The 144,179-nt window shown below is 40.0% G+C and overlaps 1 protein-coding gene across 2 annotated transcripts; it reads left to right on the forward strand.

Moving 5' to 3' along the window:
- The first annotated feature begins 13,181 nt into the window (after positions 1-13,181).
- On the forward strand, positions 13,182-112,264 carry grik3 (glutamate ionotropic receptor kainate type subunit 3). 2 transcript variants are annotated; one of them, XM_079343523.1, is made up of 16 exons: positions 13,182-14,443; positions 66,541-66,714; positions 66,852-67,109; positions 67,214-67,395; positions 71,067-71,120; positions 73,987-74,157; positions 76,134-76,277; positions 79,277-79,384; positions 82,040-82,153; positions 85,731-85,934; positions 91,943-92,166; positions 95,863-95,981; positions 103,177-103,394; positions 107,498-107,723; positions 107,966-108,216; positions 108,977-109,294. In XM_079343523.1, the coding sequence occupies exons 1-16, from the start codon at positions 14,329-14,331 to the stop codon at positions 109,169-109,171; spliced, it is 2,757 nt and encodes a 918-aa protein (XP_079199649.1). In that variant the 5' UTR covers positions 13,182-14,328; the 3' UTR covers positions 109,172-109,294. The 2 variants fall into 2 exon arrangements, with proteins under 2 accessions (XP_079199649.1, XP_079199648.1); XM_079343522.1 differs by lacking the exon at positions 13,182-14,443 and adding an exon at positions 14,450-16,777 and having other exon boundaries at positions 108,979-112,264.
- Positions 112,265-144,179: the final 31,915 nt, after the last annotated feature.

Genomic DNA, 144,179 nt, shown 5'->3' on the forward strand with positions numbered 1-144,179 from the left:
ATCAAGCATTACGAGACAAGTGTCTGTGTTGTCTTTTCCTTCAGTGCTACACCTAGTGCTGCGGCTTTTTGTGAGATTGCACAAACATTGAAAACATTATTGCCCGGTGAAGTGAACATTCAAAATAAATGGTTTAAGCACTTGGGAAAAAAGTGCTGTGTAAAGTGACCATCAGAAGTACCTCATCCCATGCACAGACCTTCCCTCACCACTGACAAACCACTGACACGTCATGTCCAACGTGTCGTTGGACATGACGTGGCTGCAGGAGCTGGGGATTGAACCCCTGACCTTTCAGTTAAAAGATGACCAACTAACAACTTAACATCAGCTCTGAGAGAAAAAGAAAGGTGGCCCTTGCCACAGATGCAGCCAAATAATTGGCATGTTAGGGGGTAAGAGACTAGATAAGTCTTTACATACCCAGAATGGCTCGTATAGCCTGGTTAACAAAGCCGGTGATCAGATAACACTGAAGGCAGTGTGTTTTAACCAGGCAAAAATAGCTTTAGCTAATAAAGGTGCATACATACAGCAGTCTAGTGGTAGTGGTAATCCCTGACTGGTTACTTATTTTGGTCATTTATATGGCAAAATATGGATTTGTATATGGAGACATACATATTTGTATCGTACTTAAAGTATATAATTGAAACGATTATTTTACCTGCAGTTTAAATGTGGAACTATAGGGACACAATTAGTGGGGTCATGTGGACAGGGCGGCCTGGGATTAAGTTAAACTCTCAGCAGGAATTGTGTGCCTAGTCCACCTCTGGTTGTTACACATAGAAAGTGTTAAAAATCACATCCACCCTGTGAGTGAAATGAAACACTTGTTGAATAGCCATTTGTCCTTTTCCACAATGTGTGTGTATGTGTGTGTGTGTATGTGTGTGTGTGTGTGTGTGTGTGTGTGTGTGTGTAGGTGTGTGTGTGTGTGTGTGTGTGTGTGTGTCTACACTTTCCATTTCCAGAGGTAGCACTAAGGTGTTGATTGAACTTGAGCATTGGCTGTACAGTACACAAAATCCCTGGCCTCTAATCCACATAATTCCAGCATATTGTATTGTCATTAACCACTCTGCTGTCTGGTAAATACAAATCCTTTCACCTTTCACTTTGCAGCCCATGGATAATTGCTGCATCCTCGCCTAAGAAGAGTTCCCAGGGGGAGAACCAAACAGAACACAGGAAACAGGCGCACTTGTGCTTGACTCTGTTATATGGAGCTACAGTAAACCGGAGCTCACATGGCAGCTGAAGGAAAGGTTTTGTACAGGTCTGCTGTCGCTGACAGAGCAAACACAGTGGCTAATTAGACCTTTGCAACCTCCCAGTGGTGAGACACTTAAATGTGTGGTCTTTGAGCTGGAGCTCCAATCTTTAAGGCTGCTCTCTGGTGGAGCAGAGACTCAATGCTCTGGTGTTTTTTTTGTTTTTTTGTTCTTAAAGACAGAAGGATGCTCACTTGAAATTAAAGGAGAAGCAAAATACAAAATGACTTAAAAAATGATGGATGGTCAAATCTGTTGTACAGAGACGGAGAAATGTGAAACAAAATAGACTACACGAGAGATGAGTTCATAAGTTGTGCAGGATCTGTGTCATCTTAAGATGTATTCAGCAATGAAATAACTCAATTACATCACCATTCCTGTCAAGTCACACCTTCTTATTGATGCACATAAAGGAGGAAAATTCACTTTCTTATTTCCCACCAGGCCTTAAAGCGAAGTCCCTCTAAACAATGCCAGTTAATGAATTCTCATGAGACTTGTACAGTACTGGTCTGTGATGGCTGCGTTTAGAACGATAGAAGAAACAACTGAGCAGAGTCCATAAGCTCAAAAGCTGAGGACCAGCACTGGAGCAATAGTAGTTGTCTTTCTATATTACACACAAGTTCTCTACAATGCCATACGTTATTATCTCACTCATCAAAAGTTCTGTTAATATCTTTATTTTTTATTTTTTTAATCAATACCGCTACTTTTCCTGTCGCAGTTGTTTACCCCGATGTACTCTCTGGGTCACTGTCGCCTGTGATATCTTTTGTTTTGATTATTTCAAGCAGCGCGAGCTTTCCAGATGGTTTGTTATAATGTCTGGTGTTTTGTCCTGAAGTCATTTGTCTGTGGGTCTATTGATCTGTTGTGGCAGCAAGGTTTGGACTAGATTCAGACTGCCTCTCCTGAATGAACAAGAAGACTTCAAATGCAGTTTTCAACATCAGCCAATAAACAGTGAGCTTCTGTCATGAGTGACGACGTCCTCCTGCCATTGCTGAATATATACTTAATTATGTATGTATGCATTATGTATGAATTATTGGTGACTCGTCGTACATTGTGCTGTAAAGTTTTAATTCACAGTGTTTAAGGACTTTATGAACGTCTTCTATTAAAATGTAAGTCACTGAAATGCTTAGGCCATGTTTTAATTGAAGCTAAAGTGCAAAGGTACTGCGTGTTTTTTTTTTTTTTTATATTCTGCCATTTCACAAAACAAACCCACAAACCGCCCAATCACACACTTGCATGTACACTCGCTCATGACGCAACAATTGGGAGTTATTGGAATTAAGAATTAGCAGGTACCTCCCTGGTGCTGTACACATTATCTGTCTAATACATAAACATTATTTAAGATAGTCACATGCAAGTGAAAAAACCCCCCAAAAAACTATTGTGAATCTCGTCTAATTCAAATGACGTAACGGCTTCTAACAAAAAGAAATAAATGTGTAAATGAATCTCCTATAAAAGTTCTCTGATCTGACTTCTGGCCTGTGATTTAAAAACGTGACCCCCTTGTTCATTTTTCTTGAACTTCTCGAGTTGGAACCACTGGCTTGGACTAATGTACTTCATTAATCACATTTAGAATGAATATCTCAGGGGATGTTTGCACAACCATCAAACCAAGATTTAAACCAGCTGTACTTTTCACGTCCCATAAAATGAACATTATCTGATAATCAAGTTAGAGTTTCAGCCCTCCATTAAACAGAATCAAACGTCAAACTAAAACAACACTGACGTGTGGAAAACGAGCGTTTTTTTTATGAGATCACCAAGATAACATCACAGGCGATGATCCAGCGAATAGAATCAGAGTAAGACTGACTCCTGTAACTCAATATATGCAAATGTCAGCCAGGCAAGGTTCACTTGTAGCGATTATCCACGTACAAGATCTGTGATTAAACCAGCACGGTGCAGTGTACATTGATTGCAACAGTATGCTTCCAAACGACCCCTGTCTCTCTCTCTCTCTTTTTTTTAAACCAAGCCAGTGATTACTCCGCTTAGTGTGGTGGTCACCTTTCCCTGTGTGCTTAATGTCTGCAGTCATAATCAGTCAGGCATTAAATAGAGGTTTTATACCCACAAGAGTTCATGCCTTTCAATCATCAGCATTGAAATATATTTGAAATCTGCCATTAATCATGTCGTGATGGGAAATGTAACACACACAAAAAAAATCAAATTTATCTTCAATCATTATCAAAAACCTCAAACTCTGAACCCCTTCATGGTTTTTATTCTATCGATGTAACCCAAAGGTCTCTTTAATCTTCATTGGAAAATGTGTCTCATATCTCCGAGGACATAGAGAAATCCAGGAGAAGGGAAAATTCAAATAGGATACTTTTCGGTTGAGTTCGGTTAATTTTTCAGCAAGTTTTTTTTTTTTTTTTTTTACATTAGGCACCAAATCTGATAAACTACAGAAATAAATGGACTTTTTCTTGCAGCCTTTCTAATTGAGCTGAACTAGGTGCCAACCTGAGCTGCATGATAAAACTGGAATTCAATTGGAATGCAAACTTGTATTGTCTTTAAATAGAAAACGTGATTGTTGGATGTCGTTGCTTTCCTTCTCACCTTTATATACACCTGTAAAAAAAAAGTGTGGTTTATTTTGTAGATCTTGATGTGTTGGTCAAACTGCTGGTGACGCAATCACACCTCGATGTGTTCCTCGACTCAAGTGTTGCATGAGGGACTCACCTGACGTGAAACTGTGAGTGACATGCTGCCGGTTGGTGTGTGTTTGACTTCACACTCATCTGCTGCTCCGATGATGGACAGCACACACACGCATTCATCTCCACGGGGAGAGATGTTATAAGCGTATAGGCCATACAAGCCATAAATGATCCACGGTGCCCGAGGAATACGTTACGCCGGGTTCATTCATTCATGTTGTCAGCAGCGCCGTCGCTGCTGTTCTGCTCCTTCAAAGAAAAAAACACTTCTCAGCATCCGTATACATTCCATTGCTGAAGTGCACATTATCTTTACATTTCTTATCATACATAGACATAAAGGCTAATCCTTAACACACATCAACAAATAGCATGTTGTGAGTTTATCTTGCAAGATTAATAAACATGTTCTCCTGATTTAGGGATGTTACAACGCTTGTACAACAGCGGAGTGAAAGTAATCGCTCAAGACTCCAGCAGAGACATTAATGCAGGAGAACGAGTGCACTTTGTAACATAATTAAAAGTTGTCCAGAAGAAGGGACTGCTGCAGGGTGCAATTACTCATAACTGCCAATGTGATAACATGAAAGTCTGCAGATCACTGTGTTGTGCACGATTGCAAACACGTTTCAAATTATTGAGACACATTCGTTGTTTGATTGTGTGTGTCACAAAGGGACCCATTCATACACACACACACACACACACACTCACACACACACCACACACATACACACACATTGTGAACTTCAGGGATGCATGCATGACCATCCCGATAATTTTCCCATTCAGGGTCATGGTACACCTGGGACTGTTCACCGGTCAATCATTGGGCAAATATAAAGAGAAAATCAGCTACACTCACATTTACACCTATGCACAATTTTTTTTAGAGTCACTAATTCACCGAACGAGCATGTCTTTGGACTGTGGGATGAAGCCGCAGTAACCGGAGATAACGCATGCACAAGGAGAATTATGCAAACTCGACACAGAGAGGCCTTGTCCGACAGCTATTCAAACGATAAAACCGCCTCGCGGTGAGGTAACAGCGCTGACCACAGCAACACTGTGCGGCCCGTATGCAATGCGCAATTTTTCACCACCTCTCAAACCTACAGCACCAACTTGTGTATCATTACAGTGAAAAGATTTATACAGTTAAGAGCAAAGAAAATGATTCTTTCCTTTCGCTTTACAAAAAAGACACTGAAATACATCCCGTTCCTTCTTGTTCCAAAATATCTGACTGGCTTATCTCCACCTTACATTAAAGTGAAATCAATGAAGAGCCCACTCGAGGACAATCACATACGAGAAAAGAGTAGATTTCCATAGTTTGCATTTCCTGCAGACACTAGTGCTTTTATGATATCCATTTTTATGTTGCTGCTGATTCTTCAATGCGCTGTTGATTTGGCAAATGAAAAAAAGAAGACAGAAATGCATTCTAAAGCATTTATAATGCAGTTTTGAAACCACTTCGCTTGTCTGGGTTATGCTGCATATAATTAATTTCTCATTGTTTGCGTTGGACAGGGTCAGCAAGGTTAATTGAGTCTTACTTCAAAATTCTGGCTGTGAGCCACATGTGTGGTCCTTACTGTATATTCGTTTTAATTAATATAAAAGGAGGAAACAGCCAGCCTTGCCAAGTCTAATGATGGGCGAACGCTGTGTAAACAACAACAAAGGCTGGCCTTGTTCAACTGCCTGCGCAGTTTTAGCTGACATGGCTTCTAATCGTGCTGTGGCTGTCACCGCTGCTCCCTTTCCCTCGCTGATAGATCAACGACTACAGTGAACTGAGTGGAGAGCGAAGATAACCTCGGAAACAAAGCCTTGTGGGTATACTGGCTGATGTAGTCGCAAGGCATGTCATGATGCTGGTCTTACTTTGAAGCACCAAATGAACCAACTGGAGATAGTAAACACACTTAAAGAATGCCACCCTCACTTTCCATAGCTCTGAACTGAAAAACCAACGGTTATATTTTTAAACAGGTTTGTGCAAATTTGCATTAAGCTCAGCAGCTATGAGTCCTCCTCTCATCGATAATTAGCATTGCTGAATATTTAACTTTGCTTTTTAATGGGGAAAGACGCCCATTCCTTCCATTTTACAAGTCATTTAAAAAAAATCAAAAAATCAACAGCAATGATCTCAGCTCAAGTGAAAATGTTCTCTACTTGCAGTTTCTTAAATCCTGACACTTGCATATTGTCTTTACTGTCCGGTATGTCAGTAAACAAACTTTAAAATGCATCTTTCACTATCTGGGGACATTTTAAAAAACAAATATATCAGCCGAAAAATTTAGAATATATTCAGCAGATTTTGTGACCATGAAGATAATAGTTGCTTGCAGGCTGGGTGCAGAAGTGTATGACAATGTGTATTTTGTTTGCAAATCAGACAACGTCAGTCTATTAAGAAACATGAATGTGTGTGTCCTTACATTCATACCCCTTTCTTCCTTATTATTGTACGGACAGCAAATTTTGGAGTATTTTTAAAAGATGTGTTATTGTGATCCCTCTTATCTTTAGTATTTTCAACTTAAAGCAATAAAAAAGAAGTTGTTTTTTTCCCCTAGAATCCGCTTTAAAAAAGCAGTACCATTAGGGGCACTAGTGGCACAGTGGTCAGTGCCACTAGTTTTTTTACATCTTTGAATTGAACTTGATTTATAGAGAAGCTACTGGGGGAAAAAAAATAGTGACAACTCAATTTATGTTCATACTGAGCACAGACACCCTGTGACTTCTGAAGAACACTGACAGGAATTCGGTGGAAAAAGCCCAAGAACGATGGAGCCCTCTTTGTGTTTTCACTTATTATTCATTCTGACCATGTAAAGATCTGTTGTAGGACTTTGACTTGTAACAATCTTAGCACAAAGCACAAACTCCGTTTAAATTGGTTTGTATGAGGTACTACTGCAGGTATGTGGTTCAAAACCTTTGGCTCAAAGCCTGTGACCCAACTTTGACCTCGGTCGACCACAGACATCCAAAACACATACAGCTTTTTGGTAAACATTGATTTGTTTTTCAACAATGCTATCATTTTTCTACAGTGTTGTACAGTGTAAACATTCATTTTAGAGCACATGTACTGTAGGCTTTTTCATGTACTGTACATTACTGTGGACAGAAGAAGAAAGGCTGGATGACTTTTAGCATAATGGATGACAGGCTAATAGAGACTCTGCAAGTTTCTCATTTTGGCATTGACCAATTTTTTATTAATCAATAAAATAAACATTTCAGGCAAACTCCACTTGAATTCTATTGGAATCCCACACAGTCAGGGCCTGAAGGCTGGTAAAACATGTACTAAGCTATACAAGGATGCAGGTGGTTCTGTCAATGTAATTTAAAAAAAAAAACAAGCTAAAGAGCGCTTTACTTTTTTCATTATCTGATCCACCTTTTTTAAGCACCACTTATCACCACACACCATCACATATCAGCCGTTTGGGTGTATAGTGTACAATGTTTGTGATTACTGCACTCCAGTTAGAGATCATTGAAAGCAACACGTGTTTAAAAGACTACCAGACACACACTCAACAGTAATACTTGTGACGTTTCTAGCTTCAACTGCAGACACAAAATGGATTTTGACAAGGTAAAAAAAAAACGCTGTGCAGATATTCCCCTATTTAGCTTTACTGATATTATATGTAATTTGTGAAAGCTGAACAAAGATGAGAAGACAGTGATGGTTTGTGCATCAGGTAACTCTGGCAGGTGAGTGCTGTCGACATACAATATATGTGAGCTGCTATTAGCTTCTGATTCACATAGGTCCTGGAGTACTGGTGTCCAAGTCCCACATGTAGCTCATGGACATGAGCCCACAGTGAACACATCACCTGCACCACCAGGTCACTTTGGATCTCTCCTGTCCTCCAGTTTCCCCGATGTTTCTCCTCTCTCTCTTTTGGACCTGTTGAGTCTCCATCCAAAGGAGTGTTTCCTCAGTGGACTTCGGTCTAAAAAAGTATCCTCTTGTATCCACTGTGAACAGTCATATCTACAAAAAAGACTGCTAAGTATTTAGTTTGGCCATATTTTATTTTCTTTGTCTTTTTAAACGTTTGCAGACACAAATCAGAGCATATTGTGCCAAGTTGTGCTAAAACAAGTGGATACTGATGGGCTCTTCAGGTCTCTTTATCGCGTAGACTTGCCCTCTGTTTTTCTAAAATCAGCTAAATTACGTACAAGAAACAGACCTGTCTGCAGCAATGTATAGCCTAGCTTCCATGCCGAGCACTCCGACCTGTTTCTTATTTAAGAGGCGGAGCTGACCGGCATCTCCTTTGACCAGTACACTCACTATTGACGAGTACCTCATCAGCCCCACTTCAAAAATACCAAACTATCCCCTTAAAGGACGACATGGAACAGAACAACAAAAATGTACAAGCAAAGAAATATAGATATCCGAATCCTTACAGTCACTATGCAAACACTCTGACCTCACTTACTCACAATAAAACAACATGGAGTACATAATGATGACAGTCTGAGTAGAGGTCAGGACCAGTGACATACGCTGAGCAGGAAGCTGGTCGAGTGTAATCACTGAGTTTTGTCTGGAAAATGAATCACTCCATTGGTTCTCCAAAAGAAGTATTCAAGCATGATTATAATTACCCAGCATGCCTTGTTGACTTTAAAGCTTTGCTCAAACATTGACGACCTGACAATCGAGCTTTAAAACCTATAGATTATTATTTTTTGACTGACTCAAATGAGCAACCACGACACTCATCACCTTTTACCAGAGGTGTCCACATTTTACTACAAATCTAGAAGTGTTGATTTAAAGGTCACACAACTCTGACTTCGCATTTATTTTCTCTGTCTGCATTCTTTTTCAATTTGTCTCCAGCATCCAGTGGTTATTGACGAACGATGATGGGGGTGATAAGGGTGATAACTCTAATAACTCAATTGATAAATCAGGCTGGCTAGGAATCTATTAGAACTCTGTGCTGTCCTCATCTATAACCAGTGGCTGAAGCCCGCTAGCAGTCATTTCCCATCTCACAGACTGTCTGGATGACTGATCAGGGTTGTGATTGTCTAGCTTCTCCCCAACACACCACCGCCACATACGTCAGCCGCAGCACATACATCTTGAGCAGTCTCTAACTCTGAGCCAGAACTCTATAGAGCCCCAGTAAATGTTGCAATCAGCGGCAGAATTGGCCCAATTCTTCATAACCTTGTCTGCACGTGGCACCTTGCCTTGAATCATAAGAGCTTGAGTCTCGAGCAAGTGTTCAATCTGTCAGCAAAAGCAACTATATTGCCCCAGTATAGCTGAAGAGGGCGAATCGACATTTAATTATTTGTGCCTGCCTGCAGAAGCTGCTTGGGCATTGTAGACCTAATTTAATGGAGTTGCCAAACACCCTGTCCTGGCATTGATATGTGCAAACAGCAGATGTATGACATTGCAGCTTGTTTCATAAGGTATTCGGTGCTATGCCTGATAGGTACTTTTTTTTTTTTTTTAATTCTATGATGTTATGAAACTCTTAAAAAGGGAGAAATACATCTTAGGAGTACTTTATTACAGTCAAATAAAATCCTAAATATGGCATACGTATTCCCAAATATCAAGCTACTATGCCTTTAAAACAGTTATTTATGTCTTTCTCTTCTCTTCCCAGAGTTCAATATGGCTCTCTTCGTAGTTTCAAAAGTGACCCTGTGGCCTTTTGATGAAACAATCATCTTTTCTTCTAACAAAACTAAAGCTTCACCCTTTCAAAAACAGAAAATCCCACATTGAAAAGATGTGAAAAAGCAAAGACTTAGACTGAGAGATGAGTTCCTATTGACCCATTGTAGAGGGGGAGATGTTCGATCTTCAGCATTATGTGCTGTCTGATGGCAGAGTTCTTTATGTTCCTCATGAAGAGAAGAGCAAAATCGATGGTGAAAATGTTTCACATGATTCATTTTTAAGGCTCAATCGAAGCGCGGCAATTTTTCTAAATAATTACGAACAATCTCGCACCTCAGATTGCACATCTTCTCCGGCCAATCGCAAGGTGTGCAAGCAAGCGGTGAAAGGCGTCATGTAGGAATTGATTGTCTTCTTTCTCCTCTCTCTCTCACAATCTTCCAAAAAATACAAAATAAACAAAATGTGCTGATCAATCCAGTCAACATAAGTACACCTCCTGTCAATGTCTCAGGCGTCACAAAGGGGACTCGGCGTTTCTGGAGCCATTAGTTATGACCAACTTGCCAGACGAGACATTGATTGTCGGGCCGGTTGTAAATGCAACAGCAGTCATTTCGCAGAGAAAAGAATAAGACTGACTATCCTGTGCTTTCGTGTATGGATGTGTGAACGACTTAAATAGTGTGCACTTAAATGACTTTTTAATTTACTCAAGAGTACAGAATGTGCTGAGTTATTCCAACAGCAGTTTGATGGTTTTATAGTACACATTTTGTCCCTTTTTTGAAGATGTTTTGGGGAGCTTTATTTGCCTTTACTGGGCTGGACAGCTAAAGAGAGACAGAAAATGTTGGGAGCAGAGAGTGGGGAATAATATGCAGCAAAGGGCCGCAGTCAGATTCGAACCCATGACCGCTGTGACAAGGACTAAAGCTTCTATACATAGGGTGTGACATTACTGCAAGGCTATATGGCCTACCACATTTTGTTACTTTTAAACAATTACCATTTCTTGCATTTCCGTTTTTTAAACTGTCCCCTGTATCACCGTTTCTACAAATGTTGTGGAAAAAAGTTCATGTTCTTGACCAAGGTCTGATCCATGTGAAGAACGGCCATTCAATGAAATATCTCCTCAAACATGTTTTTTCTTTGTCTGAATATTTCTTTAGAGAGGAAAACTAGATCACACATAAGGAGTTCCCCTTTAAAGGATTTAAGCAGTACAAAGAGACGTTTAAAAGTAAAAATGCTCGTGTCTGATGGAAGAGCATGCTGGCTCAAAAATGTATTTGTACATATTATGCAAAATACACTTTTTGGTTCTCTAACACTAATATGTAGTCCTATCATTTCTTAAAACCCTCCAAGTATGAGATCTCTTTTGCCTGCTCCACTTCTCAGAAAAAGTGTGCTCAAAAAGGCTGTTTGGAGATTTTCCCATCATGACATCAAAAAGGGCAGTAATCCCTCCCCCAGGTGGGTGACACTTTCACAGCTAAATGTTTGCTCAGCCCTCTGAGTCCACCGTCTTACCGCCAACAATGGGGTATGGAGAGAGAAAGCCCACAGCACATCCCCTTCCAGAGGGGCGTGGCCATACATTTGCATTTAAAGCGACAGACACAGAAATAGCCTGAGCAGGGCTGACATAGAGGGGTTCTGTTTGATAAAATACAGGATCAGAGTGGATTTTTAGCAAGAAACCTAACAGAAGGTTAAGTTTCTGGGAATCTCTGAGACTGAGAATATCTGACCTTTAAACAGGAGCTCCTTAGTGTATGGACCATTCGCTTCATATACATTTTTGGGGTTTGAATCCTTGAAACATGGGAAATGAGGAGAAAAGTCATCATGTGATGTATTTGTTTATGTATTGTTTGGAAGTTATTCACTGAGTTGATTCATTGATTTTGTTTTATTTGTATTTTTGTATTGCCATGTGTTGTGGGGCTGTGTTGGTATTGGTTATATTTGACCTATTAGAGTGTTATTATTCAGGGTGGTGTTAGAGTTCATTAAAAAATGTCTTTAAACTTTCTTAAACAACAACAAACAAACATAATTTTAATTATGTGCAGGATATCTATGCAAACAAGTTAGCAACATATCTGTAATTACTCTCATCGGTAGGGGGGGATACAAGATTTCCAAACAAAGATCTTCACCTACTTCTTACACATGATTGCATTGGTGCTTTAAATACTATCGATAAGTTTGAGGTAATAACATTAAACCATAATGGCTTTATTTTATTTCATTATTGATTCTTTCTCTTTTCACTACTTTGACAAAAAGTTTGTCTTTCAATGCACAACTCAGACCTTTTAACGACCAAAATAATGAATTTGAAAAAACACATTTCAGTTTTTTTTTAATAATACTCTTTCACTTCCTCGAACTGCCAAAGTGCATCTCTCCTATTTCTATAAATGCAGGATAGAAATTAACAAGTACGAAGACAGTGGTTCAAAAAGAAGACAGGACTGATGTTTCTGTGATTTAATGCCACAAACTAAGCCCTGGTTGCTTCAACATGAAAATGACCCAGAATTAACAATTCTTTACATGTCCTATCTTTGTGTCACAGTGGGGGACTCCTATGCTCCGGGGTCTGACTCCCTCCGCTTACCAACCTCAGATGATTGAGAGCATAGACCTCCATCTCTCTATAGAGGGCACCCACAGACCCAGAATGTCTTGTTTGCTGGAGCTGTGTACATTCTGTATTTGAAAGAGCAGCGAGTCAATGAATCTCGATAATGCGAGAGCCAGGCCACATAACTCACGTTGATAGTCCTTACATTGTGCCAAGAGGCGATAAATCTGCTCGGGGAGACATGAATATGCAGTGGCAGTCAGTCTGGCTTGTTCCTGCGTGCATGCCCCCTGATGCACCGTTTATTCCTCTCTCCCATTCCAAACAGAAAAATAAAACCAATGAGCCGCAGCACTATCTCATCAACACTGTTCTATTAAGCACAAAGGGATGTAACAGGGTAATTTTCGGAACAAAAAAATGCATTATTTGAGTTTTTTGACCTATTAGAACTATAAAATCATAAATATACACTTTAATCATTTTTTTGGATGCAAATGTGTCTTGTTATTCTATCTATCTATCTATCTATCTATCTATCTATCTATCTATCTATCTATCTATCTATCTATCTATCTATCTATCTAACCAGAAATGTTCCCACATGCAGGCTGCATTGTTCATATTTTCAAAGTTAATTTCAGCCTTTTAATAGTGTAAGTTTAATGTATCAGTTTAAGGCATAAAGCGCTGAAATCTGCACTATAAACAGGTAATTCAATTGCTTCTTTCAGCCTCCTCTGCAGTGCTGAGGGAGACATGAGCAGCCCAATTTCTATGAGCTTGTGTATGTAACCTGCAGCTTGTATTTGACGGCTCTGTGTAAGGCATGAAAAATGGACAGACAGATAGGCAGCGAGCAGTTACAGGGCTTTAATGCACTCATTGACACAGACAGAATGTCTCAAATAACAGCGATAAGAAGCCTGCTTTGTCAATGGCCCAATCCCCAGCTGACACTTATTTCCCTCATGCAAATAATTCATCCCATTCACAATCCTGCAGGCAGCTGGTGGGGGTTTCCATCTCTCTTTGCTAGAGGCTATGAACAAAAAAAAAAAGCTATTTCCATGCCAGTGCTGTAAATAAGAAATATTTCTGCATCTGTAAGATTCCTGAGAACACTAAATGCTTAATCTCATTCAATTGGATATGGAGGAACAAACAGAGAGCAAAATGCACGTGTTTACAACAACTGGACAAGCAGATAACCGGGTCATCACTCGGATCCCTCTCACCTCCATAAAATACTTCTTGGACATACTTGTCAAGTATGCGTAACGACGCGTGCCTCTAGTGGCACCGTGGAGGGAAACGAAGGTCGTCAGACGCACGCAGATGCTCCGCTTTCTGCACTACCTTTCCACCCAGCACACACTGAAAGATTTCAAAAATGAACATTGAGTAACAAAGAGGCTTTCTGAGCAGATGTTGGACCTTCTTCAATAACCAGCCTCGCGCCATCACCGCGCGCAACTGGAGCGTCACGGAGCTTCCCTTACAAAGTACCTCTGTGTTGCACGGACGGTTTCATTGACTGGAGTGGTTAAACTGCAACAAGCATTTTGGACACGTCGTATAACGCGTTTCCCTGCTTGTCTCGTATCGTTCGAGGCGACCCAAAGTTCCGCAGGCGCAGTTCTCCTCCTCAGCAGCCGTGCGGGAGTCGGACTCGGCTGTTGCCGTGGTGCTCGCCAGTAGACAGATAGCATCGGCGGAAGGTGGAGATACAGAGACTCCTGCAGGCTAATTGTAGCAGCCTGTGTTCGCAGGTGTATCACTGATCCGCCTGTGAGAGGACTGGGGGGCTTCATCCTTATCGAGCCACTCTCGGACTTGTGAGTTAAAGAAAAAAAAGGAGGGGGGAAACCACCAGAAAGAGAATGTTGCATCAAGTACAATGAGCGCACATTTGTCGCAGGCACCAAAATCCATTTATGCTCCGTCGAATTCAGTTTTGATGAGCAATTCTGAGTCGTCTTTGGAATTTTAAAAAGTGGATCCTGAGACTTTACAACCATGCGAAACACTTGGCTGTCTCCCCGGAGCGCGATTTGGAAATACTGGACGTTGCTGATTGCATGTCTTTTTTGGATTCAGTACTCTTACGGGATGCCGCATGTTATTCGAATAGGTAAGTTGTGTGCATGAAAATTTAAACACACACACATGCACGTACGTTTGTATTGTAACCTTGAAAGTTGCTCCTTATGCAGTGCGGGTCCTAAACGCGGGTAGTTTTGGAGCGTAAATGAAGAATCCCCGGCTCGTGCGTGGAGCTTCCCTTTTACTTAAACGAGGGGCAACCAGGGAGCAGTGCATTATTCAAAACGATTGCCTATGAAATTGGGGATGCTTTCTCCACGAGACCACTCAGTGACATATTTTGGGTTAGTGTGACCTCTATGCACCCTGCTTTGTCCGTGCCATTTTCTGCAGCCAGCTTGTTGAGTCACCATTCAAAATCAGGCTTAGGGCGATTCCAAAAATAAGTTTTAGCTTTTAAGAACAGACGACTAAATTAAAATCAGTATCATATAAGATAACAGAAACTTTTACGCACTTTATTCTCTGAGACAAGAAAGTTTCACCTCATCTGCCTTGAACTCATCATTCTGAGCAAAACAAAGTTCAATGAAACAGACGTATTTTTCTTCATCCTTCCTTGTGATCTTTTGTACATGTAAGACACAAAAAGCAGCAGTAGCAGCAGCACTATTTGTGCAGCGTTGTCACTTTTCCAATCACTCACGGAGAAACAATGTGAGAATTGTCATTCGGAGCCTGGCGATGTGATGAAACATTTTGCGCCGCCAAGAGACAAGAACAGAATGAAGATCAATAAGGGTTTTGTCACGAGGCAAATCGGTTTTGACATTTTGGCGGAGTGCCATGCAGGACAATTACTCAAAATGGCATTGGCCCACATTAACATACCCACTACAACAGTCGGAGTACAGACAGGCAGGCAGTGAGGGAGAGAGTGAACCTTAATGGCAGGCAGCGTTTTGTCTTGGAGGTATAAATAATGAGAAGTGAAAGTGGATGGATGTTGGAAAAATTGCATATTGTATATTCCAGTAGTCTAACAGAAGTAAATCGCAGCTCCGAAGCAATTGTCTCCTGTTTGACATGTCTGCAAATCACCAACATCCTGCTCTGATTTTCTAATTCATAATTCCTGTCAGGCTCTGTGGGTGGTCGTAGAAAAACAACACTAATTCAAATTAAAGTCATTAGATTTGCAGACTGGAGTAGAGTGATTCAGCTCTGTAACCTTGAATTTTGATGTCAATCCTCCTTTAGATTATTTATAAATTTAAAAAGACATATTCCTCAGAAAGACGCAGAATGAAGTCAAAGACAGTAGAACAGAGCATCATGTGCAGCTGTCCAGCAGGCCCTGAACGTCCCTGTGATTGACAGCTGCTCTCTGAGGAGCCATGACTCCTCTGACATTGCTGTGTATGGACTTTGGTGACGTCTTAAGGAATTGCATAAATCCTTAAAGCTCTATTTCTACTGATCTGAACTGAAATCGTTTGGCCAAAAGGACGTCTTCTTTTCTTTCTTTCTTTCTTTTTTTTTTTTTTTTTTTTTTTTTTACAGTGGCAGCTGCTCAAATGAAGACTTGAAATAGACCTGACAGGCTTTGTTTTTAAAAATGTCAAAGTGCTGAGACAAATGTACCTTGAAATGTGCTACAGTCGCACCATTGCTTTTTTTAGAATCTATCATGGCTTGCCATGCGGGAGCAGTTTGGTTTCCTTGTTTTGTTTTCTGAGGTTGGATTTTGACAAGCGGAGAAGAAGGATATGCAGGAGACAGTACTGAAATTCCTCCCAATTCCCCCCCCCCAAAAAAGAGAAGAGCAATAAAAAAAATATCAGGAAGTCCATATGATATTTTGAAGCTGAATGTTTATGCAGAACGTGCATGTGTTTAAAATAATCCGTTGAGTTAGATTTCTTGAAAGCAGGCCTGTCTGAAAAAAACAAGAAATATATCATACTATTATAAAATCATACAAAATAATTATTTCTTTATTTTTATTTTTATATATGTATGAATAGTGTTCTGTATGTGTTATTGCAGACATAATGTTATATTCTTCATGAGATAATGTTTGTATTGTACACAGTCTGTTGATTCATTTAAGGATGAGCGCTTTTTTTGAGAGAGTGGCGCCCATTCCTGCTCTCCTTGTTTGTGTCATTTGGTACTTGGTTTGCGTGTGTGTGTGTGTGTCAGCCCCCGTTCTTAAAACCAACAGAGGGCTCTCTTTTAGTCCTCACATTGTGGCCGACGTCGCTGCTTAGCACTGGTTCCCAACACAAACAAACCCAGTGAAAAACAGAGAGGTGGGCGGTAATATTCGCTCTCTGTCTGTGCTGTGTCTGCTCTCGGTTAGGTGGCCTGTGCAGCTCTTCCTCCAAGTACACCATCTGGGTAATGGTGGGCATCCAAGGTAGAGTTGTTGCCATTGATTTTAGTGCTTTTTACAGTGCTTTGCTTCAAGTTGAGGCCAGATGGTCGCTCCGTCTCATACTGCAGCTTTTATTTGTTGGAGGGGAAGAAAAGCGTACTCCTCCTGTATTTGTCCTCTTACACGCTGCGCTTCTCTTTAGTCTCCCTCCGCCTGCATTTTGTCTTTTTCTTCTCGCTCTCTTCCTGACATGTTTTTGCAACCTCTCATCTCATCTAGAAAGCATCTCAGCTGCTAATGCAATGTTGGTATAATAAAGAGGAAAGTGCTGGAGGATGTGGATTGGATTTTTTCCTGTATTTTTGTATGGAAACAAGACACATTTTGAAGCAGATGACTGTAGATGTTTTTTGTGCTTTTTTTTCTGCAGCAGAATTCATTAATTTCCCTGCATGCATTGCTTTCTCCTCCATGCATCAGATAGGGATTACCCAATTTAAAAACTGTAATCACATGTATTTATAGTGTGCTCCATGTTGATAAAGCATGCATTAATGACAGATTATCATACACGTCTCTTACATCTGCAGACTGATGAAACTAATTCATCATTTGTTGCCTCTTTTCCCTCTCTCTGAGGTTATTCACTGCCTGACAGAGATTCATTGAATAATCAATTACTTTATCTACCTAATACTTAAAGCACTTAATCAGTGCCAGTTAATCAATCTCCCTCATGATTTCTTGTTGATTTCATTTCCTTATTATCCACACTGCCCCGACAACACCTGCTCATACGCGTTTCTCCATTTCGCCTCCCTAAAAAGCTTCAGGCGGCCATGACTGCAGATACAATTATTGTGTGTTAAACAGCCACCGAACCTTCAAAAGTAAGCTGAAAAATGTGCAGCACTTAAAACTGCATGCAGTGGGACTGTTCATAAGCTTCAGTGGGATAAATGGGGTTGGTTGGTCACCACTTCTGTTTAAAGTCTGCAAACACAGAGCCACTTCAGAGGCTTGTCTTTCTCCCCACACCAGCAGCAGCAGCAGCAGCAGCAGCTGAGAGAGCAACTGAGAAGTTTTCATGTGATTAACTCTTCCAGCCAGCTATGGAGAGAGCATCCTCCACTCACAAGATCCTCCTCAAAATTATTTTTTCTTTGCAAATGTCTCATATGAAATGACTCAGACTTATTTCAGAGGCTGCGAAAAAAGGCTGTAATGGTACTTTGCAGTTCTACTTTTAACAAAGTCAAACCCAAAAGGCTGCTTGTTTTGAGAATTACCCACAAGAGGATAGTATGGATGGAAAAAAAAAAAGTTAAGTGAAGAGGAGGACATCTATAAAAGTCTTTGGTGATGAAAAAGTACAATGAGGAGGAAATGCTGCATCAGAAATTGTATCAAATTAAGATGGCCATTAGTTGCTGAGTGCAAATGAATATTTCATTTTCATCTAAATTTAATCTCCCTCCAGACCAAGAGAGAAGACACAGGGAGAAGGCTGCTAGTGGAGGCTCAGGGGTTGGGGAGTTGTCGTGGTGAATATGAACAAAGGCTGGTAGAGGTCACAGAAGAATTGGATACAGGGGGGATGCTTCTTTGATGTGTAATTCCATTATCTGTTAGTGGATGCAGAGACTGAAGGAAGGGGGGATACAACAGTTGCTTTACCTGCACTTACACACTCCCCTCTCGTATAAACATGGACAGAGAAATGAACTGCTGCAGGAAAAACACAGGTCTATTTCCTGCTCACTCACACACACACACACTGTAAATCCATTCTCCGTCCACGATATTTTCCAAAACATATGTCTGGTCTCACTGGGCCTCTTGTACACAATCCAATTCCATTCGCTCTGTCAGCACACTCACGGCTCGTCATTAGCTTCAATCTCGCTGATGAGAAACGGCAGATGTTCGTTTTGTTGAGCAGAGGGCCCCGTCTCTGAACGTGCTGTCGTATTTGCTTGCCTGTGATCCTGTGCAGAAGCATTAGAAAGAAACATTCAACTTCCACAGACAAATAGGTGCTCCAGGCCTCCAATAGTTTGTTTTCTTGCTCAAGCACAGAGCCCATTTTTACTGGTTAAGACAGTAAACCCACTCAAAATGTATTAAACACTTTCTGAGTCAGAGCGCATTAAATAAATGTGTGTTTACCTCTCGCAAGGTGTGCTCCTAATGTGTGTGATCACTAACACTAACTAGACTTAAGTGTGTCAAGGAAATGCAGGTGCTTAGCTCCATGTTCAGTCACACATTATAATGATCATCCAATAATCCAAGCCACCAGGGGCTAATAGAACGGATCTACCAACCAGTAAAATAATCCTGTGACACAGCAGGGCCCCCATCGAGCCCCAGCTAGCTTAACCTAGCTGCTGCTAACACACCAGATGGTGTTTTCATATCGTACTACAAAGTGGGTGTTTCGACAGTGAAAGGTCTGCTGCAAGCATATGCTTCAGCTGCATATTGAAATAAATAAGGTGTGGAGTTCCTTCTGGCTAAAAAAAGTCATCCTTTCATCGAAGAATGGCAGAACTGTGTCGCTAATATTGATAGTCCATTGCAGACAACAATTCATGTTGTCATTTGGAGGTATTTGGTAATGTATTGGGATCATAAAATGACTTTACTCATTGTTTCTTTTTGGAGGTATATACATGTAGTTTTTATGTCTGACTCTTTGGGAAATGAAGATACAGTATTTTTTTTTTGTGCTTTGTTAGTGGAGGTACTGTAAATAGAATTTTTGGAATTCAGGGATATTGGAAATAAACAGTTTTCCACAAGGACTAGTTTGTGGGAAGAAGTCCTGATGAAAACATATACTGTAACAATAATGATTTTAAGCCCAATGGTTGAAAATTTGACCAGTAGTTTAGGTAATCCTGCAAATAGGACCGAAGATTAAACCTCGTTCGGAGAATTCATGCAATTTATAGAATGATACTGACATAGAAGGCAAAACCCAAATTAATGACTAAAATGTATACAGCAGCAAGTGAGTTTGCTTCATATAGCTTCAAGTGTATCAGAAGCCTTGAGCCATGATGTCTTTGGGTTTGGTAAGCAGTTATGCCACTGAGATATTAGAGACTAAAAGAAAATGGCTCAAATACATTGCACTGACAATGAATATTTCAAACCTTGGAGAAAATAGTTATTTGAAAAGGTATCTACAAAACACGTTTGTGTTTTTTTTTTTTTTTTTTTTTTTTATTTGGGTGAAGGAACCATTTAAAGAGCTTTGAAAAAAATGAAATGTCCATCAGAAACAAGCACCTGATTGATTTGGTCCACAATCTGCATGAAGGGTCCCTTGGGACTCAATGTCATTACAGCGGGACGTGTGCTTCTTTTTGATTTGACAGAGTTTTTAAATTCATGGCATGTCAATGCTGGCTATTTCCCTGCAAATGTTTCTGTAGCAAGGCAATGAATCAAATTTCATGCTCTAGCCATTTGTCTTTATTATGTGCCCTTGTCCTTTCCATTTGACTCGCCCGTCTCAGGCCTCCTCGGGGCTCTGCTGGAAAAGTCAAATAACATCAAAACAGTAAGAGAAGAAAAGCTTGATCACGGGGCGTTTAGCTTGCAGGGTCGAACCACAAATAGTTAATTAGAAGGATCTTGTTGGAGGTAATTTGGTGATTATTTTTTATGTCGCAGTACGGGGTGCAATTTGTCTTCACTTTTTCCAGACACACTGTATGTCTTAGCCGTCCACACGCACACACACTACAGGCAAGTACCGCAGCGAAAAAAAGAAAAAAAAAGGGACAGAATGAGCGAGGAAGAGCGAGGGTGGTTACATGGATGAAGCTAGGGGACTCTTATTTAGCCTGTTAATTAGCTTGAACCTTTTGATCCCAATTTTAAAACCTGACACGTTGCAACGCTGCTGCCTTTTGTGTGTTGCCCCGAGCCAGATAAAACCAAGCTTTTTTTCATCCCACTGCCTTTCAAACACCATGGCATTCACCGGAGCAGCATTAGCTTCCCCGCTATAGCGTGCTCCTTATCTATTCCCAGACGCTGTGTGTAAACTTGGTCACCTCTGACATCTCCGTTGCGTACTTGCACGCACACGCAATACAATAGCAAGACCTTTAGTTCTTGCGGCTCCAAAGCAATCAGGAATTGACAGTGAAGGTATCAGGCGCAATGCACAGGTTTAAATCCTATTTAACTTGGGCTAAGGACAATGAATCGAGGGTGACACTGTTTCACTCTGCCCTTTTAATCAAGGCCTCATTGTTATAAATGTCAGGTCTTGGGTGTGTGATTCTCTCAAATTGCCGTACCATGACCGTAGGGAGATATGTGTGTTTGGTAAAGAAGCGAGTGAGAGAGAGAGAGAGAAGAACAGAGGGAGTGTGAGTACTGTATGTGCATGACAAGGAGATGCATAAGGGGGGCTGGCGTAGAATCCCTGGAGCGAAGGGGGAGAGCAGGAGTTACTAATCAACTGTGAGAGAGTATGCTAGAGAACACTCACCCTCTATTTTCCCCCCAGAGGGGAAGAGAAGGAACAGATAAGACAAATCTCTTCAGGCCCAAAACCGCTACAAATGAATGGCTATCACCAAAAATATCAGCGTGGGAAACAGAGGTGCCTCCTTTTTGTCCCCCCCTCATTCTGGTGGTAACAAATGTGAAGATGACTGAAAGAAGTGCTACAACTCCGGGGTTACCTCGCCTGCCCCTGTGCTCATCCCTGCACTGATGGATAGCAAAGAGGTTGAAAGCCAATGTCAATTTAGTTAACAGAGCCAATACCCAGAAGATTCCACTCAGCACTCGTGCCGTGTGCGGGCGAGTCAATCTGGGAGGGTCTCTCTTGTTCCAGCGAATGTTTTTACCGGCTGCCGATCTACTGTCCAGGTCGCCCCCAGAGAGCAGCATGGTTAACCGCAAAAAACGCTCCCCGGTGACTCATCCGAAGACAGCTTGTCTGCATGGGACCGGTGTCAGATATATGGAGCAAGACAGAGATTACCATTGACAGGGGAAGGAGGAAAAGAAGAGGGGGAGATTGTGGGCGGTGTGAGGCTGGCAGCACATTTTAGTCAAGCTATTAGTGATGCTTGTATGAATTAGGGGCCTTTTATGTAAAGCCAGAAAAGGTGGAACTAGACTGCAGGTTGAGAGATGGCTGTCATAGTAACGACAGCTCACGTAGCTGGCAAAGAGGAAAAGAGATTGATGGAGATGATATTGTGTGATCAGGTTTTAAGGAGCAGCAGTTTCGAAATCAAATTCTCTATCACTGAAAGATAATAAAAATAAGCTTCTGTTTGTTTTTCATTTCCTGAATCTTGTTTTCTGATGCGTTGGTTTCTGTGATCTAGGGTCTTTGTCTTAAGAATTTGCAAGACCTTAATTTGAATGCCTTTTAACCTAAATCAAAGTGCATATTTTTTCCTCATTAATTGGGTTTATCTAAGTAAACATTCTGGAATTTGTGTGACCACTTATTGCAGAAATGTCTCAATTACATTTTCCTCACTTGACTTTCTCTCTTCTCTCCTTACCATTCAATGTGCTTGTTGATCACAATTTACAGGTCAAACCTTCAGAAGCAATAATTCAAGAAAGAAAAAGGAAATGCAACACCACGTACGTCCAGAGAAATAAAGGAGACTTAAATCTGTGAAAGCTGGATAATTTCTGCATAACGCCAGGCAACCTACGAGCTATGCACCTAATTGCTTTTTCACTAAGAGTGAAAATAATACCATGAAATTTGCCCGCGCCAAATAATCTGCAATCAGCAAGTATTATCTGGTTTGATGAAAGGGATCAACTGAAGTAACGCTGCAATAATCGTATGCAAATTTAATGAGACATCTGCAGTGTATTATAGGCTGATTATTTTCATAGGAAAAGCAAACAATGTGCGTTCATCCTGCCTGCCATTTTAGACAGAAAAACACATAAAACGCCGACATTAGAGATCATCGGGGGTCTTTAAAAGTACATTAACAATATCCACTCACATTATTTTAGACATGTGTCTAACATCTCTAGAAGTAATATGTGATGTGATGTGTGTTTGCAATTGGCTTCAGCCCTTGTTGGCAGTGTTATTTTAGGTAAAATGAGGATGTAAAAAAAGTCTTTTGGAAATCAAATCAAGGCAAAAGAGATCTTCACTGTAATTACATGTCTAGACTTACAAATCTATTAAGAAAATGTAGAGTGCAGCACAGTTTAGAAATGTCAATATTCTAAATGTCTTGAAAGGTCAATTAGAAATGTCACAAACTGTTAGTTAGGGAGAGGAACCAGGTTTTCCATGGTTCTAAAAAAGGATATTTATGACTTTGATGAAGCTATTATCCCCCTTGAGTTACATTTCTGCGTATTTTTCATTCCCATCCTATTTCCAGTATCGTATTCCTCTCTCTTTCCCTCATTTAAACAACCTGATTGCCTTTTTAAAATTCCACATTTGGCTTTTTTTTTCGTTCACACGAAGCTCCTTTTGTTAGCCTGATTGCTACTTGTAGAAATATATAACCCTCAGAACATTGACCACATTTAAAATAATTGGCGTCACACTGGCATCACAGAATTAATGCTCAGTTAATGTCCTGCTCAGCCTCCCTCTGCACTGTTCACATATAGATGGTCTGCCTACCAGAGTGGTAATTACTTTCAGTGTGGTTAGGACTATTGCTGCCGTACAATACTGAGAACACAGGCTTCAATACAGAGGACAAAAAGATAGCAATAACATAATGAGACAGTTTTGGGGCTAAATATTTTTTTTTATTAAAGTGCACAGGGACATTTCCTTTCCTTTCCCAGGTCACCTTATATTATCATCCTTTTCAACAAGTTTAAATAAGGCTCAGCGCTGCCCACAACATGTCACGGTTGAATGAAAATGTGAAGCTTCTTGTTAATAATCTGATCCTGTATGGCAGTGAACAAACTAACTAATGACTTTATTTGTTTTAAAGCCATTAGTTTTTATATTTGTCATATTTGTTTTCTTTTTAGGCGTCATTCATCACGGTTTCTACTGTCATCTGTTTTGTCTTTTTTTCTATGCTAGCCTTTCAATTCGGAAAAATAACACAACAAAAGACATTGAATGTAAGGAATGCATAAAGACAGGGAAACTTTCTAAATACATGAGTACACAGTAGTTATCACTGTTGATAATTGGGACAGAAATTATACCGGAAGTCAGCACACAAAAAAAGACACTGATTAAATGTAATGACTCAAAAATAAGGAAACATCTTAGGTTGTTTGTTTAAGCTTTATATTTGCTATTGCGTCGTACAAACACTTTAGAACATTTTGGTCTCCACCAGAGGATTGCAAAAATTGGATTATTGTATTTATTAATTAATCCATTTTAAAGCTAGTTGGTCTTTTGGTCCTCTTTAGATGACCAAGTCGGTTTAATATAGAATCCAGCACAGACGTGTGAATTATTGGTTTCTCTTTGGTGTGCAACTACACCCTTGTACCCAGCATGTAGGGAAATCAGACATTTAACCATACAAGTTGGAGGGACAACTTCAAAAATCTAGGATATTAACTCTCCCCCCCTATGCTCTGGCCTTTTGGAGACCAAAAAAAGATCAGCAGGGGTTTGTTACACGAGGATCCTTGTGTGTATCTGTGTGTGTGTGTGTAAGTGTAGGTGTGTGTGTGTGTGTGTGTGTGTTTGTGTGTATGTGCGCGTGTGTGCATGTGGAGCCTATCAGTGCCTCTTCAGCCATTGTCACACTTAAAACAAATGCAGGAGGAGGCTTTATCTTCAATTATATACTGAGGTGTATCTGTTAAGTCTGAGCACTTTAAAGCTGTCGGGCTGTCAGACTTTTTTTTTACATTACTTCATTCATCTTTGTTTCAAATAACACGTATCGCCACAATGAGAAATGGCCTTCCTCTGTTCTGGGTACTGTCTCCTTTTTCTATTACCCATCTCCCCAACCTTGAAACAAGGAATTACAATTTATTTGAAGGCATGTTCTTTTAAAAAAGGGGGGAAGATAAGCTTTTGTTTAGGTTTCATTCACTTCTCTTCCTCTTTTCTAAGCCGACAGAAGATGAGACCCTTCTAACATATCCTCATTGTGTTAATCCCCTGAAAGTGCTAAATTAGAACTCCCTTCTTGCACCTTGCTTGACCTGTAACCCTCCCGTCTCCAATACCCACTGTATTACAAGACATACATATCAATTTGCAAGCCCAATCAGACGATCTTACGAGCTGCTGGTTGGAAGCCAACTGGGCTGTTCCACCTATGTTTCCAGTATGGTTATTTAAATACATTAAACAGCATGAATAGGCCGCTTGCGAGACTGAAAGTTCTTTTCACTTTTTCTACTGTCTCTCTTTTTTTTCACACTTCATTTGATTGCACCCACCACCCACCTTTGCCTCCATCCAGTGCTTCCCTGGTCGTCTGTACACCTTGATTTGAGAGTTGAAGATCGGGGTGGGGGCTGGGGGGTGGGGGGGGAAATAGCAGCACATGGAAATGGGCTGGTGATTGCCTTCCTCCCAGCGTGGTGATAGAGGGCTTGAGTGATCGCGCCCCTCAAGCCCCTCCTTGGTGGTTGATTAGCTGTAGAGCCCTGGAGCTCCAGAGTGACACAGTGGCTCATCAGACCTCACTCAGCCTGTCAGGGACCCCCTTGATTGCATGTTGCTTCATAATTGGCCCCCATTCTTGCTTTAGTGTCCGGGGTGCTGCCATCTCATCTTTGCGTTGGAGGATGCACTATGTATGGCTCTGCTGTTGCTTTTCTGACTGTACACACTCGAAATGTTTCTGCATGAATGTATATGTCATAGACATCATCCATGAGATTTAAATTACTTACAGGTGTCAGGTTTTCTAAACTCGTCAAAACGTAGAGAGGTGAAAAAGAGGCTAACCAAATGGAGGATTCATGATCATTATGCACATGGAATTGAAATACAAGGTTAAACTGTATTACCAACTGCAGAAATGCAAGACATTTATTTCAAGGAGTTCTTCTTCTTTCTCTATCTTTCTCCTAGCCAGCAAAAGCAGCTGCAAATGGGCCCAATATAATGTCTATTTTAGTAAGGCAATTGGAAAAGAATTGCCATCTTGGCATTTACAATCATTGAATTTGTCGAAGTGATTGAAAGTTAAAGAAGTCAGAATGGAGAACTCCGAGGGCACAGGCCCAGCTTATTGATTCATATAGCTTATGTGGGGGAATTGCCCCGAGGTGTGGAACTCATCAAATCATACACTGTATTAATTATTTTTAAGTACAGCCTCTGGTGAACTTCATAAAATTGAAGCTTTTGCCCGTGCAGTCTCGATCATTCCGCAATAAAGCAGCTGACATTCCTTTAAAGTAAATCTGTTGACCCTGTTCTGGGCATCTGTGGGTTAGGATCCTAAATGTACAAGAGCTTTCAAGGTATCAGAGCTTTATTCATCCCATACACAAACATATTAAGACTGTGCTAACATTCTTATGGGTGCAACATTCATCTACTCTTTTAATCTATAAATTCTTCATCTTCAGAAAGAGATATCACATTATTATGATAGTTCTTCCAATCTTTTCAAGGTGCACCTTCTCATCATTATTTGCTGATCAAGCCTATGACGACTGTGTCTTCAGCAAACGTGAAAATAAAGCTAGAGCTGTCTGAACACATTGGAGCTAGTAGAGATAGTACAGCAGGGGGATAAGGACATAGTCCATGGGATACCCTTTTGGACGATAAGGGGCTTCAAGTGTGACTCTCCATAATGACCATCAGAGTTCTGGCTGAGCTTTAGGAATCCGGGTGTTCATTGAGTCCTAGCATGTTGACATTGCCCTCTAAATCAAAAGTCGAAAACGGAAGGACATATGCACGAGTAACATAACAGAGCGACTCTGTACCACATTCATCAGACAGATCCTTATCTCAGGGACTCTGGTTTTGCTCTCAGGCAGTCCCACTTTTTCGCTTCTGGTGAAAGGCCCAGCAGGTCTGCCATGCTCACACATAACACAAGGCTTTTCCACTCACATGATAGTTGAGATGACCTCCAGACACTCAGCGCAGCAGCTGCTTTTCACTCAACCGTGACACATAAAATGGCATCTCTCTTCTGTTTTGGATCCTTGAAGCCATTCCCTGTGTGCAAGACCCACTGAGAAGCTACTGAGTGAAAAATTAGATGTAAAAGACTAGCTCCATGTTTTGTAAAATAACTTGCCTACTGTTTGTGATGTGTGCAATTGCATTTGACCGCTGGCTGGCTTTTATCTTGTTTTCCACCAAAGAAGTGGTGACGACAGCCACAGGCTTATTCATGGTGGGACTGTTAACTCAAGTGAGACTGTATTTTCCTGTGGACAAGTCCTGGCTAAAATCACTCAGTAGAGTTTGTTAAAACGCTTTATTTCTTTCATCTAATTTCTCCCATGACAAAAATAAAAGCCTGGTTTTCATTAGCTCACGTGTTCTCGTTCTGCATCATCTGGCTTTTTGAACCGCTCTGCTGTATGTCACGTTTGCTTTTTTAAAGATGGTGATCTCTCCCTCTCCGTGTCTTCTAAATCTCAAGCCTAAAACATTAGTTTTCCCTTTATGTTTCTGCAAAAGATTCAAGTGTCACAGCTCTTGAATAAAAAAAGGACTCAGTGTCAGCCTTGTAGAGGCTAATAGACTTTATAATGCTGAAGGAGATTTGTATTGAAAAGTAAATCCACCATCATATTCAGCAGAAGCATTTACATAAGACGTAGAGGTCTGTAGCAGATGAGTGGCTTGACGAAACATCACAAATTTGTTCAGTCAAAAGCTGAGCCAAGTTGTTCACGGTGTGTCAAAAAGGGAAGCTTCCGAGAAAGAAAAAAAAAAAGCTTTGTTAAGTGTCCTGAAGAGTACTCCAGGGTTAAAATGACATGTTGTTATATAGCACCTTAACTTGGTTTGGATTGTGCATCTGTCTGAGAGTGCAACAGAAAAAATAAAAAAGATACAGGAAATGGTAGGGAGGAATTTTTGCACATACTTGCTGTCCTTCAATATTTCCTTTTTTTTTAAACCCACCCCCCCAAAAAACAAACAAACAAACAAACAATAAAATCACTTTGTTTAAGCTGATCATTTTTGTGGATCAATTTTACAGCTTTATAGCTTTCAAAATGTTTGTGTGCCATTAATCCACTGAAATCATGGGGCACAACTTTGTTTATTCATTTTAATAAGGGCCTGGCCGACATGCGATTTTTGGGTCGGACACTGATATATTATATTAGTATTTTCTGATACTAATATATCAGCTGATATCTATCTTTGATATTTCTTCCATCTGTAATCCGTATAAGTAGCATACTCTTATGTTGACTACATTAAGTAATATTGGTGCATACTGTGTGTGCGTCAAAAGTAGCTGACACTGATAGTCGCCTGATATGCTAATATCAGCTGTTATTATCGGCTGGCCAATTAATCAGCCTGGCTCTGATCCTAATTCTTTGTTGCATGAACTCATTTTTGCTTATACTGCCTCCAGTTTGGATTGTCCTCAGGGCACTGTCAAGTGTTCTGACAACAGTGAGACTCAGAGGTGAAGGTTGTGCTCCAGTGTGTTTACAACTGCTGATAATCTAAACCTATGCTCATTCTGTTTAAACAGACAAGCAAATGGAGGGTAAACTTTTACCTTAAGCGCCCCACATTGTGAACTGTTGACCAAAGGGAATGAGGGAGGCACATGGGGGTAACTTTGTGCAAATACAAGTAAGACAGCAGAAGGCTTTCAAACTTTATTGCCTACTGAAGGAGAGAAGGACGAGTGTCCACAAAATCTTAACACATCAAAAAGGTCCAGCATGGCGTTTGCTCTGTGCGAGATAGACTGGGTGGCTTTGTGACTGACAGCTCATAACTTCTGAGGGTTTCTTGCCACAGTCCTTTGCTGGAAAGTGATATAAAATACAAGGTCTTTCTTTGTGTGTGTGAGTGTGTGGACTGAAACAATGACTGAAACAATTGTGAACTCTGTAGTTTAGTAAATAGCAAAATTTAATGTGTCACCAAACATTTGGTTTAAAATGAAGTGACTTTGGATTTTTATAAATAACCTACTGGTGGAGTGGTGCTTCCCTTAGTTACATGTTGTGGCGTTTCAATGTTTTCATGCTAACATCAAGAACGTGCTCTCAACATATCTGCTCTCTGTGTGTGCATCTATTATGTCCTTCCACACGTGGGTGTTTTAGTCAAACTCAAGAGTAAGCAGCAGGGCGGAGAAATCACAATTTTATCCTATTGCAATGTAAGCAATACAACACCTAAATCTGACTTAATGGCAATAAAACAAAATGCATACTGTCATTATGTGTATATTTTAACTGCCGTACAAAGGCCTGTGTGTATGACGGCCATGCTTTAAACCATTTGGATGCAGTCACTACTTTGATGACTCAGGCTGCAAGAAGCTGTGACAGGAAGCATTGTCTTTGCATTAACAGATGCTCAATTGCGATCAACTTCATTACAGCTTTGAGCAGAGCAGATGTGTCTTTTTCAAAAATGCTCCCCGATTGTTGATGGTTGTACAGTAAATAGACATGTGGCAGGAAGCATATCATGGTGGTCTGCTTGAATTTATTTGTTTTTATTTCAACAGTTTTCTGATGCTGTCATGGCTAAGATAAGATTTCTCAAATATCAGTACTCAGATTGTCGAACATTACTAGATATAGCTTCAAATATAGGGTTTTTCATCTATTGAATAAACAGGATGAAACATGAGGCCTAAGCCCCAAAGTCCACCCTCAAGATTTCCCTACCTGAATAATACGCAGCACCTTAAAAGGCTGCACATCACTTCCCGGTAACGTGTCACTGCTGGAGACAGATACTCACCTCAGTTCAAAGTACAGCATGTCATTCTGTTGACAAGCAGTATAGCTGGGTGCCTGTGAGCATGCTTGTGCCTAAGAAGACATGTACCTTTATTCTCTCTTCGAGAAAATCTGCATTTATAGACGGAGAGTCTGTCAGCACAGTGTGCTCAGATCGCTTAGCTGGAGCATTTAGACGGGGCTGAGAATCAAAAGCCGAATAATAATAGAGCTGATGCAATGTGTAAAAAACAAAACAGTTGCTCATGCAGACTGATATCATTAAAGCAGGTAAGAAGCAATGCAAAGGTGAGTCGCAACTATTACATTGTATATATACTGAACAATACAAAGCTGTTGTCAGATTTAGAGGTACCCAGTGAAGATGTCTCATTAACAGCTCAGGTTTCATCTTTTCATGTTCCTAATATAATACTATGAACACTTGCACGTCTTTGCAGTACCTTTTATACATTTATGTTGCTTGAGTAGAACATCTGTATCTTTTTGCTATATGAGGGTTTATGATGGGATTATAAGGATTACCCAACACAGAAGCTTTTTTCCTTTTAATCAAATAAATGATCTTTTGGTACAGTAGGTATGCACTATGCACTTTGTCAAGGGATTTGCTTCGTCTTACCTCTGCATAAAAGTTTCACTTTAAGAGAGGGTTGGTAGATTTGTTTTGTTCCTTTTTCAGAACACATAGGATCTTAATTACTGCCAGGACATAAAGACAATTTCAACCAATCATCCAACCAAGTATCTGGAGGAAATTACCTATCCTGCTTTTAAAACACATGGTCGGCAAAAAGTTGTATTCTGTTACCCAACAGGACATACCAGAATATTTAATGTTGCCTCTCAGCACCATTTTTGGCTTTTCCTGTATTTGTACATCATGAGCAATTTTTTTTTTTTACATTGTTTGCCATTCTATTTCAAATTTCAAAGACATGCTGGTTAGGTCAATAGGTTGTTCTAAATTGCCCGAAGGTGTGAATGTGAGTGTGGCTGGTTGTCTGTCTCTATATGTCGGCCCTGCGATTGACTGGAGTATATAGTCCAGGGTTTAACCCCGCCTCTCGCCCAATGACGTGACCCCAAACGGGAAAAGGGGGGGGGGGGGGGGGCTGTAAAGGCATTGGATGGATGTAGAAACCCATTTGTATGAACGGATTTGTGAGATACAAACTCCCTCAGGCTATATCAGTGAACTCCTGATTGCAGATCCACCCAGTTGACCTCATCTCCTAGCATTAAGCCACATGAATGTTGAGCAGCAACACGGTGCCTATAGGTGCTGGTGTGCATTTTGTCCTTGCCCCTTCTGATACAAAAGGTCAATGTTGATGCACATACAGAATGGTCCAATATAGTGTTTCCCAGAGAGGATAGTAATTTCATAATCTCTATGGCGCTGCAGGGAATCTAGTAATCAATAGGTCTTGCTGTTGGGATGTGGGTGTTGTGATTAAGTTTCCCAAACGATGGAGGAACTGTGTGCTCACTTTAGGTCAGAAAAATATGGAAGCCAATTTTGTTTTCTGTTATGAATTTTGATCTGGAACCAAACTGAAGCATTTTGCCAACAGATGATTAACTTTTTGTGATTCAACAAGTCCTTCTTTCCTCATCTCTTAATTGGAAATTATGTACATCCAGTACAATGTAAACTTTAGAACTTGGAGACATATTTTTTCATGAATGTAAAACCTTGCTCTTCTTGCTCATCCCACATCACCCTACCAATCTCAGGAACTGACCTTCAATTACATTTCTGCCAGCGTGATATCAAAGTATCTGTGAATGTAATCAGAGGAAAGTTTGTTCATATTAAAAAGGAGCAGTGATACTGCTCTTCACTCTAGTTTTTTTTTTCTCAATTAACAAAGGGGGTATATATTAAACTGCTTCTCATATCACTTCATGGTTGTCATGCTCTTTGACAGTGTTTAATCGAAAAACCCTTCAAATTTCCTCCCAAGTTCATCATCAACATTGATCATAGGGTGCGTGGATGTGAAGTGAGTTTTGTCCAAAATATCAGCTCTCACACACGCACACGCACACGCACACACACACACACACACACACACACACACACACACACACATTTGAAATGTTTCAAACAGTCATAGTTGGTTAAAGCCTAGTTAGTCTGTTTCACTTATTAATATGGACTTTGAAGACTTTTTGTAATCTTCTGACTACTCAAAGCGCCTTTACACAGCAGGTCACACCCACTCATACCACATTCATGAACTGCAGAGGAGGCTTTGATCAGTCCCCGTCAATTTTAAATGTACGGATTGAAAACACTTACAGGGAGGTATTTTAAAGTCCATCACGTACAGGTGCAAGGCCATACGAAGAATAGCATCAATGGAAATAGGCATTCAAAAAGCAATTACTATATGCCAAAAAAAGGACATTCTATCGTGCTTCAATATTTCTCAGGTAAAAACGAAAAAATCATAACCATGCTTTTAAATATTATACAAATTAGACAACCATCAAACATTTGAAAGTACCTTCCAACCATACAAAGTAAACAAGTCATGACTTGGACAAGGAGAGTGCCTTAAGCGCAACGTCTTCTTATCATTATCTAATTTCTTGTATTTATACATGCATGGATATATAACAGCATTGACACTGATTAATAAGTCATTTTTGTTTCATCTCAACAATCCAAACTTAGCTGGCAAAGTAACAATGTATCCCTTAGTGTAGTAATTTGTCACCCATTTGACATCTTTTCCCAGTTGTGTCTTCTACTGATGCCCAGAATATAACTTAAGGCAAATAGCTAAGTAGTATAGCTGACACTTAAGTACAGATTGATCCAAACGGCACAATACGATGTAAAATTAAAGCAAAACAGAATTCTCCAGTAGTCAATAATCATGTGGAACATGTGCACGTTACGTTTTCTTTTCTTTTAGAAGCATGTACTTTGAAGTAAAGAATAACTCAAGTGTCCACAGTTTGTAGCTGCTTCTGTACTGAAAAGAAGAATTATTAGATTAAATGGCATGTAGGGGAGGGAAAAGCAATGAATAAATAAGAGGTTATTCAGTGGTGCAATTCAAATTAGCCTTGGATTCAATTTGTCCGTGGAATAGTAATAGTAAGGTCATAGAGAGGAGGCAGAAAGTGGTGAGTGATTTACCACAACCTTGCATCCTATCATGCTAACTTGTATTTCATGCTCTGCAAATGCAGGCTAAAATGCAATATTTCTTCTCATCAACGCCTTTGCATTCATTCCCCCCCCCCGTCCCTTCATTATTTATTTATTTGCTAACTATGAATTCATTAACTTCAAACACTGGTTTTGGTAAAAGTGGGCAAAGACCTGAACATCTGTTTAGTAGCATTTCACACAAAGCACTTTCCACCCGGGTGGCGGCTCACGTTTCATTTTCAGGATGCCTGCGTAGCCTTGTGGCTCTCTTCAAAGACCACAGAAAAAGTGTGTGAATAAGAAAAGCACAGCGTAAATGGCCCTCCTAATGACTCTCAGCAGGACTACTTCTTGTATCTTTTATGAGCCAGGAAGAAAGGCGCGCATCATTATACAGTGCCCATCTGAAATCCACCAGCAGCATGATGCTCAACAAAAAGAATCCCCTCCTGGCAAATCGGGTGTAATGGGACACATTAGCGTATCGTTAGCCTGTTAGCGTGCCTGGAGGTCAGACACTCGCTGCCAAATTCCTGCTGCTGCAGAGAAATAGAGCCCTAAGATGTCTGCTCGTTCACTTGTGAACGGATAAAAAAATGGACATTTATCTTCTAGATTTTGAATATTTCTTGGGGATGTAGCACACAGCGATTAAAGAATAGATTCACATTTATTGTGTCAACAACAGATAAGTGAACAGCTCTGCAACAGACAAACATATTCAGAAATGTCTTCAACTAAACTCTTACACTCTGTTGCCTGAGTGTAAGAGCTTTGTTACATTGTGCTTACATGTAGGCAATTGTCCCCATAATCCCCATAATGCAAGAGAAACAAATATATATGAATATATGAATATTATGATCAGGATAGTTCAGCAAATACTCAAATGCAAAGAAGTATTTGTTTCTTTCTCGGTGGTCCGACAGATGTGTAGATTGTGACTGTTGGGGTGGTTGAATATGCATATATGCAGACAGACAGGCTGTGAGTGTGTTTGCACATTTAACTGTTTAAGATGGACTATTCCATTTTGAGTGTTCATTGCAGAAGCAGCATCTTGGCAGGCCTTTCAAATATTTTCAGTTTCCGTGGCCTCATTCTAGTTTTAGTCTAATGCTCATCTTTGTTTCTGTGTGCAATTTAGATAAATAATGAAAGTGTTGTACCTAGCTATGCTGCTTTCCTTTCACTTTAAGCTATTAGCCTTCTGCATTGTAAATTGGCATGTGTAATATTGTATAAGGTCAACATAATGCAGACGAGAAGAGTGAGAAAAGGATAGATCACGCCCTTTCATAGAATACATTGTTTCTCCAATTGTAAAGAAAAACAAGTGTTAAATTATGTGGTTCATCACTGAGAACAAAAAGGCTTTTGACATGCAGCAAAATCTAACCAATCAGAATCAACTATGTAAATCGTTAGTCGGGGACACTCTTTTGGATACAGTGTATACATTGACTCCAGATCAATCTAAACAAATGAATCATTTTGACAGTTATCTGTATAGAGTTTCCATGATGCAGACATTTTCCATGAGGTATTTTTTGCGTTATTATACTATATATGAAAGAATGGAGTGTGGGAATTGTAGTTTGACACTGTATGTCATTGATTTAGATGACAGTGGTATAGAGGCATGGAGGAAGATGGATGGAAACCACAGTAACAGATGATCTAGATGATGGTTCGGCAGGAGACAGATAGATGGCCATGGTGATGCAAAGGTTAAACGGGAGAAAGAGAAAAAAAAAGTAATGAGGGTTGTGACTGTAGCTGTCACCAAGTGTCATCTGTCACTCACTCTGCAGTGCTCTGTTGATGGGACTGAACCTCAAAATATTACCTAATTTGACTCACCTTCAAAATGCTACGCACCATCAGAGGCATCACACTCTGCTTTATGGGGAAATGATTTTGGAGCAGTAAAATAAATGACTTGCTACGTCCTGCAGCGCTACCTTGCAGTACAGGGTAAGATGCCTAGATTTCCCAGGAATGATAAGCAGTGTGTCGATGCATCACTGTGCAATCTAGTCAGGGGTTAAAGGTGTGAAAGCTCGGGAATTGTCAGGCTAACAAGTGCAGGTGCTAGTCAGCAAATAATGGAAAAGTCATCTGTGAGAGATGACTATCAATTAAAGGCACTTAAGGCACTAATGATCGGCAAAGGGTTCCTAATGAGGATATGTGAAGGTGGGATCACATCTCTGGAAGTCAAATGCAGTGTTAAGATTCTAGCAGTATGCTAAAAGCCATGAATGCACACAGGCCCACTCATCACACTATCAAGGTCATTAGACACTGTAATCAACCTCGCAAGCATTATTTGAGGGAGAAACAAAGTTGGATTGCTTTAAAGAAGCAATGAGAAACCATGTGCCGTATACAGCGGGTGATTACGCTGATTAGCTCCTTGTGTTTGTGAGAATGTGTGCCAGTGACATCTTCCAGGATAGTGGTGGGTTGGACTGAAAACCTGCACACCGTCAGCCATCTCCTGTCCCACGGTTGCTTATCCCTGTCTTATGTGAAGAATTGGAAAGAAAGGATTGACCTCAGCTGGTGCCACATAGGCTGCTTTAGTGTCCACTGACTGAATCCAAAGTTCAAGGTTGGTTATTTACCTCAATAGACAAAAAATGTATCAGACACAACAGTAAAAGAAAGTGGAAGGATAGACATTCACATCAAAGTTAATAGTTTGAAGCTTTTAAAAAGCCCTTAAACTACCCTGTATTTCCATTTTCACATCAGCGTTACAAGATTCTAGTGCAATCTGTAGCAACAAACAAATGTATCTTTTACAAAGCTACCAATCAATTATCAGTCCATATTAGCTTTGTCCATCATTTATTGACATTTTTTATCAATTGTGTTTAATATACCATTCAATCTTACTTTTTATGTCAAAGGAAATGTAAGATACCTGCTTATAATAGCATCTGAGGGCTGGCTTGATGTGACAGTTGCATTACATTTTAGCCTGCACCTTTGGTGGAAACCAAAGCATTTTTTTAAGTAGGTACTTTATGTTGGACATGTCAGGTGGATAAAAACATAATTTTATGTTTTTTTGGATATTGAACACAATTGTTAACACTCCACAAATACAAAAAGTTGATTGTATGAGTTCTTGCAATGTAGACTTCAACTACAATTGACAAAAAAATACATTGTGTAATGCATGCTGGTATAACAGTGTCTTGGCCAGTATGCAACATTTGGTAACATTGGAAAGTTTGAGGGTATGTATTATCAGTATAATCAGATTTGGATTGCTATCATGTTGTTGCATTTTAATTATATGATTGCAAGTGTCTTTTTCTTATCCTTTTTTGATAGCAACTAATAATTTATTTTCTTCAAATAGAAACTAAAATGACCTATGTAGACACAACATGGATTGTGCCCTGTTCTGATTTAGCTTTCAGGAGAGAACATTGTCTTGGCAGGAAAGAGCATGAGACCACTGACACTAAAAACCCCTCGCAGCACCACCGGGTATTTGATTATCTCCGTAGCAACCTGCTCACAGATGACCCCCATTACCTACCCAGCCCACAGGTCAGGCACATATTGCGTCAAATAAGATGTACTTCCTGAAAATCTCCTTCACAAGGCCACAGAAAACATGTCGAGGCTGGGTGAGGGTCCTCGACCACAATGGAACCATCTGTGCCTCTCTGGGTTGATTCGATCATGAGCCGCTCTGTGTCTGATGCACACTGTATTAAATGTCACTGCTGTCTGTTTGGACATAAGTGATTGTTTTTAAAGATGTATTTTTTAGGGGCTATTTGTGCCTTTATTGGAGAGACAGGACACCGGATAGAGTCGGAATTTAGGAAGATAGACTCGGGACTGACACGCGGGAAAGGAGCCACAAGTCAGACCGGAACCCTGGCCTCCCACCTTGAGGACCACAGCCTCCATACATGTACATGGGACCTGCGCACCACCAGCGCCCCACAAGGGATAGTTGTTAGCTAATTATTTCTGCTAAGGGCCTTGCAAGCAGTTGACATGAATAGCAAATTCACTTTCTCCTTGCCTCTATGTGCTTATTTGATCTTAGGTTGTCCTTCCAAAACGTATGTAGTAAAAGTACAGAAACATACAAATATCTCTTAAGATGTGCATTTTCATCGTTAACGCAAAGAGATATCCCAACATAGTTTTTCACATATAAGGATATAAGGCCGAATTTATAGATTTATATTACAATGGATGGCTACACTGATCCTACAGAGCCTTCCTAAATAATATAATGTATCCTAAGTTTGCAACTAAATCAAATCTGTTACATCAAGGCTTTATTAAATAAACTCATGCCATGAAAAACGTGTGTATATTTTGGTAGAAAGGGGCCATATAAATTGGATGTAGGAACAAGCTACCTAGCCAACCGCTTGCTGCAGTCACACGTTTCATGACTTGTTTGCTCCCCTTTGATAATGATCCTTGGAAAGAGAAAGTGATGAAGAAGTCCAGGGCTAATTTGCATTCAGGAATTGGTAGAGCAACATCAGGCAACCATAAATCTGATCTTTAAAGGAATTTTGACCTTCATGTGTACTAAGCACATATTTTTACAATTGATATATACATTTGTTAGTCACTTCTGCTTGACAGACTAAGTTTGAATGATTTTTCTTTGGTAAACATTGTCTTTAATAAATAAATACTGTCACAATCTGCCGTCATTTATTTCATACTAGATTGGTGTGGCTTTGTTCTTTGTTTGTTCGTAATGTACTCTCAGTAGAGTTTGGCAGAACTGACCATAGCTGAAAACTCTTTAAACCTTTAACTTATTATGAAGAATTACACCTTGATTGTAAGTGCCATTTGGCTGAACTTTTATGACCTGCACTGTTGGCCCATTTGCGAAATTTGGGGCACACTAGCAGTCAGGGATCTAGGGCAACAGTGTACTGGCTTCTATTTTGCCGGACCTGTGAGCATAGACAGATCATAAAATATTGAGCCCCAGGGTACATTGACTCTAGAGGCCTTAAGTCTAGACAAAGATGGGCTACTATTGCTGTTGTTTCCCGCTTGCATTTATTTATTTCTCTCGTTGAGGGGCCCATGCTGATATACTCAACAAAAATATAAACGCAACACTTTTGTTTTTGCTCCCATTTGTCATGAGATGGACTCAAAGATCTAAAATTCATTCCAGATACACAATATTACCATTTCTCTCAAACATTGTTCATAAATCTGTCTAAATGTGTGATAGTGAGCACTTTTGCTTTGCTGAGACAATCCATCCCACCTCACAGGTGTGCCACATCAAGATGCTCATCAGACACCATGATTAGTGCATAGGTGTACCTTAGACTGTCCACAATAAAAGGCCACCCTGAAATGTGCAGTTTTTGCTTTATTGAGGGTCTGGGGACTCAGAACCAGTCAGTATCTGGTGTGACCACCATTTGCCTCATGCAGTGCAACACATCTTCTTCGCATAGAGTTTATCAGATTGTCAATTGTGGCCTGTGGAATGTTGGTCCACTCCTCTTCAATGGCTGTGCGAAGTTGCTGGATATTAGTGGGAACTGGTACGCGCTGTCGTATACGCCGGTCAAGCACATCCCAAACATGCTCAATGGGTGACATGTCCGGTGAGTATGCTGGCCATGCAAGAACTGGGACATTTTCAGCTTCCAAGAATTGTGTACAGATCCTTGCAACATGGGGCCGTGCATTATCTTGCTGAAACATGAGGTGATGTTCATGGATGTATGGCACAACAATGGGCCTCAGGATCTCATCACGGTATCTCTGTGCATTCAAAATGCCATCAATAAAATGCACCTGTGTTCTTCGTCCATAACAGATGCCTGCCCATACCATAACCCCACCACCACCATGGGCCACTCGATCCACAACATTGACATCAGCAAAGCGCTCACCCACACGACGCCACACACGCTGTCTGCCATCTGCCCTGAACAATGTAAACCGAGATTCATCCGTGAAGAGAACACCTCTCCAACGTGCCAGACGCCATCGAATGTGAGCATTTGCCCACTCAAGTCTGTTACGGCGACGATCTGGAGTCAGGTTAAGACCCCGATGAGGACGACGAGCATGCAGTTGAGCTTCCCTGAGACGGTTTCTGACAGTTTGTGCAGAAATTCTTTGGTTATGCAAACCAATTGTTTCAGCAGCTGTCTGAGTAGCTGGTCTCAGACGATCTTGGAGGTGAACCTGCTGGATGTGGAGGTCCTGGGCTGGTGTGGTTACACGTGGTCTGCGGTTGTGAGGCCGGTTGGATGTACTGCCATATTCTCTGAAACGCCTTTGGAGACGGCTTATGGTGGAGAAATGAACATTCAATGCCCGAGCAACAGATCTGGTTGACATTCCTGCTGTCAGCATGCCAATTGCACGCTCCCTCAATGCTTGCGCCATCTGTGGCATTTTGCTGTGAGACAAAACTGCACATTTCAGGGTGGCCTTTTATTGTGGACAGTCTAAGGTACACCTATGCACTAATCATGGTGTCTGATGAGCATCTTGATGTGGCACACCTGTGAGGTGGGATGGATTGTCTCAGCAAAGCAAAAGTGCTCACTATCACACATTTAGACAGATTTATGAACAATGTTTGAGAGAAATGGTAATATTGTGTATCTGGAATGAATTTTAGATCTTTGAGTCCATCTCATGACAAATGGGAGCAAAAACAAAAGTGTTGCGTTTATATTTTTGTTGAGTGTATATAGGCTCAGGCTATTCCTTTAGTATTTTTGGTTGGACTTTTTGGACCCTGCTGTTGACATCAATCACTGAGCCCTACAAATATGCAACATTAAAAGTAGAAGCAACTTCACACGGAAGGAAACTCTGGCTTAGGGGCCCCCTGAGCCCTTCTGCCCCTGGGCTCACCCCTGCCTGTGAGGTTGGTGTCTGAGATCAAGCGCTGATTGCATCCATGTGATAACATTCTCTCCTCAATGACTTTTTATCTGATACTATATCCAAAGGTGTACGGCTTGTCCACTTGGAGCAGGACTAGGGCACAATGGTGCATCATTGCCAACATGCCAACATGCTGGTTGTGAGAGATGTAAAAACCATGTTTAGATACTAGCATCATTTCAGGCACTTTATTTCAAGATACGTTACTTGGAGTAATGACAGCAGGTCTCCCTCATAAAAAAAAAGAATAATAATGTGTGCATTTACTCATGTCAAAAAGTGTAATTTCTAATCTATGAATGTCATTTTAACAGTTTTTAGGCCCTCCACAGTTTACAATGGAGAAACTGTGAAAGTAAATATTTATTGTCTTCATGTCTTCTAAAGAGTTAATAAAACGTGTTTGCTCTCATATGTAGCTTTATATACGTATTAGTCCCACATTCTTCTTCAAACAAAAGCTCCAACTCTACTATTTAACTTTCAGAGCCCCAACACTTTCCGAGTGCTGTACACTTTCTCACCAATGACTACATGCCCGTCTGACATTTACTCTGATCTGACCTCTTGCTCAGTCCTTTTCTTTTTTCGTCCCACTTTTCTGTCAGTCCTCTGCTGTTTGCCTTCAAGGCTGTAACACTCAGGCCACACTTCAGACCTGAGCGGTGTTTATATGTCCTGAAAGTCTTGCTTTTCATTTCGCTGCCCATGTTAACAAGTGAGAGCAGCCACACAGCCCCATTCTAGCTGCAAGGCACAGGCCCGTCTGCAGTAATGCATTATCTGAACATGTGATATTGTCCTCTATCCTTTTTTAGTCCTATCTGAACTTAAAATACAGAAACTGTGAAATTGTAAATCATCAGTAAGTTCCAAAGCCCTGGTAGATTCCCTGCTCATTTAGATACTTGACTGTATTTCAGTCCCTAATTTACAAACTGAGCATCATGATTTACAGAAGATTAAAAGCAAGTGACTGAGACCATGAACTAATTAGGAAAATCATACAGAGAAAATAAATCAACTGTGAGGGACTTCCTCTGCCTCTTCCTCCTGTGGTTCCATACAAACTAGACTCCTGTTTAACTATTTCAATGAGAAAGGAAACAGGTTTAAGGCACTTCCAAATGCTTCTTTTCACATTGTTGTCCTAAGTCCAGTGTGATCTTGTGAACCCATGTGTACGACTGCTCATGGCGCACATAGACTATCTGGAAATTGGCAGCTACATCGATTGATTTAATTTGTTAACAATCTTTTACTATTTAATACTGTGAGCAGAAAACCTTATCAAAGCTAATGGGGTTAGCTAAAATTGCACCTTATCAGCCTTGATCACATTTTATTTTTGAGTTTGAGAAGATTAAAGGCAAGTGACTGAGACCATGAACTAATTAGGAATAATTTTCCATATAAAATAAATTAACTAAAAACTAGACTCATATTTAACCATTTCAATTAGAAAGGACAACGGTTTAAGGCACTGCCAAACTGGATTCACTTCCAAACCGAAGAGGCTCTGTTCATTTTTTATTTACAGTGTGTGCTCGTAAAATGTCTGTGAGCCAGATTAATAGAGCTACCCCCTACCATCTTTGTTTGGTGACTCTGGGTAGTAACAATTTACAATTAACCAAAACACTAAGGAGTAACACACTTGCAAAGAAAGTGTTGGGGATGCTGTTAGCCTTCTGTATAGCGTGTGCACCCCATGTACCGTGGCTATAGTCCTCCAAGTGGACAACCGAGGTTCGAATCTAACCCGTGGCTTCTTCTCTGCATGTCATTCCCCACTCTCTCTCTTTCTCTCTCTCTCTCTCCCTGATTTCCAGCTTCATCCACTCCAATAAAGGCACAAAAAGAAACCCAACAAATAAATCACATCATTGACAATGGCACATTTTATTTAAGGTCTATATATGCATACCCTTTATTTAAGTGTCCAATGGAGTCAACTGCAGAGGTTTAAAACTACTAACAGGCCTCCAGTGGTACAATACTGAGCTGCAGCCGTGGCCCCCACATCAGGCTCCCAATGCAAGTCCCTAGCACCCTCCTCCACCTGCCAGGGACAGGCCTTCCTGCGGTTGCCTCTCCACTTCCTCCTCCCACTGGCAGCAGGGCAGGCGGTAATTAATTTCCACATTTTAACTGGGAGGCAAAACGCTAGCATCCTGGGACCGAGGCGCGCGCCACCAGCCTACTTTCTGGATTCAAGGGATTAGGATAATTAGCCCCCGGAAGAGTGGGCAAACAGATGGAGAGAGGAGACGGTGGCACCTCCTGGCCGGGGACGCTGATCCCTCCTGTTCTTTCCTCTAGCTCAGAGAAGCTAAAAAGCTGTAAACAATATTTTTCCTACCAAGACTGAATGAAAAACAAATCCAAACACAAACAGATTGCCAAATACTTTTGCCTCTGGATAATCCATCTGATGTGTCATTCATTTCATACTTGGGGAAACATTTCAAACTTGATTCCCTTGCTGTAAAAACTTGTGATGCTAATGTGCTAAAAACATACGTTGTGATATTGCTCATGATTTTAGTGGGAGCCGGTTGGTATGCTAACTGTTATTTCCCAAAACCGGTGCCTTTTAATGTGTGAGACTGTTGGGGCTGGCGTTTTGACAGCAGCTCTGCTCCAGGCTGGGCTCAGCCTCCACGATCTCTCAGTCACTTAATGAAAAAGAGAGTGGACTTGTTGCAAGTCACTGATGCAGAAAACAGATTAACTCAGCTGGGCTGTACTCGGCCAATATCATGTACAACCAAAAAGCCTCACCTCCAGTGATGGACATAAGGGGAGAGCACACCAGAGGGATTGATGAAGGGGACAGAAGTTGATGCTGAGAATGTAAGTTTGGATACGTGTGTATAGGGGTTAAATCATAAGGTAGAAATAAATGCTTAACTATTTACCCCATATAATTGAAACCACATATAATTAATCAAGATGAAGTATTTGGCCCTGTCAGCAATATATTGGGATATACGTGCTGTACATTTTCCAATATGTTGAAGTTGAATTTGAAGATACATAGCCTTATAGAATAGCATTTATAACTCAAGTGTGTTTTGCAACCCCACCCGTGATGACTGTTACTGCAATTTGCTCAGCCGCGAGCCAGCAGTGCCGCTACACTTTGCTCCGTTTCAAATACGCTCCACGACAAACAGTTGCTAATGAACACATATCCGTGAAATACTGAAAATTATATGGTAATAATTCATTTGGAGCAGTGTTTGAGACCAATGTGATAACACACTACACACTAATTATCAAGTGTCCTAACAACCACAAGTTACTGCTTATTGTTGACATGTAGTGTTACACTTTCCGTACATGGAGAGCACAGTTCACCAGGGTGTTAAACATACCTGGCCAATAAAGCTGAGTATAAGGGATTGTTTTAGACATGCATTTAAGCAATAGTTCACATACAAAAGTTGATTTTTTTTCCCCCATTCACATTTGAAATTATTTTCTCAGATTGCACAAAAAATAGGCGAGTGCTCGGTTGTTGTCTGACACATGCAGATCCCACAGTTGTGGTTTCCTCAAACAGATATAGTGCTACTTTGATCATTTGTATATGGAGGTGTGTGCTTTATTCACAAGTTTTCCTTAAATAAGGTTTAAAAAATGGCTATTCATCACCTTGCTTACAGCCTCTTCATTTTGCAATATTTTGAATAGTTACCCTGTATTGTCATGTTTTGTATTTCCAGATTCTTGCTAAAACATATCCCTAACACTAACAGACCTTCCTTGCCTCAGCAGTCACCTTTACTTTACTATTGCATCACCACTGACAATCCAAATATTACATTCCTCCCAACTTGTGTATTCCTAATGATATATAGCACTCGCTGACAGCATTGACCACATCTTTCCTCTGTGAGTGGTTTTTTTTATTTCTTTATTTTTCTTGGGGGGGGGGGGTGCTTTTCACTCTCTCTCCTCATGTGAAGCTCAGTGAAAAGAAATAACTGACAGTTAGCTGTGGACTCTCCAGCGCAGTGGTGCACTATGTCTGAGTCTGGCATCTGACAGACCGCAATAGGAGGGCTGCAATTGTGAAGAGACACGAATAGTGCGGGGGGGCTAACAGTGAGGAAGGGGAGACAGCAGAACAGTGAAGGCTTTTGACAGGTAGACTGCAGGTGTGAGTGAAAAAGGGTATACTTGTAGTGCGGGCTGTTTCACTCCACATCTAGGCAAGTCTTCTGTTTGTCCCGTTTCATTTAGAGTAATAAATCCATCTATTCCACATCTTCCTGTGAAGGGCTTTGTACATTCCAAGTTGTAAAATGTCAAAGTAAGGGTTTGTTGTCTGCCAGTAATTGTTGCGACCCAGTGCAGTAACTCTCTCAGTCTTTATTCGAAAAAGCAGCAAATGAAAAAGACTGCCTTTGAGGTCACTTCAATGAAGCTTCTGTTTCCATTCTGAAGACTTTATAATTTAGAGTTCACTGTGGTGTTAAGAGCTTCACATGAATTAATTCCTTCCCAAGTTTGCTCTTAATCAACTTGACCTTCAGTTTGAATTGAATTCACACGTACAGCTGCTACTTCAGTGTAAAATGAAAAAAACCCCCCCAAAAAAAACACTTTGTTGGCTGTCTTGAGAATGAGACTTTTTAAAGACCTAGCCGCAAGAATGATTCCATTCTTTGCAAATGAATGGCTCCTTCATTTGTACAATGCCAAACATGTAATCTGTGTCCACTCTACAAGTGTGAAGTAGCTGCTGACCTGTGCATTTTCCAGTCTTAATTTTCCTTCTCTCAAAGGCAAATACAATCTGCTGTGATTGTCAAATTCCATGCACTCGGCTCATATTCAGGCTAAATGTGGGTCACCAGGACGGGGAAAGAGGTGAATGCTGAGCCAGCTTAATTGCTTTGTTTGTCTTTAGGTGTGAAGGGGAAGCAGGTGAACGTTTCATCCCAGAGTGTGCACGGGTTAAGACAAATAAAGTTACAGGAAACAGGACACATGGTGATCACATAACATGCTGTACAACATACCAATCATAAATCTCTTCCAATGAGATGAACAACGTCGAGAGCACCTGCATCATTTCTATATGCTCAGGTCTAAACTTAGCTTTTTTCTTCTTCTGGGAAAATGCATCCAGACTGGCTCTTTGTCTTAACAACACCTGGCAGAAAGCACAAAAAAAAAAAAAAGAAAGGTGAATGTTGCACAGCCGACCATAGCTCGAAAGAAGAATAATTATGTCCAAATTACCTGGTGAGCAATCATTTCATTCCCCTTGTCACATTGAATAAGGATTAATTTGCAGGCAAATATTACACAATGAATTATTGAACATCTCATCTCCCCCAGCCAAATTAATCTTGGGGATTGATGATGTGGATGTAACCTGTGATCGGAGAAACATATTTTATGAATCATTGGTGGCGAAATGTATTCACAAGGGCATTAACAAGTGATGACTTGATTTCAGCTGACTGTCCCCATTCAAATCTGCATTATAAAAACAAACAGGAGACGTTGGTTCGACAGGAGATTTCACTGAGATTGCGCAGTCACTCAGTTTTTTAATTAAGCCTGTTAAACGATTATGACAGTGCCTCAAATATAAACATAACATGCGATGAGTCATGAACCCGTCCCTTCCTGACTCCTCCAGACACTCGGAATGATTTAGCGCAGTGTCCTTTAAAAGTTGACAGTGAGGCTCCCTTGATGTTTGCGTTGCGGACTCAGTGATGCACAACAGTTGCGCAGCTGTACTACTTGATTTGCTGCAGTCTGCCGTGCCCCCCTCGGAAAACTCTAACAGGATACTACGGACGAGGTAGATCAGCTCATATTCAACTTCCTTCAAACGTCTTACTGCTTCAGGCTGTCTGTGCTTTGAATGGCAAAATAGGTCCTTGACTCCATCCACTCACCGGCTTTGCAGCATCTCTGCATTCACGTTTCAAGTACTGCCGTTGCGGTGGCTGTTACTAAGCTAGTGCCATGAGAAAGTCCTTAAGAAAGCGAGTGCATCACGGTTGTTTCTCTGTGTGCTATAGGCTCTCCTCTCGCCACACTGTGTGCTCTCTTTAGACCAGGCGTTATGCTAGATTTGGTCTCTTGATCCCACAAGCACCCTTGAGATTGGCTGGGGGGATTTAGCAGTGTCTTCCACAGCATGCAGCCTTTAAAATATGTACTGTTAGTTTAGTGATGGAAAACAATTGCACTTTTCTCTCCCTCTGTGGTGCAGGGTATAGAGCAGAACAGGGTTCAAATCAGCTCATATCATAGAACAGGGTTCAAATCAGATCAGCTTAAGTTAGCTTGTTAGCTATGATGCTGATCCACATTTTGAAACTCACCTAATGTAACTGTTAGTCAGCATTTTCATTCATCTTGATAAGTTTTTGGACATGTACTTTAATTGTGTCAATCATCTGAGAGTAATTCTTCTCTTAGGTTTGTGAGGCTGTAACACATATGTGTAAGAGATCTCATAACAGCAGAGTTATATTTGGATTGGAGCCTGTTGTAAGCGAAGATTTGCTCAGAATGTACGTCTGACATATAGAAGTCCAGGGCATGTGCTCATTCTAGCTTTCTCGAGAAGTAAAGACATTTGTGGGCTATAATTACTAGCAAAATATAAGCAACACTGTTAGATGAATTCTGGGCCAATGATTTTGAGATCCTGGTCAGCATGTGTCTGTAATCGTGAGCTCTTGGTCAAGCATGTTTGAGCAATTGTCTGTGATAATGTTATGTTGTCTGACCACGGCTAAATAAATCTAAGATGATTTGTTTCAGAATGTAACCCCCCCCCCATTACAGTAACAATGCTTGATAGGCATACTCAACATTGGTCAAGTTTCAGATCCTGGGGTAAACGTATGTTGGACTACTACCTGGATAAGTCTGCAGAGGGCCCTTAGTGGCTCGTCCTGGTAAGCATAAGAGTTCTGTGAGTCTTTCACGAGATGGCTTCAAGTCTCCACATAGGCAGGGAGAGCCGCTTTCATTGGCTGTTTTAGAATATGAGCAGCTCTCTCCTGGCAACCTTTCAGCGTTATACCATCAGTCAATCAAAACATATCTGGCAAATGGGGAGGAAGGATTTAGAGGGCAGATGCTGAAGTGAATGGTTTCAGGCAGAGGAGGCCAGTTTAAGATAAAAAACAAGTGTTTGAGCTGCCAACCATGCAAACATACTGTAAAGGTTTCACAGACTAACAGCATTAAAGGTGAACATGAGGACAACATGGTATCTTTAAGAATAGCAGGATGTGTTTTTTTCACTTCCAGTAACACTTTGAAGCCATGTCTCAAGTGCCTTTCATGAGTATGCACCAAGCGACAACCTTGAATGTAAAAAATAAAGCCAATGCAGAAGTGAATGTAGTTTTAAGTCTAGCGGAAAACTTCATTTGGTTATAATTTGTAATGCTTTTGAACACTGACATGGAGAGCTTGGGCCACTTTGTACTTTGTAAAATGGATTGAAGACATTTATTTTCTCATCTTGAAATATGTATCATTAATGCCTAAACATATCCTCCATAAAGATCATCTTATTTTTTTTTAATATGGTTGTTAAGAGTGACTGGCTGATCATTTATATCCATCCTTTAACATATTCATGGAAATGTAGTTCAAACAGCATTAGGTTTTTTTACGAAACATGTTGCATTTTAGTGTAGATTGCCATTGGAAGAATAAAAAGCATGGGGGCGACTCTTGATTTAGCTACAGAATCTTCTCTGCTCGCACATTTATACATCTTATATTTGCGTACGAGTGTCTATGACCTCATCCCACCACTTAAAAGCACTGATATTTCTTATTCTATCTAATCAGTAGAAATATCTCGATTTAGCGCTCATTGGTATTCATCAAAATGCATTTTGTATGAAGTGGACAAGCAGCAGCCTCTGCAGCTAAATAATAGAAGAGAAACATACTTGGATTAATAAGAAGTAGCAGCTGTAGAAAAGCTTGAACCTGAGAAGAGGAAATATGGGATTAAAAACATGACCTTGATTTGACACCAAACCACAAGCATTGTGGTGGCCAAATGGAAAGTGCCTCATGTGCAGTTTTTTTGAACCCTTTTATTAGTGAAAGGCTCATAAGAAAAAAGCTGCTAGTCAGGTGGTTTCAGCGGGTAATGAACTTGTCAGCTGGAGGTTTTAGAGTTTGTTGGCTTTGTCGCTTTTTGTTATTATTCAATTCAGCACCTCGCTCGCTCTTCTCCCCTGAATGATGAAGTCCCCGCTCGGCCGCTTGTTTTGCACAAGGAACACATTTTAGCGTCTCCCATTGGACCCAAGAAATAGAATTGCCTCTCATTCAAAATAAATAATCTGCTCCCATAATGCTCCTACTGTGTATTCCCACAGATGCTAAACAGCCAAAATGCCATTTTAGCGAGGAGGATTTTCTATTCTTTTTCAACAGCCCATCAATAGTATTAGGCCTGCCAGATAAAAGCACTGAGACCTGACTACACAAGGAGGTGAGGTTAGTATGAGGTATGGATTTGCCTCAGTCCTTTTTCATTTCATTTGAGATTTCTTGCCTTTTTCATTTGGCAGAGGAAAATGCCCGTCGGCTTAGGTTGCACTGGCTTCTCTGCAGACGGTGAGATGGAGTTTCCTTTTTTTTTTGATTACCTGTGTGGCCTTGTGGTACTTTAAAGCTAATTCACGGTCGAAAAGGTGGGAACGCTACTGATTATATGAGAACCTCCTAATGATAAAGTGAAACGACTCTTGAAGTGGGTTGATATGGGTGAAACCTACAATACACAACACCCTCTCATTATAAGAACTTAATTATCAGTAATGTGGACTCAATGAGTATTTATGTGAGATGAACTTTATAGACTGATGACTGATTTATTCAGAGAAGGCAAGACATGACATTGAAAGATGGCATGAACATTTCGGATGAAGCAAGAGAACCGACATGACATGGCGCTATAATGAAAGTTTTAGCTGCAGTTTGATGTAATCCCAATATCAAAAAAATGATCGGGCATACCGGGGAAGAGAAAAAAAATTAAGCAGCTTCTTTACATGCATGGATATCACAATGGTGCCCTGCAGTCTATGATAGACTATGTAAACAATGTGTCCGTTAGTGTTCAAACATGCAGCTCACTCTGAAAACTACAGGAGGTTTTGTGCGACCGAGAAAGACATATGAGATTGATGGTGTATTTATATATCAAATTGACATATTTACCGAGCCTGTTTGCTGACTTTGCTCAGCGAAAGTCTTTCTAATTAACTTTTATAAAAAGCATATCTCACAGTGGATTTCTGTTCGACAGCTTCCAGTCTTCAACTTGTCTGTAGTGTGCCTTTAAATCCGTTTTCTTCTTCAGGCAGGTCTGTGTGTCCTCTGTGGTTCTCAGGTGAGTGAGCAGACATGATGCAGTCTGTTGTGTAGGCGATTCACAAGGTGCACACATGTTATGTGTTCTTTCGACAACAAAGTGTGGGCTGATTGTCAGTGTTCCACGCCGAGCTGCTTTAGTGTTATGCCGTGTCCATGTCGGGGATCAAAGCCAACAGTGAAGACAATTTATGCTGTGCAGAGTGTGTGACCATCACAGGAAGAGTGTGGCGGTGGGAGGAGAAAACAAGTAGCTGTCTTTTGAAGGTGTTGGCCGGAAGAAGAGGTGTTAGGACGCCTTAAAGACCTTTTCTTAACGGCTTATTCTTTTACATTAAAAAGAAATCCTATTTTAAGAATTGTGTGTGTTAAAATTCAAATCAACTAAAACTTTTCATCAACACAATTATTCAATAAAAAAAGTCTTTGGAAGACAGAGGGGCCTTGAAAAGAACTAAGTTAGAAAATAAAAGGTTGTTTAGTGACTTTTGGTGAATTACATGCTTCGGGAAAAAAATGAATTATTTTCTGCAACTCTAGTTCACATCGGTGACCTTCAAGGCTTTAATGTAACGTGTGATGTATTAAAGGTCACATATTATTCTCCCTTTAACAAGTAGCTCCCCAAAAACATGTTTTTGAAGATTCTTACTCATTATTGCCTAGATCTTAGACTTTTCTAAAATTTGGGGGGCTTGTCGACAGAGGGGAAATGTAAGTCAATACTTAATGATTTCAATTTGACTTGTAAGAGTGTTTCCCTTCATTAGAAGTGGAGATACATACATAAAGCAGCATGTTACAGTTGTTAGTTTCAAGGACAAATCCAGCAGATTGTTGGATATTTTCTGCGAATTTAGAAAAGAAAAACAAATATTTTTCCACAGCATTTCTGACGGACTGTATCCTCAACTAGGTACTTAATGGGTTTGTTTAAAATGTCCTAATGGTGTTCTTGGTCTGTGTCCAAAGATACTCCAAGAGGCAATGCAGGAATAATGTACACATTTAACTTTGGGTCATATATTTTTGTCAAGGGCCCTGATCTCATTAGAATTATTCCCTCCTGCTGCTGACTGACGTTTCCTTTTTTTATGGGCTCTGGCTTTTTCATTCACGTGTTTCTTTGATTTCGACTTCACTGTGATCAATGCTGGGGGTCGGGGGGAACTTGGCACCATCCGAGCAAAGATCGGCGATGAGACTGGTTGCACCTGTCAGAGTTGACCGGATCAGGTAATGAGAAAAAGTCTCACAGGATGTTAACGAAGCCATTAAGCACTCGTGCGTGAAAGTGCGAGGAAGCTGGTGTGTTAAGGAGGCAAATTAAATTTCCCGGCACGTGGCGCTGAAATGTAAATATCCTGCCTCTGCAAGGATGAACCTCCCCCTTCGTGCTCTAATCGGCTTTGAAAAGACGGTGAAAAGTGCTGGGGAATAATGCTTGTGCTCTGTGATAAAACAGGCAGCTTTTATTATAAACCTACAATAGTGGAGCCATGTTTGAAAAAGGAACTCAAATATGAGCTCGGCTCGTTTTGTTCTCTACACTGAGAGGGAATGACTCTCATTCAGGATGGTACGCAACAGTTCTCACAATGCCTCTTGTCTTATCGTATTGTTTTGTTTTATCATCTCTCTGGGACATGTGTGTCTGGGAGCTGTAGATTGATCTGTTTATTGCACGATGAGGCTCTGAAATAGAGATCATAAAAATCTTTATCTGAGTGATTTAAATGCAGACTTATCTTGCATCATTTGTTTTATGAAACTTCACTGGCGGCTGTGGACGCTGTGTTTACAAGAGAGGCTTCTTGTCAGCTGTCAGTCACATCAGCGCAGTCAAACAGGGTGATTTACATACAGTCAGGAGGGAATCTACTTTAAAGCTAATCATTAAGGCTGTTTTTTTTTTTTTTGCAGTCAGAGACTTTTAATATGGCAGATTTTAAGCAGTGCATTAGAATGAAAAACAGTCCTCCGGTAGTAACTCAAATTCAGATTCTATGAATGTCGAAATTCGTTCAGAAGGTATCGGTTAATGTCCCTCGCTTGACTGCTCCCTCACATTCATTGCTCGACGCTCTCTGCTAATCCTCACGAGTACATGGTCCTCCTACGTGCCCTGAGGGGACTAATCTCCCTCCTCATGCCACCAGAAAAAGAAAAAAAAAAGTTAGAGAAGGTGGATAAAAATGAGCGCCAGGGGCTTCAATTTAGATTCGTTGAGATTGGTCTTGTTCCAGAGGTTGTGAACGCTCCCGCAGACACACTGAATTTCCATTTGAGTGCCTTCTGTCCCAGAAAAGCAGCCAGAGGTGTCCCAAACGATGTGACCTGAACCTCTTCCTCATTTGTCTGCATTAACTTAGCATGTGTGGTCCCGTCCAGTAATAAGTGGGGCAGGTTTTATATTTAGCCACGTTTGCAACGACTTTGAAAAACAGGGTGACTCTTGTCTTCAGACCCTTGTCAACCTCTTTGCTGAAGGTCCTTTTTTTTTGCATCTTTAACACATATTTCTACAGAAGCCTGTACACTTTTCTGAATAAACAAGATAAGTATTTAGGAATGATGAGTTTTTTCCTGACTCATCGTTACACTTATGTCCTTCCTAAAGAGATGGCATGACAGTGTCAGAAAGAGCTACAGGTGGGGTTAAAACCCAAACCATCTTCTTTTGAGGACTTAAGCCTCTACACATGACACACATGCACTAACCACAGGACTAGCGGCACACCAGGAGTAACATTTTCAAGAAAAAATTAATTAAGCTTGTTTTCTGAATTAACAGGATATTTCTCTCGGAGTTGCGAGTTACAAGGCGCTTGTGGTTACTTGAACAACACTGACGCTTCAGTTGCATTCATGGGGATCCAGTATTTTCAGCCATTACCTTGTTGTCTCTCAAGTCACTATGTTGCCAGCCTGAAAGAAAAGTTGTCAGGCTAAGTTGCCCGTGCAAGTTGGAACAACTAATAAGAATACCATCTATGTTACAGAAAGAAAATAATACTGTACATCTCCATGTTTAAAACAGTCTGGGAACGTTTACTACTTAAAAAGGGCAACGAGAGTTTCTGTTGGGATTTTGTCATACTGGTATCTCCTTCATTCACCAATTTAGATATTATTTGGATTTTCAATCAAACATATTGCAAACATGGGCATGACACCTCTTTATCATTATTTGGGTAACAAACAAGCTCCACGGGGCTTTCCAGTGTCGCAGTTTTTAAATGCAATAAAAGCTAGGATGATGTGTTTACTGCTTTTTCCTAAAGTAAGACAAGAGATCATAAAAAGACACTTTCGTCCTGTTCCCATTCTGCCCCGAGCAAAGACAGTCATTTCTGTGGGTGGGGGCTGATAATAGCACTGTCAAAGAGTTTTATACGAAGCCAAACTCAAAGTCTTGTTCTAATTATGTTACGCATTAAAGCAACTAAGTGGTTGTCAAAACTGCACGGTGATAAGTTGGCCTAAATTAAACGATGCCTTTCCATTTTAGTACGGACTTTGAAGTTGCTCCGAGCGGTAAACACACAAGCCTTGATATTAATTGCACCTTTAGTTGTAAAATCAATGTCAATTACACTGCAGAGTTTTTTTGGTGTGATCCGGAGTAGTTATCTAACCTTTCACTTCAGAGACCATACATCCGACTGTGATGCTTTAACCCTCAGGAGAAGTCGATTTTTGTGCAACAGGTTGACGACAGGAAAATTAAAAGGTCCTTCCAAAGTTCCACTAATGAAAATGAAGCCCTGCAGCTCCCAAGTGACCCATCCCACAGAAAATATGAACATAAAACTCTATGTGAGGCCTTGAGATGGGAGGCTGTAAAACTGCAGTACTGCTGTTTCACTGACACTTGTCACAGCAACGTAAAAGGTAACATACAGTTCTCAAAGACTCAGTTTTTCAAACTGTTTCTCACATTGATTTTTTCCACCAGTCACCTCAAACTTTAAGATCCACCGTCGGAAATGTAATTCTTTAATCTTGTGGAAATTTGTATTGCACCAATTCCCAACATGCAACCTCAAGACACTTTACAAAAAGCCAGTAAAGACCCTACTCATTGCTATATTATTTACAAAAACCCAACATTAATCCATCATGAGCGCTAATCAATTACTGTACAGCCCTGCTCAGAACAGTGTCTGTGCCTGTAGCTTTAAATGTAAAAGAGCCGTGTATGACTACGCCCCTCTCTGGAAGAGGGTTTGGCTTGGGCTTTTGTTGCAGCCTGTTGAGAAGGCAGACTAAGAGGGCAGAACAAGAACTTAGCTGTGGGAGCGTCGGCCACATAAGGGAGTAGTGACTGCCTTTTGTGATGTCACAAAGGGAAAATCTGCAAATGGCTATTTAGTGATTGCACTTCATTCAGGCTAAACGCTGAAGCTGCTTTTTCTGGCCCTCAGTGGATTTTACTGTGGTGACTTCTGTGATGTCACATGCATAACCTGGCTGAGAGTCCAACTTGTGGTGGGTGCAAGGATATGTGACAACCTATATTTTAAACAAACAATACTCAGCTGTCCTGTAAAGACTGGTTAGTTCAGAGTTTACAACGCTTGATGGTTTGTCACTTTGCTTTGTCTCTTTATGAGGATATGAGTGGGTTAAGAGTAAAACATATAATGTAAAATGTCCCATGCTTCAACTTGTCTTTTCTTTTGACGACTCTGGGAAAGCCCTCTTATGTTTGCATAACACATCCAAAAATAGCTCCTCTATACAAGATTTTGAAAACATCCTGCAATTAGCCTTAACAAATAATCATAGTCTGTCTTTTTAACTTCATGGGTTTACTTTATTTTTTTTGATTGGTGTTGCATACATTATGTTATGTAATGCATAAATAATTTATTTTCATTTTGCAAAACCTATTTTTGTCCTTAAAGAGTAGAAACATGAATGTCTCTGCACACGCAGTATCGCAGACAGCAGGTTTCTGCATTCAATGATTTAGTGTCTTCTCACTGTTCCAAGGTCAGTTCTGCCTTTTTTCACAGAGATCTTTGTCGTAGTTCACGTATGAATTCAGCTGACGATATAAGGACAGAGTTAGAGAGGGCATACAGGGACAATGTCTGAAAGTTCTTATCATGTGAGGCTTCACAGCTTGTATGTGACTGCCTTGAAGACAAAATATCAAGTCACAGTGAGGCTAAAGAGATTATTTAAAGATAATTAACCAGATAAGATTTTTTAATCAGGCCCTAAAACTAAGAAGTAAATAAATATTTAAATGTATGCCGCTTCAGAAAATAAAATTAAACGACCATGAACGTCAGACTTTGTGGAGTTATTTGGAATCTTGGATGAAAATGGATGCAGTTTTTAGGGGCCTTTAAGTGCTGCAGAGAAGGGGATGTGTACTGCATTTCTTAATAAGAGGAAGTTGTGGTTAAGTCTAAGTATTTAACTGCATCATGAATGGATAAGTATGTTAGGCCTCTTCCTGTGAATACATGAAAAATAGAGAGAGGAGACCTTCACAAAGCTGTTGTTTTAGCACAACGTCAAGCTTGTTTCTCTGCTGCTGGCCACCTTTGTCTCCCACTATGCCGAGCTGCCAAAGCTGCAGGTCTGTATGTTTTCTGCCTCCATATGTGGACAAAGAGAGGTGGCAGCGGGTGAGGCGATGGATGAGGACAGTGGGTGGGGGGGTGGGGGGGTGAAGACGCTGATGGACACAGGTAGCTTGGCAGATCTGCGAGCCCCCCGTCCACCTGGCATTAGTTTCCATTGTCTCGCTCCCTGTTTTCCTGGCACAGCCTGTGATTGAACTGGCAGCAAGGTGAGGGTTTGGCCTGTTTCCTTTTTTTACCTTGCCGATAACAATAAGCCACATTCAAGGGAGGGTGGTGTTTGTGTCGTGCATTGTGCAACTGGATTGTCTAATGGAGGTTACTGTGCATTGTGCGATGTTTCTGGAAAAGGATTTATGGTCTGTAGAGTGGCACCTGAGTCCCAGCAGTGTTCCCCTTTGGATTGTTCCACAATGTCATCGTACAGTTTGAGGCAGTTTCTCTTTACTAAAGCAGCTAATTGACACAGTTTTATTAGAGCGTGCAGGGAGAATGCTATGCTATATTTCTCGTTTGGTTTAAAAGTGGGAAAAAAAAAAAGGTATTCTCATTGCAAGCACGCCCCGACAGCCCTAATCATGACCAGGGTGCCCTGTACGGTGCAGAGCACAGGCTCCCGCCCTGACAGATTATCCGGTGTGAATGTTTGGGAATGATAATGAGATCAAAACACCTCACTAAGCCGGGAAGAGAGGGTGGAGACTGGAGAGGAGGGAGAGGGAGGAAAAAGGAAAAGAGCAAGCGAGAGCATGCAGCAGGAGAGGGGGTGAGCGATAGCTGCGATAAATTGCAGAAGCAGAACCACTTGAGCATAAAATTAGATTTTACAAATGTGTTGTTACCTGACAGTCCTCTGACAGAGGAGATATCACAACATTATAGGGCTGCATGAGTACTACTAATCGTATCAAATAAATAAGAATGGCTCTCAGCTGTGATGGAGCCGGATGGAGGTTCAATGTGGACGGCGAGTTAGGGGGAGAAATAACATAATTAAAACAGCTTCTCATTATGGACTCAAACATTAGAAGCCCAAATTCAATTTATATGATAATATATTATGCTCTGTAAAAGCTGTACGCATTACCGGATATTTGTCCAAATGCTGGGACTCTGAGAAAAAAAAGAAGACACCAACTCTAAAATTCACATAAAAAAAAAAAAAGATTTGTCACTTAACGTTTCACGTTTTCATAGTTTACTGTTTCTCAAAGCCGTCAGAGTGTCTCAAAAAGACATTGTTTTCACAAAAACAAAACGCTTTAACTGACAGATATGTGATTGTTTGATGATTTGTATCTATATCCTTTAGATCCTGTCATTAAGTGAAGACAGTTGAAGATGCACCAAGGCCTTCTGCGGCGAGAGGAAATAACAAAACACACATTTACTGTTAGCACAGCCTCTCAAAGTAAGAATTAATACAAACAGTCATTGTACAGAGCATAATGAATTGCTATGAGACAGAGTATTTGAGGAAACAATTATTTGCCCCGGCGCTGGTGGTTACAAATAATAAGCTAAATACATCATTAAGACAACAATGAGGACCGAATGAATCAGTCTGTATGACAAAGCGCTAATTCCAGCCGGCTTAGCAGAGAGACAGACACTGAGGCAAGCTTTATCACTATTCTCTGAAAGGAAATGATGTGTGTGTGTGTGTGTGTGTGTGTGTGTGTGTGTGTGTGTGTGTATATATATATACAGCATAAAGTGTTTTAATCCCTAAGGTGATACATCTAAAGGAAAAATATGATGCTTGCTTAAGATTGATCATATTGGCTACATCTGTTATGGGACCATCAGGTCCTTTCACTAATTTTGAAATAATGACCTGTTGTAGGAGTTTTTATAAATGTGCATTTTGGTGACAGTTGGTTTCATTATTTTTTAAGTCACAAATATTGCATTTTACATTTTACCACTTAAGAAAGTAGAGGCAACATTACTGATGTGAAGGAGTCATCCATATGTTCCCTCACGTCTATGAAATTCCCCCCCATCAAAATTAGCCCCTAATTTCCCTCATTCCGATATTCCCTCAAGGATTTTTCCCCCCAATGAGGCCACATGATCTCTCAGGCCTACATTCCTCAAGCATCTGGGCCGCCCTTCTATGCACACACAGTAACGTGCAAAATGTTGCTGATAATATGTAAAGTGACCCTACAAATGTGATGTCTGTGGTTATTTCAGTTGAGTCAGTGTTTGGTTGCACAACAGAGATGTAAGGTTAATGGTTTAACTTGTAGAATGTAAGGTCCAAATTTACCAGGATAATGTTGCAGATGTGACGATTTCACTTCCTGTAGTCAATCAGTCAATAACATTTTGAATCCGGGTTCATTACAGCACTGCCTCTACCTTATTATCTCTGAACAGACTGCTGAAAATGTTTTCTGCTGTGCATCCAATGAAAAAAAAAAAACGTACGTAAAAGATGGTCAAGCAATATAAAAAACAGCTCGACAGCTAGTGGGAAATAACAACAGTGACATCGAGGGGTTAAATTCAATTAAAACATAAAGTATTTGTACTCTGATGTTGGTAGAAAGGAATTATCTTCGCTCATGGAAATGGAAAACTGGAATACAAATCAAAGTATTGTATTCCCACCTTTCAAAACAATACATCCACACAACCACAATTTACAGAAGACTCTACACCTATAGTTGTGAGATTTAAGTTATAACTGTCTACATTGGAAATACCTCAGCTAGTGTAGCACCTTCCATTAGTGCCTGACAACAATTTCAATATTCAATATATCAAACACCGGTGGAAAAGATACACAGTATAAGACAAGATGGCCACTCAACTGGAACGTTACTGAACATGTACATCCATCACGGTTTGACACTCTGGAGAGTGATCATTCATGTTCTTTATAACCAGCCTGCTGGTGACAGCCTGAACGAGAAACTGCTAGTGTAATACAACAATGCTGAAGTTAAATATGCACATCTGCAATAAAATGAGCCGATACCGATCGTCACTGTATATGCTAATATCGGCCGATGTAATCGACTAACAAATGAATCGGTCAAGATCTATCTTTTATGTTAGTAGTACGTGAACTCCATTATAAATGACTGTGCGTGTGTGAACTTACACGTACTGTACCTGGTTAAAACACTCTTTTTGAGTAGGGAAATAAATCCTATGTGACAACTATAAGCATTTATTTAAATATCTAAGATGATCTGTTTTCATGATGTTATGTAAACAGTATTAACCACATCACTACAAACTTAGAAATGTCAATAAAAAACAATTAAATAAAATGTCAATGTTACCATCAAGTTAAAATGATTATGTTGTTTGTTTTAATACAGCGCTCTATTGATATTTGAATCTGTCAGCATAGCGTTGTTTCACTCTGTTCCCACAGCCCAGTGACATTTAAATGTGTCACTATTTAATCATAACTATTATGCCGTGGATTACAAGGCCCTTTCCAAGAACAAGTGTTGTCCCACCATGTGGTTACACACTGATATATCAGTTTTACTAACACCAGAAGGATTACACCAGCATTATAAGAGCTTAGTAGAATGTCAACGATGACTACAGTTCCTGAAGAATGAAGGATGCACATTAGCTGCTTACTGTTTGTATTTGCTTTAATGTAGTATCAGTAAACACACACACTTGTAGCAGATGGCTACATAAAACGCTGATGTTATGGTTTTAATCTATTAACTGACTTATCATGTATTTGTTTATATGAACTGTATGTCTAAATACAGTAATGCTCTATCAAAACAAGACATTTACAAAAAGAAGCATATATAATAATTGTAATATATAATAAAACTTTGTATGCCTGGCATCTAAATTGAAAAAAGCTGCAGCTGCCTGCTATCACACAATACGAATGTGTCAGGTAATGTTTCCTTAATTAAAATTCATTCATCAGACTCACGAGTCCTTCACGCTCTTAATAGCCCGTTGTGGCCGTTTGCATTTAACACTTTTGCAGCCATTAGCAAGTCAGCACACACCTGTCAGCCTCTGTCACCCCATCACACCTTTAAACAATATCAACACAGGAGACCTTTATAATCCAACAGTTAACATGGTGATACAAGCCGACAGATGGCAGATGAAGGCAGCTGAAGGCGTTAGCAAGTGTAACATATGCACAACTATGTTCTCCTGTTGTGTGAAACTATTGTATATCACATTACAGAGCAGAGATCAATTCTGGATACATTCAAGAAACTGGGCCTCTTAGGCTTCCTCTCCATGGAGGCTGTGACAGAGCTACTGTATGTGTGATGTAGAGATGTCTGGAATGCATATTTGAAGGACAAGCCTACCTATGAATATGTAACAAGTTCGATTATCAAATAACCTTGCTTTTCTATAATGCAAGAAACAAAACTGAACGAAAAAAAACAACAACTTCCGAACAACTGATAAATTAAACACAACTTTTGCTCCTGTTACTGTCTCTGCTGCGTCTCAAGGTCTGAATCAAAAAACACATTCATGATATTCAAGCCCAAACACGCCCAAAGCTTGTCCTACTCCGTACAGTTTGCTTTTTATTGTCTGAATGTTGAGAAAAGGCATCTTCAACTTTAATCTGTAAAGGTGTTAACATAAAGATAATTAGCTAGAAAAGAATAGAAAACCTTTCCCGAGCTTATTTTCATGCCAGACTTAAAAAAAAAATATGATGAGTCTCATCATCTACAACACATCTTCTTATTAGAATGAAGCAATGCCAAGTTAAAAAATCAAACCAAAGTAACGCCTCTCGAGCAGCTCCGCAGATAAGTGTCAAGTGATTGATTTACCATCTGGTTGTATTAAAAATAGTCATGTCAAAGTAATACTTCATATAGATTTTTTTAGTCACACATGCAAAATCAATTTTGTTTATCACTAGAAAGTTTGTGTTTGACTTCTTTCATAAATACTGCCACGCAGTTACCACCTCGGCTCACCTGATGACTTTCCTTCACTCTAAGTGTGCATGGCTATTTTGCGGTGTTTGTGAAAGGTTTTCTTTTATTGCAGTGAGGCTCATTTGCATAAAATGGGACAGTGTTTCCCCCGAGGACTGCAGACTGGTTCATTTTAATATGCACAGCAAAGTTAAGAGTGCATTTAACCGTTTGGGTGTGTTTTGTGAATTAGACGTTGTCTTCGTGATTCATACACACAGACCTGTTTGTGTTTTCTTTTTTTCGTTTATTGCTTTTGGTAGATTAATTGAAACAAACAATGTGTGGTGCAGCTGTGGCTACATAAGTGGTACAGTGGGCTGTCACCCAGAGTCAAATCTTCACTTCTGTCGTCTGTCTGAACCATATAGCTCCCAAAATGTAAATGTTATATCAGTGGGCAGCCTGGCACAGAGCATGGCAGCCTCTGCCACATGAGTGCATGTGTACTTTGAGTGGTTGAATAATTAGAAAAGCACTATGTAGGTTAAGTTCATTTGCAATTTGTTTCAGGCACATCCTAAAAATGGTCTATTACACCTAGTGTAGCAGATACAGGCATTGAAAATGACAATCAGTCAATCTTGCCGATTGTCTGATTTGTTTTGAAGGTCATAAAGAGGCTTCTGTATTCATTTCAGTCAGTTTCATGAGCAGCTTAACTCTCCTCACAAGAGCTTTAAACATCATCTGCAGAGATGTAAATCATTAATTACAGAATATTCACCAGAGAAAGAGCATCCATTCATCTATTTATGCTCTCTTATTCCTGATTAGTGTATTAAGGGGCAGAGATGGGAACACCCTGAACAGGCGACTGATCCACTCCTGAGCAAACACATTCACACCAACAGCAACAGGCGGCTTCAGAGCCTTTCTGGCTTGCGTGTGTTTGAACCGAGGAAACAAGCCGTGCAGGGGGAAACCCAAGAGAACATGGAGAGAAGAACCACGGCGAAGATCAAACCCAGACCCTTCTTGCTGTGCGCTGACTCTGCTAACTAATGAGCTAACATGCTGCCAGACACCTTTAATTAACCAGCACCGTGAATTTCCTCTCGTGATCCTTATCATCGATTAAATGAATCAGATTCTTGGCATGCTTTCTCTGCTTCGTGTGGTGCAAAAAGCAGAATTGGCTAGCTTAACCACCGGTCTCGGTATTGTATGACAGTTAGCCCCAAGTGATGTGTTGTTACCCGTAATTATGGAGCAGCACATTCTTTCCAAAATTGGCAGCATTTCTGAACATTTGTCGGGGTCTGTGTGTGTGTGTGTGTGTGTGTGTGTGTGTGTGTGTGTGTGTGTGTGTGTGTGTGTGTGTGTGTGTGTGTGTGGCGCTTTGTGCTGGTCATTCCGTGCTGCCATCATTGTGAAAGTGAGAGCTGTTGCCATTCCAGAGAGACAGGAAGCTATTCACAGGGAGATTGGGAATCCCACCAGTGAAAGAAAGTACAAAAGAGCAACACTCAGAAAAGCAGTGGGCGAGCACACAAGCATCCAAGAGCATAATGAGCTGGTTCCATTGTTTGGGCTTCTGCAATGGTTTGTCTGGCAGGGAGGAATTGGCATTAACAAGCTCAACGTATCACATCACTGAGGGCAATGAAAACAATATATCTGTGCATCACATCTACCTATCCATATGTGTTAGATGATGGGTCTTTAGTTGATTTGTCTTGTTTATTTGGATTTTTAGACTTAAAAATACAGGATCAATCAGGTTAAGAGGGTCATTCCAGGTACTGCAATCAGGCTACATTTTGCAGTGAGTCTTTTTTGAAAGGTCAAATTCTCACTTGGCACGAAATAGAACAAAGGTCACTGACTCGCTTCTCTTCTGCACACATTACTTGCTCTTCAAGGTCAATCGTATCAGTTAGTTTTTTTTTTATTTCTTTTCTCAGCCTTAGCAGTTAAGAGAGCAGCAACAAAAACACTGACCTCGCCTTGCTTGAAACTGTGGGTGTCGCTTTTATTTTAAACACGCATTTTGTTGGTATCAAGACAGTCAGACGGCTGTTTAAAAAGAAGAAGAGAGCAAAAACATGTCACGTTCCCAGAAGATCCTTCGAGACCAAATGGGCTTTGAGATTATGTGTTCTCCCTATTGTGTTTTAAAGCTTGGGACAAACGCATTGTCGTAATGCAGTGTGTTTACAGTACAAACCAATATACATATTTCATCTTGGATATAAGCCCAAGCAGTTGGATGAGAATTGCAGATGGAAAAAAAAAACAGAAAGCCAGATGCTTTAAAGAAAGAATATGCTACATTGTACACATAAATACAGGAGAATTCACGTTTTTCCTGTGAAAATATCGCTCTGAGTCACGACTGTCTATATTGAGTGAGAAGCGTGAGTCCCACTGGCTGTGTTGTTGTTGATGTATTCATACAGAACATGACTTATTCATAAGGAAATGCAAGCGGGACATTGATAAACTTAAAGTTAAGTCACCCCCCACACATAAGGAAAAAAACACACAACACACAAGCATGATTCTGTTTGAGCGTGTCTGTGTTTTGGCACACTGTCATGTTGTCACTCAGATCACGCTCTTTGAAGTCAGTAAATGCAGCAGATGTTCTAAATGAGTCTTTTTAGTGGTACCCAAATTACTCCAGCCTCACAAAACTAAGCTGGCTCTCAAGCAATCTGCCGCCACATAACAGCGGAGGGTTTGCGGGTGCATAACATGCAGGGCGTTCATGCCACAACATGGATTTGTGCATGGGCATGTAGAACTGAAAAGTGAGGCCTGTGATTTTCGGCGCAGCATGTCTCTGTCCTTCAGGCCATGCACACCAAATTGAACTCAAGATTCGATTTAGGATGAAATCAAGCTGGATTTTTCTTCAGACTTTCAAGGCTTTCATTTACATGCAAGCTAAATGTTTTGATGTATAATTTATTTCCTTGAAAAACATGTTTGCATTTACTATCTGCACTAGTAACATATAAGTATGTGTTTTTTTGTTTTATTTTAAATCAATATTTAACATATGCTGGATATCCAGATATAACCTTGTAGCATCAACTGCCTCTGTGCCCTGTTAAGTATTTTTTATTTTTTTTCTTGTGGATCAGTGGAAGAGTAGGCCGTCTCTCAAGCGGAAGGTCGAGGGCTCGATCCCCAGCTTCTGCAGCCACATGTCCCATGTGTCCTTGGGCAAGATACTTAATCCCAAATTGCCCACGCTCCTTCTTTAGTGGCATGTGATTGTGTGTATGGGTTTAGTTAACAATGATGGGCACTCTACATAGCATCCACTGTGATATGCTGAGTAATAGCGCAGATGAGGAAAATCGGTATATGAATGCTTGGTGTGTCCTTCAGCAGTTGTATGCTGTTGTTCCACTTATTTTAACTCCAGTTGGTGGCTTTCAAATCATCCCTAAAGTGCTTTGCCTCCTCTTACCTGGCAGACTATAACATCCACAAGGCGCTCTTTTATATCTCGTCTTGAAAATGGGAGGGACCGAATGTAATGTTGCTCCTTAGACAGAACAAGCAGTATGTTAGGATGCCGGACACAGCCACATTACCGACACTGGGCGCTAGCTAATGTTAGCAGTAAGACTTACGAGCAGGGACAGACCCCGCCTCCTGCTGTATGTACCAATCAAGGTAGAGATAGTACACGAAAGAAAAAGGCAGCAGCAGGTTCATGAAACTGTCTCAATGTATATTCTTGACTTTAAGGCGCAGGTACAGAATGCTCGGGATGAGGACTAAAAGAGGCATTACACCCTTTGTACCACGCAGCATTCATCTGCTCTGATCATAGTATGAACTTGTCACGCTGCACTTTTTTGAACTTGTTACTTGAAATCCCTTACATATAATCATGTGAAGTTTAAGTGGTCCGGTTTAGTTTTCTTCAGTTTACAAGTGGACTGTTAAAATCAGTCTTTCCTCACAAGCATCAGTCTGTGGCTGTTGAAAGCAGCAAATCCAAAAGCCCTCAACGGACAAATTATGGAAACAGCTGCAATTAGTGGCTGATTTATATATTGTAGTAGGACCTCAGAGACTAATTAACGGCCTTTGTGTTCTTGTCTGTTGGAGACGTGCTAATTTGAAGCCTTTTGACTGAGATTCTGAAACGCATGCATCTCAATTTGCTTGGCCCACTGCATAAAAACAACATTTAGAGCAGTCGTTTCAAAGGCAACTTGTAAACATGTTCCTCCATTTTCCAATCTCTACATCATTAGAGTAATTTCTGCAGGATGCCAGGAGAGCTCCATATTTCAGGGAGTTGCGGGAGCTCTTGCACATTAAGCATGGCTGCTGTGCTCACGGCAGAAGTCTAAGAACGAAAAAGCAAATTATCCGCAGGATTTTCTTCCCAAGGAGCAGGTTCCCCCCTGTTTATTAAATTTGTTAAAGTGCTTCCGAGCAATGCACATTTTATCCTCTTAACAGTGAAATTACTATATACTCCAGCAATTACTTAATGTACTCTAATGAGATTTCCCCATGAAATGGAAGGATTCATTTATTTTAATGTGACGCATTCCACCGGGCGGTTTATGCATCACGTTCACTCGCAATCCAGGGAGGCTTTGAGTCATAAATAGTAAAATGAGTTCAGCTTCGAGAAATGCTGCTCTGCTCACAGCAACACAGACGTCTATGTGATTCTGTGATCCAGGCTGCAAGGCACAGGTGCTATTCCAAAAGTCTCTGAAACCAGGTATTCTCTGGGATTACTGCAAGAATATCAGGCTGGCAGGTGGTAGTGGTGGGCTAGGCCTAAAACCAAATGACACAACAAAACAACGAAGCATTTGATCTCTGTAATTAACATTTGACAAAATAAGTAGTTTGGATAGATTTTTTGAATATTTGCATTATACATTAATGCTGGAAAATAGATCATAGAGTGGGGGGGAAAGTGAACCTAATGCAACATTTTGTAAGAGTGTCAGTATCTGAAGAAGGAGTTCATCAATTCTCCTCAGACAAGATAAATCAATATTCTAGAGAAATGTATCAGGAGCTCCCATTTACTCACATAAAAGAGTGCATAGCTGTTAGTGTGCGAGCCCCATGTACGTACGTAGGCTTTAGTCCTGCAAGCGGGCAGCCCAGGTTCAAATCCGGCTTGTGAGCCCTTTCCTGCATGTCGTTCCCCGCTCTCTCTCATCCCGATTTCTGACTCTATCCACTGTCTTGTCTCTAAATAATTGCATAAAAAGCCCCACAATAAATCTTAAAAAACACAATAATTAAAGGCAGGATAGGTAATATTCTCCAGATACACTTTTTAAGATTTTGGTTGAAATTGTCTTCAGGTCCTCACAGTAATGAATAATTCATGTGCTTTGAAAAAGAAACAAAAAAAATCTGTCATCCGTAGCAGCTGTAAGCCTGGAAAAACTTAACCAACGTCGGCACTCGACCACGTTTTATAGACCAATCAAGCCTCTCTACCCCACGCATGCGTGAGCCCACATTCAAAGCATGAGCTGAAATCCGCTTCTGGACCAATGGCGCTAGTGGATGTAAGTGAGGCGCGTGGCTTTTGAGGGAGTACAGAGGGGATGGGGTGAGTGAATACAGAGAAGGAGAAGGAGAGGATGCTTCTTTCAAAATCATGCTAGTTTTTGAAAATTACCCACACTGCCTTTAATACACAGTATCAATCTGTCAAGCATCCACTTGTTGGAAGCTCAGGTTGGGAATGCAGGACTTCTGATATACTGATATCAATTTTAAGCTACCAAGACCATCACCAAGATATCCAGATGATAATTTTCTGGGACATAAAAAGCTGCCTTTGGAGGCACAGGAGAGATAGCACTTGCAATTTCAAAGGCTGAGTAGAGCCTAGGAAAGAAACAGGTGTCCATTATGGCTTTCGCACATCCAGAAAACTCTGAAAAAGCTCCTGATATTTCCTGGAGGAAGTGTATGTGTGGACGCAAACAGCCACATTTTCCTGCTGAATCCGTTGAAGGATATTCTCTGGAGAATTCAGCTAAGCCAATATAGGGGGGGAATGACGCTTACATACTGTAACTGGATTACTATGCTCTCCATGCATGTAAATTAACAGCTGTATTACGTTTTATATACGTTCTGTGTTATGTGGTTTGTTGCTGCATGTCGCAGTCTCCCTAATATGATCTCTATGTTTTCAGGAGTGTATATGTAAAAATGGCTCATAGAGTTGCTAGAGATGCAGTTATGTCTGATATATAGGGCCCAGTATGTCAACCCCTATACATTCGGCAAACTGAAGAGTTTCATTTCCCATGCTTGTTGATGGTCTGATACACATCAACATCTGAAGTGATCCTCAACTTGGATGTGCATATAGACATGTTTTGTAATTTCTCAGCTATAGTCCAACCTGCACAAAGCAGGACAAAAAAACCAAAAAACTTTCTTTTGTATGTTATGTAAAAGAAAAGAGCACAAGTCCAGTTATGTGATCCACCAATGTGCTTTTTCGGATGAAATAAAAGAACTTCTTAATGGAGACAAGGGCCTTAGATATTATGCTGCCCTGATGAAACAGGCAGACACACACATTTCACACATACACACACTCCATAAATCCATTATGGCTCCAGACTTCAAAGCTGATATTGGGTTTTTTTTTAGCATTCCCTGAAAATGGAGAGGGTTTCTGTGTTTGCTGAGTAAATTTAATACCTGGTGTAATGTGCACTGCTCCCTCATCCCTGCTCGTCCTAAGTGCAAACGCCTCTCAATATTTTCCCCCATTTATTCCTACCTGGAACTGTGTTTGTGTTTCTCCTTTGCGCTTGTGATTATGTTAGAATCCGACTGTCAGGGGCTTATGTCTCTTTTGTTTTTCAGGTGGGATCTTCGAACGAACAGATGGGCCTGTTTCGCTTGTTAGCGCTGAGGAGCTTGCCTTTAAATTTGCTGTCAATAACATAAACAGAAACAGGACTTTGTTGCCAAACACAACACTAACATATGACATACAGAGGATTAATATCTACGACAGTTTTGAGGCGTCAAAAAAAGGTGAGTGGCTTTTTTTTGTGTGTTTATTCAAGGGAGGAAGACGAGAATCTGGTCAGTCAAATACGACCAAATGTCTGTCGTGATTACTATTCTGTTATCTGTTCATTCCAAAGTCTCCTTCTCTTGCTCTTCTCCAGCTTGTGACCAGCTGTCTTTAGGTGTGGTTGCAATATTCGGGCCCTCACATAGCTCATCGTCAAATGCCGTGCAGTCCATCTGCAATGCATTGGAAGTGCCGCACATCCAGGTGCGGTGGAAACATCATCCCATGGACAACAGAGACAGCTTTTATGCCAATTTATACCCAGACTATTCTTCATTAAGCTATGCCATCTTAGACCTGGTGCAGTTTCTCAAATGGAAGACAGCCACTGTTGTATATGACGACAGCACAGGTATTATTTTTCTGCATGCCCTATAATACAGAACACATGTCGAAAAAAAAAAAAAAATCTCTCAAAAAGCCTTAACCACGTTTTGTGCTGTTACTCTTCTTTAGGTCTTATCAGACTTCAGGAACTGATCATGGCCCCATCCAGGTATAACATCCGGCTAAAGATCCGGCAGCTTCCTCTCGACACAGAGGACACGAGGCCCCTGCTCAAAGAAATGAAGAGGAGCCGCGAGTTTCGCATCATCTTCGACTGCAGCCACCAAATGGCTGCACAGATTCTCAAACAGGTGAGATCTACGGAGTGTTGCATCAACCCTTCCTCATGTCAAGCCTGTGCATGGGCAGACATCCGCACAGGTGATCCCCACAACAGTTGATTCTTATCAGATTTGTTGTGAATTATGGAGGCTTTGACTTGTGAGTAACTTGACAGTGAGAGGTGGGAGGAGAGACACAGCTGCCTGAGTGTCAGTTCTGATTAAGCAGCTGTGAATTTTTTATGTTTGACAGTGCAGGATTTGGACTTGTGCTACATGTGGAGAATCTGTTGGCGAGGGACAAGCTGTAGATGTCTTAAACGCTCTGGAGTCTGGGTGGCATTCTCTGGGTCCCTAGAACACATCAGTAATTCTGCAATCATAACAGACAAACAAAACACACGTTTTTTTATCCAACAAATTTATCTGGTTATCTCCTAACTCCAACTGGTTGGATTCAGTGTCTACGGAATCCTTTAAAAACAACTTGCTAAATCAGAGACTTCAAAAATTGGTCCTTTTATTGAACGCAATGGCTTTTCGAGTGAACGATGCCCTTTTGATCTTACAAACCAAATGTTGAAATACCATTTGAAACCGTTAGGGCCGTGCCAAGCAGTATAGCTAATAGTTAAAGATCCAACAAAGGAGATTTCTTTGGAAGATGGTGAGACTTTTTGAGGACAAAAAAGTATCAATAGTTGTATCATTTAAAATGTTCTTATCTTTTTTCAGACATACAGGAAGGATTACTGAGCCTTGAGGCGTGATGCATCGTTCTTTGTGATTCTTGGTTTATAGGATTTGGTGTATCTTGAATTTCCTGGTTTGATATTTAAAGAAAAAAAACAAAACGATGAAAAGCTGTTCCAAACATACCTTTAATTCTGTCTACGTTGTCTTAATACAGAACACACTTTTCCCCATTGCATTGTGGGCGACATTGACTCTAATATACATCCAACAAACAGATATGCTTGTTTCATTACCCAAACAGTACATTCATGCGTTTGATATAAATGATTGTCAGTGAACACAGAGCTGTCAGCTTGATACACAGAGCGCAGCTTGTGTAGGTGGTCTGATGCTCAGAGATGTCAGGAACAGGCTGGTGGATTCCCCCCCCCCCCCTTCAGTTTGCTGTCAGCTTCTGTTAACGTGTTTACTGAATGCATCATCTCCACCCAAGTTATTTAAATAACTCAAACTACTCCCAAGTTACTGAGATCCAAGGTGACATGTAGCTGCTCATGGCCACTCTGCACGACTCCCACCAAGGATTCAGTGTCCTCTGGAGAGACGACAAAAGAGATGGTTTTGAGACAGAAACACTTCAGACAGTCCCCTTATGTGACCGACGCAATTGATGTTACAGTACAATCCACTGATTATAAAAGAGGGAAGATAGGTAATGTGAATGATACCCCTCGCACAAAAAGTCATGATGCTTTTCTGAATGCAAAACAATTAGATACAATAGCATATGATGAGATAGGACACAATGGGATATGAAAGCAAAGGATAAAAAAAGGATACAATACGATATACTGTGTGTTCCTCTTGGTAAAATGTGTCTTGGACTCCAATGCTGCAAACATTGAGCTTTAGAATCAATCGATAAACACAACGTAAAGACCAATCTACATGTTAACACAAAAGCATATGCCATGAAAACCACAAACAACATTTTTGCACATCACGTTATATCTCAAAAGATCTGATTCAGTGGAATGTAGATGTGGGCTTGTCACAGAAATACATTTTTGTTGTTGGTCCACATCTTGATGCGATATCTACAAGGAATGTTTTGTGTGGATTTGATGTATAAAGGCATTTTTGACATAACTGGGACATATTACCAATATGTTGAATTTGATTTGGATTAGGACATCCACTGAGCTATACTGACATTTCTGTTTTATATGCTGTTTATTGCATCATTTAGGATTTGATCTGTTTGGGGCGGCAGCAGCTAAGTCAGTTGGAACTTGGGTTGAAAACTGGAGGGTTCAAGTCCCAATTGCAGTCGATAAATATGGAAGTTAATCGGTGCCAGGTCTCTGCTAGAGTACTGCCGAGGTGCCCTTAAGCAAGGCTCCCTGTGTAGCAGTGTGTAGCCCCACTCTGACAGCTCTCCACTAATGTCCACAGGTCCTGTTGGTGCATGTGTGTAATTCGAGCCTATGTTGATAAATGCAAGTCTCTCGATGATAGAGTGTAAACCAGATTTCTCTCAAGGATTTTAGAAAAAGACAACTGAACAATGCTCATCGCACCACTTGCTGCATCGAAAGCCAAAGTTCACTCAGTCATATGTTTGTACTCTCAAACCAGATGACTGACAGTTAAATACCTCAATTTTGAAGGGTAGGGGAATGACCTCTCTGTACAAACTTGTGTGATAGTCATCTAAATGTACTTTTACTGAGATGGTTGGCTGTTCCCTATGATTTAGCAGAAGTGTAACAAGCAACTAAAAATTACAGTAGACAATTAACAGACTGCTCCTTCTCCAGCTCAAGAAAAGGCCTATCCAGTCCTAGCAAAGGGGAGAAGAAATAAGAAGCATAACATATATAAATGTCATGTTCATGAAAAGAAAGATTTGGTGTGACTATTTTAAGTTTAATATCACCTCTGATGCTCTGTGTTACACCCTTGGAATATTCAATGTGTCATGCCATGTTTTGTGTGATATGTGCATCCTGTCTCCACTCTGACAATTTCACCTGCGTGTTGCATGCGTCAGTCAGGTTACATTCCCTCTGAGGGTGGACAGCAGAAAATAGGACACATGTCCCCGGAGTGTCACTGTATGTTTTGTCCTCATGTGTGATTTTTTCTTTTGTCATTTTATGCAGTGAGAATGCTACTGTGATGTGGGGAAACAGCATATGGAGGTTTATGAAGGACAGTTATTTTGACAGAAATACATCGCATCATAATGAAAATTTATCCTCAGCAGTCTTTTTTATTTTAACTAATGATATTCATCATTCCCCTGTTTTTATGTCCATTCTGTCCATTTGCATGGGAGTCACAGGTGCGTGTCATTTCCATATTATAAAGCACTCTTCAATGAAAAGTGCTTCACAACATGAGAGTTTTGAAATACAATTGGCATTCAAATGTTTGAAAATTAACAAAAGCTCCAGTCCACAATAAGAAATATGACACAAAGTTTCAATGTCGAGTATTTGACATATTGGAGGAATGTATTTGTCTCCACATGAGCGTTGCTTCTTATTTACATAACCTTGGCTTTTTTCCCCACAACAGATGGTACAATTTAATGGGAAACACAGCCGCCATAAGAATGTGCTTTTGAATGTAGAGCGAGCGAAACAAGTGGTGGTGATGGAGAGTGCGCACATGAGGCAAAGATTACCGAGCTCTTTTGATCGACGGCCCTTCTTCTCTGCTTGGATAACGTCATGTGCCCTGAAGCCATTGCAAACCATTTAAATGCATAGAAAAGCATCAAGTACTGTTGCTGTGTTGTAAGTCGGTGGACCACATATGGTAGAGAAATCCCAACAACGAAAGGAGAAACTCAATAGGCTCGTTAAAACCTGATACAAGGCATGTGTGCATCTCTTTAGCATTGTGTGCTCAGACTATGCTGTTGATTTTAAAATTACTTTTTGTCTCTTCGGCTTCTATTCATTCCCATCTTTCTCTGTGTCTCTGTATCTTTGCAGGCCCAGACCATGGGGATGATGACAGAGTATTACCACTATATCTTCACCACTCTGGTAATGTACTTTGCTTGTTAATGCAAATAGAGGCTCGTTTGTTCTCATCTCCCCACCGCTCGGGGTTTTTGATGAATAGTGGCTAATTGCCAATGGGCTTTGGATCCGGTCCATAATATCAATTTTGTTTGACAAGCTGGAGGCATAATAGAGTCCTCAGCTGGCTGTAGTAAACACACGGCTTCATCGTGAAGTCAACACAAGTCTTTGAGGTGGCAGCTTTAAAGACAGCTTGAGATTCAAAACTGAGGGTGACTTCCAAGTTTGAAAAAGACTTAAACTCCCCTGAGAGCTTTTAAATATACCAATGCCACCAAGGCGTGCAAATTGACTGTGTCACTCCTGGTCTACCGTCAAAGTGAGACTCTGTGGTGTTAGACAATGTTTTCTACAAGGAATTGTGATTGCTGGGTATCTTCTTTCTTACAATGAAGCTGTTTATTATGGACATACCAGTTTGAGAAACACATTTTAATGATGTCCTTTTTTTGGATAGTATATTAGTATACAGTTAAATTAAATGTGATATTCAGTATTTTGGAGAGAATTAGAAAAAAATAAAGAATAAAGGAAAAGCACTCCAACTGGAAAATGAGACCCATGAAACTAACCTCACATCACTCTGAAATTCAATTAAAGGTTTTTCATTGGAATGCATTAACGGCTGATTCCAAGTGAATAATTCCTGGCTCCATTCAGGTTTCATTTACATCAATAACAACCTGTCAAATATCCTCTGATGTTTCCCAATCAATGAAACAGGAAACACCACTTAGTTAAGTCTACTAAGTCAATTCCTTGAATTTCAGCACTCAAAGTTTTTGTTTGAGTGTCAGCCATGTTTACTGTAGCCCGGGTATGTTACAGTTTTACTCCCATCTTGAACATTTTCAGCTCCCACTCTGCCGAAATGATCTTCTCTGACTAACACAAGCAGGCCCAGCAGGGGGCCGCTGCTGCTCTTTACTGAGACATTCGCTATCTGGTGACAAACAGACTGAATGGGAGTGAATACCAGCATGATCTGTGCTGTTCCTTTCACTCTCTGTTATTGTCTGTGCTTCTGCCTCACTTGTGCACACACTCGCTGTCTCTCCGGACTCGGCCCGGTCTGTTGTGATAATGTGATATGACACCGAAGGTTCAGGCGTGATGTGTGTCATCTTTTCACGCTCAACAGCGTGGCAATGGCATTGGTTTGCCATGCTTCGTGTTTGTGTAGCATGTCTATTGCTTTAATGGAGAGAAAAACAAAATCCTTTACTCCCTTTCTTTGCCATCGGATGGAACAGAAAATATTTACTATAAGATCAACTTTATTTGACACAATTTTCTGCAACAACATTTTCCACATGATCACAGGATATCTGTATAGAATCAGAGTAGGGTATCTTTCTCACACTGCTGTCATATTGATAGACACACCATTAAAGAGATTACACCTGGCGGCTTGATTTGATCCAAAATGATGAATACTTGTGGGGTGTACAAGGCGATACAATTTCCTCTCGATGGAATCCACTGATGTCTGTGTTTTATCTTCCGAGGTGAGGTGAAATGCCGACTTATTAGAGCGTGAAAAGGCAACAGCCGAGTGGTGTGGGGTAATAACTTCCTTGTCCTTTGAAATGAGTCTGTCACAGCTCTCCGCCTCGCAGTAGCTATCTCTGAGCCACCTAAAGCTAAGAACTTTGTTGTGCTCACCTCCTACTGTACAAACCACTTCTGTATTCACTCAGCATGTTCTCAGGGTAAAGATTTCAGAGTAATGCCGTCGTAGGATTATGTTGATTTTACGTAATAGATGTGTGCACAAGGCAGTGCTGCGGAAAAAAAAAAGTGAACTTATAATTGGAACACGTCGCCTTGCTGACATCCCAAAAATGCCGTGATATAAATGAGGATGTCACAAAAGATGAATTATATCCGTACAAACAAATCTGTCCCAGTTAGTTTGTATTCTTAGCTTCAAAGCTTCGGAAAAACTTGTAACCCGTTCTAGTTTTTCCGAGCAATTTTTGAATGTCATGAAGAACAACAGAGATTTACTTTGATCTCTGTTCATAAAAGACAGTACTGTACTGCATTCTGGTGGGAAAGAGAAGAAAAAAAAAAGGGGGAGAGAGATCTCAGTGACTGGCGGCAACCATTCTTTAGTAAGTGTCTTACACGCTCTCATTCCCGCAGCACTAACCCCACAGGGTGCTAATGAAATATCTATGTTCATCCAAATGTCTTTTCCAAGCCCCCTGGCCCATTCCACCACGACATGTGTCAACATGTGACTTCACACTTCAGCTACAATGGCTGCCCTAGAAATTACAGCGGCTCAAATTGAATTGCTTTTTGCTTGGAAGTTGCCAAGGGAATGCAAGTGTTGAATTATTTATGCAATCCAACAGAACTGATCTTATTTTTTTCTCGTACTTACATTTTTCTTCCAAGCTACAAACAATAATTATAACATCCCAAAATAACACATTTGTGCCTATAAAGTTTCTTAAAGATAATTTAAAAAGACAAAATGCTCGGAGCTTGTACTTTGCATGGTTTAATTCATTATTGTGTAGGTACAAAAAAAGAAAACAATAACAATTTGTCAATTCTAAAAGGATTTGCCGGAAGAAAGCGACTCTGCCGCCTGAGCCTTTTATATGCATTCATTACCCAAACACTGCTGCAGACACAACACTTAAATCTCCTGATTTGACATTGAAAACTACTGCACCTCTCTGTGTTTTGACTCTATTCTGTCTGAATATTGTGCCAATCTGCGTCTCTGAGCAGAAAGAAAACAAATTACCGATCCTTACCGATGGCAGACTTAATGAGAATCCATTGTGTATTACTGTTGTCTCTCAAAAAGGACCTGATGGCCATTGACCTGGAACCATATCGCTTCTGTGGGGTCAACATGACCGGCTTCCGCATACTCAACGTGGATAATCCCCTGGTCGCATCCATCGTGGAGAAATGGTCGCTGGAGAGGCAGATACCTCCTAAACCGGGCTCAGGCCTGCTGGAGGGCATCATGACGGTATGTTTCATTACGTGTGTTGGACCCACTAAAGTAAGGATTCGCCAATGGGCAATCTGTCTCTCTGTTCTCATAATCACGACTTCTTCTAATGAAAGTGTTTTACCTTTAACATTAGTAATTATTTTCCCCTTACGTTGACCTCTTATCTTGCACTCCTCCAGCTTTTTACAAACCAAGTTATTCATGCTGTGGTTCATATATGAATTTAACATGAATATTTTATCAAGTATGACAGTGTAACAGTGTTAAGAGGTTAATCTCATACCTAAATATTTAATTGGCAAGATACATTTTGACCATTTGACCAGACAAGTGATGACCATTGGCACTTAATGAGTTGTTTCAGCCAGGGAAGTGAACATTTTGTAGACAAAACGCCTAAACGTTGTCACCCTCTATTTTGCACTGGAATAACTTGTTGATAACCAAATTATTCATATTTTTGCCAGTATACTAAAACTACTATGTAGCCACCTGCTATTTGCCTGGGCTGTAGCCATAGACTGGCATTAGTGCCGAGTTAATTAGCCTGCTCTCCCCTACCCGGATGTAAACAGGCACAGTCAACGGATAGTGTCTGGTTGGAGCAGTGCAGCTTGGCAGTATTTTGATCTAGAAAATGAAAATCAAGTTGTATGTGGGCTGTGTCAGGTTAACTGACCAGAGCAATATAACATCAAAAAAGATACAGTATATCTGAAATCAAGCTAATTGTGTGCTCAATGTCATTATATGAGCAAAATAAGCTGTGATCCCTGTGCATAAATCTGTGAAGAGAAGAAAAATTACACTTTAGAAAATTCCGAAGTCAGAAAGAATGCCTTGTTCTGGCATCTTGATGGGTCAGATATTGGCAAGAATAGCTCAGTCCTACAGGTGATCCATTATGCTTTCAATCGTACAGATGGGGATGATGTAATAGCTTGGAGAACATTCATTGAGCCATTTCACACCAATTATTCTTCCAACGAGCAACTCTCCCTAATCATTGTTTCTGACCAGGTGCATCCCTTTACAGCCAATCTGTTTCGAATGCATAGTTTGTTATGGATAATGCTTCACTGTCTCAATATGTTTCTCTGAAAATGATAGCTCCTCTGATTCACTCCAATGGTGCACACAGTCTACAAATTAAACCCAACATAGCCCATTTGATAAGACAGAGCCATGTGTTACAAGCAATAATCTAGACACTTCATTATGTCATAAAGAAACACTGAAGCATTGCTGACTCTATACTTTCGGGCTCTTCTGCAGGATTATTCATACTGTGTACTTGCGTTGCTAGAATTGTCAACAAATAAATGTAGAGTCAGAAATACATGCTCATCATTGCACAGGTGTTAATGGCTGATAAACAGTTTGCCAGAAATGGTCTCCTTTTATATCACTCTTACTTCAACAAATTGCTCGCTGGTGATGAAGGCCCAACATATGTTATAAATTCTGACCCAATATGATATAGGAGGTGCCTTTTTACTCTAATCTTTTGAATGCCAGATGTCTGCCAATGCTCCAGTCCAAATATTGATGATTTGAAATTATAAATATAACCAACCCCCCCATTTCATCTCTACATATAAATCAATGATGCAACACGTGCCATAAGTTAATTTACACTCACAGTTAGCAATTATGCTAATGTAAAAGCACAAGCTGACCGTAGACATCAACAGACCTTCTATACATAATAAATGAATTAAGAGGTTTTGAACACTGTAAACCAGTATAAAGATAGTTAATAAAAATGGCTGATTACACAGCCAGGTTATGTTACATTTAATTGATCTGGAATATGGTCTACTCTCTTTAGGTGCCAAAATCTAAAAAATCAAAAGTAAGCTGACTATTCCCAAAGAGCAATCTGAATGATCTGGGAAAATACTGGAACTGTCGGGAGGTTAGATTGATGGGGAAACGATGTGTGTATTTCCAAAGGCATCAGCTGAAATAATGCTCACCCCTTATTCCAGACAGATGCAGCTCTGACCTATGACGCGGTCCACATTGTGTCCGTCTCATACCAGCACGCTCCACAGATGACGGTGAACTCGCTGCAGTGTCACCGCCACAAACCGTGGAGATTCGGAGGACGCTTCATGAGCTTCATCAAAGAGGTGAAGGAGTACCTTTGGGCTGTCGCTATGGAATGGTATTAGGGCATATTGGGGGTGAACAACAACTCTAGGAGAGGAGTGAGGGTTGTGTGGGCGAGCAGGACTTAGATATTTACACAGCAAATCAATCATATCCACATAAAAAGCAAAGCAAGCCTTGATAGACACATCAAAGCAGCATTGTTGTCAGCTTGATAAAATCCCTGTTTTCGTAACCTATTTTCCAGAAAGCACGTACTGTAACCTTTTGAAAGAACAACTAGTGTAATCGGCTGTTATTTAATCTAACATGAGAGTCTGACAGTGTCTCAGAATACACAAACAAGGCTGAGAAAAAATGGCAGATAAAGGGTGTGCAGATATGCCTGTTTGTTTCTTTATCGTTCAAACAACAAAATGTTTTGTTTTCAGTAATAGATGTGGTTCAGAAATGTTAAAAATAGCTGGAATTCCATTTGTTTTCCCTACTATAATTACAACCCATTATTCTAAAATTAATATGTTGCCCTCCGAGATCTAATACACTCACACAGGCTTTGCCCTCTAACCATGTTCCCTCCTCTGTGGTAACTGCCCAATACATTTGCATATTCCCACAGAGCAATCTGAATGATGGTTGTGGGGGGGCTGTCCACATAAAAGGGCAGAACTAAACCTCTTTCCTTAACCACTTTTCATTAGCAGAATGGATGACAACTTCTCTTCTGTACCCTTGCCTTTGTCCAAAGGTTTTGTCCATGCTACGTTGCCATGGTTGACCATCTATGCAAACCTTTTGAGCATCATTTGGGACTAGTTCCAAGCTTGCCTTTGCCAAACTTGGATTAATTTTTTCGCAATATATTTTCTGAACAGATGGAGGACTTATATATAATAGTTCTAGATGCTAAATAAAGAAAGTCATCAATATTAAAAAATACAAGGCTAGGGTCAAAGTCAGATTAGGCTACCATTGTTGCTTGGTTTGCCACCTTCAAATGTCCCAAAAAAATAATCCCTTTATTATACTGTGCCATCGCTTGGCCAGCACAAGCTATAGGTTAGCAGGTTCCCTCACATACACGTCCATTGAAACTTAACCCAAGTGTATAGATAGTAAGGAGTGTACACATGTGGTCCATCAGGTTGATTGGAGAGAATCCAGGGTGACCCTAAATTCATTGTATAAGTGGCTATTCCCCTTCCTGTCTTGGGTACCAGAATGTGGTATAGGCTAACTGATGGTCTGACTTGCGGCCAAGTTTAGTGCCAAAGAGGGGCAGGATCTAAGTGCTAAAGGAGAAATAGTATAACCTTCTGTTCCCCCCCTTAAGCATCTGCTTTGAAAGAAAGCTTTAGTGAGGGGGAGGTTTGTAAAGGCCACAGCTTGCGGCTCCTCTGAGGGTTGTCTCCAGCAGGCAGTGTCTTTGTAAAAGAAAAGCCAGATTTTCTGGCACCAAACTTTTTTCATCCACTGTTAAAAGACAGCCCAAATAATAGGAGTCCAAACTACAGCCATGCTTGAACACTTTTCCTGTACTTGGAGACTTGAGCTACAGTGTCTAACCATTTATTTCTACTGACCAATCAACAAGACAAGACCTTATTACTGTATCCTCATCATGAGTGCACGGCCGTTTTAAATTATTTACTTCCTCTGAATCGTTTTCTGCAATCTGACAGTACATACTAAAAGTTTATCTGCTGTATACCCGTGTCTGTTATAACATTCATAAACTATTGTGAATGAGTTATGGCAACAACTTATTCACATGTGCCAGATGTGTACATACAGTACCATAACGACATATAGCATTCCAACGCAGTGCAAACAATGTCTACTGTGTGTGCGGGCCAGTCTAAAGAGTGAGCAACATGACCTATCTAACAAGCTATACCATTTGAATCTTGACTAAAGCCACTGAAATCTTATCACTTTGTCCTTATACAAACACACTGCGGTGTTCTGTTATACAAACACTTACTCAGGCCTGATTTACGCTCTCTCCAAGACAGGCGTCTGATATGTTCTGAAGGTCGAATCGGCCCTCTGGATGTGATGTGGCTCAGGCGTTTATGTCACTCTCTGAATTAAAGCTGTTTGAACATGCCACCCACCTCGGCGGCGATGGGCCAGATGGAATGAGGTGTGAGGGGGTTTGGAAGAGGAGAGCGCTTACAAATTTCTCCTTGAAGCTCCGATCTCCGCTGGCAAGCTTCAGGGGAGACAGATGCAAACTATAGCAAGTGAGGTTGTCTGGATTTTACATATCAGCTAGGTGCTGCAAAATGACACATAAGGATTGATTATGCCATTGAAACAAGACTTATTATAGAATAAGTGTCTTTATCTCACTGTGACTGTGCTATGTTGTACAAACACTTGATTAAACACTGTTTTCAATCATATAGAGTTCAGAAAAGTGAACACCATGAGTGCAAAAAAGCAGCTACCTACCATAATCAAAGTGGTGTGTCAAAAACTGCTCTGTGTTTGCTCACAAACAGGCCTGTAGAGGATGTGGCGGGGATCAGGGAATCATTAGAAGGGGCAGTTTTTGTTTTCGCCCCTCATGGGGAATATGGGGAATTAAACAAAAGTAGATGGTTGTTAATTAACTCCACAGCTGGGGGGGGGGATGCGTCAGAGGCGTTGAGATGTAAAATGTAATTTCAAAAAGAAAAAAAAAGGGGGGGGGGGGGGGGGGGGGGGTATGCATTTACTCTGAATTATTGAGGGCATTCAATCTGCAGCTATTGCTCTTTTGTTTATTCGCTTGTTATTTTAGTCACATTGTAATGTCTGCCGATGATAAATTCACTTATATGATAAAACGCTAACTAGAGACCCGACATTAACAAGATCAAGAAGCCCACAAAAACATTGTTTTCATTGCATGATTTGCACTGATTGGGTATCTCGTACGGGTTAGGCTCCTACTTTTCCAGAAAAGGTTCCTCACATTAAACGTAATCATTGTGTTTGAATAATATGAGTATACACATTTGTTGTCTTTCAGTCTCACTGGGATGGCTTGACAGGGAGACTGTCATTCAACAAGTCAACCGGCCTGCGCACAGACTTTGACCTGGACATCGTGAGTCTGAAAGAGGACGGACTTGAAAAGGTAACTTTTGCCTTCAGTTTCTTGGCTCCCTTTGTTTAGATGTAATATTAAAAGCAGTGTTGCTGTGCATCATGAAGCAGACACTCTGAACAGACACCATGAAAAGATTTTAATGCAGTATTGATTTCATAAAATAGGTTTTTCGGTGCCCCCCCACCCCCCGGATGCGGGACACATAATGCAAACTTGACAGTATCATTTACCTCCTAACAAGGAAGCAAATTGGCTGTTTCAACATAAGCATAAGTTAGTGGATCATAAAGCAAATTGGATTAGGGTACACATTAGGGTGTTAATTGCAGTCTCTTCTAATGATAATTTGAGGTGATGCCCAAAATGCTGTTCGGTGGTAATGAGCTGTATAAACATGTTTTAGAAAAAAAAAAAAAGGGGGGGGGGGGACTAAAATGTTGGTAATGAAGAATTTATTTTATTATACTGTAGGCAAAGCCCCCTCTGGACTATAACAGCTTTTCTCTACTAGAGGGCTTTCATACATTATGAATACATCAAATAGGGATAAGTCCCATTATGACTTCCTCAAGTACTCCCTAAAGGCTCAACACTATATAATAGCAGACACTTTCCAGCTGTAACCTCTCTGTTCACGAATGGAGCTTGCAACGCTGCTGCTTTGTCTCTTCTTTTTCTCCCCCCACTCACATCTTGTCTTGCATGCGGTCAATTAAGTTGACGCACAGCCTGTTGCAAAAGTATTTGAAGACATATTAGCTTCCTCTCATTGTGACGCCGACAAATCCTACACCCTTGCATGTAAACGTTGATCCTTCAGCGTGCCTCGGATTGCTGGATTCCTTTTTTTTCTCCCTTTTCTTGTATATCCGTGGAATCGGCTTTAACTGCTTGAGCTGGTTAAGATGTGGACTTTTTTTCTGCTAATCCATTGTAATTGAATATTAGCCGAAGTTTGAGTTCGTTCTGGAATCACGGTATAACAGGTTTCTCGGGGTGACACTTTCAGTCAATGGCGGCATGTTCAGGAGTGTGAAATGCATGTGATGCTCTCCGTGTGGCTGCATGAGTAAGTAACTTTTGGTTGAAGTCTTGTGCTAATCACGCTTAATGAATTGAGCTAATTGTAATTGGGTCCAATTAGACAGAATTTTGCAAAGCGGAAAGCATTCACAGATATTTTTAAATCCCTTTCCTGGAGTTCTCTTTGGTTGCGTGACAAGCTGTTACTAATGTGCTTTTGAAATGAGAGCATATGCCTGTCTGTGAATCAGGCAGGGAGGACATTTAAAGAAGTTTTCATGCTTTTTGCTGTGTGTATGTGTGTGTGTGTGTGTGTGTGTGTGTGTGTGTGTGTGTGTGTGTGTGTGTGTGTGTGTGTGTGTGTGTGTGTGTGTTCAGAGAGGGGGGTCAGGTCTGTTTTTGAATGGGTCCACATCAAGCAGAAACCCCTGTGAATATGAAAATGTGTGTGTCTGCTGTAATAGAGAATGCAGGAGGAACGGTAAGAGGATTTAGTGGAGCGCTTGACTTGCAAACAGAGATTGTTACAGACAGCCACAGGACTAAGTGTGCTAATGACATGTTTCAGATTGTGTCTGTACAATATGCAGAGTTTTTTTTTCGCCTGAAGGCTCCTCGCATGCATAACTCCTTTTATTTGTTTAAATCTCTTGGCTTGTGTCGCTGAGACTGAGGAGAAAAAAATGACTTAAACAATGAAATCCAACTGGCAACCTGTATCATCTTAAATGCAACTTGCTTGCAATACTTTCATAAGGTTGTTTATTTTGAGCTCTGCAGTTGATCTATTTTTCAAAAGCATTATGAAAACTCTGACAATTTTTTGAGTATTTTCTGGCGCAGAGAAGTAAAACTGTAGCTTCAACGTTCTTTGTTTGTTTGAAGATGATTGCACGTGATACAGGAGAGATTGCGTCGAGCACTGTGTTTGGATGTTGACTGTAGATCTGTTATCTGCAGCCGGACATATACAATAATTTACTTGAGTTACCAATATAAAGATAGTTACGTTGAAATTGATTTCTAAAGGAATTTTGTAAATAAAAAAATAAAAAAAGTTTATGTTTATTTGACTGTTAACGGCTTTTGATGAGAAACTTGCCATGTGCAGTAGACAATTGAGGATGCAATCCATCGTGAGGCATCATGGTATAGACGAACTGGATAGTCATAATGAAATTGAATCATGAGTCCAGTGCTGATGCACAGCCCTGTTAGACACTGATCTCTCTTTTGCTCTTGGCAGCTTTTTGGTTGAAAATAGGACTGAGTATCTGGAGTTTTTTAAACTACATTACTTTGATACTGTGATCTTTAAAATCCCTGAAATTGTTAAAAAAAAAAAAAAAGAAAAAAAAAAAAGAGAGCAGAAGCTTTGAACATTTTGTAAAACCTTACACAGTACAAGGCTATTGTTTAAACATTTAACATATATCAAATGATTTCAGTCATCTGTTCATATTTGATTTCTTTCAACACATCATCCTAACTTCCCTGCTGATATAAAGGTGAATCATCCAGTCATCTCATGCTGCTCAAGATTTGTTCAAGCTAGTGCTAATGTGAGAGACTGGTCGGTGTGGGGAATGTGCTGGGGTCACAGCGCACCAACAGACACAGAACACTCAGCAACACACTTTTTGTTTTTATCTTGCTCAGGTCGGGAAGTGGAGTGCATCCGGAGGTCTTAACATAACAGAGGCGCCGAAGCGAAAAGGGATGAACATCACTGATTCACTGGCTAACCGCTCCCTCGTCATCACCACCATCCTGGTAGGTCACGTGTAGCCTGTTATAAAGATGTTCTTCCATTCTGGCCTCTGTTTTCGCCTCAACTGTCAGTTAAGGTTCTTAATTAAGACTTCCAGCAGTGCTACTCATTTTTATAGTAGAGAAGCCAAATTAATTCTAAATAAATTGCAGCTTTGAGAGGCATGGGCATGGCTATTCTGTCCAGCTTTGGACTTCCCTCATTTAGAAATTGTGTGCATGGGTCTACTGTAGCAACAGTACCTTTAAATAGAACTTCTTGGTTTGCGGTCGCATAGGAATTGTTAGTTTCTTAATATGTTTGGGATTCAGGAAGAGTGCAACGAAATAGTAGCAGAGGAAAAAGAGAAGAGAACCCATAACCTGGATTTTTTTTGACAAAAAAGCTTGTGTTTTTCCCCAATGTGGAGACTAGGGTAGTCACTTAGGCTATACAGTGTGAAATTAGTGGTTCTGTCCTCATTGCATTTGGGGAAATTTTCCTTTCAATAATGTAGATGTATTCACTAATTTTTGTGACGTTGAATTTGGTTCACCCAGAAAAAAAGTATAACATTTGATCATCAGCTGGAAATCAGAATTCTTCTATACCGTCAGTTACTGTAAAAATCTTCCTACTTGAAATATCGATCTCTATTTATATTGACTGCACATATACTGTATGCTGTGCAGGAGTCATGACAGGTAAAGCAACTGAGGGGGCAGTGAGTTAGCCCACAGACAATTATCAATGTCAGATGTCACAGAAGTGACATCACCAGTTTTCAAAGCAGGAATCATGGAGGGGGGGGGGGGGGGGGGGGGGGGGGGGGGGAAGCAGTGATGGACGCCTGTTTCACTGAATGCATTAATTACATGTACAGATTGACAAGACTAAGTTGTACATCCCCCCCGCCTCACATCACACATCGTATTCATTTGTGGAGTCTTGGTTACATGTACTTAACACTGTCACAGGATGTCGGCGCCTGTCGGTACTGACACAGACGTCCCCCTGTGGAGTCCTTCAGGACGGATACACAAGCTACAAAGATAAACACCATCATCATGTCTATGGTGGACGCAAAGCTGTAATTATCACAAGTGAGGTTAAGGCAGATCATAATGAATGCCTATCAGGCGCAATCTCTGTTAATACTGTCTGAATGGGGAGAAATGGAACAAGGATTTAGGTGGTGTGATGTTCAAATTTGCTCTTGTTTTTTTTGTTGGAGTGCTGATAATGTGGATGAGTTTCTCTTGAGTTATTCAAGTGTAAAAAACATTTTAACTTACCAAATATTTTTATGATTATTTCTTTTGCCATAAAGTTCATTTGACTATATCTGACATGTTCCTTCATTTGCCATTTCATTTGTAATCATTAGTTTAAGATGATAAAACCGCCTACTTCCCCATTGCAGAAGAGAGTTTCAACTTTAATATCAATGTCTCCTCTTAGTGTAATGACATTGCATCAAACTGATTCCAGTGATGCATGAACGAGACGTCTGACAGCTTTATCGTGATAACTTTGTTGAAGAGATTAAGGCGCCCCTTAATGTGTTTTCCTACTTACATTAATTGTTTGTACTCCATTGCCTGCGATGTCTCTGCGCAAGCCCACCTCCCTCCTCGTTTCTGTTATGCACGCCCATGCTGCGACTGCGAGGGGAGAACTGGAATAAACACTTTGATTTGAGTCCAAACCTTGGGGAATAGAAAGAATTGGGAGGCTGGAAACAGATGGTAATGACTTTTTCCCTTAACATGGAAACTTTTTGATCAAGTTAATTGGACAACTTGAGCAAAGTTTGTGGCTAAGCACTTTCTCTCCGAATGCTTTGTCATCAAGTATTCATAACTTAAATTTCATTTAAACGGCCGGTCACCCTGCATTGTAATGTCCAAGTGGCTTCAGTTCTACACGGCAAACACTTAAAGATGTTTATCTTTAAAGCTCTTTTCTGGCAGTAAATTAATTTTAAATGGTAGACTTCACTTTTATTACCTCTTGCCCCATTTATACCCTTTCTCACACCTGCAAACAATAATGGCAATGTCATGAAATACCTTGCATGTATTGGTACATTCACACATGCCTCAGTAGCAATTTGGGATTAAATAATTGCCAAATTATACATTGTCATGTAGGACAGTGATTCTTAACCTGGGTGTCCCAACACATAAGAGAGATTATTTTCTAAGGATGGTTGAAAAAACAAAAATGGCAGGAGTGGTTAAACCAACATATGGCCTGTACCGTGTGACGTGACTTTTTGTTAGGGCTGCTTTGAAATAGCGGTTGTTGGTGGTTATATTTTAATGGTTGCATCGGTGCTTCTGTAAGCTTTGTCCTTCCTTAAAAGTTTAACCCTTAGTAAGACCATAAAATATCAATTCTTAATAGTTCTTGGCTTTATAAATTTCATAAGAATCATCTGTGTTTTTTTCTCGGGGTTGTGACCAGAAGAGGTTGAAAACCTCCAATGTAGATTGAGAGGAATTTAGAGATTGATCCTGAATGAAAATCTCTCCCCAATATGGTCTTACCTTGATTTAAACTGGTCTTTCACCTAAGCACACAATGTATTTGTGTCCCCATGCAACCATTGCACATTGCTTTTTTGGTTTTTGTAGTTGGTTTTTTTTCACCATTTCCACCCTTGTGTCCTCCACTTTCCCACCATGAAAAACAATTTCCAGAAGGAATAAAGAGGACTGTGACTGCCTATTTTCTACACTTTGACTGGTCTATTTATTTAGTGAAAGAACAAAACAGACAAATGCAAAGGGGTCACCTTCGCGATAGAATCAATTACTGTGCTTCCGAGCTCAGTTTGTAAATTATACATTTGGCTATTGCTGGCAATAAATCGTATTACAGCCGCTGTATAAATGGACCAACATGGTTTGAAATACACAGCAGGATCTGCGAGTCTATTTGGAAGGGGAATGGTAACAGGCACTTAATAAAGGAAATCATTTATGAGCTATTCGGTGTTAGTCATTGTCACTGCAGGCATCAGCTCTGTTGCTCTCCCATGGAGGTTGGTGTCAATTGATGGAGGCAACGACGTGGGCATGTTCCATTTCACTGCTGCATTCTGTTCCTAATCAAGCTTTTATACAGACCGAATTATAAGCAGCGAGGCAGGACATTACAGGCCAGTAAAAGGTGTCAGCTACCTGACCATAAAATCAACAGACCTGTGCACTACCAGCTATATTGGTCAACATGCTGCAGTATCAGGTTTTGCTCGCTTGACATTGCAGGAAAATAAATAGAATTGACATTCCTTCTGTGGTATACAATAGTGAAAGTCTGACAATTCATAAGACCTTCCCTTATATTGCAGTCCAAAATTAACTCACGTCTCCTTTCTTTAATACATCAACATTGGAAAAACCTCAGCCTTCTCTCATAATTTAACACTCCTTGTATCCGCACACTGAACTGGAATCTGCTGTCACTGCCTGTTAAATGCAACAGCGACTCATCAGCTCAGATCACTTTGCTTCAATTAGATGCACGGGTTGAAACAAATTGAAAAAGCTGACCTCACCATTGCTTTTCATTTGATCTTTTGGGTCTGTGCAGGAGGAGCCATATGTCATGCTTAAGAAGTCTGACAAGGCGCTGGTTGGGAACGACCGCTTCGAAGGATTCTGCATTGACTTGCTCAAAGAGCTGGCCAATATCCTGGGCTTCACGTATGAGATCCGCCTGGTGCCTGATGGGAAGTATGGCTCCCAGGATGAGAAGGGCCAGTGGAACGGCATGATCAGGGAACTTATCGAACATGTAAGTTTTACCTTGTATGTTTCTCTGTTGGGCATTTTGGAAAAGTATGCTTATTTTCTTTCTTGGAAAGAATAGAAGATCAATATCACTCTATGAAGTCGGTAAGCTTACCACAGTCAAAAAGTCCTGTAGGATTTTCATCTTTGCTGTGGAGTCGTCTGGAATTATAGCTTTCTTAAAAATCAAAGAAAGTGATGTAGTGAAAGAATTATCTAGTTGCCTGAGATTTTCCTTATGAATCTTGTAAAAAAAACAAAAAAACATGGCACTGGTCTTTAGAATTACGGTTTACGTCCTTAATGAAATTGGCACATTTTAAAAGTAGGCAAACAAAAACAGTTTATTTGATGCACGTCAGATTCTAGCATCCTTCAGGAAGTTTATTAAGAATGCTGGATGCTGAAGTAAGTCAAAGAAACTTTTGAATTATGAATAGTTCTTAGAAGCTCTCCTGTTCCAAGGCTTCTTTTTTGATAACCATATTGGAATTCAGTTTTTTTCCCATTGATGATATATAAAAACACTGCAGACATTAACCGTATTATGAGAAAAACATGGTTGTAAAAATGTCACATTTATTATAGTAAAATTTATTTAAATGTACTTTCATTATTAATCTAAAATCTAGCATGACGATGATCAGGGGTGTGTCCAGGCTTTTTGCACTAGAGTTTCCAACAGGGCACTGATTTATGCAGGGTTGGTCTGAAGTGTGATGTGTTCACTAACATAAATATCAATTATTTACCCTGTTTAACCTCAGTATTATCTATCTACTTTAAAACACTAGACAATGGCAACATTAGCTAAATGTCACATAAAGCACATTAAAAACAGAATACATCACTGTCCTATGCACCTGTTTTATGACACTTTAGAAGAAGCCATGGCAGCAGTTCCTTCTGTTTTAAGAATATATTCTAAGCTAGGCTAATTTCTAGCTCGCTGCAGGTGCACATTTTTTTTTTTACAAACAAGAGAGCGATTTACACGTTCTCGTGTAAATCCCAGCAGAAAGCAATTGAGCACATTTCACATTTTATCAGACTTTTTCATCACTATTGTATGTAGCTTCTCTACAATTACAATTACTGCTACATCCAGTGAAGAAGTTCTTTATATCATGAGGTACACTTACAAAAGCATGCCATTGAACTGACTTGCAGGTTATGTCCTCTGCGTTGGCAGTGATAGAGCTATGATTGAGTACAAGTCGGGATGAGCCCGCGAAGCTGTCACTTACATTTATGACACAATTATGCCAAGGTTGCCTAAAAGTTACAAGTGTGTCGATGCCATTCAGTGAGACAAGCCACTTCCCTCAGCTGGATAAGCTCGAGGTGTAAGATGAGCATGCTGTACGGAAGATATTGCAAGCATGCAGGAGAAAACAAAGGCAATCATCTTAGTGAAGCATATAGTAAGCAATCGCAGCCATCTGTGTCAAACTCAAAGCCACAGTGACCATGAAACAGCCTCCTGCCCAAGTGATGGTGGCAATTCTCCGCTGGCATTTCATAAGTGTCCCTGTCAGTGCTCTCTCTTTGTCCTCAGCCCCATCGGGTCAGCGCTGTACTCAGCTGAAAACTTGTAATAGCTTAAGTGGCATTTAGTGCAGGGAATCGTATGGCAGGAGTCAATGGCTTGGTGCTGAAAGGGTTGGGAAAGGTGGGCTCCCACTGCAGCACTTTATTTCTCCATCCAGGCTTTTTGCAAGATCCATGCTAATAACAATAACCTTGAGGGGACCAAATGGATTACTAAAGGCAGAGAATGCTGGCACGAAATGGAGATGCATGACTCCGACTTTTAACAGCACACAGCTCTTTGTATTCGTCTGTTCTTTGATTTAAAGCGAGAGTGTGCAGGTGGCCACTGAGAGTCTCCTCATTATCTTACAGCCCAATAGGAGAAACAAAAAAGAGTGTTGTGGTTTGTGACATAAGGTTTACATGTGTTTTGTGAAGAAGCAGCATCTGGTGATTGAGACCTTTAGACTTAGATTAGTGAATATAAATGGAAGCTGCTGAACACACACACACACACACACACACACACACACACACAAACACACCAACCAGCAGCTCCTTTTGTTGTTTTATAGAAGAGACATTTTCAATCTGCAGATAAATCCACTGAAAGAAAGCGTTTTATTTTAGAATGTATATGTTTATATTTTAGCCTTGTTCTTTTAAGTTCTATAATACTTTTATAAATAGCTGCAGAGGCAAAGATTAGAATCTGTACTTATTGCTTTTACGGCTCCTTATCGCATGACCAAGGACGCATGACTTATACTTTGTGGATTTTTAGCCGGCTCTATTTTGTGGTCTGATGCTTCTCCTGCTTCTGCAGGTGTGGATAAGCTGATCGTGATTCAGCAGACCTGAAACATAAACTTTAAGACAAGCTTAAGAGATCTGACCCTGGAATGATATGAGAGGTCGGTATATGGCTACAAATTTCCTGAGAGTAAACCTCAAACTGCTGCACTTTGTTCACTGAGGTGACACTTTGAAGCTGAATTATTTCCCATCTCAAGGAACTGCAGGAGTTTTTCTCTCTCCTACGTCTTTATTTTTTATGCTGCAAAATGGAGCCCAGTGTAATTTCAAGCAGAAACACTGGTTCTATTCTCTCACATATTTATTTAATTCCTTAATTCAATTTAGCCACTCCCTCTGTCTCCCTGCTTCGGTAATCATATGATATCGGGCGTTTACCCTTTTGGAAATAATCCAACCTGATTCTGCAACAACCTCTCTCAACCAATCGTCCTCCTGCTGGCAAATTTGAAAACCTGTTTTCTGTCTTTCACAGTCAGTTTGTCATTTCAGTAAGATCGCTGCGACCCTCCTCGGCCCCAGTCGCCTCGATTCCAGCTCAGCAGAGTTCAGATACAGCCTCAGCCTCGACTCCATAGGGGATTATCCTATCCTGCTGTCTCTGAGTACATGAAGTCTTTATGATGGAGTCTAATCCCCAAAGATTTTTGGCACAATTAATTCCTAAATTGTTAAATAAATAATAGCTCATTCTTAATTAAGTCTCTCCTGACTGAAATACTCTTTAGGAAACATGTCCTCACAGATGGGTCAGATTTTTAACAGTTTTCTGGGACTCTGTGGCTTTACTTAAAAAGGGTCAGAGAGTTAAATAGATTGAGCTAGAAAACAGGAAATACATACATGCTTTTAGTTGATGAAATGTTCCTAAAATATGAGGCTTTGGCCTCCATGCTATAAGTGCAGTAAATGCAACCTGATTAGTCTCTTACAAAACATAATATTTCGTTTTAAACCATCTTTAATCTCTGCGGCGTATCTGTTCTGACACAGAGAAGTGACTTGTGAGATCATTTTTTTGCCTTTCTTGTCGACTTTTTTTCGACGCCTGTGGATCTATTATGCACACTCCTCATGTAAGTGATGTGTGTGAATGAGAAACTGCGATGTTGCCAAGTGCTACGATTTATTACTGTTTAACATACAGCCCTTTATTTTCCTCCGTGTAGAAAGAAAGCTCCGCAGTGCCAAAGGGCATTGTTTGGAAGGTGCTAAATGATGCATCAGGGCCTTGTTAAACTTGATTTAGTCACAATAGATGATCTCTTTAATCACGCTGTGATGCAAATGTTAAAAGCGTGCTTAACACATCATTTATATCTGTCATGGCAATTAATATTTGCTTCGACAGACGCACCGGAAGGATGTAGTGAACCCAGACATAGACTATGACTGAATGGGGGGGGGGGGCTATATTTTCTCTCCTTAGGATTTTTTGGGGGGTAATTGAGAAAATCACATAACCGCAAGTAGATGGACGAGTGTGATTTTGATTTTAATCGGAGACAGCAGGGTGACCTGCTGGCGAGAGAGGCTGACCCAAAGCTGTGAGGGCAAAAGTTCAACTGCCTCAGCAGCAAATGTGTCTTTCCAGCCTGCCAGAGCCCCCTTGTGAGTAAATCACAGTTCCTGGCCACAAGGCTCTGCATGCGCTTCTTATGCAAAGCAAGTATGTCTTGATTGCATTGTGTATGCTTCATCATTAGACCTTTGTGTCTTTGACATCAGACTGCATTGTATAAGGTGCAGCCTTATCTGTCATGTTGTGTGCGGAAATGTCACACTGTGCACTGATTCCATCGCCATGGGTTTTGTAAATGCATGTACAAGCGGCCAATCAGACACTTTTATATTCCCTCATCTTCCCTTTAGCAAAACTATGAATGAATATTTGATCAACTGCAGTTATTAAGCAAAGTGTGCTATTGAGACTGGTTTTACAGAGAAAGAGACTGTTCTTTTAGCGGCTGTAAAATACTCCAAAAAGATCAATCACTGTATCCATTGGGGGATTTCAAACTTTTAATTACATAAACAGACTTCATAGCTAACACACAGAGTGTAGCTGTTTATTTTCTGTTTGAAACAAATGATTGTAAGAAATGTGTCATTGCTGATTTTTTTAGACAGGAAAATGTTACAACGTCCTTTACGGTACTTTGACAAAAAAAAGAACAATAAAAAACAAAAAAACATTGAGAATAATAAAAAAAAAATACTTTTTTATTGTTACTAAGAAACCTCCAACTTCCATAGTGCCGGTGAGGTTGTGTTTCATGGCCAGTAGATGGAAAGGTATGAGTTGGAGCTTCTTGCATCCTTTGGGCCGTCATCAGGTGAGAAGGTCGAAAGGGAGAACACCACAAAGCCTGCCATCTGCAAAAACCCAGATAACACTGAGCCATGTGGCACTCAGCGGGGCACTATCAGGTTATCTCGCTTGTGCCCAGTTTGTGTGCCTAAGCAGTGAGCAGAACAAGGACATGCGGCATGTATATTAGCCCACCGTAGGGATGTCTGCAATCACACGCTGGTTGATCTTCCGGCTGAGTGGCAGGTTGGTTCAAAAGCTGCAGTTGGCAGCCGAGAACAGAGGCAGCCGTATGTGAGGTACAAATTTGAATAGTTTAAGGAAGACAGCAGATGCACAGCGGGATGCATTGGTTTTCCCATCTTACCATCTCTTCAGAGGCCACCCTGTATTTAGCCACCATGGGGCTGTCTGCAGGACTGTGTTGCGCTTTCTTTTTTTTGACTTTGTTTACTGCTATTATCACAGGAATCTGGCGGCAGAGCTGCCCTCGCCACAGGGAAAGTTAAATTCATGTTAAGAATAGCCTAAGGGTCTAGAAATGTTTCTCGTTCAAAAGTACCAAAAAAGCTCATGTTATGTTTTTGTTTATTATGGTATCGTGTTCAGCTGCATCCAGCTGACTCCATTTCTTCAGGTTTTGTCTATCACCTCTGCAGAAAGTTCCTAATGTTGTAGCATGAACTGCTGTGGAACCAAGCAACCCGCTCCTCTCTCAGCGCTCAGGATGTAGGAGGAAAAGAAAGTCTGCCTTTGTGTGTTGCATCGTTTCTTGGAGGGAAAGAAGTATCCGAGCGTGAACCAAGCAGCTGGTTTCATTAACCTCGTGTCCAGCCGTGGTGCAGAGGAGATGTGTGGGCCGCCAGTGTAAATGGTAACCCTCTGAATATGCAGTCAGACGCATGTAATAGGTGACTAAGACTTATACATCATTGTCGCGACACAAAAAAAAGCTTCATACGGCAGATTGAACTGCAAGAGATACGATGTATCTACCTTCTCTTCACAAGTAAAAGGAGGCTATAGATACACATTTAACAATCACAAAATATCCAAATAATTTAGTCATTAAGTTTCACAATTGGTTTCAGCTTATGTACTCTCCATGGTGTCAATATTCTCTCTACGATAGAGCCTTAGGAATAAAGTCCTTTGAGGTTGCTTGAGTTGAGTTGGAGGCCGCTTGATTATCTACACTTAAAGTCCCCATGAAACAGAACTTCGAGAGTATCCAGTCACGACGCATTTTCAATTTAAAATGGGAAACAACCAATCACAAGCCAAAATAAAATTTGGAATGCAGGAAATGTTCATTTCTGTCTTTTCTTTTTTTTTTTTTTCCTCCCCTTCAGCGAGCAGACTTGGCCGTGGCACCACTCACCATCACCTACATGCGTGAGAAGGTGGTCGACTTCTCCAAGCCTTTCATGAACATGGGCATCAGCATCATTTATCGCAAACCCAACGCCACCAACAGCGGCTTCTTCTCCTTCCTGAATCCCATGACTCCCGACATCTGGGTCTATATCCTCCTGGCTTACCTGGGGGTTAGCTGTGTCCTTTTTGTCATTGCCAGGTAAGTCCACAAGTTACTGACTATTTTTGCCCTTGCAGTTCTTCGTACATTCCTCCATGAGGTCCAACAATAGACATAGTAATTTACTCTGTTATCACTGCAGGCTGAGTACAGCGGCCAGTTTCTCTTACTGTGTTAGCTGCTGGGTAGTAATCAAGGCAGTTTTGTCGGCATGGGCTCTTAACGGCCAGACAGTGGAAGGAGAAGAAAGAACACTCTTACAGGGGTTGAAAAGTCCCATTTGGTGTGAAATTTCTTGTTTCTGAGATGTCTTTGGAGTTGGAAATGTGGCTTTAAAAGGTGCACATTTAAGTTTGAACAAAACAAAGTGGTTGGTGACGCAGAAAATCATGACATCCTTATCACATTGAGCTGTATAAAGTGGAACAAAGTACACACACCTGATGAGACATTGCATCAGAGGAGACTATTTATAGGTAATCATCTGCATGAAAAACACGACATTCTTGGTATAAAACCATTATGGGGGGAGATTATGTGGTGGATTGGATGATTTTTTTCCCCCCATCATGAATATGTTGAATATCCTGTTAGCATTATTGTCAGTATTTCCTGCTGCTTCTCATGCAAAGTGGTGCTCAAGGAAGTTCTAGAAAAAGCCGGCGCTGAAAGCAGTTCTAGGGTTTGAGAGCAAACAGCTGCACTCCTCTATGCTCATGTGTTTTAAAAGGGACCAAATAACACTCTGGAGTGGGTTTGCATAAGCACAAAATCATCTTAAATTGTAGCATCAGTTTTTCCTTTTGGAGGCCAGCCGAGTTTGCAGAAAAAGCTGCAGTTGCTAAAAGTGCATCATGTGAGCTTAAAACAGAAAGCGGTGAACAATAAGTGGGCTACTTCGGCACCAGTAGACACTTTTAAATGCAGAGTTTTCAAGGCATTACCAAGAATAATATCAAGAAATCACTATCAGCTTTCAAAAGCTCTGCTGCAGCATTATAATTATCTTTCAAGGTATCTTATATTTATTCTTCCGAAGGCTCAATTTGGAAGCAGTTGCAGATAAACAACATGTACAAAACACTGAAATGAGTCTCAGCCTTTCAAAATATGTCTTCAAATTCTGTTGTTTCATTTTAATCCACATATTTAAACACATTTAGGAAGATGTAAGCAGAGGATGCTTGCTGTTTTTCTTGATCAATGACAAGAAGTGTCCCAATATTGGGTGCAGAGCACTTTTATTTAAGAGGGCATCAAAACAGACATCAATGTCGTCTGAGTTTTTCTCGTATTGTCTTCACTGTAAAAGGGACTCAGGGCTGAACTTGGTTTACATTCAACTTAGAGAAGTGAACAGCTTATACAGGTTTGAACTTTTCTCTCAAATTCATGCACAATTAGCAGTCTCTACATATTTAGTATCCTAGCAACAACCACCAATATGTGCACATAAACTGCATGACCTTGGTTTTACATTATAGCCATGAGCATTAAAATGTTTTTGACATCATGCCTTACTTTGTAAAGAGGATGTGCTGGAAATGTACAAAAAAAGGGTTTTATAGCTGTATTAGTGACATTATTTTGTGATATGAAGCAGATTCTACTGTTTGGTCAGACAAAAGAAAAGGAGAAGAAGCTTGAAATAGTACATTAAACATGTTTTCACTCTGCATCTGTGATCACAACAGCTTAGCATGTTGTGCAGCATGACTTAGATCATCTACAGGTATATTTATGTTTCTGAATGGTTCATTTAACTGTTATATCTGGTATACACTTCTCCTCTGGTTGATTCTACCCAGACCCACCACAGCAAAACTGTTAAATAGTTGATTCAGGTTTTTATAGACTGATCAAAACTGAGGTTGAGACAGCATTTCCAATAACGGGACCAACAACCTTCATAAGGCCTTCTCAGGCGGGTGACGTCACTGACTTTATGTTTTAAAAAGTCAATGGTAAAAATAAGTTGGTGTTCAGTTTAGATGTGTGCGTTAAAAACCTCTACTATTTTCAAATGTTTCTTCACTAGGCTACTACCAATCGTGCCCTTTTTTCAAACATAAAGTGGTAGGCGAAAATGCAAATGCAAAAGCTAACACTGTGCAAAACATGCTCTTCTAGATAATCAGTGAGATCGCTTGAGTAAGATAAGTAACACTTGAATGATGGCTGGAAACGGCTTCATTACAGAGCTGACTCAAGATTAAACATGAAGCCTTTTAAGTGTCTGATTAAAATAGACTGCTGACATATTAGAACATATTTCTGCAGCATGTAATTACATTGAAGTGTATCTATCTCTGACACGTTTCAGCCAATTTAATCTTTACAGATTGTTCTCACGATGGTGCTTCAGGACTGAGAATATGCACTGGAGGCTTCCCCATTGTGTTCTCCAGTTACATGGACCATTTTAGTCATTGATCTATTCTTTTTCTTCATCTTTACTTTCTATTTTATCTCATCAATGCAACAGATATGCTACATTTCAAGCAGACACTATCAGAAGTCCGGGAGGTTTCATTTTGCTCAGCAGAACACCAAAAATAAAGAGCCAGATAATAGATTATGCACATTATAAAGACAAGTTTTTTTTTTACGAGAGCAAGCTAGTGACATTTAGCATTTCTTATTTCTGCATCTGCCTCAGAGGGTGACTTGAGCTGTAAAGATGTGCAGCATTTTTAGCAGATGTCAAACTAAATGGCACCGGTTTAGAGAGATTCATGCGTTATGGTTTAATGCGACTTCAAGAGGAGTCTCAAGGCCTCAAACTCTCCAACATGACATTTACTACCCCCTGAAAGTCATACTCTTATGCCACCTTTAAGCACGAAGCCTATAACGAAAAAAGTTGAGGAGGTATCTGAAGGTTTACATCAACTGATTTTAAAATGTGACATGACATTTGATAGTTTGACCAAGATGAACAACAGTGACAATACAATACACAAATCTCAAGTGGAAATGTTGGTGGAAAAGTGGTCACATCGTGCTCTACTCTAAATAATTAGCAATGATTTAACATATAGCATCCCCCTTTCCTCTCCTCTCCCCTCCTCTCCCCTCATCTCCTTGTGCAACACGCACACTTCTGCTTGTACAGTATATGTGTACATCATGTGTTTGCACTCATGTAATATACATTTTTTGTCATTCATTTTAATTCAGCTTTTCCACTGTTCAGTATACATTTGTTTCGATTTGATGACACCACTGTTGACACCTGTGGCACTGTGTGCACTTATGGTGAAGCGTTTTCTATTTTGATGGTACATTGTTCAAAGACAAGTTTCTGAAATCAGATCTTCTCCTAAGTTTTAAATTGTGTATTTTGAAATTCCTTTTAGCTTTTTCTGTTGATTAAATGAGCCTCAGACTCGAGGTATTGCTTTTACATCTTGCATCCCATTTAGTCACAACCACTGCAAAAGGCTTACCAAGGCCAAAAAAACAACAACATATTCTTCTGCTTTAACTCCTGCAAAAAGACCTGCATTTCTAGAGTTGTAATCAATATAAAATGGTGCTCAAACCAAAGACAGAATTGAAAAAGAAGGATGTAATTCTAAAAATAGCTCTCAAGTAAATCAGATCCCATTTTTGAGATTCTTTCCTAGGAGAAGCTGGTGTTCAGAAGGATAAAGACGATTTCATCCTGTGTTTTCTGAGATCTCCCAATAGATAAGGATTTAAAGCTTCTGCATTTCCATGTCTTGTTCGCAGGTTCAGCCCTTATGAATGGTACGATGCCCATCCATGTAACCCCGGATCAGACGTGGTGGAGAACAACTTCACCCTGCTCAACAGCTTCTGGTTCGGAGTGGGCTCCTTAATGCAACAAGGTATGATGCAGCACTCATCCTCTTCCCTGTCAAAAACAACTCCATCATACCACCACTCCTTTTTTTTTTTTCTTCCTGCAAGCTGCGAGCTCCTACTTCCTGCCTCTTTAACTGACAAGTTCCATGATTCCCATTCTGTGTCTGTTTCATAAGACATTTACCTGTCAAGAACAACTGCAGAGCTTGGTCTTACACGACAAAGGCAGGCTGTTGTCACCTACCTGCTGTTTAAAGAGGGAAGAATAAGTACCAGGCACTTGTCAGAGATTGTCAGCTAAGGATGAAAAACATGGCTGCATTTATTCTCCCATAACACAGTCGCTGGACCTGCTCAAGAGCTCTTTGAGTGTCTGGACGGAAAGGGTATGTCGAGGAACATGTCTGACAAATACCAGCTGTCAGCCATGCTAAAAGTGACTGATGGGACTGTATTTGGTGCACTGTAAAACGTTGCACCAAATATATGCTGTTGTAGGGAAACCATATTTCCCAATTCAAACTCATAACCAAGCAATAAAATTTTCCTGTTTCATTTTCCTAGGAATTGCAGCATTCCAGTCCGAAGTAAAGAAGCATTTTATTCTTGCAGCGCAAGAAGCAAAAAATGTGCTGCTAACCCTTCAACAGTGCAGTTTAATTCCATCTCTCCGGTGAGAAACCAAAGGGATACAAATAAGTTTTCACTTGCTAGGTGTCCCTTAAATCTCAGTAAGCAAATGAAAGCCCTGAGATAACATAATGAAGTCAACTGTGGAAAAAGACCCAAGAAATAAAATGTTTAACCTCAATGTAACAAGACAAATCAAGGAGGCTTAGTGAGACTCGGCAGTGTTTTTTTTTTTTTTTTATGCCCGTAAGGATAGCAAACACATTCAGCAATTCATTAAGCACAGAGGCTCGGCAGCACTCTTGTGAAACTGCATAGCAGCTCTGCCAATTTGCGGGTGCAGGCAGAGGGCTGTGAGTGTAACACCAGCGAGCCGGGAGAGAGAGGGGAGAGGGAATCCAAACAAAATGAGCTAGTTAGTAGCCTATATCATTGCACTAAATGAGGGAAAAAGTCCCCATTATAATTTACACAGAGGTTCACAGTGTTGTCAGTTACTGCCTGATGTACAATGTTTCTAATATTTAAGTTAACTAAAGCTGCTGCTGCTAATCAGTTTGTATTCCGTGTTGGAATATTGATGCTAAAATGACTTTTGTGTGTTTTGTTGCGTAACAGTTTGACATGAGCACCATCAGGAATATCTTGAACATGATCTCCTACATCCCATTTGTCTGAGTTGAAATTTGACACAGACTGTTTCTGGCTTTCCGTGACACCAATCCGTGCTACAGTACCTTGTAGCACACACTGCACAGCGGTATCTGCAGCAAGGTATATTTTGTCAGTGTCACATAAACAGACATCCCCTGCTTGTCTGCCAAACACAGTGACAGCAGCTGAGACGGAAGCCATTTCCTTGACGTGTTTAAAATGCAAATGGACGTGTTTGAGGAGATCCAAAAAAAAAAAAAAGAGAAGAAAAAAAAAAACAGCAGCTTGTCTGTGGGAGGGAGGTGTCACAGACAACACAAAGAACACAAAATGTGAGGAGGTGCAAAGGCAAACACGTTGTGTGCTTCAAATGCTTTCCTGGGGGTCTCAGTAGGCTTTTTTTCCTGCTCACAACAAACAAAAGTATGTTGCATCATATCCCGTAAATTATTTCTCTCACAACAGAAAAAATACTTTTGAAAGTATGTTTGATTCATGGGTTCACAGTTTTTTCATTACCTCGAGCATTTCTTCTTAAAGATATTTCTCCCCTTTAAATGTGACCAAGTTGCATGTTTTCAGGCCTGAGCCAGTTCAATTCCAGCATGAATCACACAGCATGGCCAGAAGCTATGGAGCTGCAAGAGTACATCCTGGGAACTGCTCTTGAGCAAGGCACCAAACCAATGACTAGTTGGGTTGCTAAAATTTGCAGCGTCATACAGTACCTTTGACATTTCTCAAATTGGCACGTCTGTATTTCCTGGGTATTTTGGGTGATTGTGCCAGAAAAATCAACACATCCTGATTGGACGGTTAAATAACACTATCACTGTAGTGACTTGATCATAGTAATGAAAACGTTTGAGCCACTGACGGGCTGAGAGCTTGCAGTACTTTAAGCGACGCGTTGTCTTCCGTGTTGTATGGCAAAACTCCATCAGGCAACTAACTCGTGCTTTCACACTCAAACAGGTTTAATCTGACGTTGTCTAATTGATCTTCTGGTTATCTAAATACATTTAGCCATCATAACTTGAAAGCAAAACGAAAACCAGCCTAAATGTCCAGTCCACCTTACACTTTACTATGAAGGTCAAAAAATTGTGTACCTCCCACTGTAGGCTGCTCCTCCGCCAGTGACTACGGGCCTTTTTCAAACCAACCCCTACACACTCCCCCTCCGTGACGGAGTGCACTCCGTCAGAAGTCACACTCGCAGCTGAATGAAGTCCCCTCCATCCAGGTGTAGGGTAGAAATACAGCAGCAGGCTTTGGACAAACTTCACTCTCTCAGGTGGAAACAGGAAGTGTGTGTTACCATGGTTACTTATGGAACGGCTTATTATTAATGTACGTAATGCATTCTGTAAAAGTCTTTATGTAGATTATTTTTCTCGAGTAAATTTACATTAGTGTAGACTTATAGCAAAACGATCAGATGGAGCCCACATTCTTTATTGTAAATTATAATTTAATGTTTAGTTAATTTATTATAATATCAAAGAACAGGTTGTCTTCAATGAAAGCAGACAAGGAGACTATAAATGAACATCACAGCTGCAAGACGTTTATTTTTTTGTAGCCGAAATTAAGTTTTACAAAGAAATCGAAAGTAAAACAATGATAAATAAATAACAGTGAGAAGTTGTCTGCAACATAATTTAATATTCTCTAGTTTTTGCAACAGTCCCTTTGAATATGAAACACAATGAAATAAAGATGTCAACAGAAGGAAGAAAAGAAGAGGAGTCTTTTATTTGATCCTTTAAAACAATAAACAGGTGAAGTTGTTAACGTCTGTATGATCATATTAAATGTCCATCTTAGTTGGAGCAGTGTTTTGGTTTGTACAAACACTTACACACGGAACTTACTTTTGTATAGGTCACTCCTTCCGTGACTACCGAACGCAATAGGCGTTACACGTCAAGTGGGCATCGGTGCAGACTCGCTGGCGGAGGGTTTTATGGCCCACTACCACTCCCCGCTAAGTGGTTTGAGACGGACTTAATATGGCGGGCCCTCCGCGTGGACGCGCAAACGGAGGGGTAGTGGGCAGGGCTAGGGTGTAGTGGACGGTTTGAAAAAGACCCTACATCTCCCTCTACTGAACTTGCACCTTCACCAGACAACATAGTGAATATGCCACCTTCTGTGACAACAAGGAGTAACAACATAGAACACAAACATATATTGAACTCACAAAAATGGCCATTGTGAACCATTGTCAGCCATTTTTGTGGGGGGTTAAAAAACTCAAGGTGATTGTTTTTTCGCCCCTTGAAATGTGCATCAAGACTTTCAAGCAATTAAATAAACACTTCCTTCCACAAGTGTCACTGTTTGAGAGCAATTAACACATAGTAAAGCCTCCAGCTCTGAGGGGGAGTTTTTGTGCAAAGACTCCACAGGGAGAATGCTAAGTGCAGGTAAGCGTCCTCATGGGAGAGCCTACCTCTCTCATGTTAAGGTGAGCTATTGCTTGTAGGAAGAAACACTTTTAGAAAAACCGGGGCATTACATTTAGCACGATGCATTACTGAATCCACAGAGAACAGCGTTTTCGTGACATTTCAGAACGTATCATTAGATAAAAAACATTGGGTGCATTTATTCAATGGAGAATAGTTCTGTTAGAGGGATGTCTCAGGATATTCTCATAAGAAATGTGAGTGTCAGAAGGTGTATCACTGTTATATTAAGTCTTCACAGATGTAACGAGGATGACCTCACACAGCAAAAATTAATAGACCACTTGAATTGTATTATAATCAATCAACAACTCTCTAAAAACTGTCAGTTGCCTTACAGAGAAACTGCAGAATCATAAGAAATGAAAAGCTTCAAAACTCCCAGACCTCATTGATAAATAAGTCATGAGAGTGGATGAAAAGGCAAATGTAAAAAGATTTAAAAATGCAATAGAACAGCGTTTTTTTTTTTTCATCAGACCTCAACTAAAAGAATTTTAGAATTACGAAATTCTACTTCATTAATGAAATGCTAACTAAAAAAAGTTTTCTATAGCAAGCAAGTAGACCTAGATGTTGACTTACGGTATTGACAAAGCAATTTATAACCTTCATCTGACAGTTTCATATGATAGAAGTTATGCCAATGTCACCAATATTTCAGTGGACTATTTTCTTTGAGATGTGCGGACAGTAAATGTTGGCACTTTTTGATAATAAACTCAACAGTGTTAACAAAATACGCCTCTGTGTCCTACATACAGAGTAAGCTAGGTTTAGCATCAGCCTTTGTACACAGTGCAAAATAAAGTGCAGTTCCTTTAGTGTCCACTTGAGGCTGCCTGAAAAGACCAAGCTAAAAGTTAAGTTCCATGTTAAAATACCCATTTTCAAACAGGAACAACTTGTCTACAAAAAAATGTCCCTTTTGCTTATTCCTTTGTTAAAAAACGGTAAACTAAAACTTAAAAATTAAGGCTAAAAGCTCATTTACATTAGAAGGACTGTGGCTGAGCTGACTGACAGTTGGACATGCTGTAAGAAGTATTCAGGACTGCTTTAGCTCCCTTTGATAGTGATTAAAAGTTAGGATTGTGATATGGTGACTACCATTGTTTCCTGATTGTCATTTCCCACTCACTCTCCTGATTCACTACTCTTTCCATTGACCGATCAAAATGAAGACAAAAGCCACAAAATAGTCTCTAAGCCCATAGCCATGTTTATACAGTCTAAGGCTACAAGTGTGTTCCTGGAATCCCATAATGTTATTATCCCTTTGGTGTTTCATAATAGTACATACTGTACAGTGCTAGGCAGCTATTTGAAGGATCCATGTGAATGAGCAGTGCAGCATCCAGTCAGTGAGATAAATGTGGTGTTTTGGTGACTGAAATAGTATCACTATCATCCTCCCTGAAAGAACATTCATTATTCCTGGTTTACAAGATATAAGTCCTTCCTCGAGGAAAATGTATGAGCATATTGACACCGTTTTATTTCCCTGGCACCGTATGACTGATCTGCTTTTTGTATTTATTAGAGTGTTCTAATGCAGCCCCATATACTGTTCCCTGCTGACAACAGCACTTTATAGTGTGGATTTCAATTGAGTTACCCGCTGCCTCACATCACTCTTTGTACAACCAGAGAATGCATCGAGATCTTCCTTCTCTGAAGTCACAGTGAATTAAAGGATGCTACTGTCTGCCTTTGTTTGTAACCATGTAGAGTCTTTGTCAAACCACAAAGGACAAATCCAATCAAATTTGGTAGAAGAGGTTAAAGAGCTGACCACTCCGCTCCCTTTCTGTGGGCTTGTTACTCTTCAGAATTGCCCTCATAAATCTTCTCAGTAAAGTAACAGAGTGCACAAAGCACAAGGGTATTTTAAAGGTTGTCAGAGATGAGATATAAAGTTCCTTTAACACCAGTCAGAGAGCCATTGTAAACACAGTATCACACAGCAGAGGACCACTCAAAGTCAAGGCTGATGCAGAGCTGGGCTGTCAGTCTGGCTCCACACTTTTCTTATCTCATTTTTATACTAACTTTGTTTTCAAAACACGTCAATGCATTTATTCAGTAAACCTGGTCTTAACTTCTGGAGTTATTCTTGTATTAACTACCTGTGATCAGTCAGAAAGGGACTTTGAGATACACACTTATACTCAACAGAGCAGTTCATTCATTTTCGTGTTTCCATGTCCTCAGACATCTCTCCTTCCTTGCCTCTTGTTTTCACAGATAAACTTGTAAGGGCCAACTAAACCAACCAAAGCAGGTTCAGGACAAAAGATTTAAAAAAAAAAAGACTTGCAGTAGGCATTTTGTACAGCGCCGGAGCACATTTGACCCCCAAAGTCCGGCTTGTTTGACTAGTCACAGTACACTTGCTTAAACCCTGGCACCTTTACAATAAGTGGTGTGCTTTGGCACAGTACAGTTGCTCATGCACAGCCCATAATTATGGAAAGGCAACATGAAGATAAACCATAATAGCCTTGCATAATTGAGAAATCCAGAAGTGTAAGAGGAGTGCATCTGACCAAAACGACTCAAAACAAGCCACAAAGGCAGTGAAGTAGTTGTCATATATTCCATTGATGTCGTTTTTTAGACTAGAGAATAATTCACCGTGCCGCTATCACAGTCTATGGCCAATACCGTATATGACTCCAGAAATGTGTAATGCCGAGTGTTTTCTTTCATGTTACTCAGAGATGACGTTAACTGGGCCGAGTGTGAATACGCCCTTAGAGATAAACTTTGAATTATTTTCATCCATCTTGGGTAAAGAAATGGAAACATAATGGCTGCAGTGTATTCACAGTTTAAACTTATTAATGTGTGATAGCAGAGTAGAACAGCTTATTGCAGAGAAGGAATTGCAGGCTGTTCGATAGAAGGAATATCAAGAAAAAAAATACTTTACACAAAAATAATGATTAAATACTGGACCCAAACTACACCAAACGATACTACAAAAGAACAACAACCATGAATGGGGTTATTCGTTTTTTTTCTGTGTGAAAGCCTTACATCGAGTGAAAAATACACATTGCCATTAAAGTGAATGAGATCAGAGAGCTTCATAAATTCTAAGCTGTCTGCGTGAAATGATTACATAGAGGTAGTTACTGATGTCTGCTTCAAGAGTTTGCAATGAACTGCTGAAAGACTTTAATCTGTAATGCAGAGGACTGAGGAACTTGCAGTTTGAGGTTTATCTCATTATTCTGAATTCTCAGCTTTGACTTTTGCTTAACTGCCAAACTGGCTTCATTTCCTCACCAACGGTACCTTCATCAACATCCAGCAGCCCTGCCAAAAAACATTTGCAGGCTTATTAACAAAAAATGCAAGTGATCATGTTTCTACATTTGTTTCATTCAGTTACACATTTAGCAGGTACAATTCCATCGAGTTAATTACCTCTCCCATGTCGTGCTGCTTACAGGCTCAGAGCTGATGCCCAAAGCCCTGTCGACCAGGATCATCGGCGGGATCTGGTGGTTCTTCACACTCATCATTATATCGTCGTACACGGCTAATCTGGCAGCTTTTCTCACCGTGGAGAGAATGGACTCGCCTGTGGACTCTGCCGATGACATCGCTAAGCAGACCAAGATCGAGTATGGTGTGGTCAGAGATGGTGCAACTATGTCCTTCTTCAAGGTAGAGTACACTTATCCAATAATAATGACTGGGTCAAGCTATTTCATCCTTGTGAATGATCATACTAGCTCTGATCTCAGAAATAGGTGTACTCTTATTTTATCAATCCACAGGAAGGGAAAAAAAGGCTAAAACTAAAAAAAGGTCTGTGGAAAAAACCCCAAACTGAAAACAGCTGCAGAGAGACAGGACATTTTAGAATTAGGGATGGCATGCAGTAGTTTCCCTTTAAGATCAATAATAGTCCAAAAGTATTTGAATCTCTGTTTTTCTTTTATGTATATTAACCTTGTTTTCTTTTCTCCCCGCCCCCCAATCATATTTTAAATTTGAATGTATTTATTCAATGGTGACAATTCAAAGGGGTTTTAATACAAAGAGTGAAACAGATGTGCTGCATAGAGAGAACGCTTGTCCTAGTTGGGTTATCAGAGTATCAAATATGAAACACTTATTAACCTTAAAACACACACACACACACACACACACACAAGGATGCATATCTTACAATGTGGAAATAGAAAATCTCTGTAAACCATATGTTTAACCAAAATACAACAATTAGATACAGTTACTGCTCTGAATATCTTTTAGCCATTATTTTACCTTTTTTGTAAAATATTTTAAATCTAGAAATAATGCTACTTGCAGCCTTTGATGGAGAAATCTGAAAAATGCATTGGTCTCATTTCTATGGTGAGATATTTTTAAAGTTAATCCTCAAGACTCCTTTGCAGTTTAGAGAGAAAATCAAGCAATCAGAAGCCAGTATTAAACTGTGTAAATGTCCACACCATCAACCCCTTACTGCATATTACCCATTAAATGCTGCAGCTGAATCATGCTCAATACAAACATGCATAGCTATAATGATGTTCAACACTAAGATGTTGAATCTTGACTTTTTGCATTGACTTGTCAAAAACTTTTTTTTTTCTCTCTTGTAGGTAGAAACCGTATAGGGTATAAATATATAATTTTTATTTCACTCAGATCTTAATTCCCACAGCAAAGGCAAATTCTTCTTCAGCTTCTCCACTTCTTTACACTGTTTGATGTGTTCCTCCATAATGATTTTTTTATTCCGAAGTTTCAGCGTGTGCCTGCAGGGTTTTTCACTTTATTTTATTATTTTGAGCTTTGCTTTAGATGCTGCCGCGGTGTTGAATAACACATGTAACCGAGTTACAGTTTTCACAGAATAAGAAAATGAAAACGCTGCACAATTGTATTGATGACAGTCCATACGTTTATGACATTCAATAGTAAAATAGTGAATAGTGAATTCAATAGTGAAAAAAGGATTCTTCCAGGGCATCTTTCTGCCCTAGTTTTTCTACGCACTCCAACAATTGAACTCATAAATGGTATGTGCCTCTTTGTTGAATCTACCAAACTCCATTTTGATTATGTAATTGGGTTCAGGATTTTAGCTAACCTCATACATGTTTAATACAGTAGTGCTGTTCTATGTGTGCAATTAAAACATCTAGCTTCTCATAACAATACTGTAACATTGCATATAAATGATCTTGTACTCATTGGGAGTGCATGCCTCTAAATCTGACTCAACTCATTGACTTTCTGAAAATCATCCCCCCACTTCCTCTCTGTGGCTATGTTGATGAAAGTTACTCCAGATCATTCTGTGTACTTTGATAAATTGTAGCTGTGGCCGTTGGGCCATAAATAGAAGCATACACAGGTGTTTAATTACCTCATCAGAGTTGCAAGGCTCAAGTGCCCTCTGCTCCGTCTTGCTCTAACAGAAAGACCTAATGATGTCGACTCAATGAGGCAGAGAAGTGTGATAAATACTGAGGAGACTGAGAAGTAGATAAAAGGCTCTGCAGATGTGGTACTGGACTTGTTTTACAGTGGCATACATAAATGTTGGTTTTAATCTGCAGATGAGATGTGACACACGTTTTAGTTTGAGAGGCGTAAGCTCGGTATCACTCCAATAAGTTTGCCATATCTTCCAATTTATTATTCCCATTTTTAAAAAAAATCCAAATGCTTTAGATATTTCCCACATACATACACATCTGGTAGACTACTCTCTATGTAACCTGACCAAGCAGCAGCCTCTGGTCTTATAAAAAAGCCAATTACTGCAATTCCTCAAGTGCTCACTTGAGATGGGCTGCAGAAGAAATGAACATACATTTAGAGCCATGGTTTAATGTGATATCAATAGCTCAATTCTTTATTGATATAGACCTACAATATACAGGGGGGCATTTTCTTTGTTACTCCATACTGTCCTTGCAATGGGTTCCAGATATTCAAAGCTTGACAGTTAGCTAAGATGTGTAGGCCAAAGTCCTCCAAGAAGTTCAAGGCTAAACTTTTCTTGACACTTCCCGAAAAATGTACTATTGTTTTGTAAAAAAAAAAAAAAAAAGTAATAAAACCAAAAATGCACTGTACATGAGAAAATAACAGTCAAAGGCCATGGTTTGCAAACTGAAAATGTTGAGTCACACAGTTAGCTTTCAGCTCTGCTAGCTATTAATGTCCTACATTCATATGTTTAGCAACATAGAAAAAAAAACACATTCTACCTCTGTCTTGAACATTTAAAAAAATACACAGCATCATGTTTACAGGGCTCATCAGTTAGTAAAGTCATTTGTCTCGTAACAGGAAGGTTGGGGGTTAGATCCCCAGATCCTGCACCCACCATTAACCATTTACTTGTAAATATGTAGTGTCAAAGGCAACATGTAGAAAATAAGGTGGAGGTGAAGCAACTGCTGATTTAAATTGCCAGAATGCTTAGGCTCTTAACAGCAATCACAGGGACTAGTTTCATGTCTGACAGTCTATAAGCCTGCAGGCAACAACACATTTTAATGCTAACGTCAAGTCGATGATTCATAAATCTCGAAAAAATAAATGTTTTAGTCAGGGCGGAACAAGTTAGCTAACTACAAGCCATGATCTTGATTCTGTCAAAATCATTGGCCTTCTGATAGTGTGAAAAAAACTCTTTGCATTACAATTATAATTAGAGGTTTTAAGCCACTGTTGGAAAGGAGGTTTACACACCAGCTGGAAACCCTCTTATGAGGATCTGTTGTTTTGTAAAATTACACACTGTTTCAAGAGCACTGAAGGGCACACACATGCAAGCCAACTGTTTGCAAGGAAAGAAGCTCTCACCTACTGTTCGCAGGTTGAAGAAAATTACTGGATGTGGTTGTATGGCTTTTTGCACTTTTAGCAGAGTGAGGGATCTATAGGGATGTAGTGTTTCTGATGAGACCTTTGTGTAGTACACGTTGCATATATTAGTCCACTGTGCCAGGTTCCCATTTGATCCTTTCTGATTTCGACTCTTCATCTGGGGAAAGAAAATTGATAAATCTGTGGACAGAGATGCCAGCTTGGCAACACCAGCTATACTGTACATCTTAATTGGTACTTTTAGGTTTTAATATCACACAATCATATCTCAATTTTTAGGACGCTAGGCCTGGGATTTTACTCTCGTTGCACATAATAGAGGGCTTCTTATAATAGTATCTCTCACAATTTAAAATGGCTTATAGTCTTTAGACAGTAATTATCTAGGATTAGACATGGCATAAGTGTGACCCCATATAACATAGCATGAAATACCACATAGCTGATGCAAGACTAATGGAGAGGCATTCTATTATTGCTGCTTCAGTAGCACTTATGAGAATAGATGTGTGCAAAGCTTCAATTTATCGTCCTTTAATCCCATGACAATGAAGATCTGTAGAAGTAATCACATCGATCTATGTGGTCATTGGTGAAAGGATATTTTCCAAAGAGTAACAAATAGCTAAGTGTCATTGTAGATACATATATTCAAGCTTCACAAAAAGGTGCAAACTTATCCTACCATTCAGCAGGGAACCAGCATGTTTCATGGTTACTCATATTTCCAGTTTTCACTCTTAGGCCTTACATTTTTGAAAGTGGTTTTTGTGCAAGCTGAACCTCTTTTTGTGCTTAAAGCATTGTATATTTTTCAACCACTTTTTCTCCACCTACAGCAGGAGAGACTCTCCAAATAATGTTCAAAGGCACTATTTTTTTTTAAAGCTGACTCTTTGCATCCCCAACAGAAATCTAAGGTTTCTACTTTTGAGAAGATGTGGGCTTTTATGAGCAGCAAACCGAGCACATCACTAGTGAAGTCCATTGAGGATGGGATCCAGAGGGTGCTCAAGTCTGACTACGCCCTCATTATGGAATCCACGACGATCGATTACATCATGAGGAGGAACTGTAACCTAACACAGGTTGGAGGGCTTATCGACAGCAAAGGCTACGGCATCGGCACACCTCTTGGTAAGAACTCCAAATGACCAGAGAATACATTCAGTCCTCAAAGTGATAAAAAAAATCGAGTTATGTGCTGCCTTCTGAAGGAAGAGGGGGAGGGATTGATTTTTCTTGACAGCACATCAGCATAGGACATGTTTTTTTAGCTACTAGTCAGACAGTATGCCACGATGTGTTTATGAAGCTTATTATCGCAGAATCCAGCTGGCCTCCCTTCCAAAGTAAAACAGGCCTTCTGTTGCTTCTAGGCTCCCCGTACAGAGACAAAATCACCATAGCAATCCTAAGCATCTTGGAGGATGGGCGCCTACACATGCTGAAGGAGAAGTGGTGGAGTGGGAGCAGCTGTTTGGATGAAGAGCGTCGCGAGACAGGCCCCATGGGTATCCAGAATCTGGGTGGTATATTCATTGTGCTGGCATCTGGCCTAGTGCTGTCTGTTTTCGTGGCAATCGCCGAATTTGTCTACAAGCTTCGGAAGACTGCAGAACGTGAGCAGGTATATGTCTCCATAAATTACATTTGATGGTTCTGAATTTGTCCGCAACAGTGTGCGTTGGATGAATGGAACATTCTGACATTAATTTAATTACACTCCACCAGGATTTAAGTTTATTTTACCCTCACTCTTAGTGAAGATGTTGCTAACCATGCCTTTTCTTGTTATGATATTCATTCCTCATAGCCTCGAAACCAAAGCTGTGCTCTATTCATGGCTTTTAGTTCAAACATGTTATAAACGGATTTGCATGCCTTGGGGTAATCCCTAGGAGTACTTAGCCATAACACCACAACATTTACTTTATTTAACAGGCATAATTGCAAATTGGAGCATAGAGAATTAATCCTTTATTAGTCAGTGGAGATGTCAGAATAGCATGGACTCTTTACTGCTGCAAATCACTAATTTGAGTCATGCTTAGTGAGTAGTTGCACTCGTTCTCATGCAACATGCTTTTCCCCTCTTTCTGGTGTAGCAGCCATTATGAACTGTGTTCATGCTCCATGTGGTGGTGGTGCAATTTGACATTGCTGACAGCCATGGATTTGTGTGCATGCACGCACACACACACAAACACAGTTACACACACACCAGCAGTAACACAGCATGAATGTTATGTTGGAATGCTTTTGTGCTCTTTAGACTGTTGACACTCTCCGCTGTCAGAACAATTTAAAGCTAAGGCATTTACCCCCCATCCCTTTTCCCCCCTCTCCTCCTTCTTGCTCCCCTCCCCGTGTCCTCCCTTTTCGCCCAGAGGTCTTTGTGCAGTGCCATGGTGGACGAGATCAGACTGTCGTTCACCTGCGAGAGGCGGGTGAAACACAAGGCTCAGCCTCCAGTCATGGTGAAGACGGATGCAGTGATCAACATGCACGCCTACAACGACCGACGACTCCCGGGAAAGGACAACATGAGCTGCAGCACTGGGATGACTCCCGTCTTCCCATGACACTGTGTTCCCCCCAAGGCAAGAACCTCCTGAGCAACGTGTCGGGGACCCTGCCAGAGACCAGAGACAATGGCATCGACGGGCTCACCAGGTTCACCATTAACCACAGTGACTTTGGGACACTTACAAAACATGGGCAACTGAAAATGGCAGCATCAGCCACACAGGTATGACAACATTCACCACTGTTCTCCAAACTCAAGATGTAAAAGAAAATATTCGGGGGAGATCTGGGAAAACAGTATACTCAATTTATCAGTTTTAAGTCTGATGTTTACGTGCGCAACACAAAAACACAAGAAAATACACGTCTTTCAAGAATCCTCAACCAGAGGAAAGACTGACATTTTTATTGAATAATACTGACTGAGGCAACAATTAAGGTTTTATTAAGAATGGCAATAAATGACAGCTACACATGGAGGACAAGGAAGAGGAGTTTCCTTGGAGATCCGTTTTTCCACATTCAAATTATGATATCCAGTTCTTACCTATAACCTGTTGATTCACACAAACTCCTGGACGGCCTTTGACGCCTGAAAATAATGTTACCTCAAACATGTCGTCGAGGCTTGTATGGTTGTTGAGTCATAAATTGCGGGATCTTCTGAAAGCATGGTTTATAGACATAAATGATTGCAAGGCCAAATAGTCCTATAGTATCTGCATCATTACTGGTGGAGACCAAAAGGGAGACACAACTCTTTCATACAAAGTTAAGGTTTGTTAAAGTACTTGGTTGAAATAAAAGTTGGAATGGGGGGATACATTTGTTTCACGATTTGAGTGTTAAAATGGTTTTGATTTATTATAACAGAAGTACATTTTATTTCAAAATTATTTTGTATGATTGAATTTTTGATCAGTTTAATTGCCAAAGATCTGAAAACTCAACATTATTCAATATAACAGTATGAATACTTCCTTTACTCACTAAGCTTTCATGGGGCACTTAAATTGGGTTCAATGCAAACTCCATTAGAATGGTAAAGTGCTTTTAAAAGATCTTTCTGTAATATCTTGTTTTTTGCTATTAAGGGCAGCGTGTCTTAAAATAGTTGTATTGGAACAATCAAAGCATTGAACTGAATGGTTTGTGAAATGGTACACCTCCAGATAAAAAGACTCTCCCAAGGTTGTTCTCATGTCAATTCCATTATGAAAATTACAGAAAGATTGACAGTTAAACTAACCAACTGCTTAAGTCTGTGCTCATCTGTTATGGTAACATACCTGGAATTTTCAAAACTACATTTTGGCAGGAAGGGGATTGAATTATGTATTTCTGATTTTATCTTAGCTGAATAAAGAACTGTAAGTGACAGATACAAAGGGAAAAAGACTGTCACCTTGAAACTAAAGGGCATTTTGTTGCAAGTGCATTCTTTAATTGTGACATAACCATCGATGTACATGCTGGACTTTGTCCATATGTGGCTACAGGACCACTGAGTGTCCTGAGTACTTGGAAACACATTTGTGAAGTGTTACTTTATTTCTCAGATGCGATCGTGTTGCTTTTTCTGGTTAGGAAACAGCCTGTTTTGCAATATGTACATTGAAAAATAAAAATTGCAAGTTTTTGGTTTTAGATGAGAATAAAGGTTCAAAGGCTTGGTCAGGTTTGATTGAATTCAAAAGCATTTCTGGTTCAATTACGTAACTGGCACAGGTGACGCCATACTTGTTTATGAAAATGCCAAGGGAAAGTTTGGACTTTAGACAAAAGACAGATGATGAATTTACGTGTTCATGTTAACTTGAACGCCTAATGAGTACGTGTATGTCTTCAACAAGCGTCATGGCTTTTGGAAGATTCACAGATTGGGTGAGCTGCAATCACCTAGGACAGCAAACCTCTGTGAGGTTAAGTTGTTGATTCAAGAGTTAAAAAAAATCTGTTGTTCAAGGAAAACATCAATCTGTAAAACTTAGCATTGGTTTGGTAGAGATTCACTGTATAATTGTTTATGGATTCCCTTCTGCAAAGTAGAGTATGTAGATAAGATCTGCAGAAGAAAAATGTATTTTGCTAAATTTATACAGCTATAAATTTATTCTGTTCACAGTCTAATATGTTATAGATGCTATTTATTTCATTAGAGAGGTCACTCTAACCTTCTTCCTCACTTTACCCCTGTTCTAAAGCCCCAAACCTTGGTTTATTTATTTCATAGAAAGACGTTTTATGGTAAATGTATGGGAAAGCCTATGTAAATCATCAAATATATTTCTACAAGGTAAAAATGGAATGGAAATGTTTAACTTCCCCAAAGAACCTAGGGGACACCCTCTTGGAATGGGGGTAGGGTTGACCTTTAAAAAAAAATGGACCTTAGCTTCTCTTGAAATCCTGATGAGGACCTGTTTGAAGTATGGCCGCGGCTGATACCTGGCTATACTATATTACTGTTACCCTCGCGTGTACTGTAGCTTCCCATACAGGTGAAACAAAGACTCGAGTATGCCTGTGTTTCACCTTTGTGACGTGAAATAATTGAAAATTTCATCATAATCAAAATTAGTTGGAATTACAACAGGGTTTCTGATTTGACTGATTCAGTCAGGTTTGATTACGGAATATATACAACTTTTTTTTTATAAAATAATGTGAATAACAATGTCATTTTACACAAAATTGTATGAAACGTGAGAGAAAAATAATGCAAAGTGTAAGCTACATAACCTGTGTTCCATTAGCAGTGTGTGATATGAGTTTTGATTTTCCCCGCAGTCACAATGGTAAGCCTTTTTTTTAATGTATACCTTTCTTTTTGAGTTGCACAGCTTCTTTCATTTGGCAGAAAACCTTTCAAACAATATGAAAACATGTTGGTGCCAACCAGGGTTTTCTTTGTGGACATGCAGAATTTCTATGAATATAGTTTTTGTAAGGTTTTGTAAAGAAAAAAAAAAAAGATTTTGTTTTCCTAGTAACTGTATGTGTTAAGAGAAGAGTAGAATAATGACATCAAAAACATGGGGAAATTCAACAAAATGGTATAGAAAAGCTATCAAATTATTTTGTTTTTAACACATTGTGAATAATTCAATTGTACAGTTTGCTGTATGGGTTATATGAAGTTTTAAATAAAAAATACAAATTATTGATGTTTCCTGCTACTGGTTGATTGGTGTTGTTCTACAATTCGTGTGAGCGGGGTTAAGTGTCTCGCACAGGGACACAATAGATGTGTCTGTGGGGAGACGACAGATTCTACCAAATGAGCCACCCTGCAAACTTTTCCTTGAAATTCCTTAATATAGCATCTTTTATGTTTAGTTTAAACATTGATGGCAAGTATTTGAAAATGCTAATTTTACTAAATTACCAGCAATGAATGACAATTGTTTCGATTGGATGACTTTAGAGGACAATATGAAGGACAAGATTTGACAAAGTGATCAATGTTCCTCGAGACAAAACGCAACTGTATCATCTCCTTGTGTTGTACAACCCCATATTTGCTATTTGCAGGGGATTTTCACACTCGTATGTCTGGGTGATGTGGCAGTTTAGTTTAGTGAACAGATCATTCTGGTATGCTGCTGATCTAAAACCTTTTCTACCATTTAATGGTTTGGATTACAGGATTAACCTGAAATACTGGCCTATCAGTTGTTGAACACACCCCATGTACAGAGGTTTATGTCCTCTAGCGCAGACGGTCTGGGTTCAACTCCGACCTGTTTCCCGCGTGTCATTCCCCGCTCTCTCTGACTGACCTTTTCTAAATCCATCCACTGTCCTATCTCTAAAATAAAAGACAATTTAAAAGGCATAACAAGCCCAAACTAAATCTTTGAAATAAAATTGTACACCTGAAACACTTTATTTAAAGTCAACAAATTTCAAGGTCAATACGAGGCTTTAACCGTAAGTGACATTTTCACAGGTTTTTTCAGAAAATGCTACAATAACATGGATCAGAGATGGAACAGCTGTTCAGTTAGTTAGCAAAAACACACATCACTAAGGATCCAGTCTGCCAAAACAAGAAATGAAAGAAAGTTTCAGACTGAAGTTCGAAATAAAACTATTGTGACTTTTCAAGGTTGTTTTTTTTTCAGTGCCATTGAACCTCTACATTATTATAAGCTCATTTTTTTTGTCTTGATAAAAGAAGTGTGGAAAATAGACTTTGCAAGGACAGAGTTTTTATGTTGGAGTCAAAAAATGGAGTTTGAATGCAACAGCTGCTGAAGTCGAAGGCTGCTCAGGTCCTTTATGTAAAACACTAACAGCAGAGCAGGTTGGGGCATGTGCTTCACATGGAGGTCATTGTTGTGTTTATGCATGAATGAAAAAGTGTTGTGAGGTCAGGTAGCCAATCGCCTGCGATGGGCGGAGACTGACCTTGCTGGTGTAAGGATGGCAGACGTGCGTGTTGAAAAAAGCAAAGGGGAAACCCCAGGGCATGGCGTTGAGGAGCAGCGGGCACATAATGAACAATGGGCAGGAGCCTTGCTCCTAATGGAAAGATTTATTATCTCTCACTATCAATTAATCCCTTCGGACAGCCTGTGGCTAGCAGGTGTGTATCAGGAGTATGTAAAAGAGAGAACAAGGGAGACTGAGGGAGGATGGGAGGCAACCAGATGAAGAGAACGAGACATGAAAGGACATGAGAAAGGTGGAGGGAGCTGGAGCACAGAGTTCAAATGAAAGGATGGGGTGAAAATGGAAAAAAAGAGATTGAGAATGAAGGAATGAGTCAAAGTTATATAAAAATCTGAGAACTACACAAGAGGGTCAATGGAGAGGGAAAATGAAAAAAGAGAACAATAAGGTTATGAGACATGAATAAAGACGAAAATACAGAGAAAGGTAAAGCTAGAAATACAAAGAGGAAATCATGAGTGTTACAACTGTAGAGAAAGAGAAATCAATCTATGAGAGACTTAAGGAACATGCAGTACAACCGAATTTTGTGGACATGCTTTTAAAAAAGATAAGCTCTACATTCAGCTTGAACACTTCCAGCTGGACGAGTGGAGCAATAATATAGGCTAGGTAACAGTCTCTGGAAAACGGTCAACAAGTATAGAACGTCTAAACAAATGAGCTGTTTTTATAGTAAATTGCGCAGCTGCTGAATGGGTTTTAATGAGAATAATGGTTCCATTGTATGTGGCTGTTCTTAATTATGTTAGAGTGACTTTTAAGAAAAAAGGGACACTTTTCTTCTTGTTTTATGATGGGACGTATACGTTTGATTTAATGTTAATGTGCCGCAGCTTAATGTCGAGGCATAAACTTTTTATTTTGAATGGTTTTACATATTGTGTAAAATGTATGTTCTTCATGTAGTGAGGAAGACGAGAGGCTTTGAACTATGTCAGGACCTTGGAGTACCTTTGCATTTCTCGATCTCATATACTCAGACTTACATGTGTCACTGTACTGCACTGAAGGTAGAGTGCTGCATGGAGAAAGCACAGCCTAAATCTGACCTCCAGTGTCTTTTCCAGTATGGAGACCGCCTCGCTCGGTTGCTCATGCACACCCGTTGCGCTTTTCTCACTCGGATGGCACATGTCCAGAGCAGCGCTCCTTTTGATGACCTTGACAGGGCCGTCAGCGTGTGATGTTCTGCTTGACACACCAGAGTGATGTGCTGGAGCCCGATGGCTGTGCATCATCGACTCATTTTTTTGGGAGGGGGGGATGACTGACCGACCCACACTATGCACGTCTCAGTAGACCCACTGGGTGAGAGACCTCTCTGAGCTCAAGTTGCACAAGAGGATTGGCTGGATAGGAGGTCCAATGTGTGCTGAACCTTATTCTGCCCAATGTCATCAACCCCAAAAAGTAAATCCCGTGCGGGATGTGTAGCTGTAAAGGCTGGAGCTGAATAAAAATGGTCACAGAGGGATACAAGTCAAGATAACACCTTCACAAAGTACCAAAGATTTAAGAAGTGGCTTTTGGGGTGGCGGTTGTCTCTAAACCGGAAGGTTGGGGGTTCGATCCCCAGCTCCTGCAGCAACATGTCTGATGTGTCCTTGGGCAAGACATTTAACCCAGAATTGCTCCTGCTTTGTCGGTGGCGTATGCTTGTGTATGAATGGGATTAGTAACTTCTGATGGTCTCTTTACATAGCAATCACTGCCATCAGTGTGAATGAGTGTGAATGCGGTGTGAACGGGTAGGTGTGACAAGCTCTTTGAGTAATGAAAAGACCAGAAAAACATACATTTAAATCTGTTTACCATTTACAAGCAGTGGCAGTATAATAAATGTAAGTCTCCATAAGATTACATTCATACCTATTTGTTTTTCTTAAAACACTTGACACATCTACGGTGACTACAAACATTTTTATATCCTTTATGGCTATATGGACTATTCAAGTATTTGTGGCTTGTGTAGGTCTGCTGAAGAGAGACATGAAATGTTTGGGAGGAGAGTGGGGATTCAAACCCACAGCTGCCAAGAAAAGGTGTCAGAACCACTGAGCTAGATGACACACCAAGATTTTTTATTGGTATTCAAATGTAATACCTATACTCCCCTGATATATTTATATACATGTCTCTAGATTTAAAACTTGGATACTAGAGTAGTAATCCAACATTTACCAACCCACCCATTCTTGCCGCCTGGTGCCTCCAGCGCAGTAAATTCTTTTCCATGTTTGACTAACTCTATAACATGTTTCTATGACATAAAGAAGGACATAATTAGCCTCAGCTGTATTTAAATGATATGAGTCAAACATCAAGATTGTATTAACATTCAGTAGATACATGTCCATGTTCATAATTGGGCAATATGCCAAGGCGGGATTAAGACACAAAGGTCGATAGCACTGTCCATCCAGATGACACTAAAAATGATGAACAAATAATGAGTGTAATTAAAACACACCGTAATGCACTAATGAAGTGGTAGCACGGTGGGAATACTCATGCATATTCTACCTTCTGTAATGAGCTTGGCATTGCATGTGTCAGATTTGTTCAGGGAGACACCATATGGTGGAACATCAGAATGAGAGGAAACCATTGTTTATTCCAGAACCCATCTCTTTTATTTCAAATCACTGACACCGCCAGTATCAGAGCTTTATCTTCACGCCATCATATTGAATTATCCATTTGGCTTCAGGTGAAATAGCCTGATAGAGACGTTGCCCATGAAATGCCTCGGTGACTTGCTCTTTCTGTTCTCTGTCTTTGACCCTGATAATGACTGGATGGAAGCTTTTCATGAATATAAATATAGAAATGGATGAAAGCCAATTTTCTCCAGTGTACATGAAAGAACTCTCCTGAACATTTAACGTGGGGTTGTGTTGTGAAAGGTGCAGGGTTTTTCGCCGTTTAACGTTGCATCGTGCACTCAGTGGACACTCAATTAGATACACCTCTTCATTTACGTAAATCTCTTTTCCCTCTAGAGCATGAGTCATATGGAAATGAAGCCAGAGCATATTGAAAAGATGACACATACTGCTAAAATATTTTTTAGAATGCACATGATGTAATACTTATATTTTTCTTTGTTTTTTAAATGAACAATGTTTTAAATATAAGACCATAAAAATAATGTCTTCAGCGGACAAACACATGCAATCAGCTGCAATGCTGAGGGTAAAAAAAACAACACCATGTACATAAAGAGTTGTCAGAGAACGGTAAGGCTCATCCAAGCTGACAGACAGACAACTAGAACACAACAGATGCAGCAGTGATGTGTAAAGGACATGTCATTATGCACAATAAGCTATAGCCGTAAAGTGGGATGACACAGTTGGAAAATACATCATGGCTTCTTCCTGCGACATGCTGATGAACAAGGATGTAGTTTGAACAATACGACTCCACCTGATGGAGCAGCAGGGGTGGTTGTGATGTACGGACAATTTTCCTTCCACTTTAAGAAAGAGCTTAGATATATAAGCTCGAGCAAAAGACAATTTGTCCACCACTTGAGCTTAACAATGCTTTGCAATGTAACGTTTCAACTGATACCTTCTTCCTGCGACGGCGATGGGAGGCGTGTGACTGGAGGAGAGCGGAGGCTTCAGACTAGTCGAGGTATCACCAGTTTGTTTTGGTTTTATACTGTTGCTCAAGGGCGACATCAACTGGATCGAAAAGTCGCACATTCTTCCTTCAAAGTTAGCTCAGCAGATGGGGAATTTTGTATACGGCACATTAAATGTTTCACCATTTAAGTCTCTATATCATAGCTTTACTGTATGTAAAATTATGTAGATATGACTATATACTTTAGACATACATGTAAAGTTAAAATGCAACATCAATATTACACCACTTGTCTTTAACAATACATTAGATGGATGAGATATTGGAAGGAGAGTGTAAGCAAACAAGTTAAAGGAATAGAATTAAGCAAATACATATTTTGTCAGAATAAATGAAAATCATGTTAAATGTCTTAAAGGGTTGATAGTGTACATCTCAATTTGATTTCAGGAAATTACTCCTACTGCTTCCATGATTTCAAACGGATAAATCTACTTCTTATATTGTGTCAGTTTAAAGTGATTTGCACCTGAGTGCTTCGTGTCTTCTGCTGCATGTAGACTGCCCCCTTCCAATGACTGACTTTGCTTACACCGCCGCTAGCATCTCACTCTTTTCATGTATTGAGAAATCGTCTCTGTTTTAGATTAAACTAAGACAGTTGTACATCATTGTTATTGATCTAAAGCCCATAAAAGCACATTTCATCCAATTAAAAAGATGTTAAGCTCATTGCCTGCAGGGAGTAGTAAACATAAAATACAAGCAGCTAAAACTTCCCTTTCCCATAGGAGGTGCAAAAACCAAATGCACAGCTGCATTATTACACTGCAGCTGAAGTTGCTTTCTCTTCCTGTAGGTGGCAGAGTTTGAGATGTATAGTCTACTACTTAAGAAACACTTCTTGCTGAAGTCCATTTCAGCAAGAAGGACAGTCCAAACAGTCAGACTTGCCCAAGTTTTTCTGTCTAGGTTCTATCTAATGCAAGGACCACTGAGTATGTTCTTCAAGGTTTGGATTTGTTGTGAAAGGCAGGTCTTTCTCATCATCAAACAGGAACTCCAAACCTCTTTGCTCGCTTCTACCTGAGGAGATACTGTCAGTTTTATCCCAAGGTTTCTCGCAACCTACAACAAGGCTGTTTGATGTTGGCACAGCACCAGACTTCACTCAGCTCCAGAGGGGGAAGAAGTTCACCAGCAGATGATTTACTATTCTCTATCAAACTCCAACCCTACATTTCCATGTTTCAGCTTTGGAAGCTGCTGATGCTCCCAGCAACTTACTCTCCCTCAAATTTCTGTGCAACATTCAGAGAATAAAAAACACACAATTTTTATGAAGGCAATGACATTTATGGTTTGTATGAGCTTTGGACCCATGAATCATTTTTTTTGGTTTTCCTGCCTTTTCAACACAGCACCATCAGCTGTCAGCTGCACGAAAAGCACATTTTCAAAATTGGCAAGAAGCAGCTACCCTGGCCTGACATAATGACTTGATCATTATGATAAGTTTAATGGAGGTTTTTCTTTTAACACAAGGGGGTGAAGCCAAGTTCGCGTTACTTTAACAGCAAGGACATAATTACATTGCAGGCTAAACTTCAGCATGTCTTATGCTTTCTTTGCCTCCTCAGTGGAATATAAAAAATACTCTCTTCTTTAATGTGACTCTCTTCTATAAGAGAACATTATATGGTCTGTCCACCGGGAAGCTGCTCGAGGGTGTCTGGCTGGCAGGACGAGAGTTTATGGTCTGTGAAGGCCAATTTCAGCAGCCCACAGATGGAGTCCAAAAACCGCCACGTCACCTTCCTCCCTTCATCTCTCTCCAATAGAGAGTTGAAGACAAAAAATAGATCACCAAGGAAACAAAACTCCAGTTTAAAAAAAAGAAGGAAAAAAAAACTGAGTTGATGATGTTAGTGGCAGTGGCAGGGGCTTAGCGTAAACTTCTCATTAATATTAAATAAGGAAGTGACAGTTGGAGAGACTTGGCATATGTTCTTGGCCCCTCAAACGGCATTGCAAGTGATGGCTGGGCTCTTTGTTTAACCCAATATGTGGTGGTTAAGGAAAGAACAGCTGCTTTGGATCTCTTGGCAATAACACGTTGTTGTCTAACTGGAAACACCTAAATAAGCAAGTTGATTCACAACGAAATTATATCTGTTGTAATAATACTTTATATTTATTGTTGTCTAACACATTTCTTCTCCATTTATTAAGGGAAATCAAATACCTATTCCCTTAGAGACAGGTGCAACCTGTGCTATTCTGAATATCCAGCAGAGTCTGGACATCTGAATGACAATGAAATAAATCCCTTTAGTGTTATTCATATATTCAATATTGTCTTGATTTTCATGCACATCCTTTCAGGTAGATCTGAAGTCTTTTGGATGGAGCTTCTGTGACAGATCTCTGCAGCCTTTTCTAATGTTATAGATGGTTAACAAACAGCACCTTCTGCCACACATTAGCGCTTCATTTGAAAACATCACTGGATGTAACGTGCATGATTAAAACTTGTCTCTGTCATTCAGTATTCATGCCAGACGACTTATGCTGTGCTAGACTTGTTTTAATATCCACACAGCTACCACAATGTTTACGTGCCACTGAATATAACAATTTATGTCCCCCATTGTCTGTTACTTTGTAACTGTTTCTTGCTTGTGTTTATGAGTGGAGCCACGTGTAAAGTCATATTTAATTACAGAGCATTATTTCTCAATGAGGCTTTGTTAATGCAAGTGTGTGTCTCAGGTATAAAAGATAAAGAGAAAGCACCTGTAGCTGAGCTTAGATGGCATACTGTTACTTTTTGTGTGAGTAGTCAGTAATTCAATTCACAGCATAATGAGGAGATATAATGTGAAATGTATACTTATTGCTGATTAATTTATGTAAAATCTAACTTTGTGGGTTTTGCTGATTTGTTAATATGAAGCGGATAAAAAACTCGTTTCTAAGGATAGGAAACCGGAAAGCTTCTTACTGCAACTCCTCCAAGCATTCAAATTGCACTTTGCAGTAAAAAGCCTCCAGTTCTGAGAGAAGATTTGGGACCCCCACAACGATTCCACAGCATTGAAATTCCTTGCCTTTGACTAAAAGACCGTTAGGAAATGCTGCTTGGCACAAAGCGAGTGGCACGGGCTTCGTTGGCGGTTTGTGCTATTGCATATGGGAAGTCCTTCAAAGTCAGGCGACGTGCCGCAGGCAGCATTCTAATGAGGTCATCAATAACCTGCAACAGCTGCTCAGAGAGAGAGACCTCATCTGTTAAGCTCGAGCCACCAGTGACTCTGCTGTAACTGAACAAACAGCTCCAAAATAATGAGAGCCATTCTATGGACGAGACTGCACTACTTCAATAGGAAGCGTTAATTGATAGAAACTGCAGCAGATTTTAAGAAGTGACGGCGTTGATAGTGAGTGAGACGATTATAAGTAAATCCCTCAGGACCCTTCACTTAGTCTACTGATACTTTGGATGAGCCTCTCAAAAGAAGCAAACAGTAAACATGTCAAGCTCTACAAAGGATGCAGTCCCACTTTAAGCCAATCAGAGGCAAGTAAACAAACTTTGTAGCACCCCCTGAAGGGACGTGGGTTTTAATAATGACAAAACTGTGGGATAATGAACAGTTGAGGAAGAATGTGAACAGTTTACATATTTAACAAAAGAACTTATGAATCAGCTCAGATAATTTACTTTAAAAAAGGGAAACACAACTCCAGCTCTACTTTTTGTGACCTCTAGGTCACTAAATGACCTTGGGCCTAAGAAGTTTGAGTGTGACATGTCATGTTTTTACAACAGGAGGGGCTTTTACTAACCTGATAGCATGCCAATAACACAGCAATACTGTATGCACACGAGGTAGTCTAATGTCACTTGACATCATAGTTAATGGTGTGAACAGTGCCATTAATGCCACTTAAATGTGAAGTTGTTTATGACTGTCATAACAGTCCAACAGCAAAGCAGTATTTTTGAGTATTGTAAAAGTACTTTTAATCAAATTCCTCATAAGGTGTTAGCTCATGGCTAAGGTTTTTATCCACTTTTGTTCAATCATTCACTTAGTCAATAAACATATAGTTATTTAGTGCCTTTTAGATTTGGCTCAGGTCACTTTCCCAAATAAAAAGACCTCGACTACACCCCGTCCTGAGCTGGTATTTGACGACAGTGACGTGATATCTAGATTTTAATTGGCAGAAACATCAAGCAGAACCAGATACATTGGTTAACGGTCATAACCAGACATCTCTAAGATACCACATGTTCCCAGTTTGGGATCCATCCACCCATCCATCCTCCCATATAAAGATATCACATTTAATCAATCTAAAGTCCTCCCATCCACGGCCAACTATAGATTGTGTTAGACTTTCATGTGTCCATTAAATTTGTCAGACAAGGTCATAGATATTTAGATTTATTATGAGGAACAAGATTAGAGATTATGCATTTTTAAGATCACAGTGAGAAAAGATGAACAGATTCTGACCTCTGTGCTCACTTTCCATGTTATTTTTTTCCAGCAGTTACAGGAAACACACTTCAAACATCCAAAAATATATAAAATGTCTAATCATATTTGAAGAAATATTTGAATTCAATCGGTTGACCAGTTGTTGCCTATAACTCAAACCTTTCTCTGTTGTCCAGAATGAACGTGCTGAAAGCATCCAACCAACTCTAAAAGTAAGAAGACAACAGAATAAGACTGTTAAGACCTACATTCCTAACATGACTAAAGTTATGGAAGAAAATAAAACAAATAAACTGCAGTGACAAACTCTGAAAATCCACCACAGGCCATCTGAACCACCAGGTGAAAACTTCCTCTACGCTGTCATATTGGGGACTGTTGCTATACATTACTAAACAAAATGTACTGTTATATCCAAAACAGTACATTTTCGTTTCAATAACGCACTACATAGAGGAACAATGTACTGGGATTCATCTGGTATACTGAGGACCTTATCCATTTGCAAACATCATTGTGGGCTATTATTTAGATTAGTCTGTATGTAGGCGTGTTTTGGAAAACGTACAAGTTTTGGCCTTTTGTACAAGTCGCTGAAAACACATCTTTTGTATAACTCATTCCAGGGTGAAGACATTGAGAAACTCAGTTTAGAGCATTTATATATGTAGACGAGGAAAAATGGAGTTTTGCACTTGGAACGTCGCACTGTGTGCCGGTTTCTCAGTTTGACGTCAGTGTGCAACATTATTGTTTGGCATTGTTTACATGCCAGATGTAAACAAACATGTGCTGGTGTTAACATTGCTAAGTGGACTTTTCACATGCTTAGACATACTGTACATACACAGTTAGGCGACCTTAAACACAGTGTTTTGTGTACTAAAGGTCAAAACGCATAGAAAAAGCTACCAAGGCTGTGATGTTGTTGAATATCAGCCTTCTTCTTGTTGGCTTACCAGAATAGGTCATGACATTTTGCCATGCTTTGGATTGTCCAATGTGGCTTTACAGTTACTGTTATATCATTGCCTGTTGACTTGGCATGCTTTTAACAACAGATAGTGATTTTTTTTGCGATTTCATGTGGACGAAGATGTGAGATTGAGAACATGACATTTTTTCCTTCATGTGGATTAGGTTGATTGATGTGCTTGCCCACTAACAGCGGTCAGACTACCTTCACCTAAATGCTTCGCTCGTAGATGAAGGCTCAACCTTCAAGTACCACTAACCACTTTCTGATTAGTTTTGGTTTTCCTAAATGTGAGAAAACATGGCAATGAATTTCCCTCGGGATCAATAAAGTATCTATCTATCTATCAATATAATAAATTTGATTAATTCTAAATCAATAATGGCATCATTTCGCCCACCACCCTTCCTAAAGATGTGTTAAGGTCGTGAAGGAATGAATTTGAAATTTGAATTTTACAGCAGCTGGTTCTCTGTCTGTCAGCAATTAAACTTGTCCATTTAGGTATTGTATCCCATATTCCTGATTGACGGAACCAGGCAGATTCGAAGAACGATAAACCTGGGCCAAGCAATAACCTTTGCAGCAATTTTTCGTGAAGAATATCAGCCCACCAAACCAGAAGAACGGGTTGTTTTTCTCGTTACCAGCTACATGTAGAGGCCATAGTGACCTTCACGTTTTGAAATTGGAGACAAAATTTGGATTAATGACTTCTGATCCTCAGTGTCCTACCTTGAAACATGTCAGTGTCAAGCTGTTACCAGTCTCACCATGTTGTATAGTATTGGTTTTCATCATCATTGCATGGTTGACCCCTTCCCCCTCTCACAGTAGGAGACAACGTGAGCTCATCTATTTGTGTGACATTTGCAGCGTGGCACCAGTAACCTGAAGGACTCTTCCTATGCCTCTGTAGCTGTCAGCGGAACACGAGCAAAGACAGAAAGCTCTTTTCAGTCCCTCATCCCTTCTTGTCTTTTCCACTTTCTGCTCTGGATTCATCCCACAGTTCATCCCTGCTCGGATAAAGTAACTCGAAGTCAGAAAGAAACAGGTGCAACTCTGTTTGCCAGCGACAAAATGTCTGCCAACCTACTTAGAGAGTGCGTCTGAGGAATTTCTAATTCAAGTTTTAGGATTGTCTAGGTTGAACTAACAGTCAAAGTACATACAGGGTAAATCATATGCCTGCCAAAAAGTACAGGTGCTGTGTTCCCTTAGGATTTTTTTTTTTACTTATGTAAGTGTTGCAGAAATCGCTGAGAAATAAAATTTAAACCCATGAGACCCTGGAATGTGGATCTTAACCCTGAAAAGTATTCATAATACCATATATTAATTCATAATAATATGATGTGCGTTATCATTGCAAAACATTGATGCACAATGTTTTCATTTACTTGGTTTAATTAGCTCATATAAGGATTTGCAATTGAGTCAACATTTCCTAATCAGGATGGGCCATAAATAACTTTTTTCTCTATCATTACCTGTAAAAAACTGACTCCATGCAACGTTTTGACATGTCAGAGCTTTTTCTGTCTTTGTTTTTAGTAAGTAGCATGCAGCTGGTATCCTAGTGCTGTCAAAGACCACACAAGTACAGGAAACTGACTTTTTGTGCATTGAGACAGGAACGTGGATAGAGCTCGAAATCCGTGATCGAGAGAGTGGAGAATGTCATTTGGGAAAGTAGCTACTGTACAGGTCGTATTGAATCCGGGCCGCCCGCTTCGAGGACGAAAGCAAAGAAACCACTCAACCACTGGCGCTGCCAGAAAACTATCAAGAGCATATTTAATAAATCCTCAGAGGGTTTTCCATCCGTACATAAACAAGTGTCCACTGCTATCTGAAGCTGTGAGTGCACCATGGGAGACTGAGCTTTTAAACAAGGAAAGGAGACATATTTTCTGTCGGCTGTGACTAATGCTACAGTTCCCATCTCACCCACTGATGACTCCCACTAAGTTGTTTTACTCTGCTACAGGTATTACACACACCTTTTGCCACAAAAGCACCAAATGTAGTCACAACAGATCTTTTTTTATGTTCCATGGCTGAATCATAGATTTATAAAAATAGGATTGTAGGAGTGAACGGTCAAAGCTGCGACAGTTGTTCAAGTTGTTGTCATGTAATAATGTTAGTATGGTATCTGTACATTCATTTCTACCTGGCGTATTGCTAATTCAGAGCTACTCAAGTTTGTAATGGTTTGAAATGTAAAACCTTACAGCTGTTACGACATAAGGATTCCATTGCTAATTTCAATCCTGTCACTTTAGAGATCAGACTCCAGGAGCAATCCTTGAATGGTGAGTGGGCCTCACTGTGACGTTGGGCAACATGAATCAAAATTCTGATAAGCCCCTTTTTCCTCTGTAGTTTTGCCAAGATAGCTCACATGGAGAGGCAAGTATAGGGAAGAGGTGGAAGGATTAGGACGAGGTTATAGCTGAGGCTTACTTGCATAGGGCACACAGAGGGTGGCAGATCAGGTTTGAGCAGATGCTGCTGGAGCATGGCCATATAGTAACAGATTAGATACAGCTAGGCCCCTAGCTAATTAAAAGGAAACAGCAGCTTTGCAACAATGCTAAAATAAATCCAATGTGCCGTTAATGAAACACGGTTTTAAAATAAATGTATGCAGTCTTTGGCTTTAAACACATTTGTGCACTTGTGTGCAAGAAACTGATTCTACTGTACATTTAACAATCTCTTTATTTTTAAGCATTTGAGCCCTTCGTCCCTCCATTTTCTTAGTTGTATTAATTTGTTTTCTTCTATAAATGCAACGCATGTGTCAATGAATTACCTTGATGCTAGATTTATTTACCTAATGCAATGTAATTAGCCCCACTGGTCCTCTTCAAAATGATGTATCGCTTTATTGATAATCTGATTTCTTATTCCCTCCTAATTGTCCTAATTGATTAGTTTTCACTATCTTGTCAGAAATTTCCTATATATTGTATCTGCACATTACTGTGTGCATGCAAACGCAATCCTGTTAAATTAATTAACAAGAAATAGATCATTATAAAAAGTCATGAAATTGTTAAATTCATGAAATACGTGAAGTAAGTGACCCTTATATTGGAGCTATTATATGATAAGAGCACGCTGCAGTGTATTTTGAAAATAAATCTGCCTACAGGAGGGAAGTTAGGCAACAAAGGATACTTTGCTTAGATGAGACACTGGATAAATTTGAGTCGGCAAAAAAAGTGCATGCAACATGCAGTCTGACCTCTCCTCGTCCTCTCTGTAACTTCAGCAATAGTTAACATCATAATGCTACTATTTATGGCACCTGTTAAATAAGGCAATATCTCAGGATCGATTTTGGTGCCGCTCTCTCTCCCCCTTTGGCACTCTCTTCCAACACACATTGGATTTGATAACTCAAGCTCTATTGATTTTTCTATAAGCAAAAATAGTCTGCACACAGGCATAAACAATAAAATATTGTTGGTGTCCATATGCTATTTTAGAAGATCAATATTGATATGTTTGGGTTGGTTTGTGTGGGACATTATCATGTTATATTCTGAAGTGTATACCATCTATACAGGGAACATATTTTCCATGTATTAAGAACTTAAACACAAGGAAAAGGGGAAAAAACAAATGTATTGGGTCCAGTTGATTTTTATGAGGTTTGAGTAAAAAGACATAACAAGTATAAACTTTTTTTTTTTTTTTAACAATTTTGTATTTTGATTGTTCCTTGACTTCCGGAGGTATACTGTATGTCACCTTCTTTTTGGGAGTTGTCTCCTGACACATTTGCCTGAACAAGATCCTTTAGATCGAAACAATGCCATTAACAAAGTAGTTTATTGGGAGCTAAACAATGTGCAGACCTCTCTCTTTTATCGGTGAGGTTTGTCCATCATGTAGGGTTCCATCCCACAAAAGGTAAAGTCACTGTTTACAAATGGCTTATTGGCATGCTAAAACCGGCTGCGTTTTACCTTATTCTCTATCTGACCAATATCTACAGCTAATAGGCCCAAAATACTCTCTTTATTACTGCATATTTATTTAGCAGATTAAGCAGCAAAGCCTATTAATTTGATAACTCATGTTAAATAACTTCATCACATGAATAAGCAGTAATTAGAAGGCTACTGATACCCGTATGCTACTGGTTAATGAGAAATTAGTCAATGGTGAATATTGTAACTTCAATTAAAAGTGTTAACCAAAGTAGTCGTTGTCTTCTCCTGGGCAATGTGACTAAAGGATTCACAATGTGTTTCCGACATAAAGGAATCCAATTTTCATTGTATAAATTATATAAATAACAAGCTGAAGGAAAAATAAAGTACATGTCATTCCCTATCAGGTTAAATCAATATCCAAAGAAGGGTGTATGCACATGACACTGGACAGTCTCACTTGTCCAAATGCATGATTGCCTACAGTACGCTATACATATTCTTGACAGCAAAATCTTGTTTAGGAGGAATGATGCTGATAGAATTGTGAGATGATACAGGGAGATTGCTGCCCAGACACAAATGGAAATACCTAGCATGCAACAAATGCAGAAATAGTATTGGTTGGTCGTGTGCAGGGTGTTAGGAAAGGTCTTATGGAATGGAAGTTGGAGAAAAAAAATCTTAGTGGAAAATGGAAGGAGAGAGGGGCCATAACATTCAGATGGCAGATTGGGATCTAGATCCCTGAGTTGGGGAGAAACTGACAGAGACTAATGGATTTCTGCGCCGGGTGTGATTAAGAGGCTGTACTAAACCTGAGATAATGTGCTGATATCTGCAGGGAGCTGCTTGACGCCGGCTGATCGTAATCAGTGGACCCGAGACTGTCGAAAAGACATTCACCTCTCTGCAGCTCTCAGCTCACCTACATGTCCGCTCTGGTTATGTCTGCAGGAACACAAGGTTCTTCTCCACAATTTCCCACCATTACGAAATGACTGAATAAGTTCATGGTAGCAATGGTTGAACAAGTGTACTTATTGAGTATAATAGAAACTCTGGATCATCATCATATGTCATGTTATGTGCGATTAAAGTGTGGGAAATAATGTATTTTCTTAGCTTCGAGAGAAGAAATTAACCTAGTGGTGCTGGAGTTGGCAAACCAAAACTTAAAGTTTCATGAAGCAAACACAGGCTGCAGTGCATTAAACATTGCTGATGTTCTTATGCATGGTCCTTGGGCTTTACTGTGCCGTTGCACATTTTAATTTTAATCTTAATCAATGTTCCGTGCTCTAATGAGAACACTGGTTTTTACACGCTTGTTGACCTGCCAGATCAGGATGCTCTAAATGTGATCAGAGCCTTATTAGCCTTGGGAAGGTAAGCAATAGCCTCCAGCACATCAACAGCAATCCCCACAGATATTTTGAGCATTCAGCATGCAAGAACTATCAAAATAAATATCAGTTTATTAGCTGAAGGAATGGCATTTGATTGATGAGCAGGGGTATTTATTTCAAATGGCAACAAAAGCTGTGAGAGGGAATTCAGTGAAGCACCTGTAGAAAAACTGGTTCTTGTCAATTCTTTCCATACTGTCATTACTACTTAACCGGCCCGCTGGGACTCCTTTCCTGCAGAACAACAACTCCCGGCATCTAAACAACCATATGTTCTGGGTTTCCCGAAGGAAGAAGCCTCAGGCCGCCCACATCCTGTTTCCTCACTGTCACTTTCAGGCAGAATGAGCCTGACAGCTATACGTTGTACCACCGAGATGGATGAGGACGAGGGACTCTGCCTTCAATCTGACTTAAATGACAATGAGATCTGCTCTCATCATTACTTTTGTGGTTTTTACTTTTACTACGTTTTTACATTAATACTACTTGGACTATGTTAATGTTATCATTACATCTTAATGGGCAAATGATACACATCTGTCATTGAAGCAAATCTGTCATTGCAAACTTTTTTTTTTTTTTGCATGACTTTAATCAGAAGGAACTTGCAGTTCATTATTAGTTTCCAGTTTATCATTTACCCTCATCTACCGAAGAGAAAATCCCGATGGACTGAAATGCCGTTAAAGTATAAGCTTGATTTGGATCCAAACTGAGGGACCAAATAGATTAAATCTTTACAGGTGGAGATCATGCAATGTATCCATCTAAACAAGTACAAATATGCTGTTTAATGCTACTCTGTTGCAGTGTGCACTGTGTTATTGCATGTTTTTAAGAGCAAGCTTGTTACATTACCAACTCCCCATGTACTGACACTTACAATATGATTTGGAATGAATTGCATAAATGAGCAGGATAGCTCATTTGTTGCCTTTTTTTTTTGCTCCGTCATGTTCATTATTAAATTAAATCCAATTAGCAGTGTGCATTACCCTTTCTTACAGTTTGATTAAGCAAGTAAAATATTAAGGCTCAGCCAAATTATGTTGCGTTACAAATCCTCTAAATTGCAGGGATTTCCATTTGTGTGCAAAAATGTCTCCTTCTCCAGAAACTCTGTGAGCTATAGGTGGAGAACAAGACGACATTCAGTAGTTTGGGATAAGTGATGTTAACATTGACCTGTCTTAAATTGTCTACTCTAATACAAATGTCTTTATGTAGAAAAAAATAGATAAATAAAAGCCCTGCATACACCTGATTAATACCTATCTTTCAATATAACTAAGGACATAATTGAAAACCAGAGAGAATACTTTTCTTCACCAGTTGGGTTGGGATGTCTTACAATGTAACAATTAGAATGAATATTTCTTTTGTCATAGCAGTTCTATACTTGTCGTATATCTTCCCCCTCCGGTTGAATTGTCAGGACAACACATATTTGAATAGAAATGACCTCAATTTCCAGCGAACATTTCATTTGGCTGGAGAGCGTGTTATACATATTGAGCAATGGCAACATGTCAGGCCTGCCAAGATGATTCCCACTGAACGCTGCAAAAAAACGACAACACTTACAGCCAGCACTGTCTCCACTGCATGTGTGAGCCAATGTATTTTGGATGTCACTGCAAATATCGTACACATTGGTTGCAAAGGGTGTTTTTTATACTGTATTTTTATTGTTAAAAATGCTTTTTTTTCTCCACCAATAGCAGGCTATGAAAAATCCAAACCACGTTTTCATTGTAATTAAATGATGACTTTACACAGAAAAAACATTTTACCACGTCCAACCCATTACTCTGACGGCTTGTCTACAGGGGAATAACAACTGCTGGAACAGTTGAAGGTTATCACTTCTTATTTTCTGGAGAACATGGCAGCTGTCATTTATAATCCACAGACATATTGCAGCCGGCTCTGGGGAGGAATTGCTTTAACATGAGTAGAATTAAACACCTCCACCTGCTATCTTCGAGGTATACAAACTGCCTGAATTATGAACTATTGCCCCAGTTTCTCCTATGTTCGTGACAGATGTCTTTTCCTGCAGGTCAGAGTGAATGTGAAGAAGTTTGCTTTCTCTTTTAACCAATCTTTACAGAGGATTGGGACATTAACTTGGCAAAGTGTGTGATCTGTGAACTGGCTGAATGGCTGTGTCATATATCAAAACTCTTGGCAAGACTCCTGCGTTCATGACTGCTTGAAAAACCAACAGAGAGAGTCACCCTACTGCTCACGGAGCTTTTGACACAAAGGTTGAATCAGTCCTGATGCTTGAAGGAAGTGTTGCCATAGTTACACCAGCTTTCTCAACCCTAGATGACAAACCCTTTTATGATTTTATGAAGATTGATCGTCTGAATGTGTTATTAAGGATATTCATTATATGTTCTCTGAATTCAGGGGTGTTTCTATGGGGTGGCCTTGGGTGGCATGGGCCCCCTTGACATGTCGGGCTCCATCCCACAAACTTTGAGAATAAGGACTGACTTAAGATTGTATGTGTTGCCATTTTGTTAGTTTTCTTCGTAAGAAACCAATACACACACGTAACAATGGAACAATAAGGTGTGGTAATAAAGGCTATCAAGATGTGAGTTGGTTCAATACTTTATTCGGGTCAAGCCGATGGCTTTGTTTTATGTATTCTACAAGATGCTTCAAACCAAGCACCCCGAGAAGGAATAACTCACATGTTTGCATTGAATTGAATTTAAGGCTTATCATTAACTTTCTTCGGCCAAAAGTCTATATGTCAAGAACTGTTGCAACAGGTTGTAAAACGTGTGGGAAACTTGACCAATCAATAAGAAGACCTTGACAAAAATTAAGAAAATTATAGCTTGCAAGCCAATGCTTGGTCAAACGGACATACAGGTATGACGCCTGATAGAAGTAGAAGGGAAAGCATCTATTTGCCATAATAAAGTGCAAATACAAGCAGCCGGTCCTTAATGAAACGCCTCACTGTATCGCTCATTGCTGGAGCCCCCCAAGGCTTAACAAGATTGAATACACCATATGTTTATCTGGAGCTTTTCCCCTTGTAAGTGCCACTGACGGCATGGTTTTGGCACTACCCTTGTCTTTCCCATAATGCATCATTCAAAAAGCTCATTTAGACAGTCACTTCCCAGACACTAAACACAAAAAGGGACTGAGGCTCTTGTTTGGTTGTTAAATCACTGCATCCATTCACTTTGTACTCTGTACATAATTTATCTGCTCTGAGGTTTTACTTTGCTATGCTGTTTAAACACAGTTCCTCTTACAATTGTCTGAATCATAGAATTCTTTTGCATGTAAAATAAGGAGGCTATATCCAATCATACCGCCTAAGAACTACTTTAAAAGTCTAATTGACCTCCATCCCAAAACGGCAGGGGTGGTTTGTTTTTATCATCAAACAAAACCTACAGAAGCATTCTCTTAACTAGCCCTTTCTGACGAGATGCAACTTGTCCTCACATGCATGTCCTTTCATGCAAAAAAATCATTAAAACCATAAAAAATAAGTATTCTATCAATGATTAATTATGTAACGCCTTTTCGCAATTTAAGTATCAAAATTGCATACGTACCCCCATGTTACATGTGTTTGACGTTGCCATTCGCCAACCAAATTAGGCTCTTAATATCTTGATTTCTTCCAACTTGAGGTTGAAGCAAAGCTGCAACCTTCTAGTGTTGAAAAAATAAGATAATGCAAAATAACCCTGCCATTCCTTCAATATCCACTTGAGGCTGCAGAAGCCCCAATATGGGGACCACCAGCGACAGGATTTAAGCACCCCCCCATGGGAAACCAATGGGTGACATTACTGAGGCTTCATCCATATCTATATATGCAGCCTAAATTTAATATAGATGTCTTGATGAGTCTAATATACCACACCAAATGGTTAAGGACCCAGAAAACTTCTTAAAGAATCCGATTGGACCTTTAAGATACTTTTTTTTTATTATTTCTTCCTTATTGCAAATGAACAATGTTTAAACATCAATAATAATACATCAATGATGATCAACAAAAAAATAAAAGGAAAAAATCTAAGTCATTAACCCAACCCAAATATTGCCCAGTACCAGACTCAGACTATGTCATGAGAGAAGTACCAGGTCCAGAATATGTTTGGACAAAAGTAGATTGGAAAAATCAGGTAATCAAAATTAATGCTGTTAAAGTCATTACACATTATTATAGTTAATTCGCCAAATTCAAAATACTGGTCTTTTCTTTAATAACTTGAGGATCATTACATTTTCTTTTCTTTGACTTAAATTCATTTGTTTTTGTTCCCTTATTTTTAGCTCTTATTTTGACACGCATACTGTTAATAAAGTTAAAATGTGATTAGAAAAATTAAGCAAGTTACGATACGCTTTGTTTCCTCGTGTTTCAGATAAATCATGATGCATTTCATGTACAGCTTTTTGTCTTTAGCTAAGTTATTTGTTGTACAGTATTGCTAGTTTTTTTAGTGCTCTTTTTATGCACTGCAGGTTTGCACGGGGGGGGGGGGGGGGGGGGGGGGGGGGGGGAATGCAATTTCATCTGTGCTGTATGTTTAACATGTGGCATATTTGACAAATAAAGAACCTTGAACCTTGAACCTTGAACTTTGATCAGGAAGCTATGACTTAAGACCTGCCCCAGACGCAAGTGATGATGGAAAATGTATACTATTGAACATTTGTGTTTACTATCAATAAGTCCAGCCAATACAATTTGAACCCCAACTGTATCTAAACGTGATTTGAGATACAGTGAGCCATGAACGGAGCATGTGTGGCCTAAAAAGGTCCATCCTACAGTGGTCAGAAAGAGACCTCAAGCAATTCAAATGCATAGTGTATGAATGTTAGTAGGAGAAAAGGTTGCCATGTCATTGTGCTAGAATATGTCAGAAATACCACTGCAGGGTGTTAGTCCCACCCTTGCTACACTCTGTGTGAATTGAGCCCTGATTATGATTTTGTGATATCCATATCTCACCTAACCTTGTAATGATATTCCCTCCCCCTGTCTCAGCAGCCTTCCCCCCTTCCTCCCAGTTACCCTGCTGCTGCCGTACGGCCATTTTTAGCCCCATAATTTCCTCGGCAGTAAGCTCCTGATGAGGTTGGTCAGGGATGAAGACTTCTATTAACTCAAATGTTGTACATGAAGGGAATTGCAGACCCATAAAGCAAGGTCTTGTCAGTCTCCCAGGTGAGCTGTAGCATGAAGAGCAGAGCCTCCCCCTCCTCCAGCTGGAAGGTTTGCCTTAAAAGTTTCAGAGCCCGCAGGGGGACGTAAAAACTTTGGAGGAGCTGCTTGATTTTCCACTTCACTTCTTCCAGCACTCATATCTGCTGTTTGGTGAAACTGACTCTCTCAAAAAACATGATTCACGAAGTGATACAACATTTGAGAGCATTTAAAGTAATTACTTAATATGACATGACACGGCTAATTTAGTCAAACTCATTGTGAAAAGGGGCCCCCAATATTATTAAGTTTTCATTAATTATATCAAGAATAAAATACAGTTTTAATGACAATGTTTATATTTGAACATTCGATAGGTGTTTTCAGAACTTCTTCATAGTTCTGGGAACCGTTGGCGCCCTCCTCCTTTTTCATTCATTCTGCATCATAGAAACTATAATCTATCTCAGTTCTTAGACCCCTGAAAATGAACCTTTCTAACTGCTGCTTCAGTGTAGGTACCATGCAGTCCAAATGCAGAAAAAAATGTTCCATAATGTTTTACCTCGAGGACTGTTTTGTCCTAAACGCCCTGATGTCTCAACATGAAGTAGTATAACTTCATGCTTTTAAACTTACTTTACAGACTAATTTAAAATCAGCAGCCCACTCTGACTACATTGTGCTGCTGGGCATCTGGCACTATGAGGGAGGCAACTACAATAGTGTCACAGCAGTGCCGACATTTACCCCGATGGTGACAGCATGGCAAGTTGTTGCAATGTGCAACTCAGGGAAGGAAGGACAGGAAAAAGATGCAAACAAAATTGGATTTGATATATTAAAAAAAAGGTGTTTACAAATGTTATGTGAATGAAAATCAATACATATGTTGGATAAAAGATCAACACAGGTATTTGGACGAAGTAATTTAATTAAACGTAACTTTTGTTGGATAAGCATACATGAATGGGGATGGCAGTAGCTCAGTCTGTGAAGAGTTGGTCTGGTAGCTGAAGAGGGGCCACTTCATTGACTGAGCACTGCTGAGGTGCTGCTGAGCAAGGACTGACCCCCCCTCAGCTCAGGAGCGCTCACTGTGGGGAGCCACTCTGACTTCTCTCCATCAGTGCATGTCCAGTGGATCATGTTTGTGCATCTGTTTGTATTTCTTCCTATGTGTGTGGACCATTTTCAATAACAGCTTGTCAAACACAAGATTTCACAATATGATTTCAGAAAGACTGCAAAAGTGATGTTATACTTACCATTTCTCAAAAACAACTATACTTATACTTACCATTTCTCAAAAACAAACCACTGTTTAACAATAATGACACTCACAATGGTTTCCATATTTTGGATGTTCGTGGTGAATAATTTACGAGTTAAGTAAATGAAGCCATGTCAGCCATGGTACAAAGACAAGGTCATATTTTCGATCGTGGAAAAAAAATGTATGAATGCAAAATCCAAGTTAAATGCAATCCTATTATATTTAGATAGAAAGCAGTAGCTGATTTCAAATTCCCCCCAAAAGTTGATTTCATCAGAGAAAACTAAGGAGTGTTTTGTGACCATGATGAACTTGCTTAAAATTAGTTAAATACGAAAAAAAGAACAAAACATTTGACTTGGAATTTAAATTGTTTTGTCTGCTGTCTTCAGTTTGCAGACTTATTTTATTTTTCTACAGCTGTTTTTATGAGGTATGTTTTCGAGACCAATTATTTGGAGAAACCTTCTGATAAAGACACAGAAAGTCGTGCTGGCAGCTAGCGAGAAATGGATGGACAAAAAAATACCACACATACCATACTGGACACAGCACAGTAAGATGTTGTGCAGAGAGTAAAAACAGGGTTGCTTACGGAGAGATAAAAGTAATTTTCCAGCAGCAGAAACATGTAGCTGTGTTTGCAGACTGTCGCATGTAGATCACTGTCCTGAAAAAAAAAAAAAAAAAAAAAAAGATCTCAAAAATGTGACGCAATGAGTCCATTTAGAATCGCTACGGTCTTAAAGGTAGAATGTGCAAAATTTTACACATAAATACAGATATCAAGTTTATCATATGTAAATGTTGCTCTGAGTCATGACTGTCTCCAATGAGTGAGAATTGTGAGTCCCACAAGCTGTAATGTTGTTGGAGCTGTGTTTACATTATGTTTACATGGACCGGATGGTCTTGCATACAGTATAAAGCTGTTTCAGTTGAGGAATAGAGAAAATAAGATCACATAACCTACTCACTGTTTATTTGAATGTCACATAAGTGTCTTTATATCAGTCATTCCGTGTCGATTTGTGGGCAATTGAATATCTATGAGTGTGCTAACATTAGCCTGCTAACACAACAATGCAGGACACAGGCAGTTGATGCTCGAGCAAAGTACAATTTTGTCCATCACTTGCACTTCATCGTGCTTAATTTGTTGCGTTGAAATTCATAACTCCTACATGGGAACGCGAGGGGTTGGAGTTTTGTTGCTGGAGAAGAGCGGAGGCTTTAGAATAGTAGGTGTCACCAAACAACCGTTTGTTTTGGTCTCGAGCTGGTGCTCAAGGGCGATATCTACTGGATGAAAAAGTCACACAGTCTTCCTTTGAGGGTTGGTATGGAATTAAAATGACCATTTTTAGTGAAATAATATTGTACAATGTTTGCATAATTGATTTCTCGTTGTAATGAGTGCCAATAGTTTAAGTGTTTTATGTAAAGTGGTCAATTAAAAAAAAAGTAGAGCTACACATTCATTTATTTGTACTGTATATAAGAGATCACAAAGTCATAGTGTTGTGGGAGCAGATGAGAGTATAATATAGCTGTACTATTATTGATTTTTCCTTTCACTCCTCTTGGGGGACGTATGTATTTTGTTAGAGCTAATATGCAAACCATAAAGCCAAAGTTATTTGTTCATCGTTCAGATCCAGTGTTTCTCTGCACCATGGTTGCTCCCAGCTTGACTTGACTCGAACATGTGCAGCCCGAGTGTCTATGGATATTCCACCCACGTAAAGTACTGAATGAACTCTTATAATTTGGTTGATAACCTCCACTGTTATGTCAGCAGTCTAACATCCCGGTGAGGTGGGATGTAGTGTAAACAACAGTGATTAAAGCGTGTTATCTATCCTGCCTTTTTGACACTGGTATATCTGAAGCTGGGTTAAGAAGACACATGCTGTCAGGCAATGAATCTCAGTTATTTCCCAAGGTCTAACCACGTTTACACTGAGAGCTGCCTTCAGTGTGTGGAGAATAATATCTCAGCCAGTCAAATCAGGGTTCAGGAATGTTCCATTAAACTTTCTGTCAAAACAGGTGTTCTTCAAGGTTTGATATCCAGCAGCAGCTTCACCAGCTCATCAGCCAATTTTGATATTTAGTTAAGTTTGATTTATGAAGGCTTTATCAAAGTCAATGTTGATTAATAACTACAAAATGATCGTACTCAATGAATGGATAACTCATTTATGAGGGCCGCAAAACCGCTCTAACGTTGTTGGATTACTATTTTTGGTTAAAATGGTTGTTCCTTATTACCCTTCAAAAATGTTTATGAAACATATTTTTGTACTCAAGAAGCATGTAGCTTTGGAACATTTTTGTGGTGGATTAATTTAAATTGAGATTACAATTGTTCAAATTCAGTGGAGGTTTTTCAACATGTGCAAGTGCTCCCACATTTTGAAATCTAGGGAGGAACATTTTAAGTAAAATATCTATTTGAAAGTCGCCAGCAAAAATTCTAATAAAATCAGAAATGAAGCCAGGGACTCAATTTTGTCACAGATGTCTTTTGTCTTAGTTTGTTAGCTTGACATCAACACATACGGTAATGGAAATTGCCATTAACAGACTTGCAGATAAAGCATCACATAATTTAAACTAAATTTTTAATTTTACAATTTTAAGTAAAACTAGTTGTGTCACCTGACACTAAAGCTTTTTCTTCTTTTGTTTTTTATTCAGCCACCTCCTGGCGGTTTTACTGCCTAACCAATGGGCACCACTAAAAATGATAAAACATGCATAAAATGCATAATCACTTTAATTTTTGTTTTCTAAATAAATTACTGTTCAAATATTTAACAAATAAGCAAACCCTATTGAATTGTAAAATGATGTGGCTTTTCATTAGGGGTACTTGAAGAATAACTAGAATTTTAAACAGTTTAGTCTTATTAAAATAACTGTTACACAAGGACAGCAGACATTTTTAGGCAATGTCTAAAACTTGAAGGTAACGATTGGTCCCTGGCCTTACAGAAAGAAAAAACAAGAATTTCCTATCGCGAATGCATGTTTTGTATTAGGATAATTGAAATAGATTGAAATTTCACCAGTCCAAGGTGCTTTTATAATGAAGCTATGTCTGTGGAGCAGGTGCCCCATGTACAGAGGCCTCATGCGTTGACACTCTTAAATCCATGTCTGACTTTCCGTCCTGGTGATATTTGGCGCATGTCATCCCCAACTCCCTCTACCCATATTTCTCGTCTTTCTCAGCCATCCTATCAAGATATTTTCCCAGTTTGACTGAATCAAATCAAGAATGGACAGCCAGTCAGGGATAATAAGAAAATTAAAAAAAGATAGAGAGCAAGCACACAAATAAAAAAAAGAAGGCTCAAACCGAAGGAACCAATTTGTCAATAGTCATGAAAACAAACACAAATGATTTTAAAGACTGATCTAAATACTACTATCACTGACCTTTTATTGCTTTAATTCTATTACACTGTTATTCTAGAGACATGCTTCTCAAACACAGGCCTAAATCACACATAGCCACTAATGGAGAGATGTCCACCCTGACCTGGTAGGGGTGTCTTGCTCAAGGGCAACTCAGCAGTGCTTGAGAAGTGGTCTCTCCAGCTACTAGACCAACTTCCATATTTCGGACTGCATTGAGACTTGCACCAGTAACAAACCAAAGTCTACTACGGACCTAGCTACTGCCGCCCCCATGACAGATATATTTTCTTTGTATATTATTTATATATGCTGGAAATTCAACCCTCTGCCTGTCACTACACCACAGGTTCCGCCAATGAAGGTGCCTGCCTGCTTTAATGATAGTCGGGGTAATGGCCTGTTTAATCTGGCCTCAGAGCCAGGATGAATATTATGATTAAGAATATGACAGAGCCACTTCCACCTTGAGGAAGTGATGATTCTACATGTGTTGGTTGTCGCGTTGTGTTAAATAGTTGTTTCATCACTGTCAGCGACAGATGCTAAGATCCCCTCCGTTCCTGCCACAGCGAGCTGCTGCGGTGGAGCCCCGTCACAACAGAACAACCCGAGAAGAGGAGAAAGCATTCATTGGTGTGCATTATTCTGTAAAGAATATCAATCCAGCTGTATGTATTTATACAGGAGCCACTGTATCATCCTCTACAACAAGTGTCCCCCTGATATCTGGCTCAATTTGTTGTCACAGAAACGTCTCGGAAAAGAAAGAAACCCATTTGCTAGCAGATCCCCGGCTGGAAATGTAACACTTGCTGTAATTCATCACCTGTTTCAAGGGAGGTGCACTGCTGTCGGCCATTAAGACCACTGAGGGTTTAACCACAGCCGGCCGATGAGTTGTAGTCATAAAGTGCTGGAGTGTAATCGTGTGGATCTGTGCAAGCAGGTTATGCACTCTTTGATGGAGTATCCAGACTTCACTGAACCAGCCAGCATGGATCATGTGGACTTCATGCTATTGAAGAGTGATATAAATATAGATTGTTCTGCGCTCACTGGGGCAGAATCCATAACCATGACCTGGGAGGCTTTGATCTCCAGATAACGTATGACCAAGGCCGGTTTTGTTTGCTGGAAGTAAACAGGATGATCTATAAAAGAAACAGAACCTCTACGGATCAAACAACTCGTGCTGTTCCCTTCCAGGGAAGGGAGGAGAGTATGTGAGTGTTCAACACAGCAGACTGAAGTTAGTTGATGCTTGACTTCTGTCCTTCCTGGTTATTTGGTGTATCAGGGAACACTGCATCTTAGAAGTACTGAAAGAAATCTTAGCCAAACAATACATGTGTTAACTAAGGGAGGGGCACTTGCTTACATGATCGTGTTTAAATCAAGTGGGAAGGTCCAGTGTTTAAAAAAAGAAGCCATGGAGAAGTGCACAAAACTGATGTCCCTCAAGTGTCCACTTGAGGCTGACTGCCAATGCCATACACTCCCACTCAAAAAAGCCCATTTGTACGATAAAAAAAAAAAGAAAAAAAAGATTTACAACCTGGTATAACAATATACACAGTCTGAATAGCTCAATTCTTTATTGGCACAGACAGGACTCACATTTTTCTTTTTTTTTAAATAATAATAATAATAAATGTATTTGTTAAGCACATTCAGGTCAAAGTGCTGCACAGAGCACTTATAAAGCAAAGATAAATAATTTATCATTATTTATTTATTAACACGCATTGGTTTAGATCTGTAGGGATAAGATGCATAAAGATACTCTTATTGAAACACAGTTGGCTATAACTTTCGTTTTTGCATGACTGTGCAAAAGCTTAAAATTGCCTCTATAGCCTGCAATTGATAGTCTTGATATCTAGATTAACTGAAAGCAGTTGTAAACACCCGATCAGGGGAGGTTAGCTGAGTTGTAAGAACACACAAGCTCCTTTTGTTCCACTGACTGAACTCCCAGTGAACGCTGACATGATGATGGAGGGAGTCCGGATGGGGCCTTGTCAGCAGGCCACAGTGCCATCCTACAGAGAATCACTGCAGCGGATGACGGCGCCACCGCTCTGTCCGTTAACTGAAAAAAAAAGAATGAGCGAGAGGTAAGCTGAGGACTGTAAAACAGGGTCAGCGGGGACTCCCTGCGTCTCGTCCCGCATCAAAAGACGGGCGAAGACACACAAGCCCAGCTTTTAGAAAGACAACACAGTCACAGAGCGAGCAGTGAATGGAGCTCTGTCAATTTGCCAAAGTAGCTTGGGTGATTAACATTTGAACTGCGGCACATCAAGAGCCCCCTGTGGATGAATGGTCATTCTATCAGGCTCATTAGGGGGGGAACCTATTTGAGGATGCCAAGCACAAATTGCCCAGGCCCAACTGTCAAGCATGGGTAGAGAATGACAATGGGCCACCCAAAGTAAACAGCGGTGTCACGTAGATCTCTCAAATCCTCCAGTAAACAACTTTCAGAGCCAAGATAAGCAATGAGCCTCTTAAACTGACGGAGAGTGTCATAATAATAACCTGTGTAGCACCATGGTGAATTGCCTCAATGTGGTCTGCTCCTCCGAGTAAATGGCATCATGGGAAAGACAGCTTAGAGGCCAATCAACCGGCTGGTGCTACATAAACACACAAACAAGTCCTTTCAGATTCCTCATATATTTCTAAGTTGCCAAATTCTCCTTAAAAGTCAACACACAAACATTCATTACACTTCTTTTATCTGAACTCAAATATGTTGTTTTCACGCACAAACTCCCGAGGAATATCTGAGCTTCAACATGCATTTAAAACACAGTCCTGGCTTTTAACACACAAAGCAGCAGGAAGCAGGACTGACATATCTGTGGAGACACAACAGTGCCTTGCCTACACTTTGTTTTTTTCTTTTCTTTTTCACTATCCTGCCATCTGTAGACCTCTCATTAACAATTTATGGACTCTGTACACACACACACACACACACACACACACACACACACACACAAACCAACAGAGGCAAAGGAAAAAAATAAATATTAACATGGGAAGCTACAAGAGTTTTTCTCGACAAGTTCATATAAGAAATAGAAACAACTGAAGAGCAAGATATAAAATGTGTCACATACGTATGTATGGATGGATGCTACATGTATGAAGTTACTGAATTCATCTTTTCATTTTCTTTAGATGCAACTATTATTTTCTCACTTTACATTTATTGCTGCAATGCACCAACAAGACAACCAAACACAACTAAATACTTTACATCATATAGAGAAATGTCTTGCTGCTTATTTTACACTTTATATGAAAAATATACTCTATCCTCTTGGGATCTTGTTTTACTGTTGTAAAACTCAAAATTGGTCCTTGTCTTGAGACCACTTTTTGAAGGTATCTATCTTGCCTCGGATTCGAATGCCTTTTTACTCGGCCACTGCAGAATCTTAAAATTGAGAGCATCATTGACTGGTTGTTTCTCCTCGTTCTCACTGTGATTAGAAAGAAAATGCTTCTTTCTAAAAGAAGAAAACTTCAACTCATTTGTAGTTAGATTTCTATCCCCTGCTTACAGCCTTAACCTTTACGTTGTTATGGTCCAAATGAGTGACACGCCCACTGCACATATTGTAGTATAAGTAGTGTGTAATGGTTTTGGTCTTGTCTCGCCCTGTGTTTGTCTTAACTTGGTCTCAATCCCTAAATGTCTTGGTCTTGGCTCTTTTTTGAGCACTCCGGTTAAGAGCATATGTTGGTGTCAGTTAGGGTGGTCTTGATTACGACACTATCATGTATCACAACATTGTGCTCTGATACAAAAGTAAATTGTGGAACAATTTGGGAGGGAACTACGCAAAAATGGTCAATGCTGCTAAACTGCTGTGAAAATAAGAAGAAGAGGTTTCTGCCTGCAAATATGAACACAACTTGTAAATCTCATCAGTAAGTAGTGGAGGGGATTGATAATTTGTTGTCAGGAGGTGATGTACGAACATGAATTAATTCAGAGGCATTACTAGGCACAGTTTTTCACTCCTCTCTGCAGTAATTTGCTGCTATTATAGAACCACCTCTCTTCCAAGTCCTTCGTGGGGCCGCAGTCATTTTGGTACAAAAACATTCACGGTTTCTGATTACTCTCCCATATTTGTTTTTTTTGTTTTTTCCACACGTCTCTTCTCTCTTCAGTTAAAAATCAGCATGATCTCATTTGATAGACGTGTTTACCCAAGCTCTGGATGGAATTCATTAGCCATAATTAAGCGTTTACTTGATCAGGAGGGTAAAAAAAAGGATTATGTGAAGTCAGATTAAAGGGAGCTGAGTGAAACCAACGAAAGAGATTATCAAGCGCTGCCAGGCAGGCAAGCTGCCTTTGGAGTTGGGCCCTCTCTGATCGCTATCTCGTTAGCGCTTTATGCATCAAGAGCGAGCTAATGCCTTAAACAAGCTTGGCTTTCTCCACATTCTCCTGCAGGAGCAAAACTCTGGAGGTGTCTGATTGACCGATTGGTTGAGACGATAAAGTGAGTCAGAGATGAGGTTAGAAATATTGGAGAAGCGAATGTAACAGAGAGAATAGATGGTGACTTCTTACTAGAGAAGTACTAAACCATTTCAGAAGTTTATAAGATGCAGTGTGTTCATGCTTACAAAATGAATTGACTTGTGTTACTCAATATTAATCATTTATAACATGATAAAGGTAAGAAAAGCTTTGTTTTATTTATCCTAAAGAAAATTCTATTGCCAGATTGCTCCAAAACTACAGATAAAAATTTGAATGCTACAAAATACATGAAGTGTCATAATAATGCAAGGTCAAAAATGGTAAATACAAAGACCCAGTATCTAAAGTAGAATAGCAATAGAATAGTTATTGTTGCATGTTATAAGCTGTCCAGAAGCTAGCTTCAAAAGTCCACTTCAGAAATCATTGGCTGACAGCACTGACACTACGTCCATATTTATATGTAAATTTTTAATAGTAATTGTTCTATTAATTCCAGAGGGGTTTTGCACTCTGTTGTGCTTCTCACACAAAAAGATAAAGAATTACACTAATACGCACACAGACATGACCTATGGACATGCATTAGTAGAGAGATTTACACAGGGACAGCAACCAGACACACTTCCATACTTTGGTCCAAACCTGGAATTAAACCGGCAACCCTCCCAACCCAAGTCCCTTTAGACCAAACAACTGCATCCCCAATATACACTATGTTTTGGTACACCGACAATACAAAGCTCAGGAGGAAATGTAATTTTGAGAAATAATTTGTTGTGGGTTTGTTAAAAGAGGCTACTCCTTTCTACACAAGAAAATATAATTCTTTTTATATTGACTTTGTAAATCAGAGCAGCGTTATTTGGAAATTAGCCCCTAAACACATTTTAATAACCACAATTGTGAATCCAATTATGTGCCTACTCAGATATTAATGCTTTTACGGCTTTAAAATAATAACCTTAAACCAGCGCTAAACTTCACAGTGCATCTATCTTCACAATCTGTTTCAGCAGCAGATGTATTTACTTTCAGAAAGTTTTGTTCTTTCTCTTGAAAATCCAAAAGCCCCTGCCTGCAGTTGATTCAGAACTCGCTGAATGTATTCTTGCAAAATAAGGCTTGTGTGGGGGCAAAAAAAAGAGGCTCCAATTTGAAGTTGAGAGACTCAAACATTCTCAGTGGATAAAGAAATATCTTTCTCGATTCAAAAAATCTTTAGATATTCTGTAAGGTAATTCCCCAAAAATCTATGAATCTCTTTTGTATTATGGTGGCGGCAGGAGTCATCACAATAGAGATCAGACACACTCCTAAATACCAGTGCCATTTTAAAGTAAGTGTATGAGGTTTATTTGTTATATGAGTGAACTCTACGATATACTCGTAATATGAAGACCCCTGCTTTTCCTTTGCATTTCCAACAGATAATGAATATCATTAAATCATCAGCAGATGAGTTATTCAGTACATCTTCTATCCACATCCAATCCTTCCAATTATTGTCTCCCCACTGATGTCAGCCAGAGGAATTCATCAGAAATCAGTAATAGAAAAGGACACTGACATGCCCCCCCCCCCCCCCCCCCCCCCCCACACACACACACACACCTACACACACACACACACACACACACACACACACACACACACACACGCACGATCCTATGTACAGTGATTAAAGTTAAAGTGTGATTTAGGTCTAACATCACTGACGTGTTGATGTGAGG

Source organism: Symphodus melops (assembly GCF_947650265.1).
Source record: "Symphodus melops genome assembly, chromosome: 5".
Taxonomy (NCBI): Eukaryota; Metazoa; Chordata; class Actinopteri; order Labriformes; family Labridae; genus Symphodus; species Symphodus melops.

Excerpts from the sequence above, each read along its gene's own strand:
- grik3 (XM_079343522.1), top strand. Across the intron at positions 82,154-85,730 it reads TCGTCATCACCACCATCCTG|GAGGAGCCATATGTCATGCT; the intron begins GTAGGTCACGTG and ends GGGTCTGTGCAG. Across the intron at positions 107,724-107,965 it reads CGGCATCGGCACACCTCTTG|GCTCCCCGTACAGAGACAAA; the intron begins GTAAGAACTCCA and ends TGTTGCTTCTAG.